Here is a 144,179-nt window from a genome sequence, read left to right on the forward strand (position 1 = left end):
GGGGAATGGCACTCAAAGGGTTGACGGTGGATAGGCAATGGCAAACATTCAAAGACCGAATGGATGAGCAACAGAATTTGTTCATCCCAGTTTGGCATAAAAATAAAACAAAAAAGGTGACTCAACCGTGGCTAACAAGGGAAATTAGGTATAGCATAAGATCCAAGGAGAGGACATATAAATTGGCTAGAAAAAGCAATAATCCTGAGGATTGGGAGCAGTTTAGGAGTCAACAAAGGAGGACAAAGGGATTAATTAAGAAAGGGAAAATAGAATATGAGAGTAAGCTATCAGGGAACATAAAAACTGACTGTAAAAGCTTTTATAGATATGTGAAGAGAAAAAGATTGGTGAAGTCAAGCGTAGGTCCCTTACAGTCAGAATCAGGGGAATTTATAATGGGAAACAAGGAAATGGCAGACCAACTAAATACATACTTTGGTTCTGTCTTCGCAAAGGAGGACACAAATAACCTCCCAGAGATGCCGGGGAACTGTATGATTCGCAAAATTGACATTGTATTAATAAGGGTCGAATGGCAGAAGAGGCCATGATTTTAAAGACTGTTTTAAAAGAAGCCCAGGAAAAAGGGGCATTCAAAATGGCCACCAGACCCCATGACCAACTTATTGGGACATTTTAAAATGGTTCCTGCAGTTCTCAGACAGCTTTGTGGATTCAACCCACAGTAGGTTCTGGAAGCCGTTTCTGAGAGAACGAAACCAGACACCCACACATACATAAAGATTGGATGCAGATCCAGTCAGATCGGCCTGTAGATAAAGGCCATCTAAATGTTTACCCAGACAAAGGGGAACAGTTCCATATTCTTAAAGAACGCATCAAGGACCCATTAAAGACATCAAGAAGACATTAAAAACAATGAAGGTCATTCCAGACCAGAGATGGCCCGTTACCGGCCATCCAAGAACAGTTTAAAATATAATAACTACCCCGTTGTGCAACCAGGCCGCCAAAATTAAAACAAAAGACTAACCTGATTTGGCGCGAGATAAGGGCTTCTGCTGAGAAGTATAATTGGGAGACACCGGGGGTAGTAAAAAAGGAAGAAGGAGGCTTCATGTTAGATATTGGAAGAGAGAGGTTCCTTTCTTCATCATCTTCGTGGGATCTTCGGTAATAGCCGTTACCTTCGATAGCAGCTGGAGTTCGGAGAAGAAGACGGTTCGAGCCGGCGTCCCACCCCAGGGTAAAACATCGGGAGATCATCGACCAACCCCGGGCCGTTGACGAAACGGGAGGTAGTAAAAAAATACCGAAGAAACCTATATGAAAGCCAGCTAGGGGCTTCCAACCGTGGTCAAGCAGATGATCTCTGCCGACATCCAGGCCCGTCAATGTCCAGCCTGTCCATGACCTTCACCTCGAGAAAGAGAGTGAGGTGTGGCGCAGCCTGCTGTGGCTCCAATGACCATGAGGAAACAGGACGCCTGAGGGGATCAAAACGCAGACCTGTTTCAAAACTCTATACTTTTCCAACTGGATTGGTGAGCATGTTTCTGGCCCTTCATATTCGGATCTAGATAGGTTAAAGGGGGTGGTCATTTTGGGTATAATTAACATGAGTTGTTGTCCCTCGATGTTCCGTGTGTTTCCCCATTTTATGATGATCTTTGTAAGGTATAATATGCCTGTATCCATTTTAGTTAGTACTGTATTGTTATGATTTGTTTTTCCCTCCCATGTACCCTCTTATTTGCTTGCATTTGATTTGTTTTTCCTTTTGCAATAAAATATCATTTCGTTTCATTAAACCTGGTCTATAAGAGTATTCTCTACATTGTAGTTCCTGCACCTAAGTCCAGTGTCTAGAATCTAAGGGGTGAGTGGGTCGAACCACTCAAGGTTTTTCTGTGCAAAAGAGAGAGAGAGAGAGAGAGAGTAACCTCTGCGATCTGTGAATCGAGAGAGAGAGAGAGAGAGAGAGAGAGAGAGAGAGAGCAAAAACCCCTTACAGAACATAGGGTCTGATGAAAGGGAGGAACTGAAATAAATCAGTATTTGTAGGGAAATCATGTTAGGAAAATTGATGGGACTGAAGGCCGATAAATCCCCAAGGCCTGATGGTCTACATCCCAGGGTACTTAAGGAAGTGGCCCTAGAGATAGTAGATGCATTGCTGGTCACCTTCCAGAACTCGATAGACTCTGGAACGGTACCCATGGATTGGAGGGTAGCTAATGTTACCCCACTATTCAAAAAAGGTGGTAGAGAAAAAGCGGGGAATTATAGACCGGTAAGCCTGACATCAGTAGTGGGGAAAATGCTAGAGTCTATTATAAAAGATGTAATAGCAGAGCACTTGGAAAGCAGTGACAGGATCGGACAAAGTCAACATGGATTTACAAAAGGTAAATCATGCTTGACTAATCTACTGGAATTTTTTGAGGATGTAACTGGTAAAATAGATAAGGGAGAACCAGTGGATGTGGTGGATTTGGACTTTCAGAAGGCTTTTGATAAGGTCCCACATAAGAGATTAGCGTGCAAAATTAAGGCACATGGGATTGGGGGCAAGGTATTGACTTGGATAGAGAACTGGTTGGCAGACAGAAAGCAAAGAGTTGGAATAAACGGGTCGTTTTCCGAGTGGCAGGCAGTGATTAGTGGGGTACCGCAAGGATCGGTCCTAGGACCCCAGCTGTTCACAATATATATTAATGATCTGGACGAGGGAATTGGATGTAATATCTCCAAATTTGCAGACGACACAAAGCTGGGTGGGAGGGTAAGCTGTGAGGAGGAAGTCGTGAAACTCCAGTACGATTTGGACAGGTTGGGTGATTGGGCAGAAACATGGCAAATGCACTATAATGTGGATAAATGTGAGGTTATCCACTTTGGTGGCAAAAACAGGAAGGCAGATTATTATTTGAATGACAATAGATTGGGAGAAGGGGAAGTGCAAAGAGACCTGGGTGTTATTGTGCACCAGTCGCTGAAGGTAAGCATGCAGGTGCAGCAGGCGGTTAAGAAGGCAAATGGTATGTTGGCCTTCTTAGCGAGAGGGTTCGAGTACAGGAACAAGGATGTCTTGCTACAGTTGTACAGGGCTTTGGTGAGACCGCACCTTGAGTATTGTGTGCAGTTTTGGTCACCTTACCTGGGGAAGGACGTTCTTGCCATGGAGGGAGTGCAGTGAAGATTCACCAGGCTGATATCTGGGATGGCAGGAATGACGTATGAGGAGAGATTGGCCTAGAAATTCAGTGCCCTTAGCGCCGATTTTGCGGCGCTACAGGGCCTAGCGCTGCAATTGGCGCCGGCGCCGAAATTGCCTGGGGCCCTTCCGCCGCGGTAGACCGGTAGCGCTGCGCCGGCACCGATGACGTCATCGGTGTGCGCAGCGTCCCGGTTGCCATGCCGACGGGCCCCAGCGCCGAAATTCAGTTGCGGCCGCCTCGCCCGTGGCAGCCGCAACTAAGACTCTGGCAACAGAGTCTTACATGACTTTGCGCCGGCGCATTAAAGGCCCCGCGGCGGCCGGCCGCTTTCCCGCCGGCCGCCTGGCCGCAGCTCCCTCCCCGGACTTCCCCCCCCGCCCCCCCGGAACAGAAGCAAGCCTGGCACTTGTCCGAGGTGCCGGGCTCATTTTTAAAAAGACTTTTGCGGGCCGCGGCCGGGTGCAGGCAGCTCCTCCTTAAGGGAAGGAGGAGGCCTGCACTTCCCGAACCTGCCGCACCGCAGCGGGCGCCGCAGCGCCGGAATAGCGCCGATATTCAGCGCGTAGCGCCAGTTTTCAGGCGCAAACAGCTCTCAGCAGCGCCGGCAGCCGTTTGGGCGCAGAACTATTGAATTTTGGGCCCGACCAGCGCGACTTAGCTCCGGCACTAACTTCCGGCGCTAAAGCCCTGGCTGCGCCAAAACTCAATTTCTAGGCCATTGTGTCGATTGGGCTTATACTCACTGGAGTTTAGAAGATTGAGAGGAGATCTCATCGAAACCTATAAAATGCTGTCATGTCTGGACAGACTAGATGCAGGAAGGATGTTTCTGATGGCCGGGGAGTCCAGAACCAGGGGTCATAGTCTAAGGATAAGGGGTAAGCCATTTAGGACTGAAATGAGGAGGAATTTCTTCACCCAGAGAGTGGTGAACCTGTAGAATTCTCTGCCACAGAGGGCGGTGGAGGCCAGTTCATTAAATATATTCAAGAAAGAGTTGGATATATTTCTTGAGGCTAAAGGGATCAAGGGATATGGGGAGAAGGCAGGGACAGGGTACTGAATTTGGATGATCAGCCATGATCTCATTGAATGGCGGAGCAGGCTCGAAGGGCCGAATGGCCTACTCCTGCTCCTATCTTCTATGTTTCTATGTTTCTATGTTTGCCTACCACTCCAGATTTCTCACCCACAAATCCTCCCTGTTTTCCTCCTTCAGCCTCTGCACTCAGTGACTCCTCATCCTCGGTCATTTCAATCTCCATCTCAACTCCCATTTTCCTTTCTCCTCCGATTTTACTGCCCTCCTGTTGTCCCTTAAACACTCCTACCCATCACGTCCACCCCTCTACTTTGCCATCTCTCCTGGCCTCACTACTTGCATGGTCTCAATCACTGACAAGGCCATGTCTGACCATTGATTTTATCACCCATAACCCCCCCATCACCTTCCAAACTTATTTTTATCTGCATCCAAACCTTCAAAAAACTCTCTTACAGGAAGATACGTACATTAGGGACAGAAGGAGGCCATTCAGCCCCTCGGGTTTGCTCTGCCAATCAATGAGATCATGGCTGATCTGTACCTCAACTCTATTTACCCAGCTTTGTTCGATATGCCTTCATAACCTTAACTAAGAAAAATCTATCAATCTGATTTCACTGATCAATGATTCATGTCACACCATTATGTAGCACCTATTCAGATAGAGGTCTGTGCCTCTCCACTCGCTCAGCAGCAACAACTACTAATATTAATATAGCATCTTTAAAGTAGTAAAATGTCCCAAAGCGCCTCACAGGAGTTTTATAACACAAAATTTGCCACCGAGGCACATCGGGTGAAATTAGGGTGAAATTAGGGCAGATGACCAAAAGCTTGGTCAAAGAGGTAGGTTTTAAGGAGCATCTTAAAGGAAGAAAGAGATGTAGAGAGGTGGAGAGGTTTAGGCAGGGAATTCCAGAGCTTGGGGCCTTGGCAGCTGAAGGCATAGCCACCAATGGTTGAGCTATTAAATTTAGGGAAGCTCTAGAATCCAGATTTAGGGGAGTGCAGATATCGCAGGGTGCGGGGGCTCTGTGATTGTGGGGCTGGCGGAGATTACAGAGATAGGGAGGGGTGAGGCCATGGCGGAATTTGAAAATGAGGAGATTTTTAAAATCAAAGCGTTGATTAACCGGGAGCCAATGTAGTTCAGCGAAGAAAGGGGTGATGGGTGAACGGGACTTGGTGCGAGTTAGGACATAGGCAGCCGAGTTTTGGATGACCTCAAGTTTACATAGGGTAGAAAGTTGGAGGCTAGCCATGAGTGCATTGGAATAGTCAAGTCTAGAGGTAACAAAGGCATGGAGGAGGATTTCAGCAACAGATGAGCTGAGGCAGGGGCGGAGTTGGGCGATGTGATGGAGGTGCAAATAGGCGGTCTTAGTTATAGTGCAGGTATGTGGCCGAAAGTTCATTTCTGGGTCAAATATGACACTAAGGTTGTGAAGTGTCTGGATCAGCCTCAGACAGATGCTATGGAGAGGGATGGAGTTTGTGGTGGGTCTTCCCAATATTTAGTTGGAGGGAATTTCTGCTCATCCAGTACTGGATGCAGTCTGACAATTTAGAGACCGTGGAGGGGTCGAGAGAAGTGGTGGTGAGGTAGAGCTGGGTGACGTCAGCTGACATGTGGAAACTGAAGCTGTGTTTTCAGATGATGTCGCCAAGGGGCAACATGTCGATGAGAAATTGGAGTGGGCCCAGGACAGACTCTTGGGGGACACCAGAGGTAACGATGCGGGAGCGGGAACAGAAGCCGTTGCTGGTGATCCTCTGGCTATGATTAGATAGATAAGAATGGAACCAGGCGAGTGCAGTCCCACCCAGCTGGACAATGGTGGAGAGGCATTGGAGGAGGATGGAGTGGTCAACCGTGTCAAAGGCTGCAGACAATCAAGAAGGACGAGGAGGGATTGTTTACCTTTGTCACAGTCACAAAGGATGTCATTTGTGATTTTGATAAGAGCCGTTTTAGTACTGTGGAAAGGGCGGAAACCTGATTGGACGGATCCAAGCATGGAGTTCCGATAAAGATGGGCACGGATTTGGCAGGTGACAACACGTTCAAGGAATTTGGAGAGGAAAAGGAGGTTGAGATGGGATGGTACTAGGCAAGGACAGAGGGGTCAAGGGTTGGTTTTTGAGGAAATAGATGATGACAGCAGATTTGAAAGATAGAGAACCATTAACAATATTAGCTAACATGGGAGCCAGAAGAGGGTGTGTGTGTGTGAGTGTGTGTGTGTGTGTCTCTGTGTGTGTGAGAGGCTGAGGGTGTGTGAGGTTGTGTGTATGTGCGTGTGAGTGTGTGCGTGCGTGAGGGTGAGGTTGTGTGAGGTTGTATGTGTGTGTGTGTACTTGTGAGGGTGAGGGTGTGAGTATATTTACCCACCCCCAGTCACACAGCAGCGGTACGTGCACTGTTTGAAGATCGACCGACATTTGCAACAACAGGAAATCTATTTATTTACAATTCATAAATTTACAAATTTACAAGTCATGTTGAAAAATTGATCAGTTTGATGCTAAGAAGAGGAGGTGGAGAACAATCAGGGCCTGTGTGTTTAGGCTTCATTCTGATGGCGACAGAAGCAGTTCCTTAGAAAATAGAAACATAGAAGATAGGAGCAGGAGTAGGCCATTCAGCCCTTCGAGCCTGCTCCACCATTCAATGAGATCATGGCTGATCATCCAAATTCAGTACCCTGTCCCTGCCTTCTCCCCATATCCCTTGATCCCTTTAGTCTGAAGAATTATATCCAACTCCTTCTTGAATATATTTAATGAACTGGCCACCACCGCCCTCTGTGGCAGAGAATTCCACAGGTTTACCACTCTCTGGGTGAAGAAATTCCTCCTCATTTCAGTCCTAAATGGCTTACCCCTTATCCTTAGACTATGACCCCTGGTTCTGGACTCCCCGGCCATCAGAAACATCCTTCCTGCATCTAGTCTGTCCAGGCCTGACAGAATTTTATAGGTTTGGATGAGATCCCTTCTCAATCTTCTAAACTCCAGTGAGTATAAGCCCAATCGACACAATCTCTCCTCATACGTCATTCCTGCCATCCCAGGTATCAGCCTGGTGAATCTTCGCTGCACTCCTTCCATGGCAAGAACGTCCTTCCTCAGATAAGGCGACCAAAACTGCACACAATACTCAAGGTGCGGTCTCACCAAGGTCCTATACAACTGCAGCAAGACATCCTTGACCCTGTACTCGAACCCTCTTGCTACGAAGGCCAACATACCGTTTGCCTTCTTAACCGCCTGCTGCACCTGCATGCTTACCTTCAGCGACTGGTGCACAGGAGCAGGCAGCTGTTCCACCAGGTGAGCCTCTGGGCAGGTAAGACACGTTCTGACTGTTGGAGAAGTAAAGTTGAAAAGGCCGCTGCATGTGCTCAGAGCTGCTCCTGGGGATTATGGAAGAAGGACTCGCAACCCATGGCGTAGGAAGTGATCCTGTTGGGGAAATCTTCAACCAACTGTCGTGAAAGGTCCTTTAGGAGGTCCATGTAGTTCCCGTTGGGCTCCCCTAGATGGTTCTTGATTAACGAGGAAGCCTAGGCCGATCTAATGAGGGGGACAACCAGTTGCAGTGTTGAGCTACAAGACCTGGTGATCTCCTCACTCGTTCCGTCCAGGTGCAACAACAAACGCACAAGGTTGGAATGGATCTGTCAGTAGAAGGACGATCTGGAACCTCCGATCCACATTTGGTCAAGTTCCCCAACATGCTGAACGGTTCAACCCGCACTAAATCACACTTGCTGTCGAAGAGTGGTTGAATGCTGGCGAGGATTTTCTTTACAAAGGGTTGGATGGCACTTGCTCTCTATTTAATGATGTTCTTCGACAGGCACGAAAGCACCTCAAATGTTAGCACTTCCTCTTGGTTTTCCTTGGTCCCCAACAGGTTCACAACAGATTGTGCTCATCCCTTGATGAGACCAGTAATGGGCTCCAATTGAAATGTTGCCAAGGTCCCTGACACACAGCAACTGGGCAACTGGACAAGCATCACGCAAACACCTTAGCAATGTGCTCATCAGAGCGTCTGTGAGCTGCAGCTGTGAAACCAGTGGAGATTTTAACAGCTCTCCAAAGAAGGAAGCCACAGTGACTGCCTGACCATCTTGGATGGAATGGATCTGATCTGCCAGCTCTTCCACAATGCCAGGCAGGCTGATGCCAGCATATTGAACATCAGTGAACCAGATGGGTGACCACCGCACAGTCATTTTGGAGACGACGTCATGTCTTCACACTGAGGACACTTTCCATCGTGTTGCGGGGCACTACCACCGTGCTAAATGGGATAGATTCAGAACAGACCTAACAGCTGAAAACTGGGCATTTGTGAGGTGCTGTGGGCCATCAGCAGCAGTAGAATTGAATTCCATCACAATCTGTAACCTCATGGCCCGGCATATCCCTCACTCTGCCATTACCATCAAGCCAGGGGAGCAACCCTGGTTCAGTAAGGAGTGTAGAAGAGCATGCCAGTAGCACCACCAGACGCACCTAAAAATGAGGTGCCAACCTGGAGAAGCTGCAACACAGGACTACATGCATGCTAAAAAGCGGAAGCAGCATGCTATAGACAGCAATCCCACAATCAACGGATCAGATCAAAGCTCTGTAGTCCTGCCACATCCAGTCGTGAATGGTGGTGGACCATTAAACAACTAACAGGAGGAGGAGGCTCCATGAATATCCCAATTCTCAATGATGGTGGAGCCCAGCATGTGAGTGCAAAAGACAAGGCTGAAGCGTCTGCAACCATCTTCAGCCAAAAGTGCCGAGTAGAGGGTCCATATTGGCCTACTCCTGAGGTCCCCACCATCACAGAAGCCAGTCTTCAGCCAATTCGATTCACTCCACGTGACAGCAAGAAATGGCTGAGCGCACTGGATACAGCAAAGGCTATGGGCCCCGACAATATTCCAGCTATCATGCTGAAGGCTTGTGCTCCAGAACTAGCCGCGCCTCTAGCCAAGCTGTTCCAGTACAGCTACAACACTAGCATCTATCCAACAATGTAGAAAACTGCCCAGGTATGTCCTGTTCACAAAAAGGAGGACAAATCCAATCCGGCCAATTACCGCCCCATCAGCCTACTCCCAATCATCAGCAAAGTGATGGAAGGTGCCATCGACAGTGCTATCAGGCTGCAATTACTCACCAACAATCTGTTCATTGATGCCCAGTTTGGGTCAAGCCAAGACCACTCGGCTCCCGACCTCATTACAGTCTTGGTCCAAACATGGACAAAGGAGCTGAATTCCAGAGGTGAGGTGAGAGTGACTGACCTTTACATCAAGGCAGCATTTGACTGAGTGTGGTGTCAAGGAGCCCTAGTAAAACTGAAGCCAATTTGAATCGGGGGGAAAACTCTCCACTGGCTGGAGTCATACCTAGCACAAAGGAAGATGGTTGTGGTGGTTGAAGGTCAATCATCACAGCCCTAGGACATCGCTGCAGGAGTTCCTCAGGGCAGTGACCTAGGCCCAACCATCTTCAGCTGCTTCATCAATGACCTTCCCTCCAACATAAGGTCAGAAATGGGGATGTTCACTGATGACTGCACAGTTATCAGTGCCATTCACAAATCCTCAGATAATGAAGCAGTCCATGCCCACATACAACAAGACCTGGATGATGTTTAGACTTGGGCTGATAGGTGGCAGGTAACATTTGCGCCACAAAAGTGCCAGGCAATGACTATCTCCAACAAGCGAGAGTCTGACCACCACCCCTTGACATTCAACGGCATTACCATCACCGAATCCTCCACCATCAATATCCTGGGGGTCACCATTGACCAGAAACTTAACTGGACCAACCACAAATACTGTGGCAAAAAGAGCAGGTCAGAGGCTAGGTACTTTGCGGTGCGTGTCTCACCTACTGACTCCCAAAGCCTTTCCACCATCTACAAGGCACAAGTAAGGAGTGTGATGGAATACTCTCCACTTGCTTGGATGAGTGCAGCTCCAACAACACTCAAGAAGCTCGACACCATCCAGGACAAAGCAGCCTGCTTGATTGGCACTCCATCCAACACATTAAACATTCACTCCCTCCACCACCGGCGTACCGTGGCTGTAGTGTGCACCATCTACAAGATGCACTGCAGCAACTCGCCAAGGCTCCTTGGGCAGCACCTCCCAAACCTGTGACCTCTTCCACCTAGAAGGACAAAGGCAGCAGGCGCATGGGAACACCACCACCTCCAAGTTCCCCTCCAAGTCACAAACCATCCTGACTTGGAAGTGTATCGCCAATCCTTCCCAACAGCACTGTGGGAGTACCTTCACCACATGGACTGCAGCGGTTCAAGAAGGCAGTTCACCAGCACCTTCTCAAGAGCAATTAGGGATGGGCAATAAATGCTGGCCTTGCCAGCGACACCCACATCCCATAAATGAATAAAAAAAATTAAAATTGCACCATTGCTCTGGCCAGCAATTCAAACCCCTTGTAAAATATGCAGAGGTTCTTCATCTGGTCCCATCCTCCACTTTTCACCATGTAAGTAGCTACTTCTTTATTATTTGTCCAAGCTAGCAGGTCCTTTAGTGTTCTCACACAGTTCACACACACACTCTACATTTAGGTGTTTGAAGCACAGCTGAGAATTGTCTCTGGTTCGATTTATCATCAGGAGCAAAACCATTGAGCAGAGAAACATTAATGCACGATTTACAATGAATGAGCAGGGCGCTGAATAGCTGAGGGAATAATGTAATCACCGCCTTTACCAACTCGGGCTTAGTTATCATCTGCCACAGCCCACAAACGGCAGTCAGGGATTCAAGGTTGAATACTGTGGCGCTTTCTCACGAACAGGTTCGGCTCATTGCAAATGGTAACTGCTTTTTCAGAGTATCCAGCAGCACTCCCATTGTACTCATGGCACATTCTGTGTCCTCAGCCAGTGATCTCCACATGTCACTGATGTACTTGTCCAAAGGGTCAAGGTAGGTGAGGAGACAGGCACAACAGTCGCTGTGTGGTGTGAGCCAGAATGGCGATACTACGCAGAACTGAAAGTTTCACCTGCTCATAAGGAATTAACTGCAATTGAAGCCTCAGCACATCAATGATCTCCGAGGCCTTGTCCCCAAGTTCACTGCCTCGTCTATTAATGGTGGTTTCCATGAGAACAGCGGCTGCATTGGAAGAGCTGGGGTGTTGGTTGAACAGTCCTTTGAAGACCATGAAGAGTAAGTTGCCCAGCTGGTCACGAGGCAATCATTTGGAAATTACCCCTGTGATTTGAGAGCATGATTGAAAGAGGATTGAAGTGTCAGGGTTAACTAACTGTTCTCTGACTCTTTTCAGTACCTCTAACTGCTCCGTTTGCTGAACCAGATTGGTGTCTTCACACGACAAATGAATAGCCGGGATTATGTACAAAGTGTCCAGGGACATCTGCTAAACGGGAAGCGATGGGCCTGCACAACGCGGCATCAGTCATCCAATCAGAGTCCCCGTGTTCATTTCAGGCACTACATTACTAATATTGAGCTTCCTCCAGTAAAGTTTCAGAAGCTCTAAGGTCGTTTCCATGGCTCTCTCTCATTCATAGTCTTTTGTTGAAGTGATCCGAGCTTCTACATGATTGAAAATGGCCTCATGTCCTTGAGGGGACAGGTCCTGAAATAATATTTGCTTCAGAAGATTTTGCAGCAAATCTGTGATTTGGGTATAAAGTGTCGCTGTTTCCATTGTATTATCATTTGTGCCCAGGTCATTGTTCAGTTCTGGAGGTACCAAGCCGAAAGGACTGTTCAGGCAGGTTTGAATTAATTGGCAGGTGTCAGCTTGGTTTGATTCAGTGTGTAGTTGCACGAGATGTGTGCAGGCATTCATGGCTAACTGTTGAACAGGGCTCTGGAGCAGCTCTGGTGGCTCGGCCTTGATAAGATCCTGCATGTATGTAAGCAGCACCATGTTTCTGATAAATTGATGGAAATTTTCCAGAGATTTAAACATAGGGATCTGGCTCTCTGAGTCACGGTCTGTATTAGGCTGAGCTTTAGTGTGAGATCCCTGGATTCAGCCTTTATCCCCTGCCCACTTGTAATTAAATGACTAACATCTGGCAGAATGTGGCTCTCGATGTTGAACAGCAGTTCCTTAGGTGCGCAGACTGCCATGTTCCCTTCGCACAGAGCCAGTGTGCTCTTGACTTTATCCGATTCCTCCTTGAGCCTAAATCTGTGGGAGTTAGCAAACTCCTCCAGGCTACAGAGCGTATCATCAAACTGTGCCTTAGCCCAGAAACCAATGGCGAGGGCTGCTCCCTCTCTCCGCACTCTCACTGTGCTGCACACTCAGTAGCATTTGGTGAAGCTCCTCCCTTACGTTCTTAGTACGGGTCTGGCGGGGCACTGACGCAAGAGTTTTATACAGAAAGTCCTTCTCTTGTGGAGAATGATGGTTAGTGTTAATTTGCTTTGACATTTCATCAGCGAGCTAACATGTCCATTCCTTGTCATCAATCGAATTTAAAGCTAGGCACAAGACCGCCAATAATTTATTCTCTCATTTTGATAGGGACAGAAACTCCTCTGAATTTTTCAGTAAATGGTCAACTAATGGTGCAATTCCTCTTCCCACCACCTCACTGATTCTGGGCGGATATTGAGACTCAGGACTTTCAGCACACTCAGTGCCGCACCTCCTCGGCCTCCTCCGTGATACGAGCAACAGGACACAACGAAGAGCCGGGTCAGCAGTGCCTGTCAGCAGTGCCTGGGCTTTAGGGAGATTGGCATCTTCATTGTAAGTAAGGGAAAAGCTTTCACTACCGGCTCGCCGTTTCTTTTTCCCAATCTTCTTCTTAGGCAGTCCCTCGGAACTGAGGATGACTTGCTTCCACATTAAAAATGAGTTTGCAGGTGACTGATGAGTCCAATGCGGGACCTACAGTCTCTGTCACAGGTGGGGCAGACGGTGGTTGAAGGGGTGGGTGGGTGGGGTGCTTGGGTTGACGTGCGTTCCTTGCGCTGCCTGCGCTAGGCTTCCGCTTGCTCCCGGCAAAGAGACTCGAGGTGTTCAGTGTCTTCCCGGATGCTTCTCCTCCACTTTGTGCGGTCTTGGGCCAGGGATTCCCAGGTGTCGGTAGGGATGTTACACTTTTTCAAGGAGATTTTGAGGGTGTCCTTGAAGCGTTTCCTCTACCCACCTGGGGCTCTCTTGCCGTGCCTTAGCTCCGAGTAGAGCGCTTGTTTTGGGAGTCTCGTATCGGGCATGCCGATAATGTGACCCGTCCATCGGATCTGATTGAGCGTGGTCAAAGCTTCGATGCTGGGGATGTAGGCCTGAGCAAGAACATTGACGTTGGTGCGCCTATCCTGCCAGTGGATTTGCAGGATCTTGCGGAGGCAGCGTTGGTGGTAGCTCTCCAGTACTTTGAGGTGGCTGCTGTACATGGTCCATGTCTCTGAGGCATACAGCAGGGCGGGTATCACTGCTGCTCTGTAGACCATGAGCTTAGTGCTGTGTTTGAGGTCCTGGTCTTCAAACAATTTTCCCAATATGTGCTGAACAACTGCAGATTATTGTTAAAGCCTTGGTGTACTGGGCCATAGGGACATCCTCCATCTTCACTGCAGCTGTGATCAAACACCTCACTCTTTCACATAGTATGACTAATTCTTCATCTGTTACTGGGTCTGGCTGATGATTGGGTGTTACCAGGGTCCCTGAACCAATGGGTACAGCACACTGTTGGATGAGGAATTACACCTTTGCCTTTCCTCCCTCTGGCTCAAGGTAACCTTGCTGGGCCATGACACATATTACCTGGGCAATTAGCTTCTTCTCCTGATTACTGCTCTTGTCTAGAAGTACTGTCCTGGTTTTATTGCAACCACAATCTGAGCCTTCTTCCTCTCCAAGTGCGATGCGACCGATGTGATGAGGTGCTTTCGTACAGTGAGTGTTCCTACTCTCATTTGTTGGTCAGCGTTCTCTAACTGAGATAGGAGAAACTCGACCTTTCTGTCTGCATAAGCTGGGGCCAGAACTCTGAAACAGCGAAGGATCTCAGTCTGGTTCTTCACAGTAAGATCATCAGTTGACTCCAGCGAAACACAAATCTGCTGGTGGAGCTTGTTAAGCAGGATGTCCATTTGTGTTTTTAGGCTGAGACACTTTTGGGCTCGATTTTCATTGAGCCGTGGAGTCGGGCTTGGAGGCGTGCAGGGGGTTAAAATTGCAAAAACTGGCGGGCGGGACCCCCCCGGCCTGGTTCCCGACTCCGAGCAATTTTAACTCAGGCGTGTCTGATGGTCCCGACTCCGTCCCGCATCCAACAGGCGGGACTGGGCATTAAGGCCCTTAATTATTACTAAATGGCCACTATAATCCTATTTTAACAGGCTCTTGCAACTTTAACCCTTTTCCCATGTAAAACACGCCTGGTGGGAATCACGAATGTGAAACCTGACGGGAACACTATTGGATTGCTGACTATCAACTGCAGGTCAACCATTAAAGAGGAGATTTGATCACCCATGATTTGCAGGTGGCAGGACTTAGTGGTCTCCGGTCTGGGGCAACTTTTAGAAGGCTTAACCACACCTGTGGAAGGTTGGAGCCTCACACCCATCTCCAGTGTGGCCTCCTGGGAAACTCCTCTCGCCACCTTCACTCAGCACTTCCTCAACCGAGGCATATACCAGAAGCATGGGAGCCATTTATTTCCTTCCCATCTGGGCATTAGAGGAGCTCGAGCACCAGCCGCGGCACCAGCAGAACCAGGAACAACAGCAGCACCAGCAACAGCAGCAGCAGGAGCGCGAGGCTGCTGCTCACCCACCTGAGGCTGCACAGGTCAGAAGGGGACAGCGCCTGGAAGCCCGTTGGCGCAGGAGATGCCCCCCAAAGAGGGTCTACAGACGCAGGTTCACCTATCTCAACATGTCTGAGCAGCAGTGCCAAAGGCAGCTCTGACTTTCACGAGAGGTAGTCACTGACATCTGCGCAATGCTACAGCAAGACCTGCTGCCCAGAGGACCAGGTGGACAAGCATTACCAGTGGCCGTCAAAGTCACCACCGTACTCAACTTTTTTGCCTCAGGCTCATTCCAGGGATCAGCAGCAGACATCAGCGGCATCTCCCAGGCAGCCACACACACTTGCATCATGCACGTAAACGATGCCCTCTTTGCCCTCGCGCACAATCACCTCCATCTCACCAAGGATCGAGCAAGTGTCACGGCGCGAGCGGTTGGATTAGCTCATCTGGCAGGCTTTCCAAGGGTGCAGGGCATCGTTGACTGCACACATGTGGCCCTTAGGGCACCCCATCGCAATCCAGGTATTTTTGTCAACCGCAAGGGCTTCCACTCCCTCAACGTTTAGCTGGTGTGTGACCACAAGAAGGAGATTTTGCATGCTTGTGCCATGTACCCTGACAGTTGCCATGACTCCTTCATACTGCGCTTGTCTAGTGTGCCTCCGCTATTCAGTCCGCCAGACCAACTTAACGGATGGCTACTTGGAGACAAGGGCTATCCCCTGAGGACATGGCTGATGACGCCGTTGAGGAGGCCAGCCAACGAAGCTGAGGAGCGCTACAACTCCAGCCACATTTCCACCAGATCCTTTATCGAACAAACCATCAGTTTGCTGAAGATGCGCTTCAGATGCCTGGATAGATCAGCTGGAGGCCTGCAGTACTCAGCAGCTAGGGTCTCCAGAATCATCGTGGTTTGCTGTGCACTTCACAACATGGCACAGCGTCGTGGCTTACAGATTCCTGAGAACCAAGTGGCTCCTCACATATACTCCTCAGATGAGGAGGAGGAGGATGAGGGCGAAAACGAACATCCTGCAGAGGCCCATCAACCAGCCGCAGCATTACGCGAGAACATTGGTGCCCGGGATGCAAGGAATGCACTCATCCTGGCCAGATTTGCTTAGCCTAGTCAATCAAACACTTTTGCCTCGCAGCTTCTTACCTAAGCATTGACAATGGCCAAGACCCTGAGGATTCCTAGCTATTTGACCAGCATACTGCAAGTAATCCTAAGCCCTCAATGTGAAAGTTCCTTTCACAAAATGACACACGCCACAAATACAGCAGTAGCCATCAGATTTTTTATTAACATTATTAATCAGATGGCTTTTTCTAACAATACATCAAATTTCACCCAAGTGACTACCCTTGTGACTACTTGTGCTTTATCTTCCTCTTACGCGTGGTTCCCCTGTGACTTCAGCAGATGTGGAGGCCCCTTGCTCACTTTCCTGCTGCTCCTATCTCGTCACCTTTGGCGGGCGTCCTCTGCAGTGGCGAGCCTGTGAGGGCTCATCAACAGTCTGCTGCTCCTGCGGCTGTGCAGGGGTTAAGACTCCTATCTCACTTGGGTGTGGACTCCGGTGGGGCTCTGACCGAGGGCTCTGCAGTGGCATGGAAGTGTGAGCGCTTGGAGAGGAACCCCCACTTCCTTGAGGTCTGCCACCAACCTCCCTCTCATGGGTCAGCTCCCCCTCTGCACCTGCAAGTGGCTGGAGAGCACCTTGCTGCATATCAGGGGGGCCATGGGGACCCGTATCTGCAATGGCAGTCCTATTCAGAAGGACTTCTGTGAAGGTCTGGTTTCTATGTTCAATCGATGCCCATCGCTCCTCAAGAGATGTCATTCTATTCTGAACAATGACCATGTTTTCCATACCCTGGCGACTAAGCTCCTCCATGGCCGGAGCCCTCCTCTCCTCTACCGTAGCCATCCTCTCCTCTACGGTAGCCTGCCTTACCTCGGAGGTAGCCATCCTTTCCATGTTGATGCATTCATGCACCAATGACTCCACAAAGGCTCTGCTCATGTTCGCTATGGACTCCTCCATTCGCTCCACACTCGCAGCGACCCTAGAGACAAATCCTGCCAGAGACTCCTGCATCTGTGCCTGGAGTTCCATCACCTCTGAGCTTATGGATGGACCCAGAGGCAGAGGGTCGACATGCTGCTGAGCCGAGCTGGCAGAGTCCTGCGCCCTCCGACTAGGACTCTCCACTGCTGTCCCTGTCTCTACAATCTGCTGATGCTCACTTGTGAGCTGTGATACACCAGGTGACAACACTACTCTATATCCCGAAGGTCCCACCGAGGTGTGAGTGTCTGCGCTGGTGCTGGGTGCGCTGAATTCTGCTGACGCTACACCCTCAGAGGTTGCAGCTTCCTCTGAGGTGTCTGGCTGCTCAGCCTCTTCTTCCTGTCTAGGGGGGACGGGTGCTTGTGATGGTCCTGTGGGCGAGTAAGGGAAAGAGTCAGAGATGTGATGCAAAGTCTACATGCACATAGCTTTTTGCAGGTGCTCATAGGTGCATCTGTTACAGCTTCACAATCATTATCAGCGACTCATGAAATGTCAAAGAGAGAGATGGGAAACTTTTCTGTCACCAGCTGTTGTGTTGCACCCATCTGTCCGTCCCCCACGCGCGAATCATCCTCAACGCCGATAATTTCCAGGACGGCCTCCTTCCAGGGGGTCAGGTGGGCTATTGAGAGTGGCCCTCCTCCTGTCCTGACTCACTCTCTTGTTGCGAGCTCTCTTTTCCTGCAATGAGGGAAACAAGTAGAGGTTGAGTGAGAATGAAGGAGTGAGTGTAGAGACTGCATAGCATAGATACTTAGAAGGAGACAAAGATGGAGTGAGGTTGCAAGACCAAGGGTCCTCCCCGTGTGTTGTCAGTTGTGTTCAAAGCATCAGAGTGATAGGGAGTGTGAGGGCTGCATGGTGGAATAGTTATGTGAATGTGAGCATAGAGAGAGAGAGAATGGGTAAGGGTGCACGGATGTCAGTGTCAAGTGGGATGTGGAGGAAGAGATTGCTAAAGCTGAGTGCTGGTGAGGAAAGGCAATGGGGATCAGATTGAGGGTGATGGGAAATTCACACTCACTTTTCCAGTGCGCTGAAGTTCATAAAATCTTTTCCTGCACTGTTTCCAGGTTCGCCGTGTGACTCCCAAGGAGTTGACCTCCTCAGCCACCTGCATCCACACTGCCTTGGTCTGAGTGGGAGGCCTCTTCCTCCCCGATGAAGGGAACAGGACCTCCCTGTTGGCCCTAGCCCCATCGACTAATGCCTGCAGTGCCGCCTCATCAAAGCGAGGAGCTGCTCTTGCCCTCCCGCTTGTCATGTTTCCTGCAGGTCCCTCTGACACCAAATGGAGGAAGCTTGGAAGCCTGCAGATGAAGCAAGGCTTGCTGTGGACCTTAAATGCAGCAGCAATGATGACGTCATCGGAGGGGATTTCAGTCATGAAAAACCCATTTGCAAAGGCTGCCCACACGTTGGAAATCAATTGGGCAATTGAGTTAAAATTGCATCAATCTCCCATATCCATTTAGATTTGTGTGAGAAACACGAAATTCAGATAACACGAAACAGCCCTCACCTGAGTTAAAATCGAGCCCTTTATCTCTGTCACAACATGCATCTCTTGCAGAAATGCACAGTTTGTACCACTTTGCTGTATTTTGTCCACCTCTGGGTTTCTGTGTTGTCATGGTTTTCATTGTGAGGCCGGGTTACATAACCCCTCAGTTGTGATGAGGTCCTGGGTCATGTGCCCATATAAGTCCTGCCAGATGTTTGTGGCAGTTTAAGGTGGGTGGTGGGGGTTAAGGCCCAGACCCGAGATGCAGACCATATGGACATGGCAACATTCGCAATCCTTGGCAGCCATATTGGATTGAGCAGCTATTTGTTCCTAATAAAGAACCCACTACAAGACAGACACTCAGAGTACTTGTGACAAAAGATGTAGAAATGGGAGTGTAGGACAGACATTTCTAGCAGAATTGCCCCGAATTGGGAGGTTCATTGTCAGGGATTGAAGATGCTTAATGATGTCATCAGGAAGTTGCTGTGATATCAGAGCAGCCCGTTGTGACATCAGAGCGGTCCATTGTGACAGTTGTTCCACTCGTCTCTCCTTTAAAATCCTTGTTGTCTATTGCCTACCACTCCAGATTTCTCACCCACAAATTCTCCACATTTCCCTCCTTCAGCCTCTGCACTCAGTGAGTCCTCATCCTCGGTCATTTCAATCTCCATCTCAACTCCCCTTATCCTTTCTCCTCCGATTTTACTGCCCTCCTGTTGTCCCTTAAACACTCCTACCCATCACGTCCACCCCTCTACTTTGCCATCTCTCCTGGCCTCACTACTTGCATGGTCTCAAGCACTGACAAGGCCATGTCTGACCATTGATTTTATCACCCGTAACCCCCCCCCCATCACCTTCCAACCTTATTTTCATCTGCGTCCACACCTGCAAAAAACCCTCTTACAGGAAGATACGTACATTAGGAACAGAAGGAGGCCATTCAGCCCCTCGGGTGTGCTCCACCATTCAATGAGATCATGGCTGATCTGTACCTCAACTCCATTTACCCAACTTTGCTCGATATGCCTTCATAACCTTACCTATCAATGTGATTTCACTGATCAATGATTCATGTCACACCATTATGTAGCACCTATTCAGATAGAGGTCTGTCCCCCTCCACTCACTCAATAACACGTGTCCCATAAGATGGCCATAAGATTCGGCAAGTCAAAGGCCCACGGCCCATCAGGCCTACATTTCTCCGCCACACCACAGGTAGACGTGCCATCCACAGTGGCTGGTAGACAGTAGATAGTAATTAATTTGTCCCTATGTTTAGTGAAATACCCTTATTACTAGTTCTACTGAAGACAGCAACAGACACTGGTACTACGATTACTAAACATTTTATTCGATTGCTGAACAACTATAAGCAACAATAAACTATAAACTGATCTAAATAATTCTCACACCTGGGAGCAGGTTTCAGACCGCGGATTGACCAGACCTTTGTTCTGGAGGAGAGCCCGGGAGTGTCCACCAAACTGATTCTTCCTTGTCTTCCTCATGTGCCCTCTCCTCCTGATAGCACAGTTTGTTCTCTTTTAATACAACTTTGAGGTAAAATGGACCTCCTCTGTCCTCTCTTTGGTGCAGTGTCCAAGTCACAACCTTTCCTGTTCTGTGCCTGTTTTCTGTTTCTTTTCTAGCAGTAGACAAAGCTTGTCGCTGTTACAGTTTATCCTTTTCTGTGTTCTGTCTTTCTTAGCAGTAGACAAAAGTCTGTCGATTGTTGTTAACTTGTTAAAAATCTGCTCCACAATCTGACAGCCCAGCCCTGTCGGGACACTGCATTAATCTCTATTGGCTCCTCTCCCGGGATGTCCAGGTCGAGACCTAGTTCCAAAGTAAATTTGTGCAAGGCGCAACAAATAACCACAATCCTAGCCGCTCTCTCTGGGGAATACTGCTGTATGCCTTCAAATCTGTCCAGGCACCTGAAGCGTCTCTTCAGCACCCCAACGGCTCTCTCCCTGACTTCCCTGGTGGAGACATGTGCCTCATTGTACTTGACCTGTGCCTCAGTCTGTGATGTCTGAAATGGTGTCATGAGCCATGGCAGCAGGGGCGGGGGGATACCTTGTCCCCAATAGGCCAACCATCAGGCCAATCATCCTCGCCGAACATGCAGGCTATGACGGAGTTTGTCACAGTGAAACCATTGTGCGTTGATCCTGTGTGCATGGCATTGACATGCAGGATGCACAGACGGATGTCATATACTACCTGAAAGTTAAGGGAGTGGATCCCTTCAGGAAGCTCTGCAAGTCTTTACGGGTAACCTACAGTGCCACGAGTGCCACCAATTGTCCCTAGCACCTTGGGGAAGCCAGCTAAATGGTATAAGTGAAGTGATGTCTGCCTTTGCTCTGTCAGCGCTATTTCAAATTTAATGAAGTCCTCAGCCCTGCGGAGCAGGATGTTGGTCACCTCCCGGATGCGGCCCCTCACTGCCACTGACTGACACGGCACAAGGGCCCCCGTGGACACCTGGAACAAGCCACACCCATAAAAGATCAGAGCTATGGTGACCTTCATTTCAACTGTGATGGCCGTGCTGGTTGTTGATCGAGGCCTCAGATCCTCCCGCAGTAAATCATAGAGCTGCCCAATTGCAGACTTGGTGAGGCATAGATCGCCCACAACCAGCTCCTCCGCTATCTCCTCATTGCTCATGCACTCGAGTGAGGTAACTGCAAGCGGGGGTGAACTCTCTTCTTGTGTCGCCTCACTTATTGTACCTCAAGTCTGCAGGCTTCGAGCCTCCAGAACTCTCGCTCCTCCTTCTTTACCTTCTCCTCCAACATCACAAAGAAGGGTGGAATTTCCAAAACATGCATCATTTTGTTTACTTGAGGTCTGAATTTAAACTAGTTTTAAACTCAAAATCAATGGCCAAAGCAGAAACTCCAGGCACTAAATGCAAGCAGCTGTTCTTGTTGTTGCTCTATTCTGTGATACAGTGAGATTATAATCACTTAATTTCACTATTTTCTAATCAACTAATTGCTGCAGGTCTATAAGTTGCGTGAAAGGACCGCTGGTCACATGACTATGGGTGCCTGCTGATGAAAATGAGCACAATTTAACGACCCCTCCTGAATGGGTACAATCGGTGAAAACTTGCCACCACCACTATTTTGACAAGGGGGGGGCGTAGCCAATTTTGTGGGCGGGGCCTGTTTCAGGCAAAGTGATTTTTGAAGAAGCATATAAGATCGCGGAAAGCACAAACTATGTTGTTTGGGGATTAACCCGCTTAAATTTAAAACTCTCTGATCTTTTGCAGTGATCGGCCGATTCTGCCTGGATTGTGCTGATATAACAAACAGAAACTAGCGGAAACTCCGCCCCCAGTGTTTAATACAGCTAACTTTGATTCTCAAGTTAATAAATAATTGTTAGTTCATGACTGTTGTCTGACTTCTTCTTTGATAATTGGCAAGAATAATTCATTCAGTAGCTTGTGTGGATCCTCATGGGAGGTTGGCATTGTAAATGCTAATATAATCTGAACAGATGATGCAAAACAAGCCAATTTTAGGCATCACTCGCTCCTAGGTACAAACCGAGTGGTAAACTCTAGGTGGTTTCTTGATGAGGTGCTAAGGTGAAGGATTAAGGAATTATCTAGTGCGCTTGTTGAATATTCTTGTCAGGGATTCCAATGCTCTTCCAACTGTCCTCATCCAACCCTGCCCAGTGGATGTAACCACTAGAGGCGGGGCTGGTGGAATAATGTCATCATAATTCCCTCCATTGCCCCCAATGTTAAGGCTGCAAGTGTACTTGTGTATCAGGACTGGACCCTGGCAGAAATGGAGCCCACAGTTACTTCAAACACTGGCTTACTAAAGGCAGTTGATAGCAATGCAATTCAGTGTCACTGGGGAAAGCAGAATCTTTGAATTCTTCTAAACCTTTTACATCTCTATCCATCTTCAGCTGGAACTGTCGGCTCACCCTCACAATTGCAGCACCGTGCCCCTCAGAGCTTCTTGCCCTGCCCCCACCAGTAATCCCACAAATGGCTCGGATGCCCCGTCCCTCGTGTAAATGGCCCTAATCCGATGATTTGGGATGGGGTAATGCGTGCAACTGACTGGCAACTCAAAGTCCAACCCTGATGTACCTGACGTGCCTCAATAACTTCAAGACTCGAAGTTAGCAGAATAAAACAAGGCTTTTATTAGCAAAGAAAAGATGCCGGTGGCTGCACCTAGCTTCACCTGGCGTGCTGCTGTTCTACTGCAGGACAAGCCTGGACTTGTCTTAAGTAGGGCCAGGTATGGGCGGAGCCGACACACAAAGGGGGCGGTGCCCTATACACAATACAAGGTACAAACACCGGAGCAGGCAATACAATATATACAGTTAACTACAGAGTCTGATGAATGACATATTTCATCACAGTACCACTGGAAGCAAAGAAGCGCTCCAGAAATTTTGGGAGTAGGTCAAATGGAAATTTTTCACCCAAAGGATAATAGAGTTGTAGATTAAATTACCAGAGAAAAAACAGATTGACTGGTCTAAAAAGGCTAATGAAATGTTGGCCTTTATCTCAAGGAGGCTGGATTACAAAGGGGTGGAAGTTATGTTACAGTTATATAAATCTCTGGTTCAAGTAGTGTGTTAAGTTCTGGTCACTGCATCTCAGGAAGGATATATTGGCCTCGGAGTGGGTGCAGCGCAGATGCACCAGAATAATACAAGGGCTTAAACAGTTAAATTATGAGGGCAGGTTTCATAAACTTAGCTTGTGTTCTCATGGGTTCTGAAGGTTGAGGGGTGATCTAATTGAGATCTTTAAAATAATAAAGGGATTTGATAGATTAGATACAGATAAACTATTTCCTCTGGTGGGGGGAAGTCCAGAGCAAGGGGCCACAATTTTAAGCTTGGAGCTCCCCGAGGAGTTGTGAGCCTATCAAGCGATATGGATCAAAGACGGTTAAATGGAGTTGAGGTACCGATAAGTGGCTGAATGGCCTACTCCTGTTCCTATGTTCAGTCATCTCATTACTGTCTGTGGGATTATACTGCGTGAAAATTGGATTTCATGTTTCCCTACAAAAGTAATCTGTTAGCTGTGAAGCACTTTGGGATACCCTGAGGACTTGATAACAGTGTTAAATAAATGCAAACGTTTTCTTTGTCCTCAAACACCGCCTGTGCTTTGTAAAGGAGGTTGTGTGCAACCATTATGAACTGCATAAATTGTAAAGCTCCACCATTCCGTTTGAAAAAGGTAATTTCACAGATAATCTCACAGTAAATAAGAGTTGGCTCCTTCACTGCACCTGGTTGATTTACTGCTGCAAAATCCAGTAACATTGAAAGTTTGTGCTTGTGGCAGTAGTGACAGCATCGTTAATACTAAAGCAAAATATCGCGGATGCTGGAAATCGGAAATGAAAACAGAAAATGCTGGAAATACTCAGCAGGTCAGGCAGCATCTGTGGAGAGAGAAACATTTCTCCACAGATGCTGCCTGACCTGCTGAGTATTTCCAGCATTTTCTGTTTTTGTGACAGCATCACTTCCTGATCACTCCATTGCTGGATTCCGAACAGAATTAAAAGTGTAGATAGATTATTAAAAACAAGCCACACGTCAGCCACAGAAGAGTTGTATGTAGTTACGATGACATGAGTTGGCCACCTCCGCCTTAAACCGTCACACAATGAATTTGAATGAATTGTTGGTGCTCGACGTAAGTTGTCTGAAATCCATATGTGAAAACTATTGGCAACATATTAAATACACACCAAATCTGTGGAGACAGCGAGACTTTGGCTGCAAATCAGGATGAAATGGTAAAGCAGAACAAGTTTGTGAAACCAAAAGCTTCTCGTCATAATGAGAATTTGATGAACTTCATCATAGAACTGCTCATCTGTAATTATTACTGCTGCATGTATCATGTTTAACTTTCGTAACACAATCTGATTGTTATTAGCTACCTAAAGTTCCTTCCAGATGCATACATCAATATGGAGGGTGCACATCTGGATTGGTGATCAGTTCATTTGTTATAGAGATGAAGAGGCTTATTTCCTGCTGGTTAAGGTGCTAAACTGTGACAATCGTAATTTTGCTTTGATTGGATTCCTAAAGTTCACAGCCAGAGGGTGTCTGGAGAGACTCCAGTATTAGAATATTACAATGTGATAATTACCAAAAATTGTACCTGAAGCATGATTAGAAAAATTGCTGTGGAACATCGGAACAGGGGTAGATCATTCAGCACCTCGAGCCTGTTCTGCCATTCAATTAGATCACGGCTGATCTGCAGCTTAACTTCAACCACCCACCTTGGCTCCCTAACCTTTAATACCTTGACCTAACAAGAAATGATTAATCTCAGTTTTTGAAATTTTCAATTGACCTCACCTCAATAGCTTTTGGTGGAGAGTGTTCCTGGTTTCCACTAACCTTTGTGTGAAGAAGTGCTTTCTAACACCACCCCTGAATGACCTAGCTCTAATTTTAAGGTTATGCCCCCTTGTCCTGGATGCTAGAGTGCATCTAGCAATGCAAGAGCACTAATACTGATCACAAGTTACACTTTCAGCAAACAGACAGATGCCAAGAATGGGCATTCACAACCATAAGATGTGCTATTTCCCTGGCAAGACTACTAATTCTAGCAGCACGTTATCAACAAAGCTAACGCTGGGCCTTGCAGCAGTAGCAGCCACAAGTTATCTTTGGACATCTGTGACAGTTCTATGCTAATGCTTATGATGCTCAAGCTGATGAGAAGCTTTTGGTTTCATAAGCTTATTCTTCATCAAGATTTGCAGCCAACTGGATAACAAAGTCATACAGTCTTCACAGATTGTTAATATATTTCAGCTGTGCTAGCAGGAAAAGGTTGAATAGAAGCCAGACAGAAAAGATAAAAGACAATTGTCACAGTCTTTGAGGGTTCTGTTGTCAGGTGCCTGTGAACAGCTCACACACACATGCTTCATACTTTCTTTTAATCTTCTCCCCCTTGAAAAAAGTTCCATTTTGTTAGCCTCTCCTCGTACCTGCAAAAACCCTTGCCAATCTTCTCCAAATCTCTCAGATATCAAAGATGATCATGGCAGGATATAATTTGATGTAAGGAGGGCTTTTTATAACTTAATCTGTGATTACAGAATTTGATAATACAAGGATAAAATTGGCAATCGTCAAGCAAGGCCATAAATGAGAAAGAAATGTTTGTTCAGAGTATGCGAATAGAATCCCATCTGAAGCAGTTTCCAGAGCTAGACAAATGACTGATTGAGGCTACAGTTATACTAATTTGAGACTGATTCACCTTCCAGTGTGTAGTGATTACATCTTGTTCTGATAGCGGCAATCTTCAATCCATCTCCCAAAGATGAAGCGAATCACGTAGCAGCATGTGATACATACATTCCAATAAATCAGAATATAGTAAATCAGATTACAGTGACGAGAGTTGTCTGTTTGATCCTTGGGTCTTGCTATCGTTTACCTGGATGTTCTGCAGGTAAGAGGGTATGACATAGAGGATGTAGGGTCTGCTTAGGAGAGTAGATGGTGCCACTGAACCTGAGCAGCGTATCTAGCATAAATCCCAAAGACCTACTTCAGGAGGGCACACATTCAAGCTGCAACTTACTGTGGATAACCTTTGTCAACCTCACATCTTCCAAGGCTTCATATATCAAACTATTGCAACGCACATATGGTCACTTACTGACATCACTGGCTTCTTGTTCTTTGCCATGGCACTGCATTTCCCACTGGACGATGGTCTAATGCTATTCAGTGAGAAAAGGAAGTGGAGGCCATGCAGACTGATGATTCAGGTATCTGTTTAGCTTGTGAGCAGCACATGAACTGATACTTCAGTGCTAGGTGACAATAAGCTGCAAGCATAATGGTATGAGGGCAGTGCTGTACCTATATTGCAGTTTCCCTGCAACAGTCGCTCTGCTGACCCAAAGAAAATTGAGACAGCTGTTCTCCGTCATTGACAAGTAAGTGTGCACACTGGTAGGGCCCCACACACCATCAATAACCATGAAAAATCAGCTGCAGGACTTCAAACACCTGATTTTCCACTCATTTTTGAGGCTTGTACTGTTGCCACATGAAAGTCTCTTCATTTCATGAAAATCACCTTGCACTGGATGTTTTGGGTCCTCACAAGACTGAACCCATAAAACGTGAGCACATTGGGGTCTCTTGGAGCTCACCAGCTCCAAGAGACCTCTTAAAGTGGTATAGTAAGTATTTTGATGATATTGATGCAAGAGCTGAATGCCAGGTGAGAGGCGAGAGTCACTGCCTGCAACACCAAGGCACCATTCATCTGAACATGGCACCAAGGAGCCCTAGCAAAACAGAAGTTAATGAGGATCAAAGGTAAAGCCCTCCTATGGTTAGCATCATACCTGAGGCAAAGGAAGATGGTTTGGTTGCTGGAGGCCAGTCACCAACAGTCCCAGGACATCACTGCAGGAGTTCCACAGTAAAGTGTCTTCAACCCAACCATCTTCAGGCACTTCATCAATTACCTTTAACAATTCCATCTGTCATGAGGTCAAATGATGCAACTGTTCAGTGTCGATTTCTCTGTATTCAACTCCATTTACAACTCCTCTGATGGTAAAGCAGCCCAAGCCAGCCTGCAGCCTGAGTTGTATAACACTCTGGCTTGGGCTGACAAGTGGCAGGTAATGACCATCTCAAACAAGAGAAAGTGCAAACATCTCCCTCAGACCTTTAATGGCACCATCATCACTGAGTACCCTGTCATCAACAACTTGGGGGTCACCAATGACCAGAAGCTGGACTGGTGTAGCTATATCAGTATCATGGCTACAAGTACAGGGCAGAGACTGAGTACTCTGTGATGAGTGTCTCAGATCCTGACCCTTCTCACTATCTCCACAAGACTCAACTCAGGAGTGTGATGGAATCCTCGCCTGGATGGGTACAGCCGGAACAACACTCAAGTAGCTATATTCCAGGACAGAACAGTTCACTTGATTGGTGCCCCTGCCACTGTGTAAGATTCGAAATTTTCAGCAAAAATCACGCAAGAAAACTGGATAAAATAAGACTGTTTATTGACCAAAGTAAGCTTGCACAGAAAAACCTTTGATAGAAGGGCATACAAAATGGCCGCCAGGCCCCGTGATCAGTTTCTGAACCATTTTATTTCTGTTACTGCAAGCCAGACAGGCTTGTGGATTGAAGACAGTAAGCCCGCGAAAGCCAGTATCTGGGAACTGAAACTCAGAGAAACAGCATACATATTCAATGGATTCTAAGTACAGGATGGGGCCCATCAAGATATGGGCGGACAATGCAAAAACACTTATACCCATTTATTGTACAAAGGAAAAACCGTTTAGCAGCCATCAAGGAAAATCTCCGGACCGATCAATATGCGAACCGAGCCGCGGTGACAATGAAAAAGACATTAAAAGACATTATCGGCCAGGAAGGCCAGTTTAAGTTATCACCGGCTCCGTTACAAGACAAAGCGCCCCTGCAGAGATTTCTGCCCGCCAAAATTAATACAAAGACAGGACTATGATTTGGCGGGAGATAAGACTGTCCCAAAAGAGTATAACTATGGATTGAAAGTCCATCAAAAACTTCACTTGACTGGACGGCGGCTGCTTCTTCTTCTTGGACGACTTCAGACTTCCATTTTCTTCAAGAACTTCTTCTACAAGGAACGAACGAAGGACGGACGGTGCCAGGATCGGCGCCTCTTCCACTTCAGCAGATACGGAATCGATGAAAACGTTTCGTCTTTTTAAAGACGGACGATTTCGGTGAAAAGACAACGTGGTCGGTGTTCAGCCAAACAAGGCTCGGCCACGATGAGAAGACAACAAGGGTGGCCCGGGTACTGAGGTCGGGAGATCATCGACGACCCAGGCCGACGGAGAAGAAACCCTCTGGAGGACCGGCGATCCAGGCCGGAAAGACTCTTCCATGTGCATGCACTTCTTCAGCAGCCTGCATCTAAGTCTGCTCCATGAACCCAAATAGTGGATCTCAACCTTGACGAGCGCTCATCGAGGCTGTGTCTACCCCACCGCCTCGAGGGAGAGAGAATATCGACTGCGCCAGAAGCTTCCAAATCCACGTGACAACGGAAAGCGGTGCCAAAAGGCTGCGAACCCCCTTTTTCGCGATTTTGAGAGTGGTGAGCATGATCCCAAGTTCCCCAGGTCGAAACTTAGTTTAGGTATAGGGGAGGGAGTTAAGGGTAATCGTAATGTGTGTCCCCTTTTACGATGTGCCGTGTGTTCCCCATTTCCATAGAGTTAAGTTCATAAATTTGTGTATGATTGTAGTAACTTTAATCTGTGCCTATGACATGTATTTTGTAATGCTTCAAACTGTTTAAAAATAAAAGCATCCATTTCGTGCTATTCAACCTGGTCTATTGAGATCTTTCTCTGCACTACTGTTCTCTGCATCTAAGTCCAAGGTCTAGAACCATAGGGTGAGTGGGTCGAACCACTCAAGGGTAATTATTGCATGAAACCTGGCAGGAGACCAGAACGAGCAAGAGAAACCCCCTACAGAAATGGCGACCGCGGCAGGACCTTGGCTGCAGGAAAGTAGTGTGTTAGATCAAGGTCTGAATAAACGAGATGTGATGGACGAAAGAATAGCCGATTATGTTTTTGGAAAAGTTAACCTCACAAAGCAATGGATATCTGACCTGTTGAGCGATAGGCGCCCGCTAGACGCAGCCATCAAGTGGACAGCGGGTAAAGAGCATAAGAAATCTGTAGAGAAAGCGGTCTGGCTGATGTGCTACAAGAAGCAAGTCCAGCTTTTGGACCAGGTCGTTGCAGCACAGACAGCCCAGATCAACGGTTTGCTTAAAGACGTAGAGGAGAAGGTTGCGGGAGATCAGCAACTGATTGAAGCGCTTAACGCGCTGAATCAGGAACGCCACTCCATAATTCGCTGCCACGAGACCTGGGTAGAATATATAAAATGTCAGGTCATTGAAGCCAAGGCCAGTGAAGGTAGAATGAGAGAGAGGTGTTTCCGTCTAGCTAAGCAAATAGAGGCCCAAGAGGAAAAACTTCTGGGAGCCAGGGCAGCATATAAGATGGTGATGGAGGATAGATCTGAGAGCACCGACCACAGCGCTTGCCGCCGGGAGCAAGAGGACCTGAAAACGGCCCTAGCCAAGGCAAACGGGTTGGTGTGTCTCATAAATCCACCAGCGAGTCAGCTATTGCTAGCCAAGGAATCCAAAAGACCGATCCCACAAGAGGCAGTTGGGGTACCAACTCCCGAACTCTCTGCGCCTCCTGCTTATGAGGAGTCTTGGACTCCGGAGAAGGAGACGGAGACGGTAGAGGGAGCGAGTCCTGAGGTAGAGCAACCCCAGATAGTAGAGTCAGGGCCGGCGCCGATGTGTCCAACGAGACACCGGAGGCTCGGTCCAAATGAAGTGAATGGCGATGACGGACCCCTTGAGAGTCAGATCGTAATGCCCCATAGCGCACGACAGCTAAGAGAAATGATAAGTCACATCCCAAAACTCTCCGAGTCAGGAGATCCCTCCATGCATTTCAAGGACGTGGAGCAGACCGCAGCAGTCAATGACTGCGACGGGGTTGAACAGTCTAAAATGCTGCTGTTCTCCCTGGACAGTTCGCTCCTCCAGTGTCTCCCTGACAAGGTGTGGAGATGCCGGAGTTGGACTGGGGTGGACAAATGTAAGAAGTCACACAACACCAGGTTATAGTCCAACAGCTTTATTTGAAATCACAAGCTTTCGGAGCGCTGTTCCTTCTTCAGGTGAAGTGGAGAAATGCATAAAGACACAGCTTATATAGTCAGAGAATCATGTCAGATGTTTTTTGTCTGTTTTTTTGTTTTTCATACAGACCCCAGCATCTGCAATATTTGACCCCTTGTGACCCCACCTCATTGTTCTTTGATGTAATGTTTCCCTGACTGACCTGTTTGGACACCATTCACACCTTTGACTGCTGTGATTATCTCTCTGCCGAGGTGTGATAAATGGCAGTTGGAAAGGTTACCTGTAAACATCTGACATGATTCTCTGACTATATAAGCTGTGTCTTTATGCATTTCTCCACTTCACCTGAAGAAGGAGCAGCGCTCCGAAAGCTTGTGATTTCAAATAAAGCTGTTGGACTATAACCTGGTGTTGTGTGACTTCTTACATTTCTCCCTGACAAGAGCAAGAGAGGGCACAGGGACTATGAGTTGCTACGGGATGAGATTCTGGAGATCATGGGAGAGGGGGACGGAACTCCATTCCTCCGTTTAGAAAAGACAGTGCAGCTAGAGGGAGAACCCCCACGGGTTTTCGCCGACAGGTTGTGGCCAGTGTATCGGCGCAGCTGCCCGGGCGGGCCGGCCCGGGCCGGGCTGGATGGTGAACAGAGAGCTCATTGGCTTCGATGCCTGGTAGCAGGTTGCTTGCCAGTAGTGAGGGAGCAGGCCAAAGCATGGTTTGACCCCACTAACGCCCGCTCCACGGAGGATCTAGTACTAGATCAGCTCACGATCAGTTATAGGAACAACAAAGGCAAGAAAATGCCTGTTGTAAAAGGAAAGGTGCATGAGGTGAGGCCCGCAACCTCTGCTAAAAGGGAATGGCGTCAGGAGGGAAATCGCCCCCCCCAAGCCAACAGCAGTTGTTACGGGTGTGGGAAGGAGGGTCATTGGCGCAAGGACTGTAGGAATCCATGGAAGGATAAGAGAGAGAGAGCGTTCACCGCAGCCCAAGACCGAGCCCAAGCCCAAGTCGCCCACGGTCCGATTGTTTACCCAGCACCAGCACAAGCACAAGTGCAGACCGCTGCCCCAACACCAGTCCAGAACCCAACCGTAGCCCCCGCCCCAACCACAGGGGGTGGTGCGGTTGTGGATCCCGCTGCGATCGAGTCAGTCTTGGAGGCTATGCGGTCTCTAATGACCTGGCAGGGGAAGGTAGCGGTCGCCAACAGCCCTATCGCTCCCGAGACCCCAACCGAAGCACCTAAATGACTGACGCCCACGCAGCCCGTCTACTTGTGTCCGCTCCGCTATGACGCCTGGAGAAGACCTGTGGTGGAGATGGAGGTGGAAAGGCAAAAGGGTAGTTACCTGTTGGATACGGGAGCTTCGTGTACCGTGATCCACACAGATAAACCTTTCGCCTCACCTCTGTCCGCCCAGGCTCCATACTCAGTAGCGGGTTTCACAGGCAGAGAACAGGCTGGCGCGTACTCCATCCCGCTCTCCATTCAGTTGGGAGCACTCCACACCACATGGACGTGCATCCTATTAAAGTGGAAGGAGGGGGGTGGAAAAGGCATCCTCGGGGCTGATTTCTTGGTGGAACACGGGATCCTCGTGGACCTGAGAAATCACTGTCTCTGGGGAGCCGAGAGCGGTTTAGGTAAGGTAGTCGTAATCCCAGGGAAGAAAGAAAAGGGGGCCCTATGCACCATGAAGCCGTCAGGAGGTTACGATCTCGAGCTCATGGTAGCGAACGTCCCAACGGACTTGCAGGCGTGTGTGTCGGAAAATCTGACCGCGTTTGCCACCCACAAGCACGACTGTGGGAGAGTCACTGGGTTTGAAGTCAGCGTAGACGGGGACCCCATGATCCGACCCCAAAAGCAGTATAATTTCCCCAAGGAGGCAGAACCCGACATGGAGACAGCAATATCTTCATTGGTGCAGCAGGGCGTATTGAGAACGATAGCCACTCACGTGAACTCCCCATTATGGCCGGTAAAGAAGCCGGACAATTCATGGAGAGCCACGGTGGACTACAGAGTCCTCAATAGTAACATCCCAGCCTGCGCGCCCACGGTAGCAGCAGTTGCAGACCTAATAGGGAGCATTCCAGCATCGGCGACCACGTTCACGGTGCTGGACATCTCGAACGGTTTCTGGTCCATCCCGCTGCGGCGGGAGGATCAGTACAAGTTTGCCTTTACTTTCAGAGGGCAACAGTACACTTGGAACTGCTTACCACAGGGTTTTCACAACAGCCCCAGCATTTTCCATCAATGCATGGCGGGGAGTTTAAAAGAGTTTAGCCAGCCCAACCAGATAGTACAGTATGTGGACGACTTACTCCTGTTCACGGACACAAGGGAGGAGCACGGCCCACTATTAGCCGAATTGTTGGAACTGTTAGAAAGGAAGGGTTTCAAAGTAAACCCAAAGAAAGCCCAGATCGGCCAGCAGGAAGTCAAATTCCTAGGTCTGGCCATCCGCGCTGGAGAAAGAGCCATAGATAAGGCCAGAAGGGAATCAATACAAGATCTGCCGATTCCCAACACAGTAACGGGTGTAAGGTCCTTTTTGGGGTTGACCGGGTACTGCAGAGATTTCATCGAGGACTATGCTGCCACAGCAGCCACGCTACTTCGACTCTTACACAAGGGAGTCGAGTGGTCTTGGGATGAGGGGTGCCAGGCAGCATTCGAGAAGTTGAAAAGAGATCTGCAGACCGCGCCAGCCCTAAGGGCCATAGATGGGGGAGAGGAGTTCTTCCTGGAGGTAGCCGCTGGTGGGGACAGCCTGAGCGCAGTGTTGCTCCAGGAGCGGCACGGCAAGCTGAGACCAGTGGTTTATTCCTCCCGGGTGCTCACGGATGTAGAGAGGAGTTTCTCCAATTGCGAACGGCATCTCCTGGCCACGCATTGGGCTGTGAACAGATCAGTGATCTTCACAGGAACCTCTCCCATCACGCTCCTCACCCATCACACCCCCACAAAGATGCTTCTGGATGGAAGGATTAAGGACGGGACCGTAAGCAGTGCTCGGATTGCGCGCTGGACCCTCCTCCTTTCCCAGATGGATCTCAAAATTAAAGGCCTCTGCACGCCAAGGCTCGCAGCCAATATGGCATATCCCGGGACAGCCCATCGATGTTCCGTAGAAGGGGTATGGGAAGTCGACATAGGTTTACGGGCCGGGATACATCCCACAGGCCGCGAAATCTACGTAGACGGTTCTAGCACTGTATCTGCTGGCGAACGACTCACAGGGTGTGGAGTTTATGACCCTGCGGCAAACATTGCCCTGGCAATTAAGCTCCCCAGCACTATGAGCGCACAGCAGGCTGAACTATCCGCGGTGGCGTACGTGGTTACCCACCCCGAGATTTTCCCAACCCCATACACGATTTGCTCAGACAGCATGTTCACCTGCAATTCGTGTACAGAGTACCTCGCCATCTGGTCCCGACGCGGATACACCTCCGCGGACGGGCGGCCTTTAACAGTTAAGCCCTTGCTGGAAAAGATCCTAGCAGCTGTGGGGGAGAAAGGGGAGGTGTTCATCCATAAGGTAAAGGCTCACTCCACCACAGAACCCCGCGGCCAGGGCAACCAGCAGGCGGATGCGCTAGCCAGGGAGGGTGCCCGCAACGGCATTCTCTGGGACCCCTATGGACCCGGACCCGTGGCGGCGATCCAAGGCAGGCAGGGAGTTCCAGGGAACACAGGGGTGACACCGCCCCCAGACCTAAAGACCGTCCAAACCCTGGATCCCGCCCTAAAAGCAGTCCTAAAAGCCATCACAGAAGGCAAGCAGGTAGAGGGTCCGTACAGTGCGGCAGCCCTCACAGTCAAGGAAGGTATGCTGTTCCGAGAGGAGCAGTGGGTTGTGCCGCAGCAGCACCAGAGGGAGTTCCTGCAACTGGCCCATGAGGGTCCAGGAGCGGGACACCCCGGGCCTGAGGTCACCTGGCAACGGGTAGAGCAGGCGGGATGGTGGCCGGGACTTCGGGACGATGTCCGCGAGTTCTGCACAAGCTGTCTTGTGTGCGCTGCTAACAACCCAGACCCCCACAAAAGGAAGGTGCCCATGGGGCACATCAGGAGGGTAGAGGGACCATGGCAGTCGATTCAGGTCGACTACATAGGGCCCCTGCCCGCCGCCCAGGGAGGCTGTAAGTACTGCCTTGTCCTGGTAGATGTGTTCACCAAATGGGTAGAAGCTTTCCCGTGCAGAACAGCTACGGCACTGGGTACTGCTAAAATCTTGATTCGGGAAGTGTTCTCACGGTGGGGACTCCCCCGTTTTGTAGAGTCCGACCAAGGGAGTCAGTTCACCGGTCAAGTAATGCAGAACGCCCTCATGCTCTTGGGCATTGAGGCGAAGTGGCACGTAGCATACAATCCCCAGTCATCCGGGATTGTTGAGCGTATGAATCGGACCCTCAAGGAAAAGCTGAGGAAAGAGACAATGGGCTCGCCCCAGAAATGGGCGGAGGTCCTGCCTTTAGTCCTCATGGGGATCCGAGCCAGCCAGTCCAAAAGTACGGGGTATTCCCCGCACGAATTAATGACTGGAAGGATCATGTGAACAACCACCCATGTACTAGCCCCGGTGCTCACTGAGGGCCAGCTCCGAGAGGTGAAACGGGACAAATTCGCCCAAACCCTTTTGGAGCGCCTGAGACAGATTTATGGGCAGGCGGCTGGGAACATGGGAAGACAGCACCAGGGAAATAAACTGTTATTGGAACCTCGGAAACAACAAGAGTGGGTAGTCGGAGACCAGGTCATGGTCCGAAACTACGCCAGGGTGGGGAATTTTGAACCACTGTACATGGGGCCTTACAGCATTGTGGACAAGGCCAGCCCCATGGTTTATGCAGTGAAGATGCCCCGACGTACCAAATGGTTTCACATCAACCAGTGTAAACTGTTTAAACCGGGTGCACAAGGGCCATCAAAGGGGACCAGGTCTGGGAACAAAGATCCTCAGCCTGTAACAGAGTCACAGACCACACAGGCTGGAACAGTAGCCTGCGTGAAGGGAGAGGCCATCCCATTGGAGTGGGAGGTCTCATCTTTTGAATGGGATTTAGGCAGGAGAGAGCCCGAACAGCTCAACCTCGCTTTAGACCCAATCACGGAGGAGGAAGAGTCAGAGGACGACGATCCCGCCCTCGACTCAAGCTTGGGGGAGGTAGGGAATGGGGGCGGAGACTCACTACCTGTAGGGACAGGTGAGGTGGAGTCGGAAGCCACAGATCCCGACCCCGGGGTGGGCGGAGCCTGAGGGAGGGGAGCTGGAGCCGGCAGCTGTGGAGGAACCACAAGCTGTGCCGGTGGCAGTCCCAACCCCCAGTCCATCAGCCCCGGGAGCCCAACCCAAAGCAGCCCCTCGTAGGTCGGCTCGAGCGCCCCAGCCCAGAAAATTTTGGCCAGATTCTCCCCATCTTTCCCAACCACGGTTCAGAGCAGCCCCAGGAAGGCATGGTCCCCGTTCAGCAGCGACAGGCTGCGGGGGATCAAAGCCAAAGATCAGTGCAGCCCCACCGCAGGGTGTGGCGCACAACAGACCTCACAGGGATTAGGCAAGCCGCCCCGCGGAGGGCGGCGCTGTACATAAGTTAAGTTAGATAATTATGGCAATAATTTAAGGATATATATAGCGTTAAGATGTGTTAAGAGTACAATTTTCAAAGTCTGCCCGATATGTGTGTTTGTTTGGGAGCGGGGTCCAGGAACCCGCGCGTCCATTTAACTAGGCCAGCACCTATTGGGAGCCCGGCTACATCATTTTATTGGTTACAGAAACCTGGGATATGATGGAAAAGATTCTCATCGTGTTCATGGCGATCGGGTGCGGGTGGGCCTACCGAGGCCGCACCAAGGACGTCATCATTTTCGGGTGCTCCGGGGACACGGCCCCCATCGCAACGGATGGGACAGGGGAGCGAGAGGTTGAGGAAACCGCCACCTACTTCCACCAAGGGAGATGGCCAGGTTGGCTGGGAACGAATTCTACGGAATATTCCAGCAATTTCGGTTTTGCCTACCAAGAGACTTCGTTAACGTGCCCTCGGGTGAGGATCCTTGCACCCAGAGTCAGCATTACCGTGGGAAAGAGGATTTGTCTGGTGTGCAATGGGAACGTACCACTAAGGCGATGGTGGTGGCTACGAAAGCTGGGAAAGGACATGAGAAACTCTACGGTCGAGTGGGAGCGACTGGGTAATAATACCCATCGGACTATTATGGGGACTCACGGACAATTACGTGTGTGTTGGGACAAATGGTGGGAACCAGATGAAGGAATATATGTCTGTATGTGGGGTTCGAGACACGTCTGCCCCAAGGGCGTATCCATCTTCTTCCAGAGGCAGTGGCAGGATGAAGGGAAGGGGATGAGATGGGATGTTAGCACTCGAGCGTGCGGAGCCCCATACTCCCCTATTCCGGTAAACGCCACTGAACTCATCACCCGCCCACGCAAGCCCCTGCCCACACTTCTGATAGCACTAGCCCAGAAAGGAGGGTGCCCAACCACCACCAAGGGACCCGGGAACGGTTTTGTATTGGTACCCACCGGTCAGGTGCTGTACCAAGGGGTACACTACGCGGTGGCCTCAGTGATTTTAAATCTCACTGAGGTACGATTGCCGGAGTGGTGTCCCAAAGAAACGGAACAATTATACCAGGTCCTGTTAACCCGTATGTTTAGACAGTTTTACGAATTTGACTTTGCAGACATCGACAGAGACAAATTATACACCACACCGCCAGAAGTGTTGGATCGAGTCGGGAGGCAAAGAAGGGGTACTGTAAATGACATATTCACTGCTTTTAATACCGGGACATCTGTTGTCAACGCTCTAGATAATGTGGAGCTGCAGACACAGATCAACGGTTTAAAAGCCCAGTTAAGAAACATACTGACAGACGAAAATAAGGTAGTGGGTTCTGAGTTGCATGTGGACCGGGCCATGACACTACACTTTAAGGATATAATCGCTGAGCTGGAGAAACACGCGAGAACGGTAAATGCGCTCATTAAGGAGGATCGGAATGCGTCTGATCAAGCTGCGCAAAATGAGGCCTGTGTGCTGTACGGGGCGTGGTTACTGGGCGAGGGCCACAGTAATCTTGAGGATTTAAAACAGGGTTTGGTCCCGTCCTGGATCAGCAACAAGCACTTGCAAGCGCTCCACCCTTTTGAGAATGCATTAAGCCCGTGCCAGCTCAGACTAGCCGCAGAAGCATACCCAGTCCCAGTGGACTGCGGACATTCGAATCATACTATCATGGGAATAGTAGTAAGAATGCCGGTGTTGGGTCCCGCAGCAAAGCCCGCCCCGGTATACAGAGTAGAGAACATTGGAGTCATTCAGGGGGGCGCACACATTCGTTACGCAGTGGTCCCGCCTTACGTCATCAGATGGGAGCGTACGATGACAGGCACCGACCTCTCGGGATGTCGGAGCCGGGGAGCACACATCATCCTGTGTCCCCAGCACTTGAATGCCTTTTTGAAACCACAGTGCGGGTTCAGAACTGCTAGCGCGAAGCCGGTAAATTGCACCATGGAGGCAATGGCAGAGGACCATGTGCCCCCGCAGGTAGCATATATCGGGGGTGGGACATACTGCGTCACCACTGCAGCGCCTCAGTACCGATACGGACAACACGAGTGGTGTTCGATCGGTGATAGCAGTTTCTGTTTCAAACCCAGGGCCGAGGTTCAAGTGGCACAACAACGAATTGTCCCCATTCCTGCGCCCTCCACCGTTCACATCACTATCAAAGAGAATTTCACAGACTTACAACGATTTGTCGCGCATTTTGGTTATGTCATTCCCCCTCTTCCCGAACACCTCACAAAGATTTTAAAAGCCGTTATAGTTTCACAGAAACATTTCTACACACTGGAGCAGAAGACTTTAGAGATAGGAAAAGACATATTGGACATAACCATCCCACCATGGTGGGACTTGTTCACCAACATAGAGGTCCCAGCCTGGATTAGAATAGCATCCCACATCCTAGTAGTGTGTCAGGTTTTAATTGTGATATTTTTGCTCTTCGTGCATTGCAAAAGAGGCAAACGCCTCCAGAGGCACGAGAACGCAGGAGAATGGAGAGAACGCTATGTGCGAATGGGGGAACAAGACACCCCACTTTAAGCTGCTAGTATAAGATTAAGCGTCCCTCCATTTTTAAAATTTTTCAAACTTCGCGTTTTTTTGTGTTTGTTTTGGGTTATAAGGAAATAAGTATTGTTATGTTATTAGTTGTTCTTAAGTTTTTGGATTAATAAAAGGTGTATGCAGATGGCGCAAGAGGGTATCGACCCCTGCACATCTGACAGATGAATGTGTTATAGCTTAAATTATGCTGTCTATGATGGTCCAAATGTGCAAAAGGTAATTTTCGTTTTCTTCGGAAATGGGAACTGCATGTGTCGTGAGGGTCATAGATAGTTAAGTGCCAGGAATGTTTGGATGTGGGGAATCAGGGAAAATTTGCTCACCAAGGATTATTGATACTTTAAGCAAGCTATCAGTATCACAGGGGGACCTGTAAGATTCGAAATTTTCAGCAAAAATCACGCAAGAAAACTGGATAAAATAAGACTGTTTATTGACCAAAGTAAGCTTGCACAGAAAAACCTTTGATAAAAGGGCATACAAAATGGCCGCCAGGCCCCGTGATCAGTTTCTGAACCATTTTATTTCTGTTACTGCAAGCCAGACAGGCTTGTGGATTGAAGACAGTAAGCCCGCGAAAGCCAGTATCTGGGAACTGAAACTCAGAGAAACAGCATACATATTCAATGGATTCTAAGTACAGGATGGGGCCCATCAAGATATGGTCGGACAATGCAAAAACACTTATACCCATTTATTGTACAAAGGGAAAACCGTTTAGCAGCCATCAAGGAAAATCTCCGGACCGATCAATATGCGAACCGAGCCGCGGTGACAATGAAAGAGACATTAAAAGACATTATCGGCCAGGAAGGCCAGTTTAAGTTATCACCGGCTCCGTTACAAGACAAAGCGCTCCTGCAGAGATTTCTGCCCGCCAAAATTAATACAAAGACAGGACTATGATTTGGCGGGAGATAAGACTGTCCCAAAAGAGTATAACTATGGATTGAAAGTCCATCAAAAACTTCACTTGACTGGACGGCGGCTGCTTCTTCTTCTTGGACGACTTCAGACTTCCATTTTCTTCAAGAACTTCTTCTACAAGGAACGAACGAAGGACGGACGGTGCCAGGATCGGCGCCTCTTCCACTTCAGCAGATACGGAATCGATGAAAACGTTTCGTCTTTTTAAAGACGGACGATTTCGGTGAAAAGACAACGTGGTCGGTGTTCAGCCAAACAAGGCTCGGCCACGACGAGAAGACGACAAGGGTGGCCCGGGTACTGAGGTCGGGAGATCATCGACGACCCAGGCCGACGGAGAAGAAACCCTCTGGAGGACCAGCGATCCAGGCCGGAAAGACTCTTCCATGTGCATGCACTTCTTCAGCAGCCTGCATCTAAGTCTGCTCCATGAACCCAAATAGTGGATCTCAACCTTGACGAGCGCTCATCGAGGCTGTGTCTACCCCACCGCCTCGAGGGAGAGAGAATATCGACTGTGCCAGAAGTTTCCAAATCCACGTGACAACGGAAAGCGGTGCCAAAAGGCTGCGAACCCCCTTTTTCGCGATTTCGAGAGCGGTGAGCATGATCCCAAGTTCCCCAGGTCGAAACTTAGTTTAGGTACAGGGGAGGGAGTTAAGGGTAATCATAATGTGTGTCCCCTTTTACGATGTGCCGTGTGTTCCCCATTTCCATAGAGTTAAGTTCATAAATTTGTGTATGATTGTAGTAACTTTAATCTGTGCCTATGACATGTATTTTGTAATGCTTCAAACTGTTTAAAAATAAAAGCATCCATTTCGTGCTATTCAACCTGGTCTATTGAGTTCTTTCTCTGCACTACTGTTCTCTGCATCGAAGTCCAAGGTCTAGAACCGTAGGGTGAGTGGGTCGAACCACTCAAGGGTAATTATTGCATGAAACCTGGCAGGAGACCAGAACGAGCAAGAGAAACCCCCTACAACTGGACTCACCATCCACTCCCTCCATCACTAGATTACTGTGTCTGCGGTATATACGATCTACAAGAGGCACTGCAGTGGCTCACCAAAGTTACTTTGACAGCTTTTCCCTCCTTGCACCTCTACTACTGAGAACAACAAGAGCAGCAACACCATCACCTCCAAGTTCCCCTCGACATCACACACCATCCTGACTTGGACATATACTTTCATGGTCACTGGGTCAATATCCTGGAATCCCCTACCTAGCACTATTATGGGATCTCCGTCACCACAAGGACTGTGTGGTTTAAGGAGAAAGCCCACCAACAACTTCTCAGGGCAACTAGGGTGCACAACATACGTGGCCTTGCCAACATCGCCAAAATCCTGAGAGCAAATACACAAAACAACTAACCCAGGACCTAGACCTGGACATGCCAGAGGGCAGCTGTCTTTGCCTTCCCTGCTTCACAAATCAGGCTGATAAGGAGCGTTTTATCGTCTTTTTACTCCAGGATCCTTATTTCCTGAGGAGTTCAGGAGTGGCCTAAAAATGAAGGAGCAGCAACCCCTGAAATGTTCAACTGCACTCATCACTATGCTGGGAATTGCACCTGACCACGTCAATGAATCATATTTTTGTTTCCTCCACTTAACTAGATCGACTGCCACAGACTTGTCCCATCTACTGCCCAATCACAATATTTAGATGAGGAAGATCTCCTCATGAAGCTTCCATACATCTTCCAAGCATCTTTCCAAGGCACCACAGGGGATAGCTGCCAGGTTAGGCAGTCCACAGTGCACACATGCACTGGGGAAATTACAACCACTGTGTTGGCAAGGGACAACACCATCATCAATTTTTCTCTGGAGATGAGGAGTCAGCTGTACAGAATGCACAGAGGGCAGGGTTCCCTCGAATGGGCACACATGGTTAGGTGCTACCTGACCAGCAGAAATAGTATCATGCATGACAGTGGCCAGAATCCAGGAAGCAGCAGTCAACAGCCCCCACATTCTCCAATGGAAGAGAAACACTGGTTGATGGTTGTCGGGAGAATCAGGCTATCCTCTGCATGGTTGGCTGCTGACCCCACTAAGAAACCCTCTGACAGCAGAGGAGAGCCTTGGACTAGAAGCTTGACCATCTGTTTGCACTTCCACATCCCCAACTCCACATCAATCGCATGCCATGCAAAAAAGTGTGCTGTGCAGCTTGATTACAATGAATGAGTTTGTGCAAATGGGACAACAGTTCTGCATAAAAGCTCAAAATGTACTTCGCAGGAGGACGGCGAGTCTTCAGCTTAGGTTTCTGTCATGTTTGATGCACCTTTCAAGAAATATATACTAAGGTGAGGAGCATGCTCATTTTCACCTTCCTCTTGAATCTCTTCCATGTACAAGAGAGCTGGGTGACTGCACTGAATTGGGCACAGACCTCCTCCACGGCACCTATGCTTTTACTGGAGCATGCTGTATGACCCCAAAGTGGAACATCCTGCTTAGGTGCACCTTGTGCAGCAGACCTTCTGCATTACCCAGATGCCTTAGCCAAGTCTTTGTGAACAACGAGGCAACTTTTCTATTCCTGTCATAACTTCCCCTTTTATAGTGATGAGTGCCCAATTTTGTGATCTTTAGCCAAGTCTGCTGCAGGCCAAGTTCTTCCGCAGCCTAGACAAAATAAGGGGCGGAGATTGTGTTAGAAAATTGGATGTAGCCCACCCCTTCACTACGGGAGTGGGTGCACCTAAGATTTGGGCCAACACAAGCCCATTTTTGCGGAGCTTGGAAAATTGGACGCCATGGTCTGGAGCTATCTGATCTCCTTGGCATCCTTCATTCATCTCGCACCACCTAAACCACAAAATATTGTATTTGAAACACTCTGGAAGCAAACCTTAAGGAGAAAAAAATAGTGCTCCACAAATTTTTCTGAAATAAATGTTAAAAATTGAAATTTCAAAAGTATGGAACAAATCTGTAATAACTGCAACATTGTACTAGAAGTGTAATGAAAACATTGAAAATAATAAAAAGAAACAGAAAGCTTTTGCCACTTTAAGAACTCCTGCACCTGTGGAGCTTCTCTTGCTCCCATTCCAAATGGGCACTGAAGGAATAAAAGAGCAAAGCCAGCACAAATCCAACAAAATGGAGCTTTGTGCTGCTTTAAATATTCTTACATGAAATTTGAGGCCTTAATCAGACTTGCTCACAACTGGAGCCTGAGCCTTTGGTACTACCAGTGTTTCCCCACCGCATTAAACCTCTCTGTGCGGTATGGGAGCACAGCCCTAGATAATAAGGTGAGCCAGCGCTTGTAACACAGCAGTGCGAGTGGAGCAGAGGAACACATTATCAGTAAATGATGTAAATACGATCCTATCGTAGTAATGTTCCAGAGGTTGCAGCTTGACATCAATACAAAGAAAAACTGGCAACGGTGTGTTACCATAGAATTTCCAGGCAGACTGTAGAAAGCTATTTTAGGTGGAATGCATCGTCAAGGGATTCACACCTGTGAACTGGATACAAAATGAGGAAGGAAAGACACTTTCTTTGCTGCAGATAACTTATGCAAGCACACCACCTGTGCAGTTGGGTTGCCAACTCTGGTTGGACGTATTCCTGGAGGTTTTATCACATGACCTTCTGCCTCCGACCATCCCGCCCCCACACTCCCGCCATTGGCCGCCCGACATGTCCATCCTCACGCTGCACCTTCCCACACCAATCAGGAAGTGAATAGACTCTGCATTACCCGATTGGAAGATTCTTCATGCTCAGTCAACAGCCATGTTCCCGCATCCCTCAAATTTTTAGAACTAATAAACAAAAGTGTTCAAAGAATTTTTTTTTAAAACGACATTGTTTTTGAATGCCCCAATGATTTTTCTCCTGGGTTGCTGTCAGTGTGTCCTGGAGATTAGTCTTTAATTCCTGGAGACTCTGTGCAGGGCTCTGGTTAACTATGTCATTGTAGAGAACAGCAGCACTTTGTGAAGCCTGCACATTTGTTTGGCGTTGTACCGTGTAATTGTGTGCAAAATCTGTGCAGTGATGGCTGACGTGCTGCAATCACAATTTATCAGAGTACCGTGGACATGAGGTTGTGGTCAAATTCCGACAGAAATCCAGCTTCCCACATGCTGTAAATGGGACCCATTGATCAACGTCTGCACCACTGCGCAATCGTTATGGTTTCTAGGAGACACATGCTAGTTTGTTAGAAAAAGTGCAAGATATGCGTGGCCATTGTCATATTCAACGTGGAACATTGTTCAATGCTTCTACTGTGGCTGCAAATGGCATTGAATCACTGTGTTCCTGGCTTTGAAAGCCATTCACGAACAGCAGCTATCTTATCCCAGAGCAGCAATAATACAACCACTGGTTGTCAAGTGCACAAGTGGTCAATGAACATGCTTTCCGCAGTGACAGCTGGCTGGAGCTGTCTTTCACGGTGTAATAACACCATCGCAATATTTCTGCTTATAATAATTACAACATTCTGCATTCTACAGAATATATGCAAAATCTTAAGAAGTGCTTCTGTGTGACTTGTTCAATTAATTGACAAAAATAAATGCTCTGCAATAAATGACTGTCCTTGCAGCCAGAGTAAAGCACAGAGCTTATGTAATACTGTGGTCTGCTACCCAAACAATTCTGAAGGAAGCCTGTGATTTCTAAGCCATCTGCAACTGCCAAAGCAGCAACAAATGACATGTGGCCACTTTGTTGGCTACCTACAACTTGACAGACTATAAAAAGATCTTACGAGATGTTTACCAGCTGTACTTCTCTACTAATGGAACAGATGACTGACAGAAGTTTATGTTCCAGATGTGGACGTTCATCCTGGAAATTCAGGGGTGCTGCCTGGGGAGCGCAACTCACTAAATCGTGGATGCATATGCTTTGATTTTTAGTTGGCAAGTCATGGTTTCTTGAGATGTGCTTCTCATAGAACGCTGGAACCCAGATTCATGCCTTCTAGCCCAGAAGGTGGAGTGAAGGTACAAATTGGTGACAGCGCTGCATTTTGTGAAAGCTGTCTCCTGGGATTAATTAATATCTGGCTGGCCTATCATTAACTTTTATTGCTGCTTTCACTCTCAACAGACTTGGTCCCACTTGTAATGCCACTAATGGTGGAGGAATAGTGCTGGTCATATGAAAGTCCACAACTCCAGTAATGGTTCCATTAACTCGCAATACTTGCACTTTTTGAGGTTGTTACCATTTTGACTATCATGGACTTGCCACTGAAAACAACTTCTACAATGACATAGCACTGACTCTGCTGCTGAAATCCCCATTCGTGCCTTTGTCACTGCCAGACTTGATTATTTCAGTGCCCTCCATACCAGCCTCCCATTCTCCACCCTCTGTAAACTTCAGCTCATCCAAATCTCCCTTCCTCATATACTATCCCACACCAAGTTTCGCTCACCTATCACCCTGTCCTTGCCGACCTGCTTCCAATCACCTAACACCTCCAATTTAAAATTCTCATACTCGTATTCAAATCGCTTCATGACTTCATACTTTCCTACCATTGTAACCTTCTCAAACCCTGCAACCCTCCAAGAACTCTGCGTACCTCCAACTCTAGACTTTTGTGCATCCCAAAATCCCTTCACCCCACCAATGGCAGCCGTGCCTTCAGCTATTTAGACTCTAAGCTCTGGAATTCCATTCCTAAACAACTGTTTCTCTCTCTTCCTATAAGAGCCTCCTTGAATCCCACCTCTTTGACCAAGTTTTTAGTCACCCCTCTTAATATCTTCTTTGACTCAATGTCAATTTATATCTGATTATAGTTCCATGAAGCACCTTAAGAACTTTTATATGTTAAAGGTGTTATATAAATGCAAGTTGTTGTCAGTACTGCGGCTAGGTAAACACCTATCAATTGTGAAGTAAAAAGGTGAACTCTGCTGGTTAAGCTGTGTGGTTTCAGTTTGTTTTTTTAATTCGTCTTTTTATGGGATCAGGGCGTCGCTGGCAATGCCAGCATGTATTGCCCATCCCTAGTTGCCCTTGAGAAAGTGGTGGTGAGCTGCCTTCTTGAACCGCTGCAGTCCGTGTGGTGATGGTACTCCCACAGTGCTGTTAGGTAGGGAGTTCCAGGATTTTGACCCAGCGACGATGAAGGATCGGCGATATACTTCTAAGTCAGGATGGTGTGTGACTTGGAGGGGAACTTGGAGGTGGTGATGTTCCCATGCGCCTGCTGCCCTTGTCCTCCTAGGTGGAAGAGGTTGCGGGTTTGTGATCACAAGTGAGTACATTTTGGTTTCTGCTTCGCAGCGACACAAAAGCAACAGATGAACTCGGGATTCAATCAATAATCTGAGTGTGTAGTTGTTAGATCAGTGATTCAGTGGATAAATAATTACACGGATGCTGTACATTAACAAATAACAGGTCTTTACTGGAGGAGGGTCATCTCTAGACTGGGGTACAGAGGCATGCGCACAGCTTATATGCCGGTGTGGTCACTGCCAGTACTACAGTATACAGGGGCTGTAAGAAGTAGTTCTGACTTAAAGCACATACACTACAATTCCTCCCTTTTTAGATTAATAATACCCCCTTAATATTCAAATAACAATTACATTTTTACATGTACAGTCAATAACAAAAGTCCATTTATAGATTCAATCTTTGGGGCGGCTTCCTGACCCTTTCGGGAGAGCGCCTTTCCGGAGGTTCTTGTTCTTGGTGCAGAGGCGATTCTGACCCGTTTTTATCGGGTAGTTCATCGGGTTCCACTGCTACTGGGTCTGAAGTAGATGCTACCGGTATGTCGGGTTCATCCCCAGGTACTCGAGACATGGGGTTGACGCCTTCCTGTGACGCTAAGATCTGGTCGACGTGGCGTCTCACAATGTTCTCCCCGACATCCACTGTGTACATTAATGGCCCCTGCCTTTTACATATCGTTCTGGGTTGCCACTTCTCTGTTCGATAGTCACGGGCCAAGACTGGTTGCCCTACATTGAAGCTCCTTGTCGGCTTCTCGTTGATGTGCTGGAATTGTTTGTCCTCAACATTTCTTCGCACATTTGGTCTGAGCAAGTCCAGACGAGATCTCAACCTTCGGTTAAAGAACATCATGGCCGGGGTCTGGTTGGTAACTGCATGTGTCGCGTTTCGGTAGGCTAATAAGAAATTGCCCATCTTATGCTGTAGTGGAATTTCCTCATCGCACATGGCCTTTATCGCCTTCTTAAAGGTTTGTACGAACCGCTCAGCCAATCCATTGGTGGCTGGATGATACGGGGCGGATGTGTAATGCCTTACCCCATTCCTTTTCATGAATTTTTTGAACTCGTCGGACACAACTGTGGTCCATTATCAGAGCAGATCTGCTCTGGCAAACCGTTTCTGGCAAATATGGTCCGTAGGACTGCAATTGTTTTCTCTGTAGTGGTTGAAGACATCTTTATCACCTCAGGCCACTTTGAATGAGCATCCACTGCTATTAAGAATATTGAGTCCATGAATGGACCAGCGAAATCAATGTGCACCCGTTGCCATGGAGAGGAGGGCCACTCCCATGGGTGTAGAGGGGCATGTGGTGGTGCATTTTGGACCTTCTGGCATCCTAAGCAGCTCTTAGTTAGGTCTTCGATTTGTTGATCGATCCCCGGCCACCACACATAAGCCCTAGCAAGGCTTTTCATTTTCACTCCCCCCAGATGACCTTCATGTAGCTCCTTTAGCACTCTCTCCCTTAACTTGGGTGGAATCACCACTCTGGATCCACACATCACTGTCCCCTGGCATACTGACAGCTGTTCTCTTCTGGATGAGAATGCTGGCAACAGTGAGTCGCCATGTGTTGGCCATCCCCTCACCGTCAATTCATATACCCGTGACAGCGTCGGATCATTGCGGGTCTCCTTCTCTATATCCGCGTTTGTTACTGGCAATCGTTCAATTAGCGACGAATAAAATATCTCGATAGGATCCACTGCTGGTACTTCCTCCACCGTAGGCAGTGGCAGGCGCGATAGCCCATCAGCGTTCCCATGCTGTTTCGTGCCTTTATATTCTATTTCATATTGAGTCGCCCCTAGAAACAGGGACCATCTTTGTAACCGCTGTGCAGTCATTACTGGCACGCCCTTCTTAGGATTAAAGATGGAGACAAGTGGTTGGTGGTCAGTCAGCAAGGTGAACTTCTGCCCATGCAGATAATGGTTGAATTTTTTTATTCCCCATACTAGGCTGAGGGCCTCCCTGTCAATCTGCGCACAGTTGCGCTCGGCTGAGGTTAGTGACCGAGACGCAAAGGCTACTGGCCTCTCCAACCCATCTGGGAATTTGTGCGACAGCACCACTCCAATGCCGTAGGGTAATGCATCACATGCCAAACGAATTGGTAGTGCTGGGTTGAAATGGGCCAACACCTCTTTTGATGTGATCAATTCTTTACATTTCTGGAAAGCTCATCTACGTTTGTCATCCCACTTCCATGGTACCCCTGTTTGCAGTAGGGTGTTCAGCGGGTGTATACCGTAGACAAATTTGGTAAGAACTTGTGGTAATAGTTTACCAGCCCGAGGAACGACCTCAGTTGTGACACATTTTCCGGTGCTGGAGCCTTGACTACTGCCTCAATCTTGTCAGGGGACTTATGTAACCCCTCTTCATCGATGACGTGGCCACAATACGAGATCTGTTTCTGGAAAAACTCGCACTTGTGGCGATTAGCTCGTAGCCCATATTCCTTTAATCTGGCGAGCACCTTCTCCAAGTTAGCGAGGTGATCAACTTCATTTTCGCCCGTGACCAAGATGTCATCCAAATAACACTGGGTCCCTGGAATCCCTTGCAGGACCTGATCCATCGGCCTTTGCCAGATAGCCGGAGCCGAGGCTACTCCAAACACCAGCCGGTTGTATTGATAGAGACCTTTATGGGTGTTGATCATAAAGTAATGTTTCGAAGCTTCTTCTACCTCCATTTGCAAGTACGCCTGGGCTAGATCAATTTTGGTGAAGCGTTTACCACCAGATAGCCAGGCGAAAATATCCTCAATTTGTGGAAGCGGATATTGCACCGTGTGAAGGACTGGGTTCACTGTCACCTTAAAATCCCCACAGATGCGGACCTTCTTTGGTTCCCCAGGCGTATTACTCAACGACCTCTTCATTACAGGAACGATGGGTGTAGCCCACTCGCTCCAGTCCACTTTGGACAGTACTCCTGAACGTTCCAACCCTTCCAGCTCTGCTTCAACCGCTGGTCTGATCGCATAAGGCACTGGTCTGGCCTTCAGAAACTTTGGGCTTGCATTATCCTCTATTTTAATTGTTGCTGTTATTCCTTTTAGTGCTCCTAGTCCCTCCTGGAATACTTCTTTTGCGTCAGTTAGCATTTTTGACAGTCGTCCAGGTGTGACGTCGTCATCCTTTTTGGCCTCCACCTTCAGTGCCTGTATGGAATGATAATCTAAATGTATCTTCCGGATCCATTCACGTCCTAGCAGTGGTGGTCCTCCATTTGGCAATACATATATATCCATTTTAGGTATTTCCTGACCTTTATATGTCACTTTCACCCTTATTTTTCCTTTGGGGTAGACTTTTTGCCCCGTATACGTCTTCAAGACAATCTCTGTAGCTTTCAAGGGTATGTGTGAAAATAGCCGCTTGTAGTGTCTTTGATTTATGACTGTTAGAGCTGACCCTGTGTCCAATTCCATTTCCACTTGGACTCCGTCTATCTTGAGTGTAACCCAGATGTCTGGTGATCCTCCATTTCGGTTACATTATGTAGTTTCAGACAACCCAGCTCCTTGCTTCCGGAGTCTGTGTCACTTTTCTGTTCGTCTGAACCACTGTCCATCACCTGGTGTACCTTTTTGTACTTCTCCTGTGGAGATTTCTTACTGTTGGTTTTCTTCCCAGACCTGCAGACTCTTGCTATGTGTCCTGCTTTCCCACACTGTCTGCACACTTGGTCCTTGAACCAACAATCTTTCTGGTCATGTGTTGTTCTGCCGCAGCGATAGCACTTCCCTGTTCCATAGGTCATTTCGTTGGTGCCATATTCTTGCGGTCTCCGTTGTATCTCTGCAGCGCCCCTTGCGGCTGCTTCGTGTGATACTGCCATACTGAAAGCTTTGTCCAGCATAAGGTCCTTTTCTGATAGAAGCCGTGTGGTAAACCACTTTTATCGTTCACTATCGTTACACTATGGTTATCACTGTTACATCGTTACACTATGGTTATCACTGTTTACACTGTTGTATCACTACACGAGGTCGCCTCTTGTCACGCTGTTATACCTGGGCTGACCACTGCTGACTCCGCCCATGGCTCCACCTACTTGCCCAGGTATAAAGGTGGTCGACTGGCTGGTATTCCTCCTTGTTGGATCCGATCACCCACGAGGGTGGGCTCTGTTATTTAGCCAATAAAAACCTATAGTTACTGTCTTAACTCGTCGCTTTTCATTGGATGAATTGATAGGTACATCAATTTTATTGGCTAAATTTTGAAATGTCTTTAACGGAGCAGCCAAACGACCAGTCAGACGCCCAGCTACAACAGCCACAGCAGCCGGCCTGGCTGCGAGCCCTCCGACCGCCGTACCTGGATCTAAACCCACAGGCAGCAAACTCAGCCCTCGACTTCAAACACTGGCTGAGCTGTTTCGAATCCTACCTGGGAGAATCCGGCATGCCTCAGAGATCCAAACTAAGAGTTCTGACCACCCAAGTGAGCCCTAAAGTATTTGCACTCATCCAGGACCTTACTACATACGAGGCCGCCCTCAACCTGCTGAAAGAGCAGTACCGGAGCCCGGTAAATTCTATGTATGCCAGACATCTCCTAAGATCCCGCCCGCAACAGCCAGGAGAGTCTGTAGATGAATTTTTACGGGCGCTACAAACACTCGGCAGGGACTGTGACTTTAAAGCTGTAACGGCTGCAGAAAATACTGAAGAGAATATCCGCGATGCCTTCGTGAAAGGCCTTCGGTCCGACTACTCACGGCAAAGACTGCTCGAATCAAAGGACCTCGACCTGAACACAGCTGCAGCCCTCGCTCGCTCTCTGGAAGTGGCCCATCGGGACCTCGAGGTGTATTCCAGGTACTGTGCTGCGCGACCCTGGGACTCGGGCCCGACCCCGACCGCAATACCCCTCGCACCGCCGCCTCTGGGACCTACCTCAGCGTCGGCGTCCCGGACCCAATCGGGACCGCCACCCCCGGTACCGGCTGCGACATCGGAGCCCCGCGATCGGGCCGCCGGCTGCTTTTTCTGTGGCCAGGCGAAACACCCGAGGGCGCGCTGCCCTGCAAGAAATGCGACCTGCTCCGACTGCCACAAGAAAGGCCACTTCGCGAAGGCCTGCAGGGGGAAAGCCACAGACGCCAGCAGTGCCTCATGCGAGTTGTGGGGGTGGCCATCTTTCATCAAGGCCACAGATGCCAGTATCCCCTCGTGTGAGTCGTGGGGGTGGCCATCTTTGATCAAGGCCACCGACACCGGCAGTGCCCCATGTGAGTTGTGGGGGTGGCCATCTTCTCCGCCATTTTATGCAACGTCGTGGGCACCGCCATTTTGTTCACCACACTCAACCGCCACCTTGTCTCCAGACCCGACCACAGCCTCACCCGCAGACTACAGCAGCTCGCTCAGCCATACACTAGCCTCCGTCACACTGGACCAAGCTCGCCCGCATCACCTGTCCAAGTCCATGATGGACATCAAAGTAAACGGCCACGCCACGATCTGCCTGTTCGACAGCGGAAGCACGGAGAGTTTCATCCATCCAGACACGGTGAGCCACTACTCCCTCACTGTCCAGCCAACGCGCAACCGGATCTCGATGGCGTCGAGGTCCCATTCAACAGACATCAGCGGATACTGTGTTGTGACCCTGTCGGTTAGGGGCACGGAGTATAAAAATTTTAAACTTCTCGTCCTGCCCCAACTCTGCGCTGCCGTCCTACTAGGGCTGGATTTCCAATCCCACCTTCAAAGTGTCACTTTGGCATACGGTGGACCCCTCCCCCCACTCACAGTCGACAACCAACAGCCTTTAAACCGCCCACCGCGTACCATCTGCGGCCTATCCACCCTCAGGGTTCCGCCCCCCTCCCTGTTCGCCAACCTCACCCGCGACTGTAAACCCGTCGCTACCAAGAGCAGGCGGTACAGCGCCGGGGACAGAGCTTTTATTAGCTCTGAGGTGCAGCGTCTCCTGAAAGAGGGCATCATCGAGAGGAGCAACAGCCCCTGGCGTGCCCAGGTCGTAGTCGTCAAGACCGGCGATAAAAACCGCCTAGTCATCGACTACAGCCAAACCATAAACCGGTACACCCAGCTGGACGCATACCCCCTTCCCCGCATATCTGATATGGTCAATCAGATTGCACAGTACCGAGTATTCTCTACCATCGACCTTAAGTCGGCCTACCACCAACTCCCTATCCGCCCTGAGGACCGCCAGTATACCGCCTTCGAGGCGAATGGCCGCCTCTACCACTTCCTTAGGGTTCCCTTCGGCGTCACCAACAGGGTTTCGGTCTTCCAAAGGGAGATGGACCAGATGGTTGACCAGAACGGGCTGCAAGCCACGTTCCCCTATCTAGATAACGTCACCATCTGCGGCCGCGACCGGCAGGACCATGATGTTAATCTGGAGAGATTCCTCCGTACGGCCCAACGGCTGAACCTCACCTACAATAAGGAGAAATGTGTGTTTAACACCTCGCGCCTTGCCAGCCTCGGCTGCGTAGTAGAGAACGGAGTCATCGGCCCCGACCCCGAAAGAATGCGCCCCCTCATGGAGCTTCCCCTCCCCCACTGTCCAAAGGCACTGAAGAGGACCCTGGGGCTCTTCGCCTACTATGCCCAATGGGTGCCGAATTATGCGGACAAAGCCAGACCCCTCATGAAGTCCGCCTCCTTCCCCCTGATGGCAGAAGCGTGCGCAGCCTTCTCCCTCATTAAGGGAGACATTGCTAAGGCCACAATGCACGCGGTGGATGAGTCTATCCCTTTCCAAGTGGAGAGCGATGCATCCGACTTCGCCCTAGCCGCAACCCTTAACCAGGAGGGGAGACCGGTGGCCTTCTTCTCAAGGACCCTCCAGGGCCCTGAGATCCGACACTCCTCGGTCGAGAAGGAGGCCCAGGCGATCGTGGAGGCTGTACGACGCTGGAGGCATTACCTGGCAGGCAAATTATTTACCCTCCTCACCGACCAGCGTTCGGTCGCTTTTATGTTTAATAACAAGCTGAGGGGCAAAATCAAGAACGACAAGATCTTGAGGTGGAGAATCGAGCTCTCCACCTATGATTATGAGATCTTGTACCAGCCTGGTAAACTGAACGAACCCCCAGATGCTCTATCACGAAGTACATGCGCCAACGCGCAAATTGATAGACTGCAGACCCTCCACAACGACCTCTGCCACCCCGGAGTCACCAGACTTTACCACTTCATTAAGGCCCGCAACCTGCCCTACTCCATCGAAGAGGTCAGGACCATGACCAGGAACTGCCAAACCTGTGCCGAATGCAAACCGCATTTCTTTAGGTATATCAAGCCGTTTCTGGGTTCCTTCACTTTGTAGCCCACACACAAACTTGTCCCTTAACGTGTCTGCTAGTCCCGCTCCAAACTGGCAGTATTTCGATAGCTTGCGCAGTTCCGTTAGGTACTCAGCATTGCTTTTGTCTTTGTGTTGGTTCCTTTTATGGAACTTAAATCGTTCTGCTATCAGCAGCGGTGTGGGGTTTAAGTGGTCCTGTAGGATTTCTACTATGCTTTCAAAATTCTTGTTTACCGGCTTCTCTGGGGTTATTAGATTTCGCAGTAACCCATAAGTTTTTGCACCCACGGAATTTAACAGAACCAGTGCTTTATTAGCATCTGGCACTTCATTCGCCCTGCAGTACACCTCAATACGTTCCACATATGTCGCCCAATCTTCGACTTCATTGTCCAACGTAGAGATACTGCCACTCTTCGGCATCCTTGGTTGTGCGTTAACTATCCCCAATGGTGCCTCCCGCACTTCCCCTTCTTCTCCGCTGGCACAAAATGGCATCTCCCGCGCTTTCCTTCCTTCCCGCGCTCGCCTGTCTCCTCCGCTGCGGCTTTGCAAAATGGCGTCTCCCGCGCTCTTCCTTCTTCTCCGCGGCTCAATGGCGCCTCCTGCGCTCTCCCTGCTTCTCCGTGGCTCAATGGCATCTCCCCTTGCTTCACCCCGCGGACCCTGATCAGCCCGTGATCCCTGGCTGTGCTCTGCGCGTTCTTCTCTTGATATTTGTCGACGCCGCTCAGTCTAGAACCCGGCTGTTTCTTACCCTCTCTCTCTCCGGTTAGCAGTATTTTTCCTCGACGCTGCTCAGTGATCAACCCCCGGCTGTGCCCTGCTCTCTTTCTCTGCCGTCGGTCGGCTCCAGCCGCCGCTGCTCGGGAAGGGTCTGCTCTGGACCTGTCGTCGGTCTCTTACTGTTCGTTGTGGCTGGGGAACCAAGCCCGGCTCTCCACAGCCTCCCCAACGAAGTTGGATCTCTGCCTGACTGCTGGGCAGTTGCTCGCGGTCGACGTCCGTGTTCCTGGACTCGACTATTTTTTTATTTTTTTATGTTGCAGGTAGATTCGCATCAACACTCGTCGCCACTGTTAGATCCGTGATTCAGTGGATAAATAATTACACGGATGCTGTACATAAACAAATAACAGGTCTTTACTGGAGGAGGGTCATCTCTAGGCTGGGGTACAGAGGCATGCGCACAGCTTATATACCGGTGTGGTCACTGCCGGTACTACAGTATACAGGGGCTGTAAAAAGTAGTTCTGACTTAAAGCACATACACTACAGTAGTGGATTGAAGTTAGGAGGAGTGAAAGCCATGTGGTTGGGGATTCAAAGTTAATTTCTAGTTCCACTTGTTTCCCTGATAAGTGGAATTAATTGCCTTTCAGTAAATTGAAGCAGATATCCAATATACTTTGCATCAAACTTTGGTAACTTTATTCATACAGTAATTCCAAATCTATCACAATAACTTGACAATTTGATTGTTTAATGTTGGTATTTGTAATGTTTGTAAAGCTTCCAGAGCCCTTGTGACTTTGCCCAATGCCCAGTATACATGCATATTATACAAGGATATTTTTTGCAATGCACAATAAATAGTTTCTCATCTGTGCTACATACACATTACCGCCACCAGATGTTCCAAATGTTGCATTATTTGTCTTGCATTAATTATCAGATTTTTTTGCAATTACTTTTTTTTCTGACTTATTTTTCACATCTGTTCAACATTCATGCGACTGTTGTCCACTGTCCAGAGTGAGTCATAATGGCAGCACAAGGACCTGGAACTTTATGCAGCAATGAGGAAACATGCTTACCATTTGGAGTGAGGACACATTTCAGCTTGCCTATGCTGGACAAATTAAGAGCCATATTTATACCAAGATTGCTGGAAAACTGGCAGCAAAATGCATCAACAACAATAAATTTATGTAGCATCTTTAATGAAGAAAAATGCACCAAGGTGCTTCACAGAGGCGTTAGCATAAAAAATGAACGCTGAACCAAAGAAAGAGATATTAGGAAGGGCGACCAAAAGCTTGTCAAAGTGGTGGGTTTTAAGGAAGGTCTTAAAGGAGGAGTGGGAGGTGGAGAGGCAGACGGCCTTAGGGAGGGAATTTCAGAGTAGATCTTAGGTGGCTGAAAGCATGATTGCCAATGGTGAAGGGAAGGGAGAGAGATGCATGAGGCCAAAGTCAGAGGATGGGGGTTGTAGGGCTGGAAGATGTTACAGAGATAGAGAGGGGCAAGGCCATCAAGGGATTTAAACACAAGGATGAGAATTTAAAATTTGCAGCCCAATACATTCGCAGGATGTGGGAGTTGCTGGCAAGGCGGGTATTTATTGCTCATCCCTAACTGCCCTTGAGAAGGTGGTGAGCCGCCTTCTTAAACCGCTGTAGTCCATATGGTAAAGGTCATTTTTTGTATTTGGTACAACTGAGTGGCTTGCTAGGCCATTTCGGAGGGCAGTTAAGAGTCAACCACATTTCCATGGGTCTGGAGTCACATATCGGCCAGATTGGTAAAGGTGGCAGGTTTCCTTCCCTAAAGGACATTAGTGAACCAGATGGATTTTTACTACAATCCAATAGCTTCATGGTCAACATTACTGATACTAGCTTTCTATTCCAGAGTTATTTAATTAAGTGGATTTAAATTCCCCAGCTGCTGTGTAGTTGAGGCCTCTGGATTACTAGTTCAGTAACATAACCACTATGCTACCGTGCCCAGAAAAGGTGGAGGAAGCAGTTCCAATAGTAACTTTCAAAAGGGAATTGGATCTCTAGTTAAAAAGGAAAACAATAGCAGGGTTATGTGGAAAGAACAGGGGAGTGGAACTAATCGGAGAGCTCTTTCAAAGAGCTGGCACAGGCACGATGGACCAAATGGCCTCCTTCTGTGCTGTATGATTCTATAATTCTGAGATTCTAAGTGTGAAGTAATGAATTTTTGAAGGACGAATGAGGTGTGCCAATATAAACTAAATGGTGCAATTTTAAAGGGGGTGCAGGAATGGAGAAATCTGGAGGTTTACTTACACAAATCCTTGAAGATGGCAAGACAAGTTGATAAGGCTGTTAAAGAAGCATATGGGATCTTTGGCTTTATAAATAGTGGCATAGAGCAGTGGTTCTCAAACTTTTTTGGTTGAAGGATCCCTTTTCAAATGGATTAGTAATCACAGACGCTCCATCTAAATTATAATACTATATAATATTCATATTCAATGTTCCCTTAAAGTTGCATGGCCGCGCAGCGCTCTGCAGGTGCCACACAGCCAGTGAGCCAGCTTTTAAATAGACAAACCGCACGTGCGTGGAATTTTGAATGGCCCATGCAACCCGTTAGAGGGGCCGCGTAGGCCAAAAAATACTAGCGGGAATATTGCTCATAATATGAAGGTGCTGCATGTAAAAAGAGTTTTAATAATCCTTTTAAGAAAACAGATATTTACTTACAGATACCAGTGAGATGGGTGTGCCTGCTTCTCACTGCAGAGTCTGTCTATCCTTGGTGTGACGTTTGACAATGACACTCGTAAATAAATCTCCACTTCCAGACGGGACCTGTACTTTGTCTTCATTGCTGCCATATCAGAATATGATATATCACACATGTATGTTGTTGGGAAAGGTAGCAACACTTTCATTGCTTCTTTTACCAATTCTGGGTACTGATTGGCTAAAGAACCAGAGGTGACATGCGGAAACATTTTTTTTACACAGCCAGTTGTTGTGATCTAGAATGCACTGCCTGAAAGGGTGGTGGAAGCAGATTCAATATAACTTTCAACAGGGAATTGAATACATACTTGAAGGGGAGAACATTACAGGGCTATGGGGAAAGGAGTGGGAGTAGTAGTATACTCTACAGAACATAACACACAATAAGAGTTCTGATACTGCTCCAAAATAGACTCTTGGCTTTCCTTCCTTGTTCAGCTTTAATGGATAGCTTTGAGGGAAGAATTATAGAGCACTACCAAATTTCTGTCTATATTTTTCCACTATTGTCTCTGAATACAAAGGAAAGTGGGTATTAATACCACTTAAAATATCATACAGGAAGAGTTGGTCATCAAATTATCTGTTATTTCCCCCCCAACGCCCCCGCAACCCCCCACCCTCCCGCCCACCGCTGCTTCTTATCGGTACACAGTCAACCAGATCAGCTGCATTTCTCCAACAGAAGTAAGAGGAGAAATATATCCTGAGCTATTGCTGTGATTATTGCCTTGCCAGGTTCCAGTTGTTTTCAAGGGCAGACTATATTGCCAGGCAAATTCCCACTTGAGTGTGTTGAAACTTTGAAATAAGTGCAGGATATGCTATTAAAACATTTATTTTTTGCCATTGGCAGATTAAGGATTGCAAAAGGGCAAAACAATCTGCCCATAGCCTCACACCAGCATTGTAAAATAGGAACTTATTCTTATATCATCATGTATATATATATATATACATGCCTGCCAATATGAATGATGCAAAAGTATCTCACTCAATGGGGAACATTTAATGGCAATATCTAAATTATACTAGTTAAACAAAATATAAGGGCCTAGAAATTCAGTTGCGTGCGCCAGCCGTTAGCGCCTTAGGAGGAGTAGATCTCGAGCGCTAGGCGCTTAGCGACCGGGCGCAGCGCGATCTGCGCCTCCCCCCAACTTCAGTAGACATTTAGCGCCGGCGCAAAGTCTTTGCGCGCGCTCAGCTGCGCGCGCAGATCATGACGTCATTTCCTCGTGCAACGCCCTTTGTACGCCCCAAACCGGAACTTCAGTCGCGCCGCCCCATTGTGCGCCTGGCAGCCCGAAGGACTGTGGGGTGGAACGGTGCACAGCCGATGCGGGCCGCGGGGAGCGCAAATTAAAGGGCACTTCCCCTGCACTATAAAGGCCAGCCATTTTGCAGCACTCACTCTTTTGAGATGGATTTTTGGAGAGAGACCAAGGTAGAGAGCTTACTGCTTTGGCCCAACACTAGGACAGGTATTTCTGGCTTCAGGCCACAGCTTTGTAATTCTCTTTGCCTTCATTGAGATTTCATTGTTTGCCAGCATATTATGGGGGCTGTCAATGCTGGCTTTCAGCATTACGTCCAAAGGGCTCACAGACGCCGTGAGAGAGTGGTAGCCCTGGCTAGACACAGAGGGGGCAACAGGCGTCGGCAAGGGAGGCCTTACCCACTCAGGGTATACCGCCAGCAGTTCTCCTATGTCAACATGTCTGACGAGCAGTGTGTTAGGAGGCTGCGATTCAGAAGGGAGGTGGTCACAGAGATCTGCCAGCTGTTTCACAGAGAACTCCGGCCACAGCTGAGGTGCAGGACGTCTCTGTCGGTGGCAGTGAAGGTGACGGTGGCTCTGAACTTCTATGCCACCGGCTCCTTCCAATCCGCTGCTGGGGACATTGCTAACATCTCCCAGTTCGCCGTGCATTGCTGCATCCGCCAGGTGACCAATGCCCTTTTCAGAAGGAGACGTCAATTCATCTCCTTCCCCATGACCCTGGAGAAGCAGCAGCAGCGGGCAATGGGATTTGCAAGAATAGCGGACTTCCCCATGGTGCAGAGCGCCATTGACTGCACGCATGTGGCTTTGCGGGCACCGCTGGAGAATGCCGAGGATTACCGCAACCGGAAGGGCTACCATTCCCTCAACGTACAGCTGGTGTGTGACCACAGGCAGCGCATCCTAGCTGTCAATGCCTGCTTTCCAGGCAGCAGCCACGATGCCTTTATCCTGCGACAGACAACTGTGGCTGACATGTTCCAGGCACAGCCTCACCCAAGAGGATGGCTTATCGGGGACAAAGGCTATCCTTTGTGTACCTGGCTCATGACCCCGCTCCGCGCGCCCAGGACCCCTGCTGAAGAGGCATACAACGAGAGCCATCAAGCGACCAGGAACATCATCGAACAAACAATTGGCGTCCTGGAGCAACGGTTCCGCTGCCTGGATCGTTCCGGCGGAGCCCTGCAGTATTCGCCGGAGCGAGTCTCCCATTTTGTGGTCGTTTGCTGCATGCTGCACAACCTGGCTATCCACAGGACTCAGGCACTGCCACCTCAGGTTGGAGCACCACCTCAGGAGGAGGAGCAGGAGGAGCAGGAGGAGGAGGAGGAGGAGGACCAGCACAGGAGGGACGCACAAGGTGCAAGGGCCACCCGTCGGCGGCTTATTGAACGTAGGTTCTAGGCCCCCTGTCAGGGAATGGCTTGTGCCAATGAAAGAACATGAATGCAGCCGCTCCGCAAGCCCTCAGCCGGTTAAGGCAACCAAAACTTCAGCGTTCAAACATGGACAATGTGAATAAAGAAAATTGTTTATTGCACAAACTCAGAGCCCTTCCCACATGAAAAACAAAAACAGAAGAAACCCCCAAAAAACATTCAGACACATTACTTGCTCCCACAACCTGGAGAGGATTAACAAAAGTGTGAAACAAAAATGGCCGTCATCCTCGGCCTTCGTTAAAAACAAACATCACATCCTCGGCCTTCAAACAATGAACATCAAATTCTCGGCCTCCAAAAACAAACACAACTGGCCACACATTCTACTCTTTGGCCCGCGAGGGCGATGCCTTGGGCATCTTTGTGTGGCCCCTGCCCGCCCTGCTGCTCCTCCTCAAAGTGAGCCCAGTGGCTGCAGCAAGGCTGGGGGAAGGCTCCTGAGGGGCACATGGCGTGACGGCAGATGCCCTTGGGGGTCGGCCTAGACGAGCTCTGGCCCTCGAGGGGCCAGCTGGTGACTGCTGCAGCTGTGGCTGGGCAGCATCAGTCTGTCCAGCAGCTCGTGGCAGCTCCACTGGGGGAGTGGCAGTGGCGGCTGCAGGAATGGGGGCAAGCTGGCTGATGGCAGGCGCTCGCTGGTCGCCTGAGACACTGGCACTCGCCCGGGTCAGCACTGCAGCATGCGCAGCAATCTGCTGAAGGACAGACCGCTGTGCTGCTGCAGCGCGGCGGGTGCCCTGGCGATGCCTGGCTGACGCAGCGAGTGTGGCAGCAGTTAGTGCCCGTGTTGCCCTGGTCTGTGACCGCATCAGACCAGCCAGTGACTGGACGGCACCACTGATCATTTGGCTACTAGCTGCCTGAGCTGCCCCGACTTCCTGCAGACTCCTGGCCTGAGCTGCACCGACTTCCTCCAGACTCCTGGCCTGAGCTGCCCCGAATTGCTGCAGACTCCTGTCATGAGCTGCGCCGAATTGCTCCAGACTTCTGGCCTGTGATGCCCCGAATTCCTTGACACTCTTCGCCAATGACTCTATGGCGTCAGGCATCCGTGCCACTACCCCCATGAGCTCCGTGTGCCTGCGCTCCGAGTCGACCGCCATTTCCTCGAGGAGGTGCGCCTCCTCTGCGCTGACCGTCGCCGGACTGGAGGCCGCACTCACCCTCTGGGGAGAAGGCCGCCGAGCTTCCCCACCCCTCCCGCGTTGCTGCAGGCCGCTGGGCCCAGGAACTGCACTCCCCACCGACCCTTCCCCCAGGCTCCCCTCCAGGGAAGATGTGTCCCCTACATCGCCATGGGTTGGCGCGGCTGAGGGTGCCACTGATGGCCCGCCTTCCTCTTCCTCCTCCTCTTCCTCCTCCTCCTCCTCCTCCTCCAACGAGGGGCTGACACTGGCAGCTTCGGGGACATCCTCCTCACCTGGCGCCTCACCATCTGAAAGCAGGAAGGCACAAGAGTAGCTTTAGACTGAGGACAGGGCGTCAGCGAGGGAGGCATGAGTGGTGCCATTCACCGCATTGGTCGGACAGTGGCAAAGGATGTTGATCTGATGCGCAAGTGGAACGAGAGAGGTCCAAAAGGTCAGGTCCTTACCATTGGTGCCCAGAACAGGGTCGGCATCTCCAGTGGCAACGGGGCCAATGACACGGACTCCCATGATGCGCTCCATGCACTGGCCTAGGTCGGTCATCTCCTGGTGCCGAGGCCCGCCTCCCCCGGTGACAAGCTGGCTACGCTTATTGTTAGCCAGCTTGGCCTGCAAGAGAAAGGATGGCCTCTAAGTACGGTGTGTAGCCCTGATCTTGTCTGCACAGCCTCCCATGGTGGAATAGCTTGGACAGTGTGTAAAGTGCAGAATGTGCAATTGATGGTCATGCCAGTCCCATAGCTGCGGGATGAGGGCTGGCCATTAGGGCTTTCAGGTCCCTTTGCCCATAATGTGAGGTGCACATGCAAGGATGAGGAGGACACTGGAAAGGGTACTCACCCTGACAATCGTAGTGAGGTCATTAAACTTCTTCCTGCATTGTACAGGAGTCCTGCCAACCACACTGTTGGATGTCACCCTGTTGGAGACATCCCTCCAGGCTTTGCGGAAGACGCTGGTCACCGGTTTCTTGCTGGTGTCTGGAAACAAAATATGGCGCCTTCGCTCCACAGCACGAACCAGCAGCCTCAGGTCAGTTTCAGTAAAGCGCTGCGCTCTTTCCCGGGCCTTCTGCATCGTCCTGGTCGCTAAATAGGTGCAGCAGCAGTGCTCAGGCCTAGCTGGAGGGCTGCAGTGTCCAGGGCGTGGCAGCCAAACAACTCGACCCTTCCCCCTTTAAGAGATGGCCGGCGCCAGCGTGTCTGCCGTCAATCAACAAATGACCGCACCTGCGCTGCACCCGGCCTCGGTGGTATCGCTCAGCACCGCCGGCTTTGCGCCTAAAGATAGTCGTGCATCGCCAGTTTTAGCGCTGCAGCAACCTCTTAGGGCGATGCTACTGAATATCGGCGAAGTGGCCTCGACTTTGTGCCGGGCGCAAACTTCAGCGGCCACCCGACTTTACCGCCCCAAAAGTGGCTATACTGAATTTCTAGCCCAATATTCTTATTCAAAAGCAAAATATTGCGGATGCTGGAAATCTGAAATAAAAACAGAAAATGCTGGAAATACTCAGCAGTATTCAAAAAAGGTGGTAGAGAGAAAACGGGGAATTACAGACCGGTAAGCCTGACATCGGTAGTGGGGAAAATGCTAGAGTTCATTATAAAAGATGTAATAGCAGAGCACTTGGATAACAGTGACAGGATCGGACAAAGTCAACATGGATTTACAAAAGGTAAATCGTGCTTGACTAATCTACAGGAATTTTTTGAGGATGTAACTAGTAAAATAGATAAGGGAGAACCAGTGGATGTGGTGTATTTGGACTTTCAGAAGGCTTTCGATAAGTTCCCACATAAGAGGTTAGCGTGTAAAGTTAAGGCACATGGGATTGGGGGCAAGGTATTGACTTGGATAGAGAACTGGTTGGCAGATAGAAAACAAAAAGTTGGAATAAACGGGTCTTTTTCCGAGTGGCAGGCAGTGACTAGTGGGGTACCGCAGGGATCGGTCCTTGGACCCCAGCTATTCACAATATATATTAATGATCTAGACAAGGGAACTAGATGTAATATCTCCAAATTTGCAGATGACACAGAGCTGGGGGGGCGTGTGTGCTGTGAGGGGGATGCCGAGAAACTACAGGATGATTTGGATAGGTTGGGTGATTGGGCAGAAGCATGGCAGATGCAATATAATGTGGATAAATGTGAGGTTATCCAATTTGGTGTCAAAAACAGGAAGGCAGATTATTATCTGAATGGCAATAGATTGGGAGAAGGGGAAGTGCAACGAGACCTGGGTGTCCTTGTGCACCAGTCGCTGAAGGTAAGCATGCAGGTGCAGCAGGCAGTTAAGAAGGCAAATGGTATGTTGGCCTTCGTAGCGAGAGGGTTTGAGTACAGGAACAAGGATGTCTTGCTGCAGTTGTACAGGGCCTTGATGAGACCACATCTTGAGTATTGTGTGCAGTTTTGGTCGCCTTATCTGAGGAAGGATGTTCTTGCCATGGAAGGAGTTCAGCGAAGATTCACCAGGCTGATACCTGGGATGGCAGGAATGACGTATGAGGAGAGATTGGGTCAATTGGGCTTGTACTCGCTGGAGTTTAGAAGAATGAGAGGGGATCTCATTGAAACATAAAATTCTGGCAGGACTGGACAGACTAGATGCAGGGAGGATGTTCCCGATGGTCGGGGAATCCAGAACCAGGGGTCACGGTCTAAGGATAAGGGGTAGGCCTTTTAGGACCGAAATGAGGAGGAATTTCTTCACCCAGAGAGTGGTGAACCTGTGGAATTCTCTACCGCAGAAGGCAGTAGAGGCCAATTCATTAAATATATTCAAGAAGGTGTTGGATATATTTCTTAAGACTAAAGGAATCAAGGGGTATGGGGAGAAAGCAGGGACCGGGTACTGAACTTGGATGATCAGCCATGATCGCATTGAATGGCGGAGCAGGCTCGAGGGGCCGAATGGCCTACTCCTGCTCCTATCTTCTATGTTTCTATGTAGGTCAGGCAACATCGGTAGAGAGAGAAACAGAGTTAACGTTTCAGGTCAATGACCTTTCGTCAGAACCGGAAAATGTTGGAGATGTAGCAGGTTTTTAAGCAAGTGTAGGGGCAGGGAGAGGGGCGAGGAGAGGAAAGAACAAAAGGGAAGGTCTGTGATAGGATGGAAGGCAGGAGAGATTAAGATACAAAAAGGGATGATGGTGCAAGGCAAAAGGAGATGATAATGGGACAAGTTAAGAAACAAAAGATGACTCTAAATGAAATGTAAACAGCAAATGGCAGAATCGTCAACAGCTGCCATGTGAGAGAGAGAAAAAAAATGATAGGGGCCGAGGTTATGATCTGAAATTGTTGAACTCGATGTTGAGTCCAGAAGGCTGTAAAGTGCCTAATCGAAAGATGAGGTACTGTTCCTCGAGCTTACGTTGAGCTTCATTGGAACAGTGTAACAGGCTGAGGACGGAGAGGTCAGAGTGGAAGTGGAGCGGAGAATTAAAGTGACAGGCGACCGGAAGCTCGGGGTCACCCTTACGGACTGAACGGAGGTGTTCCGCAAAGCGGTCACCCAATCTGCGTTTGTTCTCCTCAACGTAGAGGAGACCACATCGTGAGCAGTGAATACAGTATATTAAATTGCAAGAAGTACAAGTAAATCACTGTGTCACTTGGAAGGAGTGTTGGGAGCCCTGGATAGCCTTCGCCCGGCACCTTCCCATGCAAGTGCAGGAGATGCAATACCTGGCCTTTTACCTCCTCCCTTCCCACTGTCCAATGCTGAGTATTTGCAGCATTTTCTGTTTTTATATAAGATTCTTATTGTCTGGTAAGCAGTGGCTGTGACAAGAACTAATTGTATTTTAAACTGTTATCATGCTAAAGTAAAGTAAAAAAAAATAAGAACATAAGAACATAAGAAATAGGAGCAGAAATAGGCCACTCGGCCCCTCGAGCCTGCTCTGCCATTCAATAAGATCATGGCTGATCTTGGGTTCAAAGCCACTTCCCTGCCCGCTCCCCATAACCCTTCACTCCCTTATCTTGCAAAAATCTATCTCCACCTTAAATGTATTTAATGACCCAGCCTCCACAGCTCTCTGGGGCAGAGAATTCCACAGATTTATGACCCTCTGAGAGAAGAAATTCCTCCTCATCTCAGTTCTAAAAGGGTGACCCTTTATTCTAAAACTATGCCCCCGCATTCTAGGTTTCCCCACGAGGGGAAATATCCTCTCTGCATCTACCTCGTCGAGCCCCCTCAGTATCTTATATGTTTCAATAAGATCACCTCTCATTCTTCTAAATTCCAATGAGTATAGGCCCAGCCTGCTCAACCTTTCTTCATAAGTCAACCCCCTCTTCTTTGGAATTAACCTAGTTAATCATCTCTGAACTGCCTCCAATGTAAGTACTGTATATCCTTCCTTAAATAAGGAGACCAAAACTGTACGCAGACCTTCCCTTTTGTTCTTTCCTCTCCTCAAGGTGTGGTCTCACCAATACCCTGTGCAGTTGTAGTAGGACTTCCCTGCTTTTATACACCAACCCCTTTGAAATAAAGGCCAACATTCCATTTACCCTTTTGATTACTTGCTGTACCTGCATGCTAACTTTTTGTGTTTCATGCACAAGGACCCCCAGGTCCCTCTGAACTGTAGCATTTTGTAATCTCTCTCCATTTAAATAATAATTTGCTTTTTTATTTTTCCTGCCAAAGTGTATAACCTTGCACTTTCCCACATTATACTCCATCTGCCAAATGTTTGCCCACTCACTTAGCCTGTCTATATCCCTTTGTAGGTTCTTTGAGTCCTCTGCACAACTTGCTTTCCCACCCATCATTGTATCATCCGCAAACTTGGCTACATTACACTCGGTCCCTTCATCCAAGTCATTAATGTAGATTGTAAATAGTTGAGGCCCGAGCACCGATCCCTGTGGCACCCCACTGGTTAACTTTTGCCAACTGGAAAATGACCCATTTATCCCGACTCTCTGCTTTCTGATAGTTAGCCAATTCTCTATCCATGCTAATATATTACCCCCAATTCCGTGAGCTCTTATCTTATGCAGTAACCTTTTATGTGACACTTTATTGAATGCCTTCCGGAAATCCAAATACAACACATCCACTGGCTCACCCTTATTCACCCTGCTCATTACATCCTCAAAGAACTCCAGCAAATTTGTTAAACATGATTTCCTTTTTCTAAAACCATGCTGACTCTGCTTGACTGCATTATGATTTTCCAAATGCCCTGCTACTGCTTCCTTTATGAAAAACTCCAGCATTTTCCCAACGACAGATGTTAGGCTAACTGGTCTAGTTTCCTGCTTTCTGTCTCCCTCTTTTCTTAAATAGGGGTGTTACATTTGCAGTTTTCCAATCCGCTAGGACCTCTCCAGAGTCCAGGGAATTTTGGTATATTACAACCAAGGCATTCACTATCTCTGCAGTCACTTCTTGTAAGTCCCTGGGATGCAGGCCATCTGGTCCAGGGGACTTGTCGTCTTTTAGTCCCATTATTTTACAGAGTACTATTTCTTTAGTGATAGTGATTGTCTTTAGTTCCCCCCTCCCTGTGGCCCCTTGATTATCCATTATTGGGATGTTGTTAGTGTCTTCTACCCGTGAAGACAGATACAAAATATTTGTTCAGAGTCTCTGCCATTTCCCCATTCCCCATTATTAATTCCCCAGTTTCATCCTCTAAGGGACCAACATTTACTTTAGCTACCCTCTTCCTTTTTATATACCTGTAGAAGCTCTTACTATCTGTTTTAATGTTTCTTGCCAGTTTACTCTCATAATTGATCTTCTCTTTCTTTATTTTTTTTAGTCATCCTTTGCTGGTTTTTAAAAATTTCCTAATCCTCTGGTCTCCCACCAATCTTGGCAACATTGTATGCCTTTGTTTTCAATTTGATACCATCCTTTACTCCCTTAGTTAGTCACGGATGGTGCTCCCTTCTCTTAAAATCTTTCTTTCTCACTGTAATATATTTTTGATGAGAGTTATGAAATATCTCCTTAAATGTCCGCCACTGCATTTCAACTGTCTTACCCTTTAATTTATTTTTCCAGTCCACTTTAGGCAGTTCTGCCCTCATGCCATTGTAATTGCCTTTGTTTAAGATTAGGACACTGGTTTGAGATACAACTTTCTCACCCTCCAACTGAATTTGAAATTCAACCATTCTATGATCACTCTTTCCTAGATGATCCTTTACTATGAGATCATTTATTAATTCTGTCTCATTACACAGTATCAGATCCAAGATAGCCTGCTCCCTGGTCGGTTCCATTACATACTGTTCTAGGAAACCATCCCAGATGCACTCTATGAACTTCTCCTCAAGGCTACCATGGCCAATTTGATTTGTCCAATCAATATGGAGATTAAAATCATCCATGATTATTACCATACCTTTTTTACAGGCCTCCATTATTTGTTGATTTGTACTCTGTCCAACAGAATTGGTACTGTTCGGGGGCCTGTAGACTACGCCCACCAGAGACTTTTTCCCTTTATTAATTTTTATCTCCACCCAAACAGATTCTACAGATTTGAGCCAATATTACTTCTCACCACTGCACTAATCCCATCCTTTACCAACAAAGCCACCCCGCCTCCCTTTCCTTTCTGTCTATCCTTCCGAATTGTCAAATAACCCGGAATATTCAGTTCCCGGCCCTGATCACCTTGCAACCACGTCTCTGTAATGGCAATCAGATCATACCCATTTGTATCTATTTGTGCCATCAACTCATCTATCTTATTACGAATGCTGCGTGCATTCAGATATAGAGCTTTTAAATTTATCTTTTTACCATTTCTCCTTGTTTTGGCCGCATTTTCTCTTGCACTCTTATTTTTAAACATTCTGGGGGAGAAATTCAGTATCGCCACGTTTGGGGCGTAATACTCGAGCGGGCGCGAAATTTAGTGCCCGGTGCAAATTATCGCCACCTACTGCTAAATTGACCTGCTTCGCCCCACGAGGTGCTTGGAGTGCTAAAACAGGCGCTGCATGACTGTCTTAAGGTGCTAAGCCGGAGAAATGGGGCACTACCACCGAGGGCGGGCGCAGCGCATGTGCGGCCAGTTAGCGATTGCACGCAAACACGCTGGCGCCGGTCAGCTCTTAAAGGGGAGGTTCGATCTTGGATTGCAGCCACACCCTGCACATCGGAGCCCTCTCAATGTAATGGAGAAGTCCAACGTTGCCACCCATTGCAGCCCCCATAGTATGTGGCCACTCAAGATTATGCCAGTGAAAAAGCAAACCAACTACAAAGTTCTGGGCCCAAGCCAAAAGTACCTCTGTGAACGCTGACTCAATGCAAAAAACTCTCTCCCTTTGTCTCTCTGCAAATCTCTCTCTCTCTCACAGAAGGAGTGGACAAAGAAGCCAGAAAGAGCCCCCTTTAAATAGCGCCCCCCCAGCCCCACAGCAACTGGGAACCGTTCCAGTCAACCAGTCGCTGGGAGCGCCAGGCGGAAAGGAGTGGGGCACCACTGAATTTCCGGTTCGGGGCGCCCCAAGGGCGTTGCACCATGAAATGACGTCAGGAGCAGCGCGCGCAGCTGAGTGGGCATTGCGGTTTTGTGCCGCCGCTAAATGTCCACTCAATTGCACGAGAGGCACAGGTCTCACCGCGCCCGGGCGCTAGCCGCCTCGTGCCCCACTTATCGCCCTCTTAAGGCGCTAACGGGTGGCGCAAACAACTGAATTTCTCCCCCTCTGTCCCTTCCAGTCACACTCTGGTTATTATTTCCCCCATCTCTATCCTGCTCTATTGCTTTCTCATTTCTCATGCCTTTTTAAATTCCCACTCACCTGGATCCTCCCCCCCCCACTATTTAGTTTAAAGCCCTCTCTACAGCCCTAGTTATTTGATTTGCCAGGACTCTAGCCCCAGCATGGTTCAAGTGAAGCCCATCCAAATGGAACAGCTCCCTCTTATCCCAGTACTGGTGCCAGTGCCCCACAAATCAAAACCCATTTCTCCCACACCAGTCTTTGAGCCACTCGTTCATTTCTCTGATCTTATTTACCCTATGCAAATTCGCTTGTGGCTCAGGTAGTAATCCAGAGATTATTACCTTTGTGGTTCTGCTTTTTAATTTAGCCCCTAGCTGCTCATACTCTCTCAGCAGAACCTCTTTCTTTGTCCTACCTATGTCATTGGTGCCTACATGGACCATGACAACTGGATCCTCCCCTTCTCACTCCAAGTTTCTCTCCAGCCCAGAGGAAATGCCCTTAACCCTGGCATTGGGCAGACAACACAGCCTTCGGGACTCACGCTCTCGGCTGCAGAGAACAGTGTCTATCCCCCTAACTACTATCTCCTATCACTACAACATTTCTTTTTACTCCCCCCACTTGAATGGCTCCCTGTACCACGGTGCTGTGGTCAGGTTGCTCATCCTCCCTGCAGTCCCTGCCCTCGTCCATACAGGGAGCAAGAATCGCATACCTGTTGGACAAGGCCAAGGGCAGAGGCTCCTCCATCACTACCTCCTGGATCGCTTGTAGTCACACCCCCCTGTTCCTGACCATGGGCCAAATTGGAAGTAAATACTCTAGTGGATGTGACTGCCTCCTGGAACTTAGTGTCCAGGTAACGCTCCCCCTCCCTGATGTGTCTCAGCGTCTGAATCTCGGACTCCAGCTCATCAACTCTGAGTCGAAGTTCCTCGAGCAGCCAACATTTGCTGCAGATGTGGTCACCTTGGACCTCAATGGTGTCCACGAGCTCCCACATGCAACAACAACAACACATTGCCTGATCTCCCATCTCAATTAATTAATGAATTAGTTTTAAAATTTGGAACACGTATATCTTTTAATCTACACCAAGACAGTTAAATTTAGAAACCCAAGTTTGGAAAAAAAAGCAAGAAATATAGAAATACTCACCAACCGATCACTTACCTGCTTTCTGGTGACGTCACACTTTGATGACCTTTTACTTCTTTACACTCTGTTGTAGCTGCTCTCCTGGGCTCCCGCTGTGTTTACTCAAAAATAAATTGTCATTTTCTTTCACCTGAAAAAGCTATAATAACAACATGCACTGACAATAAACAAAATGATTTGGCCCAAAGCAGCTATTAACAGCTATACACTGACTGTGAGCTCCATTCTGCAATAAGAAACTTCAAGCTGTCGGAAGCACTTAAGATCTCTTTGACATGTTTTCCCTTTTAATCAAAAACAGGAATAGGTTTTTTGTTATAATTTATGGGCCACTAACAGAATGGTGGGAGCACATGGGGCTGGATTTTCTGAATGGGAAGCTTTTGGAGGTGGGACTGCTACTTGCCTGGTTTCAATCCCGCCTCCATCAGCTTCTGGCCAACCAGCGGGAATTTCCCCTGATTGACCTCGTTAAGCCCGCCCAGCGGGCTCAGCAGGCCAATTAGGGGGAAGTCAGTGACAGAGCATGTCAATGTATGACGTGTCATCTGTCAAGAACTTTTGATAGAAGAAATGTCATTGTTTGACAGCTCTGTGAAGCTGTCAAACACTGACATCCTGTGTTCAGGACTCATCAAACCTTTCTACTTTGCTGAATTCAGCTAGCTGTTGGATCGGAGAATCCAACAGCCAGTCTGTGATCTCTACAATGGAGATGTCAAGGACTCTGGCTCCACAGCAGCTGAAGGCTGTCGGTAGAAATAAAGATAAGTTAACATTTTCTAACACTTTACACTCACCTCACATACTTACCACTCCACACTTGCACCCATCACTCACCTCTACATCGCACTTTCAGACCCCTCCGACCCCCGCACACCTCCTACTCACCTCCTGCACCCTGGCGGAGTTCCCCCAGGTCAGGAAGCCCGCACTTCAGCACGAAAAATGGGGATAATCCTATTTTCTGCCTGTTAACTACCTGGCAAGCAGGCACGGAGGCGGGTTGGGGGCAGGTTTGCCACCCGTCCCCGAATTCTGCAACTTTCCTGGCAGTCCTGCCTCCACACCCGCCTCCTCGGGGCTGAGAAAATCCAGCCCCTGGTTTCAAAACATAAGGGTAGAAATTGCAATACATCTTGCACGTTTTCAGGGTCGGAGATGGGCGCCACAAAGTCAAATTCAGGAGCGTGATGTTACACACCGGAAAAGCGCTGGAAGAGCAGGCAGCGCCATGTTGATCTGGGCCCTCGATAGGCCACCCCCGCGGCCACCTGCAACAAATGCTTGCATCATTTAAATATTATAAATTACATATTATCAGGGCCCTTTTGTGAAATTGGTGTCCATGCGTGCCAGAAACATCATTTCCTTAACCCGCCCAGCACATCATGGTGGGAGTGGTCAGTAAGCAGCTTCAAGAAGTGGTATTTAAAGGGATCCTCATCTCTGTTAAGCTAATTCTGTGGTTAGTCATTTTAGCCTGCTTGATCAGGTTTTTGAATCAGGATTTTGGCTGTTTTGACAACTGTTTGGCTGTTAAATAGTTTCCCTGAATTTTCTTGTTCAGAATTGTTCAACATGGGCATGCTGCTGAGCTTACCATTGATGCCCTCAAATGAGGAAGAGGAGCAGAGGCAAGGAAGGCAGTAAAGACCTGCACAGGCTGCACAAAGAGGGCAGAGGAGGCAAGGGAGCAGGAACGATTATCATACCTGGACCTCGCAGAAATGAGGCAGTGTGTAAGGTAGCTGTGTTTCAACAGGGAGACAGTCACTTACCTGTGCCGTCTATTGCAGTGATAATTGGAGCCTAACACCAAGTCCTGCACTGCACTGCCTGTAGCAGTAACGGTCACCGTGGCGCGAATCTTTATGCCTCTGGCTCCTCCCAAACTGTTTCCGGTGATATCAGCAACATGAGTCAGTTTTCTGTAGACACGGTGATCTGGCAGGTCACTGATGCACTGTTTGCAGGGCGTCAGCAAGTCATTATCTTCCCAATAGAGGCTGACCAGCAGGAAGAAAGAACACTGGGATTTGCCTGCATTGCTGGATTCCCACAGGTGCAGGGGACCATCGACTGCACGCACCTGGCCCTGTATGCTCCCCATCAGGAACCAGCTCTGCTCATCAACAGGAAGGGCTCTGATATAATGAGAGCCATGTATCAACAAGGGTTATCATTGAACAAACCATTGGCGTCCTAACAACAACAAATGTGCATTTATATAACACCTTTAGGGGGAGAAATTCGGTATCGCCCCGTTTGGGGCGCTAGTATTGGTGGTGCGCAAAGATTAGCACCAGGCGCAAGTTCTCATCACCTCGAGCGATATTGGGTTGCATCGCCCTTGGAGGTGATTGCGGTGCTAAATCAGGCGCTAACCTGGTGGCGCGACGCAATTTCTCCGCAGGCGGGCGCAGCGCAGGTGCCATCAATTATCAAATTCACGCAGACACGCTGGCGCCGGCCAGCTCTTAAAGGGCCGGATTGATTCTCATCTGCAGCCACACTCTGCGCCTTGTAGGCCTCAAAATCGGCGGTAACCTACCTGTGGCGGCCAAAACTTCACCCACATGGAGAGGGCCAGGGAGAGAGCGCAGCGCTTCAGCAAGGGGGCATTGGATGCTCTGGTTGACGCGGTGGAGCGCCGGCGATCTGTGCTGTACCCGGAGAATGGCAGGAGGCCTCAACAAACCGAATACCGCAGAGCTTGGAGGGAGGTTTCCCAAAGAGTCACCTCCAGCAGCATGGTTCTGAGGACTCCTGTGCAATGCAGGAAGAAGTTCAACAACCTCACTTGGGTTGTCAGGGTGAGTGCCTTTTTCAGGATCATCTTCATCCCTCCATCTGCACCTCACTTTATGGTCAGAGGGTCTGCAAAGCCCCAATGGCCAACTGTCATCCAGAACCCATGGCCCTTTCTGGAAACACACACGCACATTCAGCTCAGTGCATAATGTAAGGGCTAATTGACCATGGGAGGCATGTGATACCAGATCAGGCCAGCATAATGTCAGGGCTATTTGACCATGGGAGGCATGTGATACCAGATCAGGCCAGCATAATGTCAGGGCTATTCGACCATGGGAGGCATGTGATACCAGATCAGGACAGCATGTTTCATCACTCCCCGTCCTTTCTCTTGCAGGCCAAGCTGGCGAGTAACCACAGGCAGCAGCTTCGGACCAGAAGAGGCCGGCCTCACCTGCAGACCCTTACAGACCTGGAGGAGCAAGTCCACCAGATCGTCGCAAGCCGGATGACTGGCCCCGTCGCCTCTGGAGATGCCGACCCCATTGTGGACAGCGATGGTAAGGTCATGACCTTTTTGAACTCTCTCCTTCCAGTTGTTCCCCACACCAGCATGCTTTTTCACTCTCGACCCAATTCAGAGCATTGCAGCGCTCATGCATCCCTTGCTGCCACCCTGTCCTTTCACTAAAGCCACTCTTGAACCTCCCTGCTTTCAGATGCTGCATCACCAGCTCGGGAGGCGGGCCCTCAAGCTGCCACTGCGAATGACTCCGGAGGCGACGAGGAGGAGGAAGCCGGAACATCCGCTCAACCCTCAGGTGAGCCAGCCCATCTCCAGACTGGGGAGACTCCTTCCCTGGAGGGGAGCGGGGGGGAATGCTCTGAGGAGGACCCAGCTCCAGGAACCAGCGACCTGCAGCAACGCGAGGGGGGTAGGGAAGCTCGGGGGCCGTCTCTCCGGAGGGCGAGTCAGGCCGCGAGTCCTGCTGCACAGAACGCAGGCAGAAGAGGTGCAGGCCCTCGCTGAAATGAGCGCCCAGGCTGGGCTGAGGCACACTGAGCTCATGGCTGCAGTGGGAAGGATGCCCGAATCCATTGAGACACTGGCAAGGAGTGTCCAAGACTTCAGCGCAGCACAGGCAACGAGTGTGCAGGACTTCAGCGCAGCACTGGCAAGGAGTGTGCAGGACTTCAGCGAAGCACTGGCAAGGATTGTCCAGGGCTTCAGCGAAGCAATGGCACCTGCCACGCAAGTGCTGAGTGCTGCCACGCAGTCACTCGCTGGTCTCATGCAGACACAGATTGAGGCCACGCGAGCACTGACTGCTGCCACCCTCGTTGGATCGGGCAGGATTCCCCGGGGCCCTTGCAGCACCACAGCAGGCCAGCAATCTGTGCACCAGCCGATTGCTGCGCATGCTGCGGTGCTGCCCCGTCAGAGTGCCAGTGTGTTGGCCGACCAGGGAGCTGCTGTCCGCTTTCAGGATGACAGCATTCCTGATGCCACCACTGGCACTTCTCCACTGCAGCTGCCACCACCTGTAGGACAGACTGCTTCCGCCCATGCAGAGTTGGAGCAGTCAGCAGCCGGGCCCTCCATGCCCAGAGCTCGTCCAGGCCGTCCCTCAGGGGCATCTGCAGTTTCGGACAGACAGCAGACCTCCAACAGCCTTGCTGCAGCCACTGGGGTCCCATTACAGAGGAGCTGCAGGGCGGGAAGGGGCCAATGCCGAAAGGGAAGCAGATCACCATCGAGGGGAAAAAGTAGAAGGTGCTGCTGATTCCTGTTATTTGTTTCATTCAAGGCCGAGGATGCTGGTCTGAATGTTAATGTTTTGGACAGTCTCCCGGGTGTGAGGGCCACTTATGTTTTGGACAGTCTCCCGGGTGTGAGAAGGTGCTGCTGATTCCTGTTATTTGTTTCATTCAAGGCCGAGGATGCTGGTCTGAATGTTAATGTTTTGGACAGTCTCCCGGGTGTGAGAGGCACTTATGTGGCAGTCTGTATGTTTTGCTTTTTGTTGCCATTGCTTTGTCAGGCAGGAAGGAAGCACATTTTTTTAAATAAACAACTTTCTTTATTCACAATGGCCATGTCTGTTCTTTGGACAAAGTTTGCCCTTGGCCAGCTTAGGGGTAGTAGAATGGTTCCATTCATGTTCTTGGAATGGCAGCAAGCATTCCCTGAGAGGGGCCTAGAAGCAACTTGCTGTAAGCCTCTGACGGATGGCCCTTGCAGTTTGTGCCTCCCTCCCGTCTTGGTGCTGCTGCTCCTCCTCCTCCTCCTCCTCCTCCTCCTCTGCTGGTGCTTCAATGTCTGGTGGCATTGGCTGGGTCCTGAGGATTGCCAGGTTATGCAGCATGCAACACACAACCACGAAGTGGGAGATTCGCTCAGGTGAGTACTGAAGGGCTCCTCCGGAATGGTCCAGACAGCGGAACCATTGCTTTAGCATGCTGATTGTGTGCTCCACGATGTTCCTGGTCGCTTGATGGCTCTCGTTGCATCGTTCTTCAGCAGGGGTGCTGGGCGAATGGACCGGGGTCATCAGCCAGGGTCACAGAGGATAGCCCTTGTCCCTGAGAAGCCAGCCTCCTGGGTGAGCCGGGGCCTCGAAAAGGTCTGCCACAGAAGTCTGGCGCAGGATGAAGGCGTCGTGGCTGCTGCCTGGAAACTGGGCATTCACAGCGAGTATCAGCTGTCGGTGGTCACAGACCAGCTGCACATTCAAAGAATGGAAGCCCTTTCGGTTGCGGAAATCCTCCGCATTCTCTAGAGGCGCCCGCAAAGCCACATGTGTGCAGTCAATGGCGCCCTGCACCATGGGGAAGCCCGCTATCATAGCGAAGCCCTCTGCGCGCTCTCGCTGCTTGTCCGGGGTCATTGGGAAGGAGATGTACTGCCGTCTCCTTCTAAAGAGAGCATTAGTCACTTGACGGATGCAGCAATGCACCGCGAACTGTGAGATGTTGGCAATGTCTCCAGTAACGGCCTGAAAGGAGCCGCTTGCATAGAAGTTTAGAGCCACAGTGATCTTCACAGCCACCGACAGAGATGTCCTGCACCTTAGTTGAGGCTGCAGATCTGGCTGAAGCAGGTGGCAGAGCTCATTGACCACCTCCTTACTGAAGCGCAGCCTTCGGAAACACTGCTCCTCCGACATGTTGATATATGAAAACTGCTGGCGGAAAACCTTGGCAGCGTAAGGTCTCGTGGGGTGACGTCTGTAGACCCTCCTCCGTCTGGCCATGCCTGCCACTCTATCCCTGCGTCTCTGTGCCCTGTCAATATGATTGAGAAGCACGACGCTCCCATCCAATGCAGCCCCCATAGTAAGAGCGCACTGAAATTTATACCGTTTGAGAAGCTCACCAACTGCAAAGTGATGTTCAGAAGGCTAAAGTTCCTCTGCCAGCGCTGGCTCACTGCAGAAATGGCTCTCCATTTGTCTCTGAGCAACTCTCTCTCTCTCCCCAAGAAGTTGTGGTCCAAAAATGGCTACCAAGAATAATCCAGAACAGTCCCCTTTAAAGAGCGCCCCCCCGAGCCCGACAGCGACTGGGAAACGTTCCAGGTAACCTGTCCTTGTTAGCGCCAGGCGGAACAGAGGGGGGCACCACTGAATTTCTGGTCCGGGGCGCCCCAAAGGCGTTGCACACTGAAATGACATCATGATCTGCGTGCGCTGGTGAGCGGGCGCTAAGGTTTAGCGCCGGCGCAAAATGTCCGCTCAATATGGGAAGAGGTGCAGGGTTCGCTGCGCCCGGGTGCTAGTTGGTTAGCGCCCCACTTCTCGGCCTCTTTAGGCGCTAATGGGTGGCGCAGCCAACCAAACTTTTCCCCCTTAATGTAGTAAAACGTCCCAAAGGCGCTTCACAGGAGCGTTATCAAACAAAATTTGACAACGAGCCACACAAGGAGACATTAGGGCAGACCTTGGCCAAAGTGATAAGTTTTAAGGAGTGTCTTAAAGGAGGAGAGAGCAAGGTAGAGAGGCAGAGAGGTTTAGGTAGGGAAGTTTAGGGCCTAGGCAGCTGAATTCACGGCCGGCAAGGGGTGATGAGTGAACGGGACTTAGTGCGAGTTAGGACACGGGCAGCTGAGTTTTGGATGAGCTCAAGTTTATGGAGGGTGGAAGATGGGAGGCCGGCCAGGAGAGCATTGGAATAGTCAAGTCTACAGGTAACAAAGGTGTGGATGAGGGTTTCAGCAGCAGATGAGCTGAGGCAGGGGTGGAGTCAAACAATGATACAGAGGTGGAAATAGGTGGTCTTAGTGATGACATGGATACGTGGTCAGATGCTCATGTCGGGGTCAAATACGACACCAAGGTTGCAAAAGATCTGGTCCAGCCTCAGACAGTTGCCAGGGAGAGGGATGCAGTCGGTGGTGAGGGAACGGAGTTTGTAGTGGGGACCGAAGATAATGGCTTCGGTCTTCCCAATATTGAATTGGTGGAAATAAATTTAGTTGGTGCAACAGTTCCACCAATGAGACAGATTGGGAGGGATTCTTCAGTACAGCCCAGAGCCAGTCTCAAGGTTCATCATTTATTGCATGCTCCGCAATCTAGCTATTCAAGGGGGAGTTGCCGTGGAGATTTTTGAGGAGGAAGAAGCAGAGCAGGAAGATGAAGTAGGGGATGAGAAACCAGGTGATGTAGAAGAAGAGCACGGCCTAGCACTAATGCAAGCTGCCAGAGCTGTAAGGCAAATTATTGAGGAAGGTATCTCCTGAACGATCCCTCCTCTGCCCGGAGCACCAACACTGCCTTCTTCCATTTGACCTAGTCCTGACCCCCACCATATCAATACCCTCAAACCGTACAACTTATATGTTCCTTTTTCATCAACAAGATTATAAAGACCAACAGCTTTACTTCACTATTCCAAAGGACTCCATTTTTGATTTCACAAATGGTTACATGACTGATGCCCATCTACAAATCACCTTTGTGCAAACCCTTTTAGTGCCTATCTTGTGTGCTCAGTTACCTATTCCAGTGCTCCTACGAGGTGGTTTTTCAATGGCTGCACTTGGGTGTTTCAGACTGCCGGGCCTCAGCTTCGGACGGGGCAGTATTGTTTCCTGTCAACACTAATGAATGGAATAGACGTACAAGAGATCATCGGGGCATGAAACAGCCTTCAGAACAGAGCACTGCCAGAGAAGAGGAACAATGTGACAAACCTATTTATTAATGAAAATCGACAACATACTACAACTGTCCCAACCGATAATGGGCAACCCATTACACCACTACTGTCTCAACTGATAATAGACAACCCATACATCACTGCTGTCTCAACCGATAATGGACAACCCATACATCACTGCTGTCTCAATCGATAATGGACACAGAACACCAAATGAATGACAATTGATGAACTGAGCAATTTTCTGAATGATGGCTAAAACAAAAAGACTTGGAAATAAATTAGAAATGGGATCCCAATCCTCTCTGACGACCTTCAATTCATACTTGAAAACAGTACACGCAATATCTTCAGCAAAATTCAATATTATTTAACAAAATAATTCATACAAGAAAGAGGTGAGATGTTCCAGAATTTAAATCACACACACAATGATCCATTTTTTAAAGCATTGAGAGACACCTCCACACAGACACCAAATTATCTAATGAGGTTTCATTAAATCAAGACAACAGCAACTTAAATAAAAGAAACATGATCAAAATACTTCTAAAAGAATTACAGGTTTAGTCATAGATAAATTATCCACAGCAGAAGAACTCAGGCATTATAATCTACAAGCATAAATGAACACAATGTAGCTGATACTTTGGTATGTGAGGTGTTAAAGGATGATAATGTTCCTAAAAATAGAGATAAAAATGGGCCAGACTGCATGAAATACAAACTTAAATGACAACTTCTTGTACAACTACAACAGGCACACATGCAAATCATGAGCTCCTGCAAAAGAAAAGAAATTGACCTGGTTTAAGAACCAAAATATACAACAACAGATGACATTCCTTTGTGTTTCCTTTTAAATGTCAATAATCCTAAACCGAAGATTGGTATCTGAAACAGATGAGGCACTGAATAACATTACAAATCATTATCGCAAAATCTCAATTACAAACCTACAGCAAGATAACAGACAGTTGACAAGCTTCTAGAATCATAGAATCATACAGCACAAAAGAAGGCCATTCGGCCCATTACACCTGTGCCGGCTCTTTGAAAGAGCTCTCCAATAGTCCCATTTCCCTGCCCTGTCCCCACAGAACAGCAATTTTTTCCCCTTCAATCATTTATCGAATTCCTTTTTGAAGGGTATTATTGAACATGCTTCCACCACCCTTTCAGGCAGTGCATTGCAGATCATAACAATTTACTGCTTAAAAAAAATTCTCCTCATCTCTCCTCAGGTTATTTTGCCATTTACCTAAAATCTGTGTCCTCTGGTGATTGACCCTTCTGCCATTGGAAACAGTTTATCCTTATTTACTCTATCAAAACCCTTCATGGTTTTGAACACCTCTATTAAATTTCCCCATAACCTTCTCTGCTTTAAGAATGTAAGAACATAAGAAATAGGATCAGGAGTAGGCCATTCGGCCCTTTGAACTTGCTCCGCCATTCAGTAAGATCATGGCTGATCTTCTACCTCATCTCCACTTTCCTGCACTATCCCCATATCCCTTGATTCCCTTAATATTCAAAAATCTATCGATCTCTGTCTTGAATATACTCAGTGACTGAACCTCCACTGCCCTCTGGGGTAGAGAATTCCAAAGATTCACCACCCTCTGAGTGAAGAAATTGCTCTTCATCTCAGTCCTAAATGGCCGACCCCTTATTCTGAGACTGTGGCCCCTGGTTCTAGATTCGCCAGCCAGGGGAAACATACTCCCTGTGTAAAGAAAAAGCCATATTTCAGAAAGATACAACATCCTATGAACAGATTTCTGATATTATTAAAACATGACATACTGAGTTTAAAAATCTAAAAAGCCTCAACAACACAGGCTGTCAATACAGGCTCTTGAGATAAGGTGAAGTGTTAACACCAAAGTTGTAAACACCACACAAGCTTTTGAAATGGGAATTGATTGTTAATACTGAGACAAAGGCCCCATTGAAGAAGCAAAGGCTTGCTTCCAAGGAGTCTGCAGTTTGGAACCAACACAATAACAATGCCCAAGTAAAGTGTTAAAAACTTACACTTCGAACAGAAACACAGAATATTAAAAAACCATGTGCCTTTGATAAAAGTAACATCAAATGAAAGACTGGAAACACGATTATATATACAACCAATTGAAGTAGCTAAGAAATGCATGGAACACCCTGGTTGAAGTGGTTTTGATTTACATATTGTAAAAAGTACCTACAGAAGACTTTGAAAATATAACTTCAATAGATGACATCAAGCAATCACATGGTTTTTGTATTGAAAATGGAATAGTTAAGAGACATGACGCCTGATTATAACCAGTTAAGCCAATATTAAGAATTGAATTGAAGTCCTTTGTAAGAATGGCATCAAAGAGATAAATCTGTTGTAGCCATTTTATGATAAGTTTTGAAACACCTATACAGCAGACAGGATTCTAAGAGTTGGCAGCTGAACTGACAGTAAGAATAGAAAAGAATTCAATAGAGAATGACTAGAGATAATTAGCTTACATCAGCAGAAAACTTCAAAGGATAAACCACTAAAAAAAGGTATAAAAATATAGCTTTTCAGATAGAAAGTCAGAAGTCGCTGGAAAGGGCAAGCGATTCTCCACTTCAGAGGCAGGCTCTGTAAGTTTTTAACTCTTTGAGTCTCAGGGATCAAAAAGGTACTCTTATTTGACTTTGGTGGATATTCTGGATTAGAAATAATAAGAAATGTAAAAATGTATGAAGTTAAGATTTGAGAATATGGATCTCTGAGAATAAGAAATGTAAGCTATTTGTATTTTGAACTGTTAAAGTCGTGATTGACTCACAAGCTGTTAACTATATGTCGGTTCTTAAATAAATCTATATATTTTTAGAATTGTCTCAAATAGTACTTGCAAACTCAATTTCTGTATACTCTTTTGTGAGGAGTTGCAGAATTCGGGGGGGGGGGGGTGTGTTCCGGACCCTCATAATATCCAGAAGGTTACAGTCTAGTTAAACTTATTAAAAGTGCTATCTGGAAGACGGTAACATCTTCAAGTCATTCCTTTCCTTTAGAGAGAGATAGCCTGGACCTTTAGACCCAATTAAGCAACTTATAGGGCTAGATTTTCAGTTGATAGCGCCAGCAGTTAGCGCCTTAAGAGAAGTGATTTTCGGGCGCTATGCGTGTAGCGCCCGTGCGCAGCGCAGTTTGCGCACCGCCCCAAATTAAGTTGCCCGTTAGCGCCGGCGCAAAGTTTAGCGCCCGCCCGGATGCGCGCGCAGAAAATGACGTTACATCCTCGTGCAACGCCCTTTGGCCGCCCCGAATCCAAACTTCAGTCGGACCTCCCCATTGTGCGGCTGGCGTCCAGAGCGTTTGTAAAATGGAACGCAACACACCCTGGGGAGCGCAAATTAAAGGGCACTCCTCCTGCACTATAAAAGGCACTCGGCATGTGTTGTGAACGGTGTATTTCTATTTCTGTCTCCTCCTCCTCCTCCTCCTCCTCCTCCTCCTCCCCAGACTCTGCCTTTGAAAAACACACATGCACCTTTCCCCTTTAAGAGCTCACTGGCACCAGAGTGTCTGCCGTGCGCTGCACCCGAGCTCGGGTGTTACGCTCTGCACCGCCGGCTTAGCGCCTAAAGATAGTAGTGGAACGCCTCTTTTAGCGCTCCACCAACCTCTTAGGGCGAAGCCACTGAATTTCCGGCAACGGGGCGCTACTTTGGGGCGGGCGCTAACTTCGGGCGGGCGCTAAGGTTAGCGCCCCAAAACTGTCTATACTGAAAATCTAGCCCATAGAACTCGACTATCTCTAACTATAGTTGAAGGTGAACGTCTGGCGAATACGCCTGATCTGGGGTAGCCCGAAAAGGGCTAGGACTAATAATTATCCCTTCAGTTGCCCTTCCGGTGGCAAACTTGGCTTTTATCACCCCTGGAGGTGATTGGAGCATTAAATCAGGCACTTCACACCTGTCTTAAGGCGCAAAGGCCGAGGAGCGAGGCGCTACCTCAGAGTGCTGGCGAAGCTCATGTAATGTCAGTCAGCAATGGAACATAGACACAATGGAGCCGGCCAGTTCTTAAAGGCGAGTTCTGATGAAAGGTCATTGACCTGAAATATTAACTCTGTTTCTCTCTTCACAGATGCTGCTTGACCTGCTGAGTTTCTCCACCATTTTCTGTTTTTATCGTAAAGGGGAAGGTTGATTTTGCTCTCCAACCACATCCTGCTCATTGCAGCCTTGAATCTCGGCCTGGAGAGACCTGTACATCAAATCTGCTGGAAAGAACAATGGAGAGAACCAGGGAAAGAGCTCAGAGTGCAGCCCCCAAAGTCTCTTCTAAATCGATGCAAGGAAGGTCAAATCAAAATGAACCTGCAAAGTGCTGCTCAGTACCCAAAACTCCTTCACACAGCATTGAATCGCTCCAGAAGTCTCTCTCTCTCTCTCTCAGAATGCGTGGTGCAAAAATGTCACCATCAAAAAAAGGCAGGAAGCGGTCGCCTTTAAATAGCGCTCCCCCAGTCCCTTCCTGACTGCAAAATGCTCCCCTTAACCTGTCATTGCTGGTGACAGGCAGTAAGGCAGGGGGCGCCACTCAATATCCGGTCCGGGGTGCTACCGGGGCGTTGCACACTCGACTGACGTCACGATCTGCCGGCGCAGGAGATCGTGGCGGTAGTGTTTAGCGCTGCCGCAAAATGTCTGGTTAATTTCGTGAGCGGCGCAAACATCGCTGCGCCCGGGCGCTAGTTGCTTTGCACCCCATTAGCGCCCTCTTAAGGCACTAATGGGAGGCGCAAACAACTGAATTTTTCCCCCCTTTACTCTTATACTCAAATCCTCTTGTAATAAAGGCCAACATACCATTTGCTTTCCTAATTGCTTGCTGTACCTGTATGTTAACTTTCAGTGATTCGTGTACAAGGACACCCAGGTCCCTCTGAACACCAATATTTCCCAATCTCTCACCATTTAAAAAATACCCTGCTTTTCTATTTTTCCTATCAAAGTGGATAACTTCACATTTCTCCAGATTATATTCCATTTTCCATGTTCTTGCCCACTTATTTAGCCTGTCTATATCCCCTTGAAGCCTCTTTGCATCCTCCTCACAATTTACATTCCCACCCAGCTTTGTATCATCAGCAAACTTGGATATATTACATTTGGTTCCCTCATCCAAATCATTGATGTAGATTGTGAATAGCTGAGGTCCAAGCACTGACCCTCGCGATACCCCACTAGTTACAGCCTGCCAACCTGAAAATGACCTGTTTATTCCTACTCTCTGTTTTCTGTCCATTAACCAGTCCTCAATCCATGTTAGTATATTACCCCCAATCCCATGAGCCCTAATTTTGTTTAATAACCCCTTGTGTGGCACCTTATCGAATGCCTTCTGAAAATCTAAATACACCACATCCACTGGTTCCCCCTTATCTATTTTGCTAGTTACAACCTCAAAAATCTCTGACAGATTTGTCAAACACAATTTCTCTTTCATAAATCCGTGTTGACTCTGCCTAATCCTATTATTATTTTCTAAGTGCCCTGTTAACACATCCTTAATAATAGATTCTAGCATTTTCCCTACTACTGATGTCAGACTAACTGGTCTGCAGTTCCCCGTTTTCTCTCTCCCTCCTTTCTTAAATACTGGGGTTACATTTACTATCTTCCAATCTGCGGGAACTGTTCTAGAATCAATGGAATTTTGGAAAATGACAACCAATGCATCCACTATCTCTATAGTCACCTCTTTCAAAACCCTAGGATGCAGGCCATCAGGTCCAGGGGATTTATCAGAATCACAGAATCATAGAAATTTACAGCACAGAAGGAGGCCATTCGGCCCATCTTGTCCGTGTCGGCCGACAAAGAGCTATCCACCCTAATCCCACTTTCCAGCACTTGGTCCATAGCCTGGTAAGTTACTGCACTTCAAGTGCATATCCAAGTACCTTTTAAATGTGATGAGGGTCTCTGCCTCTACCACCCTTTCAGGCAGTGAGTTCCCAACCCCCACCACCCTCTGGGTGAAAAAGTTTATCTTCAAAATCCCCTCTAAACCTCCAACCAATTACTTTAAATCTATGCCCCCTGGTTATTGCCCCTTCTGCTAAGGGAAATAAGTCCTTCCTATTCACTCTAACTAGGCCCCTCATAATTTTATACACCTCAATTAGGTCTCCCCTCAGCCTCCTCTGTTCCAAAGAAAACAACCCCAGCCTATCCAATCTTTCCTCATCGCTAAAATTCCCCAGCCCAGGCCACATCCTCATAAATCTCCTCCGCACCCCCTCTAGTGTAATCACATCCTTCCTGTAATGTGATGACCAGAACTGCACGCAGTATTCTATCTGCGGCCTAACTAGTGTTTTATACAGTACAAGCATAACCTCCCTGCTCTTGTATTCTATGTCTCGGCTAATAAAGGCAAATATCCCATATGCCTTCTTAACCACCTTATCGACTTGTCCTGCTAACTTCAGAGATCTGTGGACATGCACTCCAAGGTCCCTCTGATCTTCTGCACTTCTCAGTGTCCTACTATTTATTGTGTATTCCCTTGCCTTGTTAGCCCTCCCCAAATGCAATGCCTCACACTTCTCCGGGTTGAATTCCATTTGCCCACTGTTCTGCCCACCAGACCAGTCCATTGATATCTTCCTGTAGTCTACAGCTTTCTTCTTCATTATCAACTACATGGCCAATTTTTGTATCATCTGCAAACTTCATAATCATACTTCCTACATTCAAGTCCAAATCATTGATATATATCACAAAAAGCAAAGGACCCAGTACTGAGCCCTGCAGAACCCCACTGGAACCAGCCTTCCAGTCACAAAAACGCCCTTCGACCATTACCCTTTGTTTCCTGCCTCTGAGCCAATTTTGGATCCAACTTGCCACTTTGCCTTGGATCCCATGGGCTTTTACTGTCATGACCAGTCTGCCATGTGGGACCTTATCAAAAGCCTTACTAAAATCCATTTAGACTACATCAAGTGCACTACCCTCATCGACCCTCCTTGTTACCTCCTCAAAAAATTCAATCAAGTTAGTCAGATACGACCTTCCCTTAACAAATCCATGCTGACTGTCCCTGATTAATCCATGTCTTTCTAAATGAAGATTTATCCTGTCCCTCAGAATTTTTTCCAATAATTTCCCACCAGTGAGGCTTAGGCTGACTGGCCTGTAATTACTCGGTCTATCCCTTTCTCCCTTTTTAAACAACGGTACCACATTAGCAGTCCACCAGTCCTCCGGCACCACACCTGTAGCCAGAGCCGATTGGAAAATGATAGTCAGAGCCTCTGCTATTTTCTCTCTTACTTCTCTTAACAGTCTGGGATACATTTTATCCAGGCCAGGGGATTTATCCACTCTCAAAGATGCTAAACCCCTTAATACTTCCTCTTTCACTATGTTTATTTCATCTAATATTTCACACTCCTCCTCCCTGATTGCAATGTCTGCATCGTCCCTCTCTTTTGTGAAAACAGACGCTAAATTTTCATTAAGAACCATACCCATCTCTTCCGCTGCCACACACAGGTTACCTCTATGGTCCCTAATAGGCCCCACTCTTACTTTAGTTATCCTCTTGCTCTTAATGTATTTATAAAACATCTTTGGATTTTCCTTGATTTTACTTGCCAATATTTTGTCATGCCCTCTCTTTGCTTTCCTAATTTCCTTTTTAATTTCACCCCTGCACTTTCTATACTTCTTTAGGGTTTCTGCAGTATTGAGCCCTCGGTAACTGTCATAAGCTTCCCTTTTTTTCTTTATCCTATCTTGTATGCCCCTTGACATCCAGGGAGCTCTAGATTTGTTAGTCCCACCCATTTTCTTTAAGGGAACATATTTGCTCTGAATCCTCACTATCTCCTCCTTGAATGCCTCCCACTGCTCTGACACTGATTTACCTTCAATTTTCTGTCTCCAGTCCACTTTGGCTAAATCACATCTCAGCTTAGTAACATTTGCTTTTCCCCAATCGAGAACTTTTATTCCTGATACATCCTTGTCCTTTTCCATAACTACCCTAAATCTAACTGAGATTTCAGTCCCATTAATTTCTCCAGTTCTTCTTTTTCACTAATACTATTTTCTTTCAGTTCCTCATTCTCGCTAGACCCTTGGTTTTCCACTATTCCATGTAACTAAAGTCCCTCCTCCCTAGTTCTATTCCAGTAAACCTTCTCTGCATCCTCTCCAAGGCCTTGACATCCTTCCTAAAATGTGGTGCCCAGAACTGGACACAATGCTCCAGCTGGGGCCTAACAAGTGATTTATAAAGGTTTAGCATAACTACCTGGCTTTTGTACTCTATGCCTCTGTTTTTAAAGCCAAGGATCCCATATGCTTTTTTAACACCCTTCATTCCACCTTCAAAGATTTGTGTATGTAGACCCCAGGTAACTCTGTTCATTTAAAATTGATTGTAGCATTTAGTTTACATTGCCTCTCCTCAATCGTCCCACCAAAATGCATCACTTCACACTTCTCTGTATTAAATTGCATCTGCCATGTGTCTGCCCAGCTCACCAGTCTGTCTATGACCTCCTGAAGTCATTCCTATCCTCCTCACTATTTACTACATTTCTGAGTATCGCGCCAAATACAAATTTTGAAATTATGTATACCTAAGTCCAGGTCATTAATATATATCAAAAACAGCAGTGGTCCAAATACCGACCCCTTGAGGAACACTACTATGTACTACCCTACAGTCTGAAAAATAACCGTTCACCACTACACCCTGCTTTATCTCTCATACCCATTTCGTTAGCTGCCACTGTCCTTTTAATACAATGAGCTTCAATTTTGCGAATAAGTCTATTATTTGGCACTGTATGAAATGACTTTTGAAAGTCCTTATACACAACAGCAACTGCATTACCTTCAAGAACCCTCTACGTTGAAGAACTCTGTTACGGTATCAGAGTACATGCCCTCGACAATCGGTTACAGTGTAAGAGGACACGCCCCTCGGTTACAGTGTGAAAGCACATGCCCTCGGTTAAAGTGTAAGAGGACACGCCCCTCAGTTACAGTGTTAGAGTACACGCCCCTCGGCTACAGTGTAAGAGGACATGCCCCTTGGTTACAGTGTAAGAGGACACGCCCCTCAGTTACAGTGTAAGAAGACACGCCCCTCGATTACAGTGCAACAGGTCATGCCCCTCGGTTACAGTGTGAAAGGTCATGGCCATCGGTTACAGTGTAAGAGGACACGCCCCTCGTGTACAGTGTAAGAGGACACGCCCCTCGGTTACAGTGTAAGAGGACACGCCCCTCAGTTACAGTGTACGAGGACACGCCGCTCGGGTACAGTGCAAGAGGACACGCCCCTCGGTTACAGTGTAAGAGGACACGCCCCTCAGTTACAGTGTACGAGGACACGCCGCTCGGGTACAGTGCAAGAGGACACGCCCCTCGGTTACAGTGTAAGAGGACACGGCCGTCGGTTACAGTGAAAGAGGACACGCCCCTCGGGTTAAAGTGTAAGAGGACACCACACTCAGTTACAGTGTAAGAGGACACGTCCCCTGGTTACAGTGTAAGAGGACACGCCCCTCGGGTACAGTGTAAGAGGACACGCCCGGATGTAACAGTGAAAGAGGACACGCTCCTCGGTTACAGTGTAAGAGGAAACGCCCCTCGGTTACAGTGTAAGAGGACAGGGCCCTCGGTTACAGTGTAAGAGGCCACGTCCCTCGGTTACAGTGTAAGAGGACACAGCCCTCGGTTACAGTGTAAGAGGACACGTCCCTCGGTTACAGAGAAAGAGGGCACGCCACTCGGTTACAGTGTAAGAGGAAACGCCCCTCAGTTACAGTGCAAGAGGAAACGCCCCTCGGTAACAGTGTAAGAGGACAAGGCCGTCGGTTACAGTGTAAGAGGACACGCCCCTTGGTTACACTGTAAGATGACACGCCCCTCGGTAACAGTGTAAGAAGACATGCCCCACGGTTACAGTGTAAGAGGAGACGCCCCTCGTTTACAGTGTAAGAGGACACGCCCCAGGGTTACAGTTTAAGAGGACACACCCTTCGGTTACAGTGTAAGAGGACACGCCCCTCGGTTACAGTGTACGAGGACACGCCACTCGGTAACAATGTAAGAAGAAATGCCCCTTGGTTACAATGTAAGAGGACACGCCCCTTGATTACAGTGTAAGAGGACATGCCCCTCGGTTACAGTGTAAGAGGCCACGCCCCTCGGATACAGTGTAAGAGGACACGCCCCTCGGTTACAGTGTAAGAGGACACGCCCCTCGGTTAAAGTGTAAGTGTACACGCCCCTCGGTTACACTGTAAGAGCACACGCTCCTCATTTACAGTGTAAGAGGACACGCCCCTCGGTTACAGTGTAAGAGGACAGGCCCTTCGGTTACAGTGTAAGAGGACACGCCCCTTATTTACACTGTAAGAGGACACGCCCCTCGGTTACAGTGTAAGAGGACACGCCCCTTATTTACACTGTAAGAGGACACGCCCCTCGGTTACAGTGTAAGAGGACAGGCCCTTCGGTTACAGTGTAAGAGGACACGCCCCTTATTTACACTGTAAGCGGACATGCCCCTCGGTTACAGTGTAAGAGGGCACGCCCCCTCGGTTACAGTATAAGAGGACACGCCCCTCTGTTAGAGTGTAAGAGGACACACCCCTCAGTTACAGTGTAAGAGGGCACGACCCTCTGTTACAGTGTAAGAGGACACACCCCTCAGTTACAGTGTAAGAGGACGCGTCCCTCATTTACACTGTAGGAGGACAAGCCCCTCGGTTACAGTGTAAGGGGACATGCCCCTCAGTTACAGTGTAAGAGGACGCGTCCCTCATTTACACTGTAGGAGGACAAGCCCCTCGGTTACAGTGTAAGAGGACACACCCCTCAGTTACAGTGTAAGAGGACGCGTCCCTCATTTACACTGTAGGAGGACAAGCCCCTCGGTAACACTGTAAGAGGACATGCCCCTCGGTTACAGTGTAAGAGGACACGCCCCGGGGCTACAGTGTAAGAGGACACGCCCCTCGGTTACAGTGTGAAAGGACATGTCGCGGGTTTACAGCGTAAGAGGACACGACACTCGGCTACCGTGTAAGAGGACACGCCCCTCGGTTACAGTGTAAGAGGAAACGCCCCTCGGCTACAGTGTAAGAGGACACGCCCCTCGATTACAGTGTAAGAGGACACGCCCCTCGGTTACAGAGTTAGAGGACACGCCCCTCGGTTACAGTGTAAGAGGACACGCCCCTTGGTTACAGTGTAAGAGGACATGCCCCTCGGTTACAGGGTAAGAGGACACGCCCCTCGGTTACAGTGTAAGAGGACACGCCCCTCGGTTACAGTGTAAGAGGACACGCCCCTCGGTTACAGTGTAAGTGTACACGCCCCTCGGTTACAGTGTAAGAGCACACCCCCCTTGTTTACAATGTAAGAGGACACGCCCCTCGGTTACAGTGTAAGAGGACAGGCCCCTCGGGTACAGTGTAAGAGGACACGCCCCTCGGTTGCAGTGTAAGAGGACACGCCCCTCGGTTACAGTGTAACAGGACACGCCCCTCCATTACCGTGTAAGCGCACACGCCCCTCGTTTACAGTGTAAGAGGACAAGCCCCTCGGTTACACTGTAAGAGGACACGCCCCTCATTTACACTGTAAGAGGACACACCACTCGGTTACAGTGTAAGAGGACACGCCCCTCGGTTACAGTGTAAGAGGACACGCCCCTCGGTTACAGTGTAAGTGTACACGCCCCTCGGTTACAGTGTAAGAGCACACGCCCCTCATTTACAGTGTAAGAAGACATGCCCCTCGGTTACAGTGTAAGAGGACAGGCCCCTCGGTTACAGTGTAAGAGGACACGCCCCTTATTTACACTGTAAGAGGACACGCCCCTCGGTTACAGTGTAAGAGGACACGCCCCTCGGTTACAGTGTAAGAGGACACGCCCCTCTGTTACAATGTAAGAGGACACGCCCCTCGGTTAGAGTGTAAGAGGACACACCTCTCAGTTACAGTGTAAGAGGACACACCCCTCAGTTACAGTGTAAGAGGACGCGTCCCTTGGTTGCAGTGTAAGATAACAGGCCCCTCGGTTACAGAGTAAGAGGACACGCCCCTCACTTACACTGTAGGAGGACAAGCCCCTCGGTTACAGTGTAAGGGGACACGCCTCTCGGTAACACTGTAAGAGGACATGCCCCTCGGTTACAGTGTAAGAGGACACGCCCCGGGGCTACAGTGTAAGAGGACATGCCCCTCGGTTACAGTGTGAAAGGACGGGCCAGAAATTGGTGAACGGGGCTTGCCGCGCGTGCAAGCCCCGTATATGCACTTACCCCGCGCTACTGCCGATCAGCTCCAGGGACGCCTGGACTTGGTTTTTGAAAAAGAAGAATCCCGGGCAGCGTATGACGTCACGCCGCCCAGGAGTGCAGCCAGCGCGAAGCCAGGAGCGTGCAGTGTAAGTGAGACACGCCCCTTGAGGTCTCAGTTTCACTGGACACGCCCCCAATGTTTCTGTCAAGCTGCTAAGCATTTTTACATGCAAAGCAGCAGTTTAAATAGGTTTTTGGAAGTTTTTTGAAGATTTTGGTAACTTTTATAAACTTTTTTAAATGTTTACATTATTTTTGAGTAATCTGAAGTAGTTTTAAAGAGAATTAAAGCAATTTAAAGACTTTTAAAAGCCCTAAAAGAATTTTTTTAATTCCATTTATTTATTTAGCAATGTCGTCGTCATACGTGTCTTCACACTGTTCCCTTTGGGGAAATGTGTGAAGTGGTGGAAGGATTTATGGCCATGATTAACGCTCATTCCGTGACCGTAACCATCTTTGAACCAGCCACTAGGGCGGTTAGTCCTATGGCGGGAGGGTTTTACGGGCTCCCACAAGCTATACAAGGAGGGGGGGCCACCCACACCCACGGACGCAAATATCCCACTGGATGTCAACCCAGAATTTAGAGCCGGAGCTCCGACTCCACTTGCCGGGACTGTCTGGAGCGGGGTTCGAAACCCTACCCTGATCTGGCCCAGCGGCGGGGATCCTACCGCTATGACAAAGGCCCAATCCGATTAGCAACGTGAAATGGCAGCATAGGGCTCCAGTCACGGGGAGGGAAAAGGCGCAGGAAACGTATGGGTGTCACCTTTTGTGCGGAGTGGGCCTTTTGCGTAGCAGTAAGCATCCCCGCCGCTGGGCCAGAAGGAGTAGGGTTTTGAACCCCACTCCAGACAGTCCCGGCAAGTGGAGTCGGAGCTCCAACTTTAAATTCTGGGTGGACATCCAGCGGGATACTTGCGTCCGTGGGTGTTGGTGGCCCCCCCCCCTCAGATGGGTTGTGGGAGCCCGTAAAACCCTCCCGCCATAGGACTAACCACCGTAATGGCTGGTTCAAAGATGGTTACGGTCACGGAATGAGCGTTAATCACGGCCATAAATCCTTCCACCACTTCATACAGTTGGGAACAGTGTGAGGATACGTACGATGATGACCTCTTGCGCAATGCACCTCCTTGGACCCTCAGTCGCAGATGCGAGGGGGCAAGTCGTGCAATTGTTAAATTTTTCATTTTATTGACATGTAAAATGTTGGCCCAGTAATTCCCTTCCAAATGCGCGAGTACGGTCGGGGTACTTACGCATCTGGCTGGATGAAATGCCGGTTTTCAGCATGCACAGTGCATGAGGGGAAAACCGGCATTTCCTGTCCTCTGAACGAAGGGGTTCAGAGGCAGAACGCGTGCGACTGCACAGGCAGCGCGTGCGCAGTATAATTCGCCGCTTTCATTAATGCTTTCAGTGAGGTCAAGTCATTACAACTTACAGTGTAAGAGGACAGGCCCCTCGGTTACAGTCTAAGAGGACACGCCCCTTATTTACACTGTAAGAAGACACGCCCCTCGGTTACAGTGTAAGAGGACACGCCCCTCATTTACACTGTAAGAGGACACACCCCTGGTTACAGTGTAAGAGGACACGCCCCTCGGTTACAGTGTAGGAGGACACGCCCCTCGGTTACAGTGTAAGAGCAGACGACCCTCGTTAACAATGTAAGAGGACACGTCCCTCGGTTACAGTGTAAGAGGACAGGCCTCTCGGTTACAGTGTAAGAGGACACGCCCCTTGGTTACAGTGTAAGAGGACATGCCCCTCGGTTACAGTGTAAGAGGACACGCCCCTCGGTTACAGTGTAAGAGGACACGCCCCTCGGTTACAGTGTAAGAGGACACGCCCCTCGGTTACATTGTAAGTGTACACGCCCCTCGGTTACAGTGTAAGAGTGTGGTAAACCACTGTTTGTATTCCACTGTGTACATGCCTGGACATGCCTCAGCTGACTCCTCCCACAAGTCCTAGTATAAAGGTGACTGCTCCCCAGCCCCCTTTGTATTCTGGACTGGTCGACCACTCGAGGCAGACCTTCATTCTTTTGTTAATAAAAGCCTTTAGTTACTCTCTTAACTCTCAGTCTTTTATGAGTAATTGATAGCGCAGCAAAGAGCACACCCCCCTCTGTAGTGTATGTAACCGTTCCACCTTTAAGAGAACTATTTTAAGGGTTGCACTACTTTATCTTAGCTGCTGTATACTGTAATACCGGTGGTGACCACACCGGTATATAAGTGCTGTGTAATGATTTATTGGGCAGTTCAGCCCGGACCTTCGTATAGTAAAGACCTGTTAAAATTTACTCTTGTGGTCTGTGTAGTAATTCCCATTATAACACACAGACTTAACAGTGGCGACGAGTACGATCTTACCCTGCGGCAGAGATACATCCAAGGCAGTTTGACGGACGTTGAGAGGAGGTATCCGCCCTCATCATCCTGCTGAGAAAAGACTCGGGTCTGCAGAGCAAAGGAAGAATTCTGACACGAAGCCTTCCATCAGCAATAGGCAGTGATCATCCCTTCTATCACGGTGGTGGGTAAGCCGATCAGCGACGAGCAGCAAGTCGGCCACGTTGGCGTGAAGTAGGGGAGGGAAAAACGGAGGATATAAGGGCGGAGAACTCGACCACGGCCGGGGAAAAGAGCCGGACAGAAGTCGGGGCCAGAGGCGCTGAGACTGGGGCAGCGTAAGGCACGGGAGCCGCGGTGAATGCAAACGCAGCCGCTGTAAAAGACCGGGCTGCAAGCGGGTTGGGAGACGCAACAGCGTCGAGAGAGAGCTCGACCGCGACCGGTGAAAAAGGCCGGGCAGCTACCGAGGCCGCGAGGCGCAGCGACCGGGTCAGCGTAAGGCGCGGGGAAATTTTTTTTTAAAAACCGCGGAGAACTCAGCCGCAGCCGGGGGAAAGGACCGGACTGCAAGAGGGGCTGGGAGGCACGATTTGAAAGCTGCTGGGGGAGGGCGAACGCAGCAATACGGCAATCACCATTACAGCCAGCGGGGGAGAAAGGCAAATGCGGGAAGCCGCCATTTTCGTAGGCGGGGGAAGAAGAGAAGCGCGGGAAACCGCCATTTTGAAACAAAAAAATAAAAGAAAAATTTCTTTTTTTTGTTTCTCAAGAAGATTGCGAGGATGCCTAAGCGTGGTAACATCAACGATTTCGATCCCGATGTTGAAGATTGGGCCACGTATGTAGAACGCATAGAGATATATTGTAAGGCAAATAAAATATTAGATGGGTGCGAAGACATACGGGCTATTGAAGCATCTTCTATCACCAGCTAAACCGACGGATCAGACTTTCGCTAATATTGTTGCTGTCCTGAAGAATCATTTGAACCCCACACCGCTGATGTTAGCGGAACGATTTAAATTTCATGCGAGAACGCAACTGAAAGAGGAAAGCAACGCGGAGTATTTAATTGAACTGCGTAAGCTAGCGAAATACTGTCAGTTTGGGGAAAGCCTGACAGAGGCACTGAGAGACAAATTCGTGTGTGGATTGCCGAAAGAAGGAACACAAAAGCGGCTACTTGAAGAGAATGATCTTACACTTGATAAGGCTGTCACTATTGCAGCATCACACGAAGCCGCAGCGAGAGGCACTGCGGAAATGCAGCTGAAGGCAGCGGTACTCAGCGTAGATCAAATGGCTTTGGGTACAACGAAATGTTATCGTTGTGGAAAGACAACACACGATCAGAACCAATGCTGGTTTCAAAACCAGGAATGTAGAAAATGTGGCAAGCTTGGTCACATAGCTAACGTATGCCGGTCAGGAAAGAAAACCAGCAACAAAAAGTCACCACAGGAAAAGTGCAGAAAGGTACATAAGGTGGCTGAGAAGAGTTCGGATGAACAGAATTCGGATTCAGACTCCAACAGCAAGGAACTGGGTAGTCTGAGAATTCACAATGTGAGTAAGGAAGCTGACCGACAAACTATCTGGGTCACACTGCAGATAGCAGGAGTCCAAGTGAAGATGGAATCGGACACCGGATCGGCGTTGACGGTCATGAATAAGCAAGATTACAAAAGGTTATTCACACATATTCCCCTATGGGATACGGAGATAGTATTGCAGACATACACGGGGCAAAAAGTATACCCCGTCGGAAAGATAAAAGTCAAGGTGATACACAAGGGCAAAGAACACCAAGGAATGGACTTATATGTACTACCTGAGGGAGGTCCACCACTTCTGGGACGGGAGTGGATCAGGAAAATAAATATGGACTGGCACTCCCTAAAAGCAATGACGGTAGATTCCGGAAAAAGAAATGTCAAACCTGAACGATTGTCCAGAATATTGGATGAGGCTAAAGAGGTGTTCCAACAGGGACTGGGAACACTAAGAGGAATTAAGGCAAAAATCAAGATTGCAGAACATGCAAACCCAAAATTTTTCAAAGCCACACCGGTACCTTATGCGATACGACCTGCTGTGGAAGCTGAGCTGGAAGGGTTAGAACGTTCAGGAGTACTGTCTAAGGTGGACTGGAGTGAGTGGGCCACGCCCATTGTTCCCGTCATGAAGCGTTCATCGAGTAACAAGCCAGGGGAACCGGGGAAGGTTCGCATCTGTGGAGACTTCAAGATCACAGTTAATCCGGTGCTTCACACGGTGCAATATCCGCTTCCGCGGATTGAGGATATCTTTGCTTCATTGTCTGGCAGGAAACACTTCACCAAGATAGACCTGGCGCAAGCATACTTACAGATGGAAGTTGAGGAAGAGTCGCGCCAGTATCTCACAATCAACACGCACAGAGGCTTGTATCGATATAATAGACTGGTTTTTGGAGTGGCTTCGGCTCCAGCAATTTGGCAGAGGGCCATGGAGCAGGTATTACAGGGAATTCCTAACACTCAATGTTACTTGGACGATATCCTGATTACGGGAGAGGGCGATGGGGAACACCTTGCAAACTTGAAACTGGTGCTCACCAGGTTGAAGGAATATGGCCTTCGAGTTAATCGCCAGAAATGTGAGTTCTTTCAGAAACGGATCTCGTACTGTGGTCATGTCATTGACCAGGAGGGGCTGCACAAGTCACCTGACAAGATCGAAGCTGTTGTGAAGGCTCCCGCTCCGGAAAATGTATCCCAGTTGAGGTCGTTCCTAGGGTTGATTAACTATTACCATAAGTTTCTGCCAAATCTATCCACGGTGCTGCACCCGCTGAATGCTCTTTTGCAGAAAGAAGTACCATGGAAGTGGAGCGAGGACTGTAAGAAAGCCTTTCGCAAAAGCAAGGCATTGATCACCTCAGAGGAAGTGTTGGCTCACTTCAACCCAACGCTACCTATTCGTTTAGCTTGTGATGCTTCTCGTTATGGTATTGGAGCAGTACTCTCACACAAGTTGCCGAATGGCTCGGAAAGGCCAGTCGCATTTGCATCCAGATCATTGACCTCCGCTGAGCGCAACTATGCTCAGATAGATAGGGAGGCTCTCAGCCTTGTGTGGGGAGTAAAGAAGTTCAATCATTACCTGCAGGGCAAGAAGTTTACACTGCTGACAGACCACCAGCCGTTGGTATCCATATTCAACCCTAAAAAGGGCGTTTCCATTATGACAGCGCAAAGGCTACAGAGGTGGTCCTTTTTCCTAGGGGCACACCAATATGACATAGAATACAAAGGATCAAAACAGCATGGGAATGCTGACGGTTTATCGCGCCTACCGTTGCCAACGGTAGAAGAGGCGCCTACAGTGGACCCAGTGGAGATGTTCCACTCAACCATAGTGGAATGTCTACCAGTAACAAATTCTACCATTGAAAAGGAAACGAGAAATGACCCGACTCTCTCACGAGTCTACGATTTAACGGTGAAGGGATGGCCAGCACATGGCGAACCACTGTTGCCAGCATTCTCGCAAAGAAGAGAACAGCTGTCAGTGTGCCGAGGAACCCTGATGTGTGGATCCAGAGTGGTGATTCCACCCAAACTCCAGAGTAAAGTGCTAAAGTAGCTTCACGAGGGGTATCTGGGTGGAGTGAAAATGAAGAATCTAGCCAGAGCGTTTGTGTGGTGGCCAGGTATCGATGGAGACATCGAAGAAATGACCAAGAGCTGTCTAGGATGCCAGAAGGTCCAAAACGCCCCACCACAAGCCCCTCTACATCCATGGGAGTGGCCCTCATCTCCATGGCAAAGGGTACATATCGACTTTGCTGGTCCATTTATGGACTCAATATTCTTAATCGCGGTGGATGCACACTCCAAGTGGCCGGAGGTAATAAAGATGTCCTCCACCACCACGGAAAAAACCATCACAGTATTAAGGACCATATTTGCCAGGAATGGGCTGCCGGAACAGATCTGTTCTGATAATGGACCGCAATTTGGGTCCGAAGAATTCAGGAAGTTCTTAAAAAACAATGGGGTTAAGCACTACACGTTCGCCCCATACCATCCCGCCACCAATGGATTAGCTGAAAGGTTTGTCCAGACCTTCAAGAAGGCCATAAAGGTCATGGGTAATGAAGACATAAATCTACAACATAAGGTAGATAGTTTCTTGTTGGCGTACAGGAATGCAACACATGCGGTCACAAACCAAACTCCCGCCATGATGTTTTTCAATAGAAGACTAAGATGCCGGCTGGATTTGATCAAGCCAAACATCAGAAGGGACGTAGAGAACCGGCAATTTCAAGGCATGAATGAAAGGCCAACTAGAACCTTCCAGATAGGTCAACAAGTTTTGGCCCGGGACTACCGTACCGAGAAATGGCAGCCTGGAACTATTTGCACACGACTAGGACCACTGATGTATACCATGGACATTGGTGAAAGCGTAATAAGGCGCCATGCTGACCAGATCATAACGTCATCCGAAAAGGGACAATCTACACCACCACTCTATACGCCTAATGATGAAGCAGAGATACCCATAGTATCTACCTCCGGCCCGGTGATACTGGAACCAGATGAACCCGACACTGGCATTCAAGCCGAATCGACCTTGCCAAAAGAACCTACTACACCACCGGAAACTACTACACCACCGAGGCGGTATCCGGACCGAGTCAGGAAGCCTCCAGAGAGACTGAATCTGTGAACTGTTTTTACAGGAAGTTGTGTATATATGTTATGATGTTATGTTTAATGGGGAATATACACTGATAAGCTAAAAAGGGAGGATTGTAGTGTATGTAACCGTTCCACCTTTAAGAGAACTATTTTAAGGGTTGCACGACTTTATCTTAGCTGCTGTATACTGTAATACCGGTGGTGACCACACCGGTACATAAGTGCTGTGTAATGATTTATTGGGCAGTTCAGCCCGGACCTTCGTATAGTAAAGACCTGTTAAAATTTACTCTTGTGGTCTGTGTAGTAATTCCCATTATAACACACAGACTTAACACGCTCGTTTACAATGTAAGAGGACACGCCCCTTATTTACACTGTAAGAGGACACGCCCCTCGGTTACAGTGTAAGAGGACACGCCCCTCAGTTACAGTGTAAGAGGCCACACCCCTCGGTTACAGTGTAAGAGGACACGCCCCTCATTTACACTGTAAGAGGACACGCCGCTCGGTTACAGTGTAAGAGGACACGCCCCTCGGTTACAGTGTAGGAGGACATGCCCCTCGGTTACAGTGTAAGAGGGCACGACCCTCATTTACACTGTAAGAGGACACGCCCCTCGGTTACAGTGTAAGAGGACACGCCCCTCGGTTACAGTGTAGGAGGACACGCCCCTCGGTTACAGTGTAAGAGCAGACGCCCCTCGTTAACAGTGTAAGAGGACACGCCCCTCGGTTACAGTGTAAGAGGACAGGCCTCTCGGTTAAAGTGTAAGAGAACACGCCCATTATTTACACTGTAAGAGGACACGCCCCTCGGTTACAGTGTAAGACGACACGCCCCTCAGTTACAGTTTAAGAGGACACGGCCCTCGGTTACAGTGTAAGAGGACAGGCCCCTCGGTTACAGTGTAAGAGGACACGCCACATGGTTACAGTGTAAGAGGACACGCCCCTCGGTTACAGTGTAACAGGACACGCCCCTCCATTACAGTGTAAGCGCACACGCCCCTCGTTTACAGTGTAAGAGGACATGCCCCTCAGTTACAGTGTAAGAGGACAAGCCCCTCGGTTACACTGTAAGAGGACACGCCCCTCATTTACACTGTAAGAGGACACGCCCCTCGGTTACAGTGTAAGAGGACACGCCCCTTGGTTACAGTGTAAGAGGACACGCCCCTCGGTTACAGTGTAAGTGTACATGCCCCTCGGTTACAGTGTAAGAGCACACGCCCCTCATTTACAGTGTAAGAAGACACGCCCCTCGGTTACAGTGTAAGAGGACAGGCCCCTCGGTTACAGTGTAAGAGGACACGCCCCTTATTTACACTGTAAGAGGACACGCCCCTCGGTTACAGTGTAAGAGGACATGCCCCTCGGTTACAGTGTAAGAGGACACGCCCCTCGGTTACAGTGTAAGAGGACATGCCCCTCGGTTACAGTGTAAGAGGACACGCCCCTCTGTTACAGTGTAAGAGGACACGCCCCTCTGTTACAATGTAAGAGGACATGCCCCTCGGTTACAGTGTAAGAGCACACGCCCCTCATTTACAGTGTAAGAAGACACGCCCCTCGGTTACAGTGTAAGAGGACAGGCCCCTCGGTTACAGTATAAGAGGACACGCCCCTTATTTACACTGTAAGAGGACACGCCCCTCGGTTACAGTGTAAGAGGACATGCCCCTCGGTTACAGTGTAAGAGGACACGCCCCTCTGTTACAATGTAAGAGGACACGCCCCTCGGTTAGAGTGTAAGAGGACACACCTCTCAGTTATAGTGTAAGAGGGCACGACCCTCCATTACAGTGTAAGAGGACACACCCCTCAGTTACAGTGTAAGAGGACGCGTCCCTTGGTTGCAGTGTAAGATAACAGGCCCCTCGGTTACAGAGTAAGAGGACACGCCCCTCATTTACACTGTAGGAGGACAAGCCCCTCGGTTACAGTGTAAGGGGACACGCCCCTCGGTAACACTGTAAGAGGACATGCCCCTCGGTTACAGTGTAAGAGGACACGCCCCGGGGCTACAGTGTAAGAGGACATGCCCCTCGGTTACAGTGTGAAAGGACGGGCCAGAAATTGGTGAACGGGGCTTGCCGCGCGTGCAAGCCCCGTATATGCACTTACCCCGCGCTACTGCCGATCAGCTCCAGGGACGCCTGGACTTGGTGTTTGAAAAAGAAGAATCCAGGGCAGCGTATGACGTCACGCCGCCCAGGAGTGCAGCCAGCGCGAAGCCAGGAGCGTGCAGTGTAAGTGAGACACGCCCCTTGAGGTCTCAGTTTCACTGGACACGCCCCCAATGTTTCTGTCAAGCTGCTAAGCATTTTTACATGCAAAGCAGCAGTTTAAATAGGTTTTTGGAAGTTTTTTGAAGATTTTGGTAACTTTTATAAACTTTTTAAAATGTTTACATTATTTTGAGTAATCTGAAGTAGTTTTAAAGAGAATTAAAGCAATTTAAAGACTTTTAAAAGCCCTAAAAGAATTTTTTTAATTCCATTTATTTATTTAGCAATGTCGTCGTCATACGTGTCTTCACACTGTCCCCTTTGGGGAACTGAATGAAGTGGTGGAAGGATTTATGGCCATGATTAACGCTCATTCCGTGACCGTAACCATCTTTGAACCAGCCATTAGGGCGGTTAGTCCTATGGCGGGAGGGTTTTACGGGCTTTAAGAGAACTATTTTAAGGGTTGCACTACTTTATCTTAGCTGCTGTATACTGTAATACCGGTGGTGACCACACCGGTATATAAGTGCTGTGTAATGATTTATTGGGCAGTTCAGCCCGGACCTTCGTATTGTAAAGACCTGTTAAAATTTACTCTTGTGGTCTGTGCAGTAATTCCCATTATAACACACAGACTTAATACCCTCGTTTACAATGTAAGAGGACACGCCCCTCGGTTACAGTGTAAGAGGACAGGCCCCTCGGTTACAGTCTAAGAGGACACGCCCCTTATTTACACTGTAAGAGGACACGCCCCTCGGTTACGGTGTAAGAGGACACGCCCCTCAGTTACAGTGTAAGAGGACACACCCCTCGGTTACAGTGTAAGAGGACACGCCACTCATTTACACTGTAAGAGGACACTCCCTTCGGTTACAGTGTAAGAGGACACGCCCCTCGGTTACAGTGTAGGAGGACATGCCCCTCGGTTACAGTGTAAGAGGGCACGACCCTCATTTACACTGTAAGAGGACACGCCCCTTGGTTACAGTGTAAGAGGACACGCCCCTCAGTTACAGTGTAAGAGGACACGCCCCTCGGTTACAGTGTAGGAGGACACGCCCCTCGGTTACAGTGTAAGAGCAGACGCCCCTCGTTAGCAGTGTAAGAGGACACGCCCCTCGGTTACAGTGTAAGAGGACACGCCCCTTGGTTACAGTGTAAGAGGACGCGCCACTCGGTTACAGTATAAGAGGACAAGCCCCTCAGTTACAGTGTAAGAGGCCACGCCCCTCGGTTTCACTGTAAGAGGCCATGCCCCTCGGGTACAGTGTAAGAGGACATGCCCCTCGGTTACGGTGTAAGAGGACACGCCCCTCGGTTACAGTGTAAGAGGACACGCCCCTCAGTTACAGTGTAAGAGGACAAGCCCCTCGCTTACAGTGTAAGAGGACACGCCGCTCGGTTACAGTGTAAGAGGACACGCCCCTTCGTTACAGTGTAAGAGGACATGCCCCTCAGATCCATTGTAAGAGGACACGCCCCTCGGTTACAGTGTAAGAGGACATGCCCCTCGGTAACAGTGTAAGAGGACATGCCCCTCGGTAACAGTGTAAGAAGACACGCCACCCTGTTACTGTGTAAGAAGACATGGTCCTCAGTTACAGAGTAAGAGGACACACCCCTCAGTTACAGTGTAAGAGGACACGCCCCTCAACTGCAGTGTAAGAGGACACGCCCCTCGGTTACAGTGTAAGAGGACTCTCCACTCGGTTACAGTGTAAGAGGACACGCCACTCGGTTACAGTGTAAGAGGACACGCCCCTCCAATTCATTGTAAGAGGACACGCGCCTCGGTTACAGTGTAAGAGGACACGCCCCTCGGTTACTGTTAAGTCTGTGTGTTCTAGTTGTAATTACTAACACAGACTACAAGATTAAAGTTCAACAGGTCTTTACTGGTTGGAGGTCAGGACTAATACTAAATACAATGTTACTACACAGTGCTTATATACCGGTGGTCACCACCGGTATTACGTATACAGCAGCCAGAGAAAGTAGTACATCTCTTAAGGTGGAACAGGCTTAAGTTCTCTTAAGGTGGAACAGATTACATACACCACAATCCTCCCTTTTTAGCTTAACAGTCATATCCCCATTTAACATAACATAATAACATGTATAACTTCAGGTATAAACAATTCAAAGGTTCAGTCTCTCAGGAGGCCTTCTGATTCGGTTTGGATAACGCCTTTCAGTGGTCTCTGATTCCTGTTGCTGAGGTGACTCCTCTAGTTGGTCTCCCATGCATTGGGTGTTATCATCATCAGGTACATTCCCTGCCGAGGTAGATGCTTCAGGTTCATTAACGTCTTCCACAGTTGTCTCTGTCGCAACCATGGGTTCGACCCTTGCTCTCGATTCTACCAGTTGATCCGCATGACGCCTTATCACATTGTTACCAATATCTACTGTGTACATCAGAGGTCCTTGTCTGGCCCGAATTGTTCCGGACTGCCATTTTTCGTTTCCATAGCCCCTTGCCAACACTGGTTGTCCTACGTCGAAACTTCGAGTGGTCTTGTTATTAATATGCCGGAACTGTTTGTTTTCCACTTCCCTCCGCACATTTGGTTTTAACAAGTCCAACCTGGCCCGCAACCTCCTGTTATAAAACATCATGGCAGGACTTTGGTTAGTCACTGCATGAGCGGCGTTTCGATATGCCATTAGGAAATTGTCCACCTTGTGCTGTAGTGGAATCTGATCATCGTTCATGGCCTTTATTGCCTTTTTGAATGTTTGGACAAATCTCTCGGCCAACCCGTTTGTCGCCGGATGATATGGGGCAGAGGTATAATGTTTCACCCCATTCTTCTTTAAGAATTTTTGGAATTCTTCCGACACGAACTGTGGTCCGTTGTCCGAACAGATCTGTTCTGGCAATCCGTTCCTTGCGAATATTGTTCTTAACACCGCAATTGTCTTTTCTGAAGTAGTGGTATTCATCTTGATCACTTCTGGCCATTTGGAATGTGCGTCCACCGCAATTAAGAACATGGAGTCCATGAATGGACCAGCAAAGTCAATATGTACGCGTTGCCATGGGGCTGAAGGCCATTCCCATGGGTGTAGTGGTGCGATCGGAGGTGCATTTTGCACTTTTTGGCACCCAGCGCAGCTTCTCGTCAACTCCTCTATCTGTTGGTCAATACCCGGCCACCATACATAAGCCCTAGCAAGACTTTTCATCTTAACTCCCCCCAGATGACCTTCATGCAGTTCTTTTAGAACTCTTTCCCTTAACTTGGGAGGAATAATCACTCTTGTCCCGTACATCAAAGTACCATGGCAGACGGACAGCTGGTCTCGCCTTGCCGAGAATGCCGGTAACAGAGGATCACCACGTGTTGGCCATCCTTTCACTGTCACCTCATAGACTCTGGACAGTGTCGGGTCGTTCCTGGTTTCTCTTTCAATACTTGCATTGGTGACTGGTAAACACTCGATGATGGTCGAATGAAATAACTCAACAGGGTCAACTTTCGTCGTTTCTTCTTCTTCAGGTAGTGGCAGGCGCGACAGCCCATCAGCATTGCCATGCTGCTTCGTACTTTTGAATTCTATTTGATATTGATGTGCCCCTAGGAAAAGAGACCATCTCTGGAGACGCTGTGCTGTCATCACTGAAACACCCTTCTTAGGGTTAAAAATGGATACCAACAGCTGATGGTCTGTCAGAAGTGTGAATTTTTGGCCCTGCAGGTAATGATTAAACTTCTTCACTCCCCATACAAGGCTGAGAGCCTCCCTATCGATCTGCGCATAGTTGCGCTCAGCGGAGGTCAATGATCTGGATGCAAACGCGACTGGCCTTTCCATGCCATTTGGCAACTTGTGTGAGAGTACTGCCCCAATACCATATGGAGAAGCATCAAAAGCCAACCGAATAGGCAGTGTCGGGTTGAAGTGAGCCAACACTTCCTCTGAGGTGATCAATTCTTTGCTTTTGCGAAATGCCTTCTTACAGTTTTCGCTCCATTCCCATGGTACCCCCTTCTGTAAAAGAGCGTTTAGCGGGTGCAGTACCGTGGATAGATTTGGTAGAAATTTATGGTAATAGTTAATCAATCCTAGAAACGACCTCAACTGAGAGACATTATCCGGAGCGGGAGCCTTTACAACTGCCTCTATCTTGTCAGGAGACTTATGAAGCCCCTCCCGGTCAATGACATGACCACAGTACGAGATCTGCTTCTGGAAGAACTCACATTTCTGCCGATTAACTCTAAGTCCATACTCTTTCAGTCTGTTGAGCACCAGTTCCAAGTTTGCGAGGTGTTCTTCATCACCATCACCTGTAATCAGAATATCGTCCCGGTAACATTGTGTGCCTGGAATTCCCTGTAATACCTGCTCCATGGCTCTCTGCCAAATTGCTGGAGCCGATGCCACTCCAAAAACCAGCCTATTGTACCGGTACAAACCTCGATGCGTGTTGATCGTGAGGTATTGGCGTGACTCTTCTTCAACCTCCATCTGCAAGTACGCCTGCGCCAGGTCTATCTTGGTGAAGTGTTTCCCGCCAGACAACGAAGCAAAAATATCCTCAATCCGCGGAAGCGGATACTGCACCGTGTGAAGCACTGGATTAACGGTGATTTTGAAATCTCCACAGATGCGAACCTTCCCTGGTTCTCCTGGCTTGTTGCTCGAAGGACGTTTCATAACGGGAACAATGGACGTAGCCCACTCACTCCAATCTACCTTAGACAGTACACCTGAACGTTCTAGCGCTTCCAGTTCCGCTTCTACAGTAGGTCGTATTGCATAGGGTACCGGTCTGGCTTTAAACATTTTTGGGTGTGCATGTTCATCAATCTTGATGTTTGCCGTAATTCCTCTCAGTGTTCCCAGTCCCTGCTGGAACATCTCTTTAGCATCATCCAATATTTTGGACAATCGTTTAGGTTTGACATCTGTTTCCCCGGAATCTACCGTTAGTGCCTTCAAGGAGTACCTGTCCATATTCATTTTCCTAATCCACTCCCGTTCCAGTAGTGGTGGACCTCCTTCAGATAGCACATATAAGTCCATTACTTGGCTTTCTTCGCCCTTGTGGACCACTTTTACCTCTATCTTTCCGATGGGGTACACTCTTTGCCCCGTGTATGTTTTCAATATAATCTCCGTATCCCGTAGGGGAATATGTTGGAATAACCTTTTGTAATCTTTCTTATTCATGACCGTCAATGCCGATCCAGTGTCCAATTCCATCTTTACTTGGACTCCTGCTATCTGAAGGGTGACCCAAATTGTCTGGAGATCTGCATCCTTACCAACGTTGTGTACTCTTAAGCTACCCAGTTCATTACTGCTAGCGTCTGAATCTGACTTCTGTTCGGTCGAACCGTTCTTTGTCACCTTGTGTACCTTTATGTATTTTCCTTGCAGTGACTTTTTGTTGCTGGTCTTCTTTCCTGACCGGCATACTTTAGCTATGTGGCCAAGCTTGCCACACGTTCTGCATTCTTGGTTTTTAAAGCAACACTGGTTCTGATCGTGCGTTGTCTTTCCACAACGATAACATTTTACAGTACTCAAACCCAATTTATTTGTACTGAGTTCCGGTGATCGTAGCTGCATTACTGCCGTGCCTCTCGCTGCGGCTTCGTGTGCTGCTGCCATAGTGACCGCTTTCTCAAGCGTCAGCTCATTCTCCTCGAGCAGTCGCTTTTGTGTATCTTCTTTTAATAAACCACACACAAATTTATCTCATAGCGCCTCTGTCAGTCTCGTTCCAAACTGACAGTACTTTGCTAGCTTACGCAATTCCATTAAATATTCAGTATTGCTTTCATCCTTCAGCTGCCTTCTGCTGTAAAATTTAAATCGTTCCTCTAGCATCAGCGGCGTGGGGTTTAGATGATTTTTCAGGACAGTAACAATCTCCTCGAACGTCTTATCCGCCGGTTCATCTGGTGATAAAAGGTGTTTCAATTGCCCGTATGTCTTCGCACCCATTAAGTTTAATAATGTTAGTGCTTTCTCTTCATCTGGGATTTTATTTGCTTTACAATAATTTTGTATGCGTTCTACATACATGGCCCAATCTTCGATGTCGCTATCAAAGGTATTAATGTTCCCATGTTTAGGCATCATTGCAATTTAATTTATTTTAATTTTTATCCAAGATGGCGGCTTCCCGCTCTTGTCTTCATCCTCCGCCTACAAAATGGCGGTTTTCCCGCGCTTGGCGGTCTTCACCCGTCCCCCGAAGCTGTCTCCGCTTCACCGCGGCTCTCGCGCCTTCAGTTGCCCCAGACGCTGTGCCTTTTTAGCCCGAATGCGGCCCGGCCCTTATCATCAGCCAGGATCGATGTCCCCGCGCTGCGACTTTCGGCCCGAATGCGGCCCGGCCCTTATCTCCGGTCGCGATCGATCTCACCGCCCTTATTCCTCCGTCTTCCCTTCCCGTCTGTACAGCCAACGCGGCTGACTTTCTGGTCGCGTCGCTGCCCGGCTTACCCACCACCGAGGTAGAAAGAAGATAGCTGACAGCCGCTGATGGAGGCTTCGAGTTCAGGATGTCTTCTGCACTCTGGTTTCTCGATGCCTGCTGCGCGACGTGTCTTCCAGCAGGGTGATGAGGGGGGAAGCCTCTCTTCGACGTCCGTTCTGTGGACGAAGCCGCCGTGGATATAAACTGCCGCAGGATAAGAATCGGACTTGTCGCCACTGTTAAGTCTGTGTGTTCTAATTGTAATTACTAACACAGACTACAAGATTAAAGTTCAACAGGTCTTTACTGGTTGGAGGTCAGGACTAATACTAAATACAATATTACTACACAGTGCTTATATACCGGTGGTCACCACCGGTATTACGTATACAGCAGCCAGAGAAAGTAGTACATCTCTTAAGGTGGAACAGGCCTAAGTTCTCTTAAGGTGGAACAGGTTACATACACCACAGTTACAGTGTAAGAGGACACGCCACTCGGTTACAGTGTAAGAGGACACGCCCCTCTGTTACGGTGTAAGAGGACACGCCACTCGGTTACAGTGTAAGAGGACACGCCCCTCGGTTACAGAGTAAGAGGACACGCCACTCGGTTACAGTGTAAGAGGACACGCCCCTCGGTTATGGTGTAAGAGGACACGCCCCTCGGTTAAGAGGAAACGCCCCTCGGTTACAGTGTAAGAGGACGCGCCACTTGGTTACAGTGTAAGAGGACATGCCCCTCGGTTACAGTGTAAGAGGACACGCCCCTCGGTTACAGTTTAAGAGGACACGCCCCTCGGTTACAGTGTAAGAGGACACGCCAGTCGGTTACAGTGTAAGAGGACACACCCCTCGGTTACGGTGTAAGAGGACACGTCCCTCGGTTACAGTGTAAGAGGACACGCCCCTCGGTTACAGTGTAAGAGGACGCGCCAATCAGTTACAGTGTAAGAGGACACGCCCCTCGGTTACAGTGTAAGAGGACAGGTCCCTCGGTTACATTGTAAGAGGACACGCCCCTCAGTTACAGTGTAAGAGGCCACGCCCCTCGGTTACAGTGTAAGAGGCCACGCCCCTCAGGTACAGTGTAAGAGGACACGCCCCTCGGTTACAGTGTAAGAGGACACGCCCCTCGGTTACAGTGTAAGAGGACACGCCCCTCGGTTACAGTGTAAGAGGACACTCACCTCAGTTACAGTGTAAGAGGACACGTCCCTCGGTTACAGTGGAAGAGAACACGCCCCTCGGTCATAGTGTAAGAGGAAACGCCCCCCGGATCCATTGAAAGAGGACACGCCACTCGGTTACATTGTAAGAGGACACGCCCCTCGGTTACAGTGTAAGAGGACACGCCCCTTGGTTACAGTGTAAGAGGACACGCCCCTCGGATCCATTGTAAGAGGACACACCCCTTGGTTACAGTGTAAGAGGACATGCCCCTCGGTAACAGTGTTAGAGGACATGCCCCTCGGTAACAGTGTAAGAGGACACGCCCCCCGGTTACAGTGTGTGGTAAACCACTGTTGTTAGTATTGTTGTTCACCACTGTTGTTAGTACTGTTGTTCACTGTTAGTACTGCTGTTCACTCTTGCATATTGTTGTACTTGTCTGTGCATGCCTCAGATGACTCCGCCCCTGGCTCCACCCTCATGGCTGGATATAAAGGTGGCTGCTCGGCAGCCCCCGGCCCTTTTGGATACCAGGCGACCACAAGAGGCATGCTCTGTTCTTTGGTAATAAAAGCCTGTCTGTTACTTTCTGAACTTCCAGTCTTTCGTAGCAATTGATAGTGCATCAATTTTATTACCAAAGTTAAATGTTGGCTGCGAATGCTGAACAACCGATGGCGCAAAACGCTGAGCAGCAGGCGCTGCTGCGAGCCCTCAGACCAACATGCCTGGACCTAGACCCCCAAGAAGCGGGTTCGTCGACTAAATTCGTACAATGGCTGCGTTGCTTTGAGGCGTATCTGGAAGCCTCAACCGTGACTCTTGATGAAAATAAACTGAAAATCCTGGCCTCGAAGGTGAGCCACCAAGTCTATACTTTAATCCAAGATGCGACGACCTACGCGGCGGCTATCGACCTACTGAAAGGGCAGTATGCACGCCCGGTTAACACGGTCTATGCCAGGCACCTTTTAAGATCTCACAGACAGCAGCCCGGGGAATTGGTGGAGGCCTTCCTACGGGCACTGCGGGTACTCGGACGTGGCTGCGACTGCAAGGAAGTATCGGCCGCGGCACATGCGGAGGGACTGATGCGAGACGCTTTCGTTGCGGGTCTAAGGTCCGACTACTCCCGGCAGAGGCTGCTGGAGAAGGGTGAAATAGACCTGACAAAGGCAGTGTCCCTCGCGCTCTCGCTCGACGCGGCCCACAGAAATATGGACGCTTTCTCCCCTAATCGCCCCGCGCCGTGGACGCCGCAATCTTGGGCCATGGGACCGCCACCTCCGACTGCTGCAGCAATGTCCAAGGCACAAAAATGCTATTTTTGTGGCCAAGCTAAACACCCTAGAGCACGCTGCCCCGCGAAGAATGCTACCTGCTCCGGCTGCGGGAAGAAAGGTCACTACGTTAGCGCCTGCAAAGGGAAGACCGCTAACGCCAGCAGCGCCGCGTGCGAACCGTGGGCGCAGCCATCTTGCCCGCCATTTTGGGCTCCCCCAGCCGCGTGGGGATCGGGACCGTGGGCGCCTCCATTTTGTCCGCCATCTTGGACACCTCCGACTTCGGTTACGGGGGACCCGGACTCCACCACCGCCTCATCGGACGACCGCATCGACGCGCTTGAACATACGCTGGCTTCCGTGACGCTGGATCAATCTCTCCCGCATCAACTGTCCAGGTCCATGATGGACATTACGGTAAACGGCCGCGCCACTACCTGCCTTTTTGACAGCGGGAGCACGGAGAGTTTTATACACCCCGAAACGGTGCGCAGTTACTCTCTCCCGGTCCTGCCGACGCGTCATCGCATCTCTATGGCTTCCAAAGCCCAGTCAGCGGAAGTCGGTGGCTACTGTATGGTGACTCTTTCAGTGCGGGGTACTGAATACAAAAATTTTAAACTTCTGGTCCTGCCCGATCTCTGCGCTGCCGTCCTACTGGGGTTGGATTTTTAGTGCCACCTTAAGAGTGTCACTTTAGCGTACGGTGGACCCCTCCCCCCTCTCACGGTCTGCAGCCAGCAGTTTTTAAATCGCCCGCCGCGCGCCATTTGCAGCCTCTCCACCCTTAAAGTCCCCCCCCCTCCTTGTTCGCTAACCTCACCCACGACTGTAAGCCCATCGCTACCAAAAGTAGGCGTTACAGTGCCGGGGATAGGGGTTTCATTAAATCCGAGGTAGCGAAACTCCTGAAGGAAGGGATTATCGAGAGCAGCAATAGCCCATGGCGAGCACAAGTGGTGGTGGTGAAGACTGGCGGAAAACAGCGCCTAGTTATTGACTACAGCCAGACGATCAATCGCTACACCCAGTTGGATGCATACCCACTCCCCCGCATATCTGACATGGTCAATCAGATAGCACAATACCGGGTGTTCTCGACGATTGATCTGAAGTCGGCATACCACCAGCTCCCCATCAGGGCTGAGGACGGCCAGTACACAGCTTTTGAAGCTGATGGTCGGCTCTATCACTTTCTCAGAGTTCCCTTCGGCGTCACCAACGGAGTTTCTGTCTTCCAACGGGAGATGGGCCGGATGGTTGACCAGAACGCGCTCCAGGCCACTTTCCCATATCTAGACAACGTCACCATCTGCAGCCACGACCAGCAGGACCACGACGTTAATCTAGGGAAATTCCTCCGGACGGCCCAGCGGCTGAATCTCACATACAACAAAGACAAATGTATGTTTCGTACTAAGCGCCTTGCTATTCTTGGCTGCGTAGTGGAGAACGGAGTCATCGGCCCAGACCCCGATAGAATGCGCCCTCTTATGGAGCTCCCCCTCCCCCACTGCCAGAAAGCACTGAAGAGATGCCTGGGGTTTTTCTCTTACTATGCTCAGTGGGTGCCCAACTATGCGGATAAAGCCCGACCCCTCATCAAGTCCGCCTCCTTCCCCCTGACAGCAGAGGCCTGTGCAGCCTTCACTCTCATAAAAAGCGATATTGCGAAGGCCACAATGCACGCTGTGGATGAGTCCCTCCCTTTTCAAGTGGAGAGCGACGCATCCGACTTTGCCCTAGCTGCAACCCTTAACCAGGCGGGGAGACCCGTGGCCTTTTTCTCAAGGACCCTCCAGGGCCCCGAGATTCGACACTCCTCTGTCGAAAAGGAGGCCCAGGCCATTGTGGAAGCCGTGCGACATTGGCGGCATTACCTGGCCGGAAAACGATTTACCCTGCTCACTGACCAGCGTTCAGTAGCTTTTATGTTTCATAATAAGCAGCGGGGCAAAATCAAGAACGACAAGATATTAAGGTGGAGAATCGAACTCTCCACCTACAATTACGATATCTTGTACCGGCCCGGGAAACTCAATGAGCCCCCAGATGCCCTATCACGTGGTACTTGCGCCAACGCGCAGGTTGATAGATTACAGACCCTCCACAATGACCTCTGCCACCCGGGGGTCACCAGGTTCTTCCATTTTATCAAATCCCGTAACCTGCCCTACTCCATCGAGGAGGTCAGGACCATGACCAGGAACTGCCAGATCTGTGCCGAGTGCAAGCCGCATTTTTATAGGCCAGACAGAGCGAGCCTGATCAAAGCCACGCGCCCCTTCGAGCGGCTGAGCATCGATTTTAAAGGGCCCCTCCCCCCCTCTGACCGCAATGTGTACTTCCTCAATATAATTGATGAGTACTCCCGTTTCCCATTTGCCATCCCTTGCTCGGACATGACCAGTACCACGGTCATTAAATGTCTGAATGACCTCTTCACATTGTTCGGTTTCCCTAGCTATATCCATAGCGACAGGGGCTCATCTTTTATGAGCGACGAACTTCGGCAGTACCTGCTCGCGAGAGGCATTGCTACAAGCAGGACCACCAGCTACAACCCCCGGGGTAACGGCCAGGTGGAAAGGGAGAATGCGACAGTCTGGAAGGCAGTCCTTTTAAACTTAAAATCTAAGGGCCTTCCGACCTCCCGCTGGCAGGAGGTCCTCCCTGCGGCGCTCCATTCCATTCGGTCGCTGCTCTGTACACCCACCAATGCCACTCCTCACGAGAGAATGTTCTCCTTCCCCAGGAAGTCCACATCGGGGATTTCGCTACCAACATGGCTGACTTCTCCAGGACCCGTCCTACTGCGGAAGCACGTGAGGACCCATAAGGCGGACCCCCTGGTCGAGAGGGTGAGCCTCCTCCATGCCAACCCGCAGTATGCTTACGTGGTGTACCCGGATGGGCGGGAGGACACAGTCTCCATTCGAGACCTCGCACCTGCGGGTGCTCCTGAAACACCCTCTTCGCCACCCACCGCTACTCCTGCCTACCCCCAGGACACAGTCCCCGCACGAGACCTCGCACCTTCGGGTGCCTCTGAGAGACCACCATCACTACCTCCCATTACCCGCGCTCTGACCCCTGTAGACGGCATGCAGCAGCCCCAGGGTCTGCCACCTGCTACACCTCCTCTGAACGAGACACCGGGTTCAACGTTGGATGCTGCACCAGCACCGCCGCTGCTACGACGCTCAGGACGGCTTACAAGGCCTCCTGATAGACTTCAGTACACGAATTTTTAGTGCACTTCACCCCGCCGGACTCAATTCTAAACAAGGGGTGAATGTGGTAAACCACTGTTGTTAGTATTGTTGTTCACCACTGTTGTTAGTACTGTTGTTCACTGTTAGTACTGTTGTTCACTCTTGCATATTGGCGAACTTGTCTGTGCATGCCTCAGCTGACTCCGCCCCTGGCTCCACCATCATGGCTGGATATAAAGGTGGCTGCTCGGCAGCCCCCGGCCCTTTTGGATACCAGGCAACCACAAGAGGCATGCTCTGTTCTTTGGTAATAAAAGCCTGTCTGTTACTTTCCCAACTTCCAGTCTTTTGTAGCAATTGATAGTGCATCACAGTGTAAGAAGACATGCCCCTCAGTTACAGAGTAAGCGGACACGCCCCTCAGTTACATTGTAAGAGGACACGCCCCTCAATTACAGTGTAAGAGGACACGCGCCTCAGTTACAGTGTAAGAGGACACTCCACTCAGTTACAGTATAAGAGGACATGCCCCCCGATTACAGTGCAAAAAGGACATGCCCCTCAGTTACTGTGTAAGAGGACACGCCCCTCGGTTACAGAGTAAGAGGACACGCCCCCTCGGTTACAGTGTAAGAGGACACGCCCCTCCGATCCATTGTAAGAGGACACGCCCCTCAGTTACACTGTTAGAGTACACGCCCCTCGGCTACAGTGTAAGAGGACTCGCCCCTCGGTTACGGTGTAAGAGGACACGCCCCTCGGTTACAGTGTAAGAGGACACGCCCCTCGGTTACAGTGTAAGAAGACACGCCATTCGGTTACAGTTTAAGAGGACATGCCCCTCGGTTAGCGTGTAAGAAGACACGCCCCTCAGTTACAGTGTAAGAGGACACGCCCCTCGGTTACAGTGTAAGAGGGCACACCCCTCGGTTACAGTGTAAGAGGACACGCCCCTGGGTTACAGTGCAAGAGGACACACCCCTCGGTTAAAGTGTAACAGGACCCGCCCCTCGGTAACAGTGTATGAGGACACGCCCCTTGGTTACAGTGTATTGTTTGTATGTACCTCCTGTATACTGTAGTACCGGCAGTGACCACACCTGTATATAAACCCTGAGTAGGGATCTGTACGTTTAGTTTTAGAGTAACCCTCATCCAGTAAATACCTGTTGATTGTTCCTGCAGTCTCGTGTCTAGTTATTGAAGGACACACAACATCAAAAATACACGGATCTAACAGTGGCGACGAGGCAGATTCGAACCTACCTGCAACTCTGCATTACCTCCCAGGGATTCGCTCCTGGAGAACAGTGGAAGAAAGTTGAGGCCAGAAGCACGGGCGTCGACCATGAGCAACCGCCCAGTCAGCCAGCAGAGATTGAGCATCGCAGGGGAGGCTGTTGAGAGCTGGGCTTGGTTCTCCAGTCACGGTGGTCCAGCGAAACGGGCTGGCAACAGGTACGGCGCAGACCCTTCCCGGACAGCGGCGGCTAGAACCGACCAAAGGCACAGAAAAGGCCGAGCAGCGTCGACGGGAGAAGAGAGAGGGTAGAGCGCACAGGGCGCAGCCGGTGTTCAGGACCGAGCGGCGTCGACGGGAGAAGAGAGCGGGTAGAGCGCACAGGGCGCAGCCGGTGTTCAGGACCGAGCGGCGCCGACGGGAGAAGAGAGAGGGTAGAGCGCACAGGGCGCAGCCGATGTTCAGGACCGAACGGCGTCGACGGGAGAAGAGAGAGGGTAGACCACACAGGGCGCAGCCAGTGTTCAGGACCGAACGGCATCGACGGGAGAAGAGAGAGAGGCGCGAAAGAAAACGCGCAGAGCGCAGCCGGTGTTCAAGGGACAAGCAGCGTCAGCGGGGAAGAAAGGGAAACGCGCAGAGCGCAGCCGGTGTTCAAGGGCCGAGCAGCCGCAGTGGAGAAGAAGGGGGAGTGTGGGAAACGCCCTTTTGAGCCGCAGAGGAGAAGAAGGGAGAGCGCGGGAAAACGCCATTTTGAGCCACAGCGGAGAAGAAGGGAAGCGCGGGAAAACGCCATTTTGAGCCAGCCAACCACACCCAGTGATGCCGAAGAGTGGCAGGGTCACAGCGTTCGACAATGAAGTCGAAGATTGGACGACATATGTCGAACACATAGAAGTGTACTGCAAGGCAAATGAAGTGCCAGATGAGAGGAAAGCGCTGGTATTGTTGAATTCCATGGGTGCAAAAACGTATGGCTTACTGCGAAACCAAGTAACCCCAGAGAAGCCAGTGGACAAGGATTTTGGAAACATAGTGTCAATCCTACAGAACCACTTAAACCCCACACCGCTGCTGATAGCAGAAAGATTTAAGTTTCACAAAAGGAACCAGCATAAAGATGAAAGTAATGCTGAGTATTTAACGGAACTGCGCAAGTTATCGAAACACTGCCAGTTTGGAACGGGACTAGCAGATACCTTAAGGGACAAGTTTGTGTGTGGGCTTCAAAGTGAAGGAACCCAGAAACGGCTTTTATCTGAAAAGGACCTTACGCTGGAAAAGGCTTTCAGCATGGCAGTATCACACGAAGCAGCCGCACGGGGCGCTGCAGAGATACAACGGAGACCGCAAGAATATGGCACAAATGAAATGTCATACGGAACAGTGAAGTGCTATCGCTGCGGCAGAACAACACATGACCATAATGATTGCTGGTTTAAGGACAAAGTGTGCAGACAGTGTGGAAAAGTAGGACACATAGCAAGAGTCTGCAGGTCGGGAAAGAAAACCAGCAGCAAGAAATCTCCACAGGAGAAGTACAAGAAGGTACATAAGGTGACGGAGAGTAGTTCAGATGAACAGAAAAGTGATACAGACTCCGGAAGCAAGGAGCTGGGCTGTCTGAAACTACATAAGGTGATCCAAACGGAGGATCATCAAACTATCTGGGTCACGCTCAAGATAGCTGGAGTCCAAGTGAAAATGGAATTGGACAAAGGATCAGCCCTAACAGTCATAAACCGAAGGGACTACAAGCGGCTATTCTCACATATACCCTTGAGAGATACAAAGATTGTCTTGAAGACGTACACGGGGCAAAAAGTCTACCCCAAAGGAAAAATAAGGGTGAACGTTGTATATAACGGTAAGGAAACACCAAAAATGGACCTATATGTATTGCCAGATGGAGGACCACCAATACTAGGACGTGAATGGATCCGGAAGATACAGCTAGATTGGCATTCCATACAAGCACTGACTGTAGATGCCAAAAAGGATGACGACGCCACACCTGGACGACTGTCAAAAATGCTAACTGACGCACAAGAAGTGTTCCAGGAGGGACTTGGAACACTAAAAGGCATAACAGCGACGATCAAAATAGAGGAAAATGCAAGCCCAAAGTTTTTTAAGGCCAGACCGGTGCCTTATGCGATCCGCCCAGCCGTCAAAGCAGAGCTGGAAGGTTTGGAACGTTCAGGAGTACTGTCCAAATTGGACTGGAGCGAGTGGGCCACACCCATCGTTCCTGTAATGAAAAGGTCATTGAGTAATACGCCTGGGGAACCAAAGAAGGTTCGCATCTGTGGGGACTTTAAGGTGACAGTGAACCCAGTCCTTCACACGGTACAATATCCGCTTCCGCGGATTGAAGATATTTTCGCCTCGCTATCTGGAGGGAAACACTTCACTAAGATTGATCTGGCCCAGGCGTACCTGCAAATGGAGGCAGCACGGTGGCATAGTGGTTAGCACTGTTGCCTCACAGCGCCAGAAACCCGGGTTCGAATCCGGCCTCGGGTGACTGTCTGTGTGGAGTTTGCACATTCTCCCCGTGTTTGCGTGGGTTTCCTCCGGGTGTTCCGGTTTCCTCCCACAGTCCAAAGATGTGCGGGTTAGGTTGATTGGCTATGATAAATTGACCCTTAGTGTTAGGGGCATTAAATACATGGGGTTACGGGGATAGGGTGGGATATGTGTTGGTGTAGGAGTTACAGGGATCGGGTGGGATATGTGTTGGTGCAGGCTCGATGGGCCGAAATGGCCTCTATCTGCATTGTGGGGTTTCTGTGATTTCTGTGAAGCCTCGAAACAGTACCTCACGATCAACACTCATAAAGGTCTCTACCAATACAACCGGCTGATGTTCGGGGTAGCATCAGCTCCGGCTATTTGGCAAAGGGCAATGGATCAAGTCCTGCAAGGGATTCCAGGGACCCAGTGTTATTTGGACGACATCCTGGTCACGGGCGAAAATGACAGTGCTCACCTTGCCAACCTGGAGCAGGTGCTCACTAGATTGAAGGCATATGGGCTCCGAGCAAATCGCCACAAATGCGAGTTTTTCCAGAAACAGATCTCGTATTGTGGCCACGTTATTGATGAAGAGGGGTTACATAAGTCCCCTGAAAAGATTGAGGCAGTAGTCAAGGCCCCAGCAGCGGAAAATGTGTCACAACTGAGGTCGTTCCTCGGGCTGGTGAACTACTACCATAAGTTCTTGCCGAATTTGTATACAGTACTACACCCACTGAACACCCTACTGCAAACGGGGGTACCATGGAAGTGGAATGACGAATGTAACCGAGCTTTTCAGAAGTGCAAAGAATTGATCACATCAAAAGAGGTGTTGGCTCATTTCAACCCAGCACTCCCCATTCGGTTGGCGTGTGATGCATCACCCTATGGCATTGGAGCGGTGCTGTCGCACAATTTCCCGGACGGCTCAGAGAGGCCGGTAGCCTTTGCGTCTCGGTCACTAACCTCAGCCGAGCGTAACTACGCCCAGATTGACAGGGAGGCCCTCAGCCTAGTGTGGGGAGTGAAAAAATTCAACCATTTTCTGCACGGGCAGAAGTTCACCTTGCTGACGGACTACCAACCACTTGTCTCCATCTTTAATCCAAAGAAGGGCGTGCCGGTGATTGCGCAATGGCTACAAAGATGGTTGCTTTTTCTAGGGGCGAACCAATATGAAATCGAGTATAAGGGCACAAAACAGCATGGAAACGCTGATGGGCTATCACGCCTGCCACTGCCTACTGCGGAGGAAGCACCAGCAGTGGGCCCTGTCAAAATATTTCATTGACTATAACTTGCCAGTAACTAATGCTGATATAGAGAAGGAGACCCGAAATGACCCGACACTGTCTCGGGTATATGACTTGACGGTGAAGGGATGGCCAGCACATGGCGACTCACTGTTGCCAGCATTCTCATCCAGAAGGGAACAGCTGTCAGTATGCCAGGGGATCTTGATGTGTGGATCCCGAGTGGTAATTCCACCCAAGTTAAGGGAGAGAGTGCTCAATGAGCTCCATGAAGGCCATCTGGGAGGGGTGAAAATGAAAAGCCTTGCTAGGGCTTATGTGTGGTGGCCGGGGATCGATCAGCAAATCGAGGACCTGACAAAGAGCTGCTCAGGATGCCAGAAGGTCCAAAATGCACCACCACATGCCCCTCTAGACCCATGGGAGTGGCCCTCATCTCCATGGCAACGGGTGCATATTGATTTTGCTGGTCCATTCATGGACTCAATGTTTCTAATAGCTGTGGATCTGTGGATGCGCACTCAAAATGGCCTGAGGTGATCAAAATGTCGTCCACCACCACGGAGAAAACTATTGCAGTCCTACGGACCATATTTGCCAGGAACGGCTTGCCAGAGCAGATTTGCTCTGATAACGGACCACAGTTTGTGTCCGAAGAGTTTAGAAGATTCATGAAAAGGAATGGGGTAAGGCATTACACATCCGCCCTGTATCATCCAGCCACAAATGGATTGGCTGAGAGGTTCGTACAAACCTTTAAGAAAGTGGTAAGGGCCATGTGCGATGACGACATTCCACTGCAGCATAAGGTGGACAATTTCCTGTTAGCCTACCGAAATGCGACACATGCAGTCACCAATCAGACCCCGGCCATGATGTTCTTTAACCGAAGGTTGAGATCTCGTCTGGATTTGCACAGACCAAATGTACGAAGAGATGTTGAGAATAAGCAATTCCAGCACATCAATGAGAAGCCGAGAAGGAGCTTCAATGTAGGGCAACCAGTCTTGGCCCGCGACTACCGAACAGAGAAATGGCAACCAGGAACGATATGCACATGGCAGGGGCCATTAATGTACACAGTGGATGTTGGGGAGAACATTGTGAGACGCCATGTCGACCAGATCCTAGAGTCACAGGAACGAGTCAACCCCATGTCTCGCGCACCTGGTGATGAACCCGACATACAGTTAGCATCTACCCCAGAAACAGTAGCATCGGAAGCTGATGAACCAACTGACGACAAGGGGCCTCCGCACCAAGAGCAAGACACTCAGGAAAGGCGCAATCCAGAAAGGATCAGGAAGCCGCCCCAAAGACTGAATTTATAAATGGACTATTTTCAGTTAATGTGCATGTTAAAAGTGTTAATTGTTAAATGAATGTTATGGTACTGTCAATCTAAAAGGGGAGGAATTGTTGTGTATGTACCTTTAAGGGGAGAACTACTTTTTACAGCTCCTGTATGATGCGCTATCAATTACTCATAAAAGACTGAGAGTTAAGAGAGTAACTAAAGGCTTTTATTAACAAAAGAATGAAGGTCTGCCTCGAGTGGTCGACCGGTCCAGAAATACAAAGGGCTGGGGAGCAGTCACCTTTATACTAGGACTTGTGGGAGGAGTCAGCCGAGGCATGTCCAGGCATGTACACAGTGGAATACGAACAGTGGTTTACCACACTGTATACTGTAGCACCGGCAGTGACCACACCTGTATATTAACCCTGAGTAGGGATCTGTACGGTTAGTTTTAGAGTAACCCTCATCCAGTAAATACCTGTTGATTGTCCCTGCAGTCTCGTGTCTAGTTATTGAAGGACACACAACATCAAAAATACACGGATCTAACATGTATGAGGACACGCTCCTCGGTTAAAGTGTAAGAGGACACGCCCCTCCATTACAGTGTAAGAGGACAGGCCCCTCGGTTAAAGTGTAAGAGGACATGCCCCTCGGTTACAGTTTAAAAGGACACGCCCCTCGGTAACATTGTAAGAGGACACGCCCCTCGCTTACAGTATAAGAGGACATGCCCCTCGGTTACAGTGTAAGAGGACACACCCCTCGGTTACAGTGTAAGAGGACACGCCCCTAGGTTACAGTTTAAGAGGACACGCCCCTCAGTTACATTGTAAGAGGACACGCCCCTCGGTCAGAGTGTAAAAGGACACACCCCTCGGTTACATTGCAAGAGGACACGCTCCTCGGTTACAGTGTAAAAGGACACGCCCCTCGGTTACAGTGTAAAAGGACACGCCCCTCGGTTAGAGTTTAAGAGGACACGGCACTCGGTTACAGTTTAAGAGGACACGCCCCTCAGTTACACTGTAAGAGGACACGCCCCTCGGTTAAAGTGTAAGAGGACACACCCCTCAGTTACACTGTAAGAGGACACGCCCCTCAGTTACACTGTAAGAGGACACGCCCCTCGGTTAAAGTGTAAGAGGACACACCCCTCAGTTACAGTGTAAGAGGACACGCTCCTCGGTTACAGTGTAAGAGTACACGCTCCTCGGTTACAGTGTAAGAGGACACGCTCCTCGGTTACAGTGTAAGAGGACACGCTCCTCGGTTACAGTGTAAGAGGACACGCTCCTCGGTTACAGTGTAAGAGTACACGCTCCTCGGTTACAGTGTAAGAGTACACGCTCCTCGGTTACAGTGTAAGAGGACACGCCCCTCAGTTTCTGTGTAAGAGGACACTCCCCTCGGATACAGTGTAAGAAGACACGCCCCTCGGTTACAATGTAAGAGGACACGGCCCTCGGTTACAGTGTAAGAGGACACGCCCCTCAGTTTCTGTGTAAGAGGACACTCCCCTCGGATACAGTGTAAGAAGACGCCCCTCGGTTACAGTGTAAGAGGACACGGCCCTCGGTTACAGTGTAAGAGGACACGCCCCTCAGTTACAGTGTAAGAGGACACGCCCCTTGGTTACAGTGTAAGAGGACACGCCCCACAGTTACTGTGTAAGAGGACACGCTCCTCGGTTACAGTGTAAGAGTACACGCTCCTCGGTAAAATGTAAAAGGACATGCTCCTCGGTTACAGTGTAAGAGGACACGCCCCTCAGTTTCTGTGTAAGAGGACACTCCCCTCGGATACAGTGTAAGAAGACACGCCCCTCGGTTACAGTGTAAGAGGACACGGCCCTCGGTTACAGTGTAAGAGGACACGCCCCTCAGTTTCTGTGTAAGAGGACACTCCCCTCAGATACAGTGTAAGAAGACACGCCCCTCGGTTACAGTGTAAGAGGACACGGCCCTCGGTTACAGTGTAAGAGGACACGCCCCTCAGTTACAGTGTAAGAGGACACGCCCCTTGGTTACAGTGTAAGAGGACACGCCCCACAGTTACTGTGTAAGAGGACACGCCCCTCGGTTGCACCGTAAGAGGACACGCCCCTCGGTTACAGTGTAAGAGGACACGCCCCACGGTTACAGTGTAAGAGGACACGCCCCTTGGTTACAGTGTAAGAGGACACACCCCTCAGTTACTGTGTAAGAGGACACGCCCCTTGGTTACAGTGTAAGACGACAGGCCCCTCGGTTACAGTGCAAGAGGGCACGCCCCTCCATTACAGTGTAAGAGGACAGGCGCCTCGGTTACCGTGTAAGAGGACACGCCCCTCGGTTACAGTTTAAAAGGACACGCCCCTCGGTTTCATTGTAAGAGATCACGCCCCTCGCTTACAGTATAAGAGGACACGCCCCTCGGTTTCAGTGTACGAGGACACGCCCCTCGGTTACAGTTTAAGAGGACACGCCCCTCGGTTACAGTTTAAGAGGACACGCCCCTCAGTTACACTGTAAGAGGGCACGCCCCTCGGTTACAGTGTAAGAGGACATGCCCCTCAGTTACAGTGTAAGAGAACACCCCCCTCGTTAACAGTGTAAGAGGACACGCCCCTCACTTACATTGTAAGAGGACACGCCCCTCGGTCAGAGTGTAAAAGAACACACCCCTCAGTTACATTGTAAGAGGACACGCTCCTCGGTTACAGTGTAAAGGACAAGCCCCTCGGTTACAGTGTAAGAGGACACGGCACTCGGTTACAGTTTAAGAGGACACGCCCCTCAGTTACAGTGTAAGAGGTCACACCCCTCAGTTACACTGTAAGAGGGCACGCCCCTTGGTTACAGTGTAAGAGGACAAACCCCTCGGTTACAGTGAAAGAGGACCTGCCCCTCAGTTACAGTGTAAGAGGACACGCCCCTGGGGTACAGTGTAAGAGTACACGCTCCTCGGTTACAGTGTAACTGGACAGGCCCCTCGGTTACAGTGTAAGAGGACACGCCCCTCGGTTACAGTGTAAGAGGACATGCCCCTCGGTTACAGTTTAAGAGGACACGCCCCTGGGTTACAGTGTAAGGGGACACGCGCCTTGGTTGCGGTATAAGAGGACACGCCCCTTGGTTACAGTGTAACAGGACACGCCCCTCGGTTGCAGTGTAAGAGGACACGCCCCTCGGTTACATTGTAAGAGGACACAGCACTCGGTTACAGTTTAAGAGGACACGCCCCTCGGTTACAGTGTAAGAGGACACACCCGTCAGTTACACTGAAAGAGGACACGCCCCTCGGTTACACTGTAAGAGGACAGGCCCCTCGGTTACAGTGTAAGAGGACACGCCCCTCGGTTACAGTGTAAGAGTACAAGCCCCTGGGTTACAGTGTAAGAGGAAACGCCCCTCGGTTACATTGTAAATGGACACGCCCCTCGGTTACAGTGTAAGAGGACACGCCCCTCAGTTACTGTGTAAGAGGACACGCCCCTCGGTTACAGTGTAAGAAGACACGCCCCTCGGTTACAGTGTAAGAGGTCATGCCAGTTGTTTACAGTGTAAGATGACACGCTCCTCGGTTACAGTCTAAGAGGGCACGCCCCTCGGGTACAGTGTAAGAGAACATGCCCCTCGGTTACAGAGTAAGGGAACGCAGCCCTCGGTTACAGAGTAAGAGGACACGCCCCTTGGTTACAGTGTAAGAGGACACGCCCCTCAGTTACTGTGTAAGAGGACACGCCCCTTGGTTACAGTGTAAGACGACAGGCCCCTCGGTTACAGTGCAAGAGCACACGCCCCTCCATTACAGTGTAAGAGGACAGGCGCCTCGGTTACAGTGTAAGAGGACACGCCCCTCCATTACAGTGTAAGAGGACAGGCGCCTCGGTTACAGTGTAAGAGGACACGCCCCTCGGTTAGAGTTTAAAAGGACACGCCCCTCGGTTTCATTGTAAGAGATCACGCCCCTCGCTTACAGTATAAGAGGACACGCCCCTCGGTTTCAGTGTAAGAGGACACGCCCCTCGGTTACAATTTAAGAGGACACGCCCCTCGGTTACAGTTTAAGAGGACACGCCCCTCAGTTACACTGTAAGAGGGCACGCCCCTCGGTTACAGTGTAAGAGGACATGCCCCTCGGTTACAATGTAAGAGGACATGCCCCTCAGTTACAGTGTAAGAGAACACCCCCCTCGTTAACAGTGTAAGAGGACACGCCCCTCAGTTACATTGTAAGAGGACACGCCCCTCGGTTACAGTGTAAGAGGACACGGCACTCGGTTACAGTTTAAGAGGACACGCCCCTTGGTTACAGTGTAAGAGTACACGCTCCTCGGTTACAGTGTAACTGGACAGGCCCCTCGGTTACAGTGTAAGAGGACACGCCCCTCGGATACAGTGTAAGAGGACATGCCCCTCGGTTACAGAGTAAGAGGACACGGCCCTCGGCTACAGTGTAAGAGGACACGCCCCTCGGTTACAGTGTAAGAGGACATGCCCCTCGGTTACAGTGTAAGAAGACACGCCCCTCGGTTACAGTGTAAGAGGTCATGCCAGTTGTTTACAGTGTAAGATGACACGCTCCTCGGTTACAGTCTAAGAGGCCACGCCCCTCGGGTACAGTGTAAGAGAACATGCCCCTCGGTTACAGAGTAAGGGAACGCAGCCCTCGGTTACAGAGTAAGAGGACACGCCCCTTGGTTACAGTGTAAGAGGACACGCCCCTCAGTTACTGTGTAAGAGGACACGCCCCTTGGTTACAGTGTAAGACGACAGGCCCCTCGGTTACAGTGCAAGAGCACACGCCCCTCCATTACAGTGTAAGAGGACAGGCGCCTCGGTTACAGTGTAAGAGGACACGCCCCTCCATTACAGTGTAAGAGGACAGGCGCCTCGGTTACAGTGTAAGAGGACACGCCCCTCGGTTAGAGTTTAAAAGGACACGCCCCTCGGTTTCATTGTAAGAGATCACGCCCCTCGCTTACAGTATAAGAGGACACGCCCCTCGGTTTCAGTGTAAGAGGACACGCCCCTCGGTTACAATTTAAGAGGACACGCCCCTCGGTTACAGTTTAAGAGGACACGCCCCTCAGTTACACTGTAAGAGGGCACGCCCCTCGGTTACAGTGTAAGAGGACATGCCCCTCGGTTACAATGTAAGAGGACATGCCCCTCAGTTACAGTGTAAGAGAACACCCCCCTCGTTAACAGTGTAAGAGGACACGCCCCTCAGTTACATTGTAAGAGGACACGCCCCTCGGTTACAGTGTAAGAGGACACGGCACTCGGTTACAGTTTAAGAGGACACGCCCCTTGGTTACAGTGTAAGAGTACACGCTCCTCGGTTACAGTGTAACTGGACAGGCCCCTCGGTTACAGTGTAAGAGGACACGCCCCTCGGATACAGTGTAAGAGGACATGCCCCTCGGTTACAGAGTAAGAGGACACGGCCCTCGGCTACAGTGTAAGAGGACACGCCCCTCGGTTACAGTGTAAGAGGACATGCCCCTCGGTTAGTGTAAGAGGACACGCCCCTCGGTTACAGTGTACAAGGACACGCCCCTCGGTTACAGTCTAAGAGGACACGCCCCTCAGTTACAGTGTAAGAGGACACGCCCCTCAATTACAGTTTAAGAGGACATGCCCCTCGGTTAGTGTAAGAGGACACGCCCCTCGGTTACAGTGTACAAGGACACGCCCCTCGGTTACAGTGTAAGAGGACACGCCCCTCAGTTACAGTGTAAGAGGACACGCCCCTCGGTTACAGTGTACAAGGACACGCCCCTCGGTTACAGTGTACAAGGGCACACCCATCGGTTACAGTGTAAGAGGACATGCCCCTCGGTTACAATGTAAGAGGACATGCCCCTCAGTTACAGTGTAAGTGAACACCCCCCTCGTTAACAGTGTAAGAGGACACGCCCCTCAGTTACATTGTAAGAGGACACGCCCCTCGGTCAGAGTGTAAAAGAACACACCCCTCAGTTACATTGTAAGAGGACACGCTCCTCGGTTACAGTGTAAAGGACACGCCCCTCGGTTACAGTGTAAGAGGACACGGCACTCGGTTACAGTTTAAGAGGACACGGCCCTTGGTTACAGTGTAAGAGGACACGCCCCACGGTTACAGTGTAAGAGGACACGCCCCTTGGTTACAGTGTAAGAGGACACGCCCCTCAGTTACTGTGCAAGAGGACACGCCCCTTGGTTACAGTGTAAGAGGACACGTGCCTCGGTTACAGTGTAAGAGGACACGCCACTCATTTACAGTGTAAGAGGACACAACCCTCGGTTACATTGTAAGAGGAAGCTCCCCTCGGTTACAGTGTAAGAGGACACGCCCCTCAGTTACAGTGTAAGAGGACACACCCGTCGGTTACAGTGTAAGAGGACATGCCCCTCGGTTACAGTGTAAGAGGACATGCCCCTCGGTTACAATGTAAGAGGACATGCCCCTCAGTTACAGTGTAAGAGAACACCCCCCTCGTTAACAGTGTAAGAGGACACGCCCCTCAGTTACATTGTAAGAGGACACGCCCCTCGGTCAGAGTGTAAAAGAACACACCCCTCAGTTACATTGGAAGAGGACACGCTCCTCGGTTACAGTGTAAAGGACAAGCCCCTCGGTTACAGTGTAAGAGGACAGGGCACTCGGTTACAGTTTAAGAGGACACGCCCCTCAGTTACAGTGTAAGAGGTCACACCCTTCAGTTACACTGTAAGAGGGCACGCCCCTCGGTTACAGTGTAAGAGGACACGCCCCTGGGTTACAGTGTAAGAGGACACGCCCCTGGGTTACAGTGTAAGAGTACACGCTCCTCGGTTACAGTGTAAGAGGACACGCCCCTCGGTTACAGTGTAAGAGGACACGCCCCTCAGTTACTGTGTAAGAGGACACGCCCCTCGGTTACAGTGTAAGAGGACACGCCCCTCAGTTACTGTCTAAGAGGACACGCCCCTCGGTTACAGTGTAAGAGGACACGTGCCTCGGTTACAGTGTAAGAGGACACGCCACTCATTTACAGTGTAAGAGGACACACCCCTCGGTAACAGTGGAAGAGGACACGCCCCTCGGTTACAGATTAAGAGGGCACGCCCCTCGGTTGCAGTGTAAGAGGACACGCCCCTCGGTTACAGTGTAAGAGGACATGCCCCTCGGTTACAGTGTAAGAGGACACGCCCCTGGGTTACAGTGTAAGAGGACACAGCCCTGGGTTACAGTGTAAGGGAACACGCCCCTTGGTTGCAGTATAAGAGGACACGCCCCTTGGTTACAGTGCAACAGGACACGCCCCTCGGTTGCAGTGTAAGAGTACACGCCCCTCGGTTACAGTGTAAGAGGACACGACCCTCGGTCACAATGTAAAAGGACACGCCCCTCGGTTACATTGTAAGAGGACACGGCACTCGGTTACAGTGTAAGAGGGCACGCCCCTCGGTTACAGTGTAAGAGGACAGGCCCCTCGGTTACAGTGTAAGAGGACAGGCCCCTCGGTTACAGTGTAAGAGGACAGGCCCCTCGGTTACAGTGTAAGAGGACACGCCACTCGGTTACAGTGTAAGAGGACACGCCCCTCAGTTACTGTGTAAGAGGGCACGCCCCTCAGTTACAGTGTAAGTGAACACCCCCCTCGTTAACAGTGTAAGAGGACACGCCCCTCAGTTACATTGTAAGAGGACACGCCCCTCGGTCAGAGTGTAAAAGAACACACCCCTCAGTTACATTGTAAGAGGACACGCTCCTCGGTTACAGTGTAAAGGACATGCCCCTCGGTTACAGTGTAAGAGGACACGGCACTCGGTTACAGTTTAAGAGGACACGGCCCTTGGTTACAGTGTAAGAGGACACGCCCCATGGTTACAGTGTAAGAGGACACGCCCCTTGGTTACAGTGTAAGAGGACACGCCCCTCAGTTACTGTGCAAGAGGACACGCCCCTTGGTTACAGTGTAAGAGGACACGTGCCTCGGTTACAGTGTAAGAGGACACGCCACTCATTTACAGTGTAAGAGGACACACCCCTCGGTTACATTGTAAGAGGAAGCGCCCCTCGGTTACAGTGTAAGAGGACACGCCCCTCGGTTACAGTGTAAGAGGACACGCCCCTGGGTTACAGTGTAAGAGGACACGGCCCTGGGTTACAGTGTAAGGGAACACGCCCCTTGGTTGCAGTATAAGAGGACACGCCCCTTGGTTACAGTGCAACAGGACACGCCCCTCGGTTGCAGTGTAAGAGTACACGCCCCTCGGTTACAGTGTAAGAGGACACGACCCTCGGTCACAATGTAAAAGGACACGCCCCTCGGTTACATTGTAAGAGGACACGGCACTCGGTTACAGTGTAAGAGGGCACGCCCCTCGGTTACAGTGTAAGAGGACAGGCCCCTCGGTTACAATGTAAGAGGACAGGCCCCTCGGTTACAGTGTAAGAGGACAGGCCCCTCGGTTACAGTGTAAGAGGACACGCCACTCGGTTACAGTGTAAGAGGACACGCCCCTCAGTTACTGTGTAAGAGGGCACGCCCCTCAGTTACAGTGTAAGTGAACACCCCCCTCGTTAACAGTGTAAGAGGACACGCCCCTCAGTTACATTGTAAGAGGACACGCCCCTCGGTCAGAGTGTAAAAGAACACACCCCTCAGTTACATTGTAAGAGGACACGCTCCTCGGTTACAGTGTAAAGGACATGCCCCTCGGTTACAGTGTAAGAGGACACGGCACTCGGTTACAGTTTAAGAGGACACGGCCCTTGGTTACAGTGTAAGAGGACACGCCCCATGGTTACAGTGTAAGAGGACACGCCCCTTGGTTACAGTGTAAGAGGACACGCCCCTCAGTTACTGTGCAAGAGGACACGCCCCTTGGTTACAGTGTAAGAGGACACGTGCCTCGGTTACAGTGTAAGAGGACACGCCACTCATTTACAGTGTAAGAGGACACACCCCTCGGTTACATTGTAAGAGGAAGCTCCCCTCGGTTACAGTGTAAGAGGACACGCCCCTCAGTTACAGTGTAAGAGGACACACCCGTCGGTTACAGTGTAAGAGGACATGCCCCTCGGTTACAGTGTAAGAGGACATGCCCCTCGGTTACAATGTAAGAGGACATGCCCCTCAGTTACAGTGTAAGAGAACACCCCCCTCGTTAACAGTGTAAGAGGACACGCCCCTCAGTTACATTGTAAGAGGACACGCCCCTCGGTCAGAGTGTAAAAGAACACACCCCTCAGTTACATTGGAAGAGGACACGCTCCTCGGTTACAGTGTAAAGGACAAGCCCCTCGGTTACAGTGTAAGAGGACACGGCACTCGGTTACAGTTTAAGAGGACACGCCCCTCAGTTACAGTGTAAGAGGTCACACCCTTCAGTTACACTGTAAGAGGGCACGCCCCTCGGTTACAGTGTAAGAGGACACGCCCCTGGGTTACAGTGTAAGAGTACACGCTCCTCGGTTACAGTGTAAGAGGACACGCCCCTCGGTTACAGTGTAAGAGGTCACACCCTTCAGTTACACTGTAAGAGGACACGCCCCTGGGTTACAGTGTAAGAGGACACGCCCCTGGGTTACAGTGTAAGAGTACACGCTCCTCGGTTACAGTGTAAGAGGACACGCCCCTCGGTTACAGTGTAAGAGGACACGCCCCTCAGTTACTGTGTAAGAGGACACGCCCCTCGGTTACAGTGTAAGAGGACACGCCCCTCAGTTACTGTCTAAGAGGACACGCCCCTCGGTTACAGTGTAAGAGGACACGTGCCTCGGTTACAGTGTAAGAGGACACGCCACTCATTTACAGTGTAAGAGGACACACCCCTCGGTAACAGTGGAAGAGGACACGCCCCTCGGTTACAGATTAAGAGGGCACGCCCCTCGGTTGCAGTGTAAGAGGACACGCCCCTCGGTTACAGTGTAAGAGGACATGCCCCTCGGTTACAGTGTAAGAGAACACGCCCCTGGGTTACAGTGTAAGAGGACACGGCCCTGGGTTACAGTGTAAGGGAACACGCCCCTTGGTTGCAGTATAAGAGGACACGCCCCTTGGTTACAGTGCAACAGGACACGCCCCTCGGTTGCAGTGTAAGAGTACACGCCCCTCGGTTACAGTGTAAGAGGACACGACCCTCGGTCACAATGTAAAAGGACACGCCCCTCGGTTACATTGTAAGAGGACACGGCACTCGGTTACAGTGTAAGAGGGCACGCCCCTCGGTTACAGTGTAAGAGGACAGGCCCCTCGGTTACAGTGTAAGAGGACAGGCCCCTCGGTTACAGTGTAAGAGGACAGGCCCCTCGGTTACAGTGTAAGAGGACACGCCACTCGGTTACAGTGTAAGAGGACACGCCCCTCAGTTACTGTGTAAGAGGGCACGCCCCTCGGTTACAGTGTAAGTGAACACCCCCCACGTTAACAGTGTAAGAGGACACGCCCCTCAGTTACATTGTAAGAGGACACGCCCCTCGGTCAGAGTGTAAAAGAACACACCCCTCAGTTACATTGTAAGAGGACACGCTCCTCGGTTACAGTGTAAAGGACATGCCCCTCGGTTACAGTGTAAGAGGACACGGCACTCGGTTACAGTTTAAGAGGACACGGCCCTTGGTTACAGTGTAAGAGGACACGCCCCATGGTTACAGTGTAAGAGGACACGCCCCTTGGTTACAGTGTAAGAGGACACGCCCCTCAGTTACTGTGCAAGAGGACACGCCCCTTGGTTACAGTGTAAGAGGACACGTGCCTCGGTTACAGTGTAAGAGGACACGCCACTCATTTACAGTGTAAGAGGACACACCCCTCGGTTACATTGTAAGAGGAAGCGCCCCTCGGTTACAGTGTAAGAGGACACGCCCCTCAGTTACAGTGTAAGAGGACACACCCGTCGGTTACAGTGTAAGAGGACATGCCCCTCGGTTACAGTGTAAGAGGACATGCCCCTCGGTTACAATGTAAGAGGACATGCCCCTCAGTTACAGTGTAAGAGAACACCCCCCTCGTTAACAGTGAAAAAGGACACGCCCCTCAGTTACATTGTAAGAGGACACGCCCCTCGGTCAGAGTGTAAAAGAACACACCCCTCAGTTACATTGGAAGAGGACACGCTCCTCGGTTACAGTGTAAAGGACAAGCCCCTCGGTTAAAGTGTAAGAGGACACGGCACTCGGTTACAGTTTAAGAGGACACGCCCCTCAGTTACAGTGTAAGAGGTCACACCCCTCAGTTACACTGTAAGAGGGCACGCCCCTTGGTTACAGTGTAAGAGGACAACCCCCTCGGTTACAGTGAAAGAGGACCTGCCCCTCAGTTACAGTGTAAGAGTACACGCTCCTCGGTTACAGTGTAACTGGACAGGCCCCTCGGTTACAGTGTAAGAGGACACGCCCCTCGGTTACAGTGTAAGAGGACACGCCCCTAGGTTGCGGTATAAGAGGACACGCCCCTCGGTTGCAGTGTAAAAGGACACGCCCCTCGGTTACATTGTAAGAGGACACGCCCCTTGGTTGCGGTATAAGAGGACACGCCCCTCGGTTACATTGTAAGAGGGCACGGCACTCCGTTACAGTTGAAGAGGACACGCCCCTCGGTTACAGTGTAAGAGGACACACCCGTCAGTTACACTGAAAGAGGGCACGCCCCTCGGTTACAGTGTAAGAGGACAGGCGCCTCGGTTACAGTGTAAGAGGACACGCCCCTCCATTACAGTGTAAGAGGACAGGCGCCTCGGTTACAGTGTAAGAGGACACGCCCCTCGGTTAGAGTTTAAAAGGACACGCCCCTCGGTTTCATTGTAAGAGATCACGCCCCTCGCTTACAGTATAAGAGGACACGCCCCTCGGTTTCAGTGTAAGAGGACACGCCCCTCGGTTACAATTTAAGAGGACACGCCCCTCGGTTACAGTTTAAGAGGACACGCCCCTCAGTTACACTGTAAGAGGGCACGCCCCTCGGTTACAGTGTAAGAGGACATGCCCCTCGGTTACAATGTAAGAGGACATGCCCCTCAGTTACAGTGTAAGAGAACACCCCCCTCGTTAACAGTGTAAGAGGACACGCCCCTCAGTTACATTGTAAGAGGACACGCCCCTCGGTTACAGTGTAAGAGGACACGGCACTCGGTTACAGTTTAAGAGGACACGCCCCTTGGTTACAGTGTAAGAGTACACGCTCCTCGGTTACAGTGTAACTGGACAGGCCCCTCGGTTACAGTGTAAGAGGACACGCCCCTCGGATACAGTGTAAGAGGACATGCCCCTCGGTTACAGAGTAAGAGGACACGGCCCTCGGCTACAGTGTAAGAGGACACGCCCCTCGGTTACAGTGTAAGAGGACATGCCCCTCGGTTAGTGTAAGAGGACACGCCCCTCGGTTACAGTGTACAAGGACACGCCCCTCGGTTACAGTGTAAGAGGACACGCCCCTCAGTTACAGTGTAAGAGGACACGCCCCTCAATTACAGTTTAAGAGGACATGCCCCTCGGTTAGTGTAAGAGGACACGCCCCTCGGTTACAGTGTACAAGGACACGCCCCTCGGTTACAGTGTAAGAGGACACGCCCCTCAGTTACAGTGTAAGAGGACACGCCCCTCGGTTACAGTGTACAAGGACACGCCCCTCGGTTACAGTGTACAAGGGCACACCCATCGGTTACAGTGTAAGAGGACATGCCCCTCGGTTACAATGTAAGAGGACATGCCCCTCAGTTACAGTGTAAGTGAACACCCCCCTCGTTAACAGTGTAAGAGGACACGCCCCTCAGTTACATTGTAAGAGGACACGCCCCTCGGTCAGAGTGTAAAAGAACACACCCCTCAGTTACATTGTAAGAGGACACGCTCCTCGGTTACAGTGTAAAGGACACGCCCCTCGGTTACAGTGTAAGAGGACACGGCACTCGGTTACAGTTTAAGAGGACACGGCCCTTGGTTACAGTGTAAGAGGACACGCCCCACGGTTACAGTGTAAGAGGACACGCCCCTTGGTTACAGTGTAAGAGGACACGCCCCTCAGTTACTGTGCAAGAGGACACGCCCCTTGGTTACAGTGTAAGAGGACACGTGCCTCGGTTACAGTGTAAGAGGACACGCCACTCATTTACAGTGTAAGAGGACACAACCCTCGGTTACATTGTAAGAGGAAGCTCCCCTCGGTTACAGTGTAAGAGGACACGCCCCTCAGTTACAGTGTAAGAGGACACACCCGTCGGTTACAGTGTAAGAGGACATGCCCCTCGGTTACAGTGTAAGAGGACATGCCCCTCGGTTACAATGTAAGAGGACATGCCCCTCAGTTACAGTGTAAGAGAACACCCCCCTCGTTAACAGTGTAAGAGGACACGCCCCTCAGTTACATTGTAAGAGGACACGCCCCTCGGTCAGAGTGTAAAAGAACACACCCCTCAGTTACATTGGAAGAGGACACGCTCCTCGGTTACAGTGTAAAGGACAAGCCCCTCGGTTACAGTGTAAGAGGACAGGGCACTCGGTTACAGTTTAAGAGGACACGCCCCTCAGTTACAGTGTAAGAGGTCACACCCTTCAGTTACACTGTAAGAGGGCACGCCCCTCGGTTACAGTGTAAGAGGACACGCCCCTGGGTTACAGTGTAAGAGGACACGCCCCTGGGTTACAGTGTAAGAGTACACGCTCCTCGGTTACAGTGTAAGAGGACACGCCCCTCGGTTACAGTGTAAGAGGACACGCCCCTCAGTTACTGTGTAAGAGGACACGCCCCTCGGTTACAGTGTAAGAGGACACGCCCCTCAGTTACTGTCTAAGAGGACACGCCCCTCGGTTACAGTGTAAGAGGACACGTGCCTCGGTTACAGTGTAAGAGGACACGCCACTCATTTACAGTGTAAGAGGACACACCCCTCGGTAACAGTGGAAGAGGACACGCCCCTCGGTTACAGATTAAGAGGGCACGCCCCTCGGTTGCAGTGTAAGAGGACACGCCCCTCGGTTACAGTGTAAGAGGACATGCCCCTCGGTTACAGTGTAAGAGGACACGCCCCTGGGTTACAGTGTAAGAGGACACAGCCCTGGGTTACAGTGTAAGGGAACACGCCCCTTGGTTGCAGTATAAGAGGACACGCCCCTTGGTTACAGTGCAACAGGACACGCCCCTCGGTTGCAGTGTAAGAGTACACGCCCCTCGGTTACAGTGTAAGAGGACACGACCCTCGGTCACAATGTAAAAGGACACGCCCCTCGGTTACATTGTAAGAGGACACGGCACTCGGTTACAGTGTAAGAGGGCACGCCCCTCGGTTACAGTGTAAGAGGACAGGCCCCTCGGTTACAGTGTAAGAGGACAGGCCCCTCGGTTACAGTGTAAGAGGACAGGCCCCTCGGTTACAGTGTAAGAGGACACGCCACTCGGTTACAGTGTAAGAGGACACGCCCCTCAGTTACTGTGTAAGAGGGCACGCCCCTCAGTTACAGTGTAAGTGAACACCCCCCTCGTTAACAGTGTAAGAGGACACGCCCCTCAGTTACATTGTAAGAGGACACGCCCCTCGGTCAGAGTGTAAAAGAACACACCCCTCAGTTACATTGTAAGAGGACACGCTCCTCGGTTACAGTGTAAAGGACATGCCCCTCGGTTACAGTGTAAGAGGACACGGCACTCGGTTACAGTTTAAGAGGACACGGCCCTTGGTTACAGTGTAAGAGGACACGCCCCATGGTTACAGTGTAAGAGGACACGCCCCTTGGTTACAGTGTAAGAGGACACGCCCCTCAGTTACTGTGCAAGAGGACACGCCCCTTGGTTACAGTGTAAGAGGACACGTGCCTCGGTTACAGTGTAAGAGGACACGCCACTCATTTACAGTGTAAGAGGACACACCCCTCGGTTACATTGTAAGAGGAAGCGCCCCTCGGTTACAGTGTAAGAGGACACGCCCCTCGGTTACAGTGTAAGAGGACACGCCCCTGGGTTACAGTGTAAGAGGACACGGCCCTGGGTTACAGTGTAAGGGAACACGCCCCTTGGTTGCAGTATAAGAGGACACGCCCCTTGGTTACAGTGCAACAGGACACGCCCCTCGGTTGCAGTGTAAGAGTACACGCCCCTCGGTTACAGTGTAAGAGGACACGACCCTCGGTCACAATGTAAAAGGACACGCCCCTCGGTTACATTGTAAGAGGACACGGCACTCGGTTACAGTGTAAGAGGGCACGCCCCTCGGTTACAGTGTAAGAGGACAGGCCCCTCGGTTACAATGTAAGAGGACAGGCCCCTCGGTTACAGTGTAAGAGGACAGGCCCCTCGGTTACAGTGTAAGAGGACACGCCACTCGGTTACAGTGTAAGAGGACACGCCCCTCAGTTACTGTGTAAGAGGGCACGCCCCTCAGTTACAGTGTAAGTGAACACCCCCCTCGTTAACAGTGTAAGAGGACACGCCCCTCAGTTACATTGTAAGAGGACACGCCCCTCGGTCAGAGTGTAAAAGAACACACCCCTCAGTTACATTGTAAGAGGACACGCTCCTCGGTTACAGTGTAAAGGACATGCCCCTCGGTTACAGTGTAAGAGGACACGGCACTCGGTTACAGTTTAAGAGGACACGGCCCTTGGTTACAGTGTAAGAGGACACGCCCCATGGTTACAGTGTAAGAGGACACGCCCCTTGGTTACAGTGTAAGAGGACACGCCCCTCAGTTACTGTGCAAGAGGACACGCCCCTTGGTTACAGTGTAAGAGGACACGTGCCTCGGTTACAGTGTAAGAGGACACGCCACTCATTTACAGTGTAAGAGGACACACCCCTCGGTTACATTGTAAGAGGAAGCTCCCCTCGGTTACAGTGTAAGAGGACACGCCCCTCAGTTACAGTGTAAGAGGACACACCCGTCGGTTACAGTGTAAGAGGACATGCCCCTCGGTTACAGTGTAAGAGGACATGCCCCTCGGTTACAATGTAAGAGGACATGCCCCTCAGTTACAGTGTAAGAGAACACCCCCCTCGTTAACAGTGTAAGAGGACACGCCCCTCAGTTACATTGTAAGAGGACACGCCCCTCGGTCAGAGTGTAAAAGAACACACCCCTCAGTTACATTGGAAGAGGACACGCTCCTCGGTTACAGTGTAAAGGACAAGCCCCTCGGTTACAGTGTAAGAGGACACGGCACTCGGTTACAGTTTAAGAGGACACGCCCCTCAGTTACAGTGTAAGAGGTCACACCCTTCAGTTACACTGTAAGAGGGCACGCCCCTCGGTTACAGTGTAAGAGGACACGCCCCTGGGTTACAGTGTAAGAGTACACGCTCCTCGGTTACAGTGTAAGAGGACACGCCCCTCGGTTACAGTGTAAGAGGTCACACCCTTCAGTTACACTGTAAGAGGACACGCCCCTGGGTTACAGTGTAAGAGGACACGCCCCTGGGTTACAGTGTAAGAGTACACGCTCCTCGGTTACAGTGTAAGAGGACACGCCCCTCGGTTACAGTGTAAGAGGACACGCCCCTCAGTTACTGTGTAAGAGGACACGCCCCTCGGTTACAGTGTAAGAGGACACGCCCCTCAGTTACTGTCTAAGAGGACACGCCCCTCGGTTACAGTGTAAGAGGACACGTGCCTCGGTTACAGTGTAAGAGGACACGCCACTCATTTACAGTGTAAGAGGACACACCCCTCGGTAACAGTGGAAGAGGACACGCCCCTCGGTTACAGATTAAGAGGGCACGCCCCTCGGTTGCAGTGTAAGAGGACACGCCCCTCGGTTACAGTGTAAGAGGACATGCCCCTCGGTTACAGTGTAAGAGAACACGCCCCTGGGTTACAGTGTAAGAGGACACGGCCCTGGGTTACAGTGTAAGGGAACACGCCCCTTGGTTGCAGTATAAGAGGACACGCCCCTTGGTTACAGTGCAACAGGACACGCCCCTCGGTTGCAGTGTAAGAGTACACGCCCCTCGGTTACAGTGTAAGAGGACACGACCCTCGGTCACAATGTAAAAGGACACGCCCCTCGGTTACATTGTAAGAGGACACGGCACTCGGTTACAGTGTAAGAGGGCACGCCCCTCGGTTACAGTGTAAGAGGACAGGCCCCTCGGTTACAGTGTAAGAGGACAGGCCCCTCGGTTACAGTGTAAGAGGACACGCCACTCGGTTACAGTGTAAGAGGACACGCCCCTCAGTTACTGTGTAAGAGGGCACGCCCCTCGGTTACAGTGTAAGTGAACACCCCCCACGTTAACAGTGTAAGAGGACACGCCCCTCAGTTACATTGTAAGAGGACACGCCCCTCGGTCAGAGTGTAAAAGAACACACCCCTCAGTTACATTGTAAGAGGACACGCTCCTCGGTTACAGTGTAAAGGACATGCCCCTCGGTTACAGTGTAAGAGGACACGGCACTCGGTTACAGTTTAAGAGGACACGGCCCTTGGTTACAGTGTAAGAGGACACGCCCCATGGTTACAGTGTAAGAGGACACGCCCCTTGGTTACAGTGTAAGAGGACACGCCCCTCAGTTACTGTGCAAGAGGACACGCCCCTTGGTTACAGTGTAAGAGGACACGTGCCTCGGTTACAGTGTAAGAGGACACGCCACTCATTTACAGTGTAAGAGGACACACCCCTCGGTTACATTGTAAGAGGAAGCGCCCCTCGGTTACAGTGTAAGAGGACACGCCCCTCAGTTACAGTGTAAGAGGACACACCCGTCGGTTACAGTGTAAGAGGACATGCCCCTCGGTTACAGTGTAAGAGGACATGCCCCTCGGTTACAATGTAAGAGGACATGCCCCTCAGTTACAGTGTAAGAGAACACCCCCCTCGTTAACAGTGAAAAAGGACACGCCCCTCAGTTACATTGTAAGAGGACACGCCCCTCGGTCAGAGTGTAAAAGAACACACCCCTCAGTTACATTGGAAGAGGACACGCTCCTCGGTTACAGTGTAAAGGACAAGCCCCTCGGTTAAAGTGTAAGAGGACACGGCACTCGGTTACAGTTTAAGAGGACACGCCCCTCAGTTACAGTGTAAGAGGTCACACCCCTCAGTTACACTGTAAGAGGGCACGCCCCTTGGTTACAGTGTAAGAGGACAACCCCCTCGGTTACAGTGAAAGAGGACCTGCCCCTCAGTTACAGTGTAAGAGTACACGCTCCTCGGTTACAGTGTAACTGGACAGGCCCCTCGGTTACAGTGTAAGAGGACACGCCCCTCGGTTACAGTGTAAGAGGACACGCCCCTAGGTTGCGGTATAAGAGGACACGCCCCTCGGTTACATTGTAAGAGGGCACGGCACTCCGTTACAGTTGAAGAGGACACGCCCCTCGGTTACAGTGTAAGAGGACACACCCGTCAGTTACACTGAAAGAGGGCACGCCCCTCGGTTACACTGTAAGAGGACAGGCCCCTCGGTTACAGTGTAAGAGGACACGCCCCTCGGTTACAGTGTAAGAGGACAAGCCCCTGGGTTACAGTGTAAGAGGACACGCCCCTCAGTTACTGTGTAAGAGGACACGCCCCTCGGTTACAGTGTAAGAAGACACGCCCCTCGGTTACAGTGTAAGAGGTCATGCCAGTTGTTTACAGTGTAAGATGACACGCTCCTCGGTTACAGTCTAAGAGGCCACGCCCCTCGGTTAAAGTGTAAGAGAACATGCCCCTCAATTACAGTGTAAGAGGGCATGCCCCTCGGTTAGTGTACAAGGACACGCCCCTCGGTTACAGAGTAAGAGAACACGGCCCTCGGTTACAGTGTAAGAGGACTTGCCCCTCGGTTACAGTGTAAGAGGACACGCCCCTTGGTTACAGTGTAAGAGAACACGCCACTCCTTTACAGTGTAAGAAGACACGCCCCTCGGTTACAGAGTAAGAGAACACGACCCTCGGTTACAGTGTAAGGGGACACGCCCCCAGGTTACATTGCAAGAGGACACGCTACTCCGTTACAGTGTAAAAGGACACGCCCCTCGGTTAGAGTTTAAGAGGACACCGCACTCGGTTACAGTTTAAGAGGTCACGCCCCTCAGTTACACTGTAAGAGGGCACGCCCCTCGGTTACAGTGTAAGAGGACAAGCCCCTCGGTTAAAGTGTAAGAGGACACACCCCTCAGTTACAGTGTAAGAGGACACGCCCCTGGGTTACAGTGTAAGAGTACTCGCTCCTCGGTTACAGTGTAAATGGACAGGCCCCTCGGTTAAAGTGTAAGACGACATCCCCCTCAGTTTCTGTGTAAGAGGACACTCCCCTCGGATACAGTGTAAGAAGTAACGCCCCTCGGTTACAGTGTAGGAGGACACGGCCCTCGGTTACAGTGTAAGAGGACACGCCCCTCGGTTACAGTGTAAGAGGACATGCTCCTTGGTTACAGTGTAAGAGGACACGCCCCTCGGTTACAGTGTAAGAGGACACGCCCCTGGGTTACAGTGTAAGAGTACACGCCCCTCGGTTACAGTGTAAATGGACAGGCCCCTCGGTTACAGTGTAAGAGGACACGCCCCTCGTTTACAGTTTAAGAGGACACGGCCCTCGGTTACAGTGTAAGAGGACACGCCCCACGGTTACAGTGTAAGAGGACATGCCCCTTGGTTACAGTGTAAGAGGACACGCCCCTCAGTTACTGTGTAAGAGGACACGCCCCTTGGTTACAGTGTAAGACGACAGGCCCCTCGGTTGCAGTGTAAGAGGACACGCCCCTCGGTTACAGTGTAAGAGGACAAGCCCCTGGGTTACAGTGTAAGAGGACACGCCCCTCAGTTACTGTGTAAGAGGACACGCCCCTCGGTTACAGTGTAAGAGGACACGCCCCTCGGTCAGAGTGAAAAGAACACACCCCTCAGTTACATTGTAAGAGGACACGCTCCTCGGTTACAGTGTAAAGGACATGCCCCTCGGTTACAGTGTAAGAGGACACGGCACTCGGTTACAGTTTAAGAGGACACGGCCCTTGGTTACAGTCTAAGAGGACACGCCCCATGGTTACAGTGTAAGAGGACACGCCCCTTGGTTACAGTGTAAGAGGACACGCCCCTCAGTTACTGTGCAAGAGGACACGCCCCTTGGTTACAGTGTAAGAGGACACGTGCCTCGGTTACAGTGTAAGAGGACACGCCACTCATATACAGTGTAAGAGGACACACCCCTCGGTTACATTGTAAGAGGAAGCTCCCATCGGTTACAGTGTAAGAGGACACGCCCTTCAGTTACAGTGTAAGAGGACACACCCGTCGGTTACAGTGTAAGAGGACATGCCCCTCGGTTACAGTGTAAGAGGACATGCCCCTCGGTTACAATGTAAGAGGACATGCCCCTCAGTTACAGTGTAAGAGAACACCCCCCTCGTTAACAGTGTAAGAGGACACGCCCCTCAGTTACATTGTAAGAGGACACGCCCCTCGGTCAGAGTGTAAAAGAACACACCCCTCAGTTACATTGGAAGAGGACACGCTCCTCGGTTACAGTGTAAAGGACAAGCCCCTCGGTTACAGTGTAAGAGGACACGGCACTCGGTTACAGTTTAAGAGGACACGCCCCTCAGTTACAGTGTAAGAGGTCACACCCTTCAGTTACACTGTAAGAGGGCACGCCCCTCGGTTACAGTGTAAGAGGACACGCCCCTGGGTTACAGTGTAAGAGGACACGCCCCTGGGTTACAGTGTAAGAGTACACGCTCCTCGGTTACAGTGTAAGAGGACACGCCCCTCGGTTACAGTGTAAGAGGACACGCCCCTCAGTTACTGTGTAAGAGGACACGCCCCTCGGTTACAGTGTAAGAGGACACGCCCCTCAGTTACTGTCTAAGAGGACACGCCCCTCGGTTACAGTGTAAGAGGACACGTGCCTCGGTTACAGTGTAAGAGGACACGCCACTCATTTACAGTGTAAGAGGACACACCCCTCGGTAACAGTGGAAGAGGACACGCCCCTCGGTTACAGATTAAGAGGGCACGCCCCTCGGTTGCAGTGTAAGAGGACACGCCCCTCGGTTACAGTGTAAGAGGACATGCCCCTCGGTTACAGTGTAAGAGGACACGCCCCTGGGTTACAGTGTAAGAGGACACGGCCCTGGGTTACAGTGTAAGGGAACACGCCCCTTGGTTGCAGTATAAGAGGACACGCCCCTTGGTTACAGTGCAACAGGACACGCCCCTCGGTTGCAGTGTAAGAGGACAGGCCCCTCGGTTACAGTGTAAGAGGACAGGCCCCTCGGTTACAGTGTAAGAGGACAGGCCCCTCGGTTACAGTGTAAGAGGACACGCCACTCGGTTACAGTGTAAGAGGACACGCCCCTCAGTTACTGTGTAAGAGGGCACGCCCCTCGGTTACAGTGTAAGTGAACACCCCCCTCGTTAACAGTGTAAGAGGACACGCCCCTCAGTTACATTGTAAGAGGACACGCCCCTCGGTCAGAGTGTAAAAGAACACACCCCTCAGTTACATTGTAAGAGGACACGCTCCTCGGTTACAGTGTAAAGGACATGCCCCTCGGTTACAGTGTAAGAGGACACGGCACTCGGTTACAGTTTAAGAGGACACGGCCCTTGGTTACAGTGTAAGAGGACACGCCCCATGGTTACAGTGTAAGAGGACACGCCCCTTGGTTACAGTGTAAGAGGACACGCCCCTCAGTTACTGTGCAAGAGGACACGCCCCTTGGTTACAGTGTAAGAGGACACGTGCCTCGGTTACAGTGTAAGAGGACACGCCACTCATTTACAGTGTAAGAGGACACACCCCTCGGTTACATTGTAAGAGGAAGCGCCCCTCGGTTACAGTGTAAGAGGACACGCCCCTCAGTTACAGTGTAAGAGGACACACCCGTCGGTTACAGTGTAAGAGGACATGCCCCTCGGTTACAGTGTAAGAGGACATGCCCCTCGGTTACAATGTAAGAGGACATGCCCCTCAGTTACAGTGTAAGAGAACACCCCCCTCGTTAACAGTGAAAAAGGACACGCCCCTCAGTTACATTGTAAGAGGACACGCCCCTCGGTCAGAGTGTAAAAGAACACACCCCTCAGTTATATTGGAAGAGGACACGCTCCTCGGTTACAGTGTAAAGGACAAGCCCCTCGGTTACAGTGTAAGAGGACACGCCCCTCGGTCAGAGTGTAAAAGAACACACCCCTCAGTTACAGTGTAAGAGGACACGCTCCTCGGTTACAGTGTAAAGGACAAGCCCCTCGGTTACAGTGTAAGAGGACACGGCACTCGGTTACAGTTTAAGAGGACACGCCCCTCAGTTACAGTGTAAGAGGTCACACCCCTCAGTTACGCTGTAAGAGGACACGCCCCTCGGTTACAGTGTAAGAGGACACGCCCCTCGCTTACAGTATAAGAGGACACGCCCCTCGGTTACAGTGTAAGAGGACAAGCCCCTCGCTTACAGTATAAGACGACATGCCCCTCAGTTTCTGTGTAAGAGGACACGCCCCTCGGATACAGTGTAAGACGACACGCCCCTCGGTTACAGTGTAAGAGGACACGGCCCTCGGTTACAGTGTAAGAGGACACGCTCCTCGGTTACAGTGTAAGAGGACACGCCCCTTGGTTACAGTGTAAGAGGACACGCCCCTCAGTTTCTGTGTAAGAGGATACGCCCCTCGGTTACAGTGTAAGAGGACACGCCCCTCGGTTACAGTGTAAGAGGACACGCCCCTGGGTTACAGTGTAAGAGTACACGCCCCTCGGTTACAGTGTAAATGGATAGGCCCCTCGGTTACAGTGTAAGAGGACATGCCCCTCAGTTACTTTGTAAGAGGACACGCCCCTCGGTTACAGTGTAAGAGGACACGCCCCTCAGTTACTGTGTAAGAAGACACGCCCCTCGGTTACAGTGTAAGAGGACACGCCCCTCAGTTACTGTGTAAGAGGACACGCCCCTCGGTTACAGTGTAAGAGGACACGTGCCTTGGTTACAGTGCAAGAGGACACGCCACTCATTTACAGTGTAAGAGGACACACCCCTCGGTAACAGTGTAAGAGGATACGCCCCTCGGTTACAGAGTAAGAGGGCACGCCCCTCGGTTGCAGTGTAAGAGGACACGCCCCTCGGTTACAGTGTAAGAGGACATGCCCCTCGGTTACAGTGTAAGAGGACACGCTCCTCGGTTACAGTGTAAGAGGACACGCCCCTGGGTTACAGCGTAAGAGGACATGCCCCTCGGTTACAGTGTAAGAGGGCACGCCGCTCGGTTGCAGTGTAAGAGGACACGCCCCTCGGTTACAGTGTAAGAGGACATGCCCCTCGGTTACAGTGTAAGAGGACACGCCCCTCGGTTACATTGTAAGAGGACACGGCCCTGGGTTACAGTGTAAGTGAACACGCCCCTTGGTTGCAGTATAAGAGGACACGCCCCTTGGTTACAGTGCAACAGGACACGCCCCTCGGTTGCAGTGTAAGAGTACACGCCCCTCGGTTACAGTGTAAGAGGACACGACCCTCGGTCACAGTGTAAAAGGACACGCCCCTCGGTTACATTGTAAGAGGACACGCCCCTCGGTTACAGTGTAAGAGGACAGGCCCCTCGGTTACAGTGTAAGAGGACACGCCCCTCGGTTACAGTGTAAGAGGACAAGCCCCTGGGTTACAGTGTAAGAGGACAGGCCCCTCGGTTACAGTGTAAGAGGACAGGCCCCTCGGTTACAGTGTAAGAGGACAGGCCCCTCAGTTACAGTGTAAGAGGACACGCCACTCGGTTACAGTGTAAGAGGACACGCCCCTCAGTTACTGTGTAAGAGGACACGCCCCTCGGTTACAGTGTAAGAAGACACGCCCCTCAGTTACAGTGTAAGAGGACACGCCCCTCAGTTACTTTGTAAGAGGACACGCCCCTCGGTTACAGTGTAAGAGGACACGCCCCTCAGTTACTGTGTAAGAAGACACGCCCCTCGGTTACAGTGTAAGAGGACACGCCCCTCAGTTACTGTGTAAGAGGACACGCCCCTCGGTTACAGTGTAAGAGGACACCTGCTTTGGTTACAGTGCAAGAGGACACGCCACTCATTTACAGTGTAAGAGGACACACCCCTCGGTAACAGTGTAAGAGGACACGCCCCTCGGTTACAGAGTAAGAGGGCACGCCCCTCGGTTGCAGTGTAAGAGGACACGCCCCTCGGTTACAGTGTAAGAGGACATGCCACTCGGTTACAGTGTAAGAGGACACGCCCCTGGGTTACAGTGTAAGAGGACACGGCCCTGGGTTACAGTGTAAGGGAACACGCCCTTTGGTTGCAGTATAAGAGGACACGCCCCTTGGTTACAGTGCAACAGGACACGCCCCTCGGTTGCAGTGTAAGAGTACACGCCCCTCGGTTACAGTGTAAGAGGACACGACCCTCGGTCACAGTGTAAAAGGACACGCCCCTCGGTTACATTGTAAGAGGACACAGCACTCGGTTACAGTGTAAGAGGGCACGCCCCTCGGTTACAGTGTAAGAGGACAGGCCCCTCAGTTACAGTGTAAGAGGACACGCCCCTCAGTTACTTTGTAAGAGGACACGCCCCTCGGTTACAGTGTAAGAGGACACGCCCCTCAGTTACTGTGTAAGAAGACACGCCCCTCGGTTACAGTGTAAGAGGACACGCCCCTCAGTTACTGTGTAAGAGGACACGCCCCTCGGTTACAGTGTAAGAGGACACCTGCTTTGGTTACAATGCAAGAGGACACGCCACTCATTTACAGTGTAAGAGGACACACCCCTCGGTAACAGTGTAAGAGGACACGCCCCTCGGTTACAGAGTAAGAGGGCACGCCCCTCGGTTGCAGTGTAAGAGGACACGCCCCTCGGTTACAGTGTAAGAGGACATGCCACTCGGTTACAGTGTAAGAGGACACGCCCCTGGGTTACAGTGTAAGAGGACACGGCCCTGGGTTACAGTGTAAGGGAACACGCCCTTTGGTTGCAGTATAAGAGGACACGCCCCTTGGTTACAGTGCAACAGGACACGCCCCTCGGTTGCAGTGTAAGAGTACACGCCCCTCGGTTACAGTGTAAGAGGACACGACCCTCGGTCACAGTGTAAAAGGACACGCCCCTCGGTTACATTGTAAGAGGACACAGCACTCGGTTACAGTGTAAGAGGGCACGCCCCTCGGTTACAGTGTAAGAGGACAGGCCCCTCGGTTACAGTGTAAGAGGACAGGCCCCTCGGTTACAGTGTAAGAGGACAGGCCCCTCGGTTACAGCGTAAGAGGACACGCCACTCGGTTACAGTGTAAGAGGACACGCCCCTCAGTTACTGTGTAAGAGGACACGCCCCTCGGTTACAGTGTAAGAAGACACGCCCCTTGGTTACAGTGTAAGAGGTCATGCCAGTTGTTTAAAGTGTAAGATGACACGCTCCTCGGTTACAGTCTAAGAGGCCACGCCCCTCGGTTAAAGTGTAAGAGAACACGGCCCTCGGCTACAGTGTAAGAGGACACGCCCCTCAATTACAGTGTAAGAGGACATGCCCCTTGGTTAGTGTAAGAGGACACGCCCCTCGGTTACAGTGTACAAGGACACGCCCCTCGGTTACAGTGTAAGAGGACACGCCCCTCAGTTACAGTGTAAGAGGACACGCCCCTCGGTTACAGTGTACAAGGACACGCCCCTCGGTTACAGTGTACAAGGGCACACCCGTCGGTTACAGTGTAAGAGGACATGCCCCTCGGTTACAATGTAAGAGGACATGACCGTCAGTTACAGTGTAAGTGAACACCCCCCTCGTTAACAGTGTAAGAGGACACGCCCCTCAGTTAAATTGTAAGAGGACACGCCCCTCGGTCAGAGTGTAAAAGAACACACCGCTCAGTTACATTGTAAGAGGACACGCTCCTCGGTTACAGTGTAAAGGACACGCCCCTCGGTTACAGTGTAAGAGGACACGGCACTCGGTTACAGTTTAAGAGGACACGGCCCTTGGTTACAGTGTAAGAGGACACGCCCCACGGTTACAGTGTAAGAGGACACGCCCCTTGGTTACAGTGTAAGAGGACACGCCCCTCAGTTACTGTGCAAGAGGACACGCCCCTTGGTTACAGTGTAAGAGGACACGTGCCTCGGTTACAGTGTAAGAGGACACGCCACTCATTTACAGTGTAAGAGGACACACCCCTCAGTTACATTGTAAGAGGAAGCGCCCCTCGGTTACAGTGTAAGAGGACACGCCCCTCAGTTACAGTGTAAGAGGACACACCCGTCGGTTACAGTGTAAGAGGACATGCCCCTCGGTTACAGTGTAAGAGGACATGCCCCTCGGTTACAATGTAAGAGGACACGCCCCTCAGTTACAGTGTAAGAGAACACCCCCCTCGGTCAGAGTGTAAAAGAACACACCCCTCAGTTACATTGTAAGAGGACACGCTCCTCGGTTACAGTGTAAAGGACAAGCCCCTCGGTTACAGTGTAAGAGGACACGGCACTCGGTTACAGTTTAAGAGGACATGCCCCTCGGTTACAGTGTAAGAAGACACGCCCCTCGGTTACAGAGTAAGAGAACACGCCCGTCGGTTACACTGTAAGAGGACACGCCCCTCGGTTACAGTGTAAGAGGACACGCCCCGGGTTACATTGTAAGAGGACACGCCCCTCGGTTACAGTTTAAGGGGACACGCCCCTTGGTTGCGGTATAAGAGGACACGCCCCTTGGTTAGAGTGTAACAGGACGCACCCCTCCGTTGCAGTGTATGAGGACATGCCCCTCGGTTTCAGTGTAAGAGGACACACCCCTCGGTCACAGTGTAACAGGACACGCCCCTCAGTTACACTGTAAGAGGACACGCCCCTCGGTTACAGTGTAAGAGGACACGCCCCGGGTTACATTGTAAGAGGACACGCCCCTCGGTTACAGTGTA

Source organism: Somniosus microcephalus, chromosome 9, assembly GCF_052327205.1.
Source record: "Somniosus microcephalus isolate GS21.2 chromosome 9, FLI_Smic_1.0, whole genome shotgun sequence".
NCBI classification, from domain to species: Eukaryota; Metazoa; Chordata; class Chondrichthyes; order Squaliformes; family Somniosidae; genus Somniosus; species Somniosus microcephalus.